This window comes from Prionailurus viverrinus, chromosome A3 (genome assembly GCF_022837055.1).
Source record: "Prionailurus viverrinus isolate Anna chromosome A3, UM_Priviv_1.0, whole genome shotgun sequence".
NCBI lineage: Eukaryota > Metazoa > Chordata > Mammalia > Carnivora > Felidae > Prionailurus > Prionailurus viverrinus.
In genome coordinates, this window is record NC_062563.1 from 125332461 (window position 1) to 125463102 (window position 130642).

General features: G+C 38.3%; 1 protein-coding gene across 7 annotated transcripts; it reads left to right on the top strand.

The window, feature by feature from the left end:
- The first annotated feature begins 17891 nt into the window (after window positions 1-17891).
- Window positions 17892-119357, top strand: PUM2 (pumilio RNA binding family member 2). Of its 7 annotated transcripts, XM_047851207.1 has the most exons (22): window positions 17906-18019; window positions 41653-41721; window positions 42660-42784; window positions 49371-49479; window positions 55379-55566; window positions 56127-56296; window positions 59711-59981; window positions 60221-60314; window positions 66752-66877; window positions 69928-70070; window positions 71268-71397; window positions 82033-82176; window positions 82293-82583; window positions 86759-86995; window positions 103473-103740; window positions 104803-104932; window positions 107086-107220; window positions 112584-112721; window positions 113522-113647; window positions 113887-114008; window positions 114543-114735; window positions 116386-119357. In XM_047851207.1, exons 5-22 carry the CDS (start codon window positions 55387-55389, stop codon window positions 116515-116517), a joined length of 3030 nt encoding a protein of 1009 aa, XP_047707163.1. In that variant the 5' UTR covers window positions 17906-18019; window positions 41653-41721; window positions 42660-42784; window positions 49371-49479; window positions 55379-55386; the 3' UTR covers window positions 116518-119357. The 7 variants fall into 7 exon arrangements, with proteins under 7 accessions (XP_047707159.1, XP_047707161.1, XP_047707160.1 ...); XM_047851203.1 differs by lacking the exon at window positions 42660-42784 and having other exon boundaries at window positions 17892-18019; XM_047851205.1 differs by lacking the exon at window positions 42660-42784 and having other exon boundaries at window positions 17892-18019; window positions 107086-107214.
- Window positions 119358-130642: the final 11285 nt, after the last annotated feature.

The following is a 130642-nucleotide window of genomic DNA, read 5'->3' on the forward strand; positions in this document are numbered from 1 at the left end:
CCTCCCCACTGCCCCACCACCAGATTCTTGGCCTGACCTTCTCTCACTTCCATTTCTTTCTTTACTTCTCCCATCTCAGGACTTCAATAGAAGCGGTTGATCAGAGGCAGATCAGAGGGAGCCTCTGGCAAGAGTTAATGATTACAGCAGCCCAAGAGCATTCAAACCAAAGGACGAGCAGAGTGCTCTAAAGACCTTGGTTCTGTCCTTGGCCCTGTGTCTGGTATCTTACTGACTCAGGCGTGCTTAAATGCAGAGACACCCACTCCCAGGACAACTCATCCCCAGGCCAATAACGAGAGGTTTCAATGCAATCTCCTGGCACTCACTCTTTAGGTTGGTGTAGAACTAGCAGAGGAAGAATCTGTACTTAAAATGTAAACTCCAAGCAATCGCAGATGAGAAGGCAGAATTCTTTTAATAGGCAGATCAGCAAAGATATCAAAGATATCCTTCCAGGTCAGACAGGATGCCGTGAGGGACACTGGTAAGAAAGCCTCGGAATCAAGGATGAGGGAGATACAGACAGGAACAGAGAGGGATGTTTCCATCAGGCCAGGCACACCTGCATAAGGGTCTCACCAATTCCACAGTGTGAAGAGGTTGGATTTAATGTCAGAAGGACACTCTAGAAGACAGCTGCGGTAAAACTTTTGACCATGGTGGAAACATTCTTTACCCGTGCTGATGAATACAACGGCACTAGCTACCTGTGGCCAGAAGGCACTGGAGATGTGGCTAGTGCAACAGAAGAACTGCGTTTTTAATTATACCTGATTGTCATTAATTAAAATATTTTGAAAGGCACTAGTGGCTAGTGGCTTCCATGCTGAGCAGTGCATTTGTATGGAACTTGTGATCAGTGTATAACTGACTGCTGGTGTACTATGTGCTATTTTGAGAGAGAGCATGAGCAGGGGAGGGGCAGAGACAGGGGAAGAAAATCCTAATCAGGCTCTGTGCTGTCAGTGAGGAGCCCGATGCAGGGCTCGAACTCATGAACCCTAAGATCAGGACCTGAGCCAAAATCAAGGGTCGGAAGCTTAACCGACTGAGACACTCAGGCGCCCCAAGTCTGGCAGTTTTCAATTGTCTCAAATGATCAAAAAGAATTATTTTTTGTATCCATAAAATGCCGAGTTAAAGAACCCTTCTTAATTCATGTAAGTCAAATTTGCAGGGCTCTGGACTCATGTTTAGGCAAGTTAAGTGAACTCAGCTGCTAATTGTGGTCCAGATAGTGTGTCCAGAGTGGGCCAGGCACTCCCAGATAGGCATTACCAGAGCATGATAATGACCAGTTGCTATCTCGGTGTTTGCTCCTGGTGTGATGAAGGGGTTTGCAAATGGGTAAAGTGCCATGTAGACTTCGCAGTGGGGGGAGGATTCCTCAGTGGTCCCCTTCCTACCTAAATCTCCTCCACAAAACCCTATCGGACACATGCCAGAAAAAGCAGTGTGGTTTCCTATGCGTGGGAGGTAACACAGGGAGGGTAACAAAGATGGGGAAAGAAGGAAATAGATGGGAAATAAGGGGGTAGAATGGGGTCACCAAGAAGGGTAAACTATCTTCTGTCTGAGGTAAGAAGCCAGCTATTTTTAAGACCCCTGGGTGTTTAAGCCACCCCGGGTGGCTCTGTCGGTTAAACATCAGACTTCGGCTCAGGTGACAATCTCACAGTTTGTGGGTTCAAGCCCCACGTCGGGCTCTGTGCTGACAGCTCAGAGCCTGGAGCCTGCTTCAGATTCTCTCTCTCTGCCTCTCTCTCTGCCTCTGCCTTGCTCACACTCTGTCTCTCTGTGTCTCAAAAATAAATAAACATTTAAAAAAAAGACCCCTTGGTGAGGATTTATTAATGTGTAAACAACATGGTCCCCTTTGAACCCCAAAGGCTCAGAAGTCTTCTGGGACCTCTAAGCCCACAGAAAGATGGGGCTTTGAGGTGGGCTGAGCCCATAGGCCAGCAGGGCTGTTCCCCGAAGAGGCAGAGAGAAAGTAAGGTTAGAATGGCCAAGAAAATAATGGGGAAGGGGAAGGAGCCAGCTCAGGGTTTTCTTGGTGGAAAGGGACTGGGAAGGCTGAGGCTTAATCCCCCACTGTCTCCCACCTGTCATACCTAAGTTATCCTGCAGCTGCCATGGGGGTCCTGTGAGGCATTGCAGGGTCCCCATCACTTGTGTGTGTTTGTCGGTGGGGGGGTGGGGGTGGCGGGGGCAGACCCTGCCTGTGGCCCTGTCTGCTCTCAGCAGTGGGAAGAGCAGCACTCAGGCTGTTTCCCCTCTGTAACAGAAACCCTGAGTGCCTCCCAGGAATCTTGTAAGCGCAACCCCAACATCCACATATCTGTCAGCCTATGGATGCAAACACAGTTACATTTGCATCAGTGAGTCGCATTTCCTGCTCTTGTTCCCACTTGCCCACTCTAGGCTCCAGGGCCCAACAAATTTCCCTCAAGTACTCTGGGCAGGTCTCAGGAGGTGTGTCCTGTGTGCTCAGAAACCCATCTGTCAGCTACAGTTAGCATCAGGTGCTTTCGCGCTGTCCTCCCTCCTGCCCTGCGCCTCTCTGCCAGCGTCCCCGTTCACAGTCCTGCCGTGAGGGCACCTCATCTCTGCCTCGTCATGAGTGCCATTTGTGCAAATGCAGTGTCTGTCCCAGGAATGCCCTCTCCTGTTTCCAGAGCTGTGATGAAAGGTGCTCAGCTCTAGGCAGCAATTTCTTGGATTTTGTGAAATACTTTACTGCCTCCGTCCTGAAACAGCCCTGTTTGTTTCACCCAAATGACCAGACCTCAGCAAACTGTGGCTGCCAGATAAGGTCATTGAAGGAAGAAGAAGAAGGAGGAGGAGGAGGAGGAGGAGGACAGGGGGGAGGAGCAGGATGGGGGGGAGGAGGAGGGGAGGGGGAGGGGAGGAAGAGGAGGAGGAGGAGGAGGAGGAGGGGGAGAAGAAGAAGGAGGAGGAGAAGAAGGAGAAAAAACACTTTAATGTTTATTTTTTTAATTAAAAAAAATTTTTTTTTGAGGGAGAGAGAGACAGACAGAGTGTGAGCCAGAGAAGGGCAGAGAGAGAGAGGGAGACACAGAATTTGAAGCAGGCTCCAGGCTCTGAGCTGTCAGCACAGAGCTCAATGCAGGGCTCAAACTCACAAACCATGAGACATGACCTGAGCCAAAGTCGGACGTTTAACCGACTGAGCCACCCAGACACCCACAACCTTAATTTTGAATACTAATAATAAATGAGGTCCCCTTCGGTCTGCCACCTCCCTCTTTCTGAGGTGGAAGGCCAGTTCAGCAGCACCTCACCCCAGGTGTTTTGAGGCCTTCGGGAATGCTCATGCTGTATGCGATTTACTCTTCCTGTCACTCGCTGGCTTCCCCTGTCTGGGGAACTGATGTTCAGTCACATCCCTAGTGTCCAGACTCTGCAAATGCTCTGGCCAGCCCTGCGGCAGGTCTGGGTTCTCTTGGAAGTGTCTTGTAATGAATACACCCTGAAAAATACAAAGTGCTGTACAGACTCAGAGTTCGGAGTATTCTTACACAAAACCCGAAAAATCTATGAGCCCATAAGCTACATCTCTTCTCTGAATCAGACAACAGCAGTGCTGGAAGCATCCCTAGAGACGACCCAGAGTCGTTATACTTGTGAGGACAGCCCCAGTGCCACCGCCTGGTCATGACCAGAACTCCCTGCATGGGCCAGACAGGGAGTGCCAAATTCTGGAAACCGGGTCACGTCAGCCTTTGTGTGTTCTTAGCCTCACCCAGCTGTTTCAGATGTACACCCGAGTGTTTACAGGTGACTTCACCCCCTCCAGCTGGCAGGGAGAAGACATCAGCAGGCTGAACACTCCGAGTCCCAGAGGAAGTCTGAACTGGCCCTGCAGCCGGTGCCTAGAGGTGAATGGGTTAGGCCAGCCGGTAAGACTTTGGGGTTAGCGTGTCCCACAGAGTATTGGGTGGATCTCCCGATGCCCCCAGGTCTTGGCAGGGTCAGAACTGGCCCTGGGTATCAGAGCCTAGGGGCCAGCGTCCAGGACTGGGGTCCATTCTAAACTTGCAACACGACCGACTGGCTTAGAGTTTGGCCCTCTCTCGGCTGTCTCTTATCTCCACCTGATACCTCCTCACCCACAGCCCTGACCAACATCCCTGAAGAAACACCGCTGAAGATATGCCCTGAAGAAACGTATCTTGCTCCATTTCCTGCTTCTTCACCAGGCACAGCTGGCTTCCTCGCCCCCAGCAAGTCACAAAGCCAGTGCCAGGGGCAGGCTCCAGGGCAGCTGGGGGAGGGAGTCCATTAGCAGATGGAGCTCCAGGTCTCCAGCACCAAACAGCAGGTGGTGGACAGGACCTTCTGACCCTTGGGGAGTTGGCAGCAGTTAGGAGAAGGGGCCGGGAACCCTCATGGTGAGGAGCCTCCAGAGGTGGTGGGAACCTCCAGAGGCTGCCCAGTGCTTCCCCAGGTCACCAGCAGCCTCGGTGACACAGGTGGCACTGATCCCTAATGGAGTTGAAGAGGCGGCCCAGTGTCAACATCCAGGAGGGAAAAAAGAAAGCTCTGCACTGAAGGGGAGACCATGGCACTCTCCTGAGCCAACGTGGGCCCCTCCCTGTGGGCTGTGGCCCAGCTCCCAGGCACCTTTAGCTCCTAGAACTGTCCTCTAAGACCTAAAATTGTGCTTGACACACAGCGCATGCTCAGCACACATGTGCCAAATGAATGGATGAATCAGGAAGTGAGGCCTGCTTCCGTGCAGTAGCTGGTTTCATGACAACACAAGTTGCCTGTGTGCGGTGGGACGATGCCCTGTCCCCCTCACTGTCTCAGCCCCTGTTCCTCTGCGAGAGCTCCACAGGACTGCCACAGTGCCCTCTTTGCCAGTCTCACTCGGCATGGGCAGAATCAGGGCTTGGGAGGCCCCCACGATTCTCTCTTTTACTAGTCTGGGCAGAATCCTGCCCTCACTCTTGTGGGACTGGTTTGGAAGGCTCCATTTCACAGAGCCTGCCCTCCTAAAAAACAGCATCACAAACACCTCACAATGTCAACTCTTTCACAGTCCAACCTCACTGTCCTGGGGCACAACCAGAGCACATGGGAGGGGCAGTGCCCTCCTTGACCATGTCTCCTCAGGAGTTCTGGAGGAAACCCTCATAAAAGCTTTTGGGGGTTGGTGCCCGGGTGGCTCAGTCGGTTAAGCGTCTGACTTCAGCTCAGGTCACGGTCTCACGGTTTGTGAGTTCGAGCCCCGCATCAGGCTCTGTGCTGACAGCTTGGAGCCTGGAGCCTGCTATGGATTCTGTGCCTCCCTTTCTCTCTGCCCCTCCCCTGCTCACGTTCTGTCTTTCTCTCCTTCAGAAATAAACATTTAAAAAAATGTAAAAATACATACATACATACATAATGCTCCCCCCCCTGCCCTGCCCTCCAAAAAATAACTTAGGCAAGTATAAGTAGATCCCTCCTGTGAAGAGTAGATCCCACTCTACCCGTATTTCTCACCTTGCCTTCAGGCACTGCCTAGGAGCTGGGGTAGAGCAGAGAGCACAATAAAGTCCCTACCCTCCTGGAGCTTACATTCTAATGAGGTCAGAGGGACAATAGACAAATGAATAATACCTCTGTGTGGTGCTAAGTGGCAAGAAGAAAACTCCATCAGAGTAAAGGGATAGATACAGAATGGCTGGGAAGACATGAGTGTTTATCTGAGGAAGAGTCTCCAGAGAAGCTCTTCCCGATAAAGTGAATTTGAGCAGAGACCTGGAGGAAGTGAGGACGTGAGTGTGCGGGTGTATCTGGGAGGAAATGGTCTAGGCAGAGGAATTAAAAGCACAAAGACCCTGAAGCAAGTGTCTGTTTTGTGTGAGGAACAGCATCCAGTGTGGCTTAAGAGAGTGCAAGAGGGGTAGATTTGAGAGGTAGCAGAGAGCCAAGACATAAATGTCATGGTAAAGGTTTTAGATTTATTCCATGTGACAAGGGAAGGCCTTACAGGGTTCCAAGCAGAGCAGAGACATGATCCAACTTGAATTGTAAAAGGAACACACTCATTGGCTGCTGGCTACAGAGTAAATCAGAGCTGGGTGAGGATGGGGAGCAGGGAGACAAGGCTATGCAGTGGTCCAGTTAAGGGATGATCATAGCCCAGACTACAGTGGGCATGGTGGAAAGGGTAGAAAATGGGCAGAATCTGGATATTTTCAAACGAACAGCCAACAGGATTTTCTGATGGATTGTATGTGCAGTATTAGAGAAAGATGAAAGTCAAAGATGACTTCAGGGGTGACTCAGAATGTTGATTTGAACAAACAGGAAGAATGAAGCTACCACTAGGAAGTGCTTTTAACTCTGGGATTTTGTATTTCTCTGAAAAGAAAATGAAAATCAGGAATCAAGAAAGGGACATGCCGAGGACCCGGATGCAATACTCAATAGTCCACTAAAGAGGGTGACCCTGCAAATGTGCATGCTGATGGATATATAAAGATATGACACTGATGGTGGGCATGTGGGTGCAAATGCAGGTGAGCCCAGGGCACATGTGGAGGGCATTAGTTGTGCATTGGGATATTTGTGTATCATAAGGTAAACCCAGACCGAATCTTGCTAAAGTAGCAGCTGGAAGCACAGTTATTCACCTTGTTTTGACTTCGTACTAGACCTTGGACTTGAATAATCCAAGAAGATTTATCCAGCTCTAATATCATCTATAGAAAAGCCTTGAGGCTTTATTTGGGACTTTGTGTCGACGTCAAATGACTAGTTGAGAATAAGGAGCACATACTCTAATGAGAACTATCATCAGTTTACTCTAAATTCTTGTAGACAACACAATATAAATGCTGTGCAGAAAGTTCTGATCCAGGTTTCTCCTCATTTAAAAGCTGGTGAAGATCCATAACTACTATAGCCAGGAGAATAGTCTCTTCCCCTCAGGTTTCCCCTGTCCAAGGATTCTTCCATATCTTCCTTTGTGGTAACCACACTGAGATTGTCCCACATGGTGTAGTTTGCTCTGGGATGTTTACTTCTTGTTTCATACATTTGTTACCATTCATGGTCTAGGACTCATAGTTTTTGCTTATGTCTGTATTTCAAGGGAGGATTTGCTTCTCTCTAATATGCTCTATAAAATGCTAAATGTTGGCTTTACTTGTCAACCCAAGAAGGCTACGTGATGGGGCAGCTCTCTTTTCTCTGTCATGCTGTATTTTCTCTCTAGAATCAACTTTCTCTGTGAACTTCTGCAATGGGAGGGGTATTTTAAAGCCCTTTGACACACGCAGCATACCAGAGACCATGAACACCAGGATGAGTGAGTAGGAAATATTCATTTCCTCTTCTACATCAGCTAGAGGAAAAAACTCTGTTTCTTCATCTACTGCTCTCAATATTTCATTCTGGTCACCAAATGTGAGGGGAGAGGGGTTCCCACACCAAGCAATTCTCCAATTCTCTGTAGACAACAACTGGGTGTCTTATAATTCAATTTTGACACGATCTACCTGGGATTAGAGCAGACCCCACTGGTTAAGGACTAGTCCTACAAGACTTCACCCCCTCTCCCACTTCAGACACCAATTACAAGTCCAAGCTGTCACATGTGCTTGTGATCTACTGGATATAACTCAGAGATTCCCAGGTTCCCAGGACACCCACCTCGCATGAGATAATTTGCTAGAGCAGCTCACAGAATTCATGACAATAGTTTACATACTAGATTACTGGTTTATTATAAAAGGACACAACTTAGGGGCATGTGGCTGGCTCAGTCGGTAGAGTATCTGACTCTTGATCCCAGAGTCATGAGTTCAAGCCCCACGTTGAACATGGAACCTACTTAACAACAACAACAAAACAAAAGTGTACAATTCAGAATAGCCAGATGGAAGCGATGCACAAGACAAGGTACGGGAGATGAGATGTGGAGTTTCTCTCCTCTCTCAAACACCTCCACGTGTTCACCAGCCGAGAAGCTCTCTGAATCCCATTGTCTAGGGTGCTTATGAAGGCTTCATTATGTAGGCATGATTGATTAAATCATTGGCCACTGGTGATTAGATCGGCCTCCAACCCCTCTCCCTGTCCCCTCCCCCAGAAGTCGGGGGATGGGCTGAAAGTTCCAACCCTCTAATTACCTGGATGGTTCTCCTGGCAACCAGCTCCCAGGTTAGAGGCTTTCCCAAAGTCACCTCATTAACATAAACTTAGATAGGGTCGAATGGGACTTGTTATGAATAACAAAAGATACTTCTATCTCTCATCTCTTCTGAAATTCCAAGGATTTTAGGAGTTCTGTGCCAGGAATGCGGATGAAGACCAAAAATAAATGTCTTATCATAAATCACTGTATTGCACTAAGCCTGCTGTACCACCAGGTTTTCAATAATATTTTGCAGATATTTCTCCTGTGGGAATGCATCTCTAGTTTAAGGACGAATGAGAAACTATAATCTACTTTCAAAATCTCTATTCCTGGCAATCTATAAAGCAGAAGATACCAGAAGATTTTCCTTGACATCATGGACTGGTGGTAATTTATTTTTGAATTTATGAGCATTATTTGGCTCCCTGACTCACCGCGCAGCCTCAGAATCACCCCAATGGCATGCAAATCATTCTCTGGGAATTATGGAGGTGTGGCATGTTTGTGATAATACCAAGTCTTCTGGTCCAGTTCTGCTCTCGCCTAACAGACATAGGACAAAGTCCTAGATTTCCCTGTGTCCAGGACCTACCCTTCTTATTTTAAGTCAAGGAAAGTCCTACTTACTGCCTCCTATGCCCAAATGGAAGAACTAGTCAGGTTCCCCCCCCCCCCCCCAGAGAAACTGTAACAAGCTGGGAAAACCCCATTCCCTTTCAGGGAAATGCCTTTGGCTCTTCAGCTACTATTCAGTAGGCTTCTCCTTCAGGGGGAATAGGACATACAAGGCTGTGACAGCACTGGCCTCATGCACAAACATTCAGAGAATATAAGCAAACAAACCCACAGCTACCACAGCTTCCTAGAACAAAACCCAAAACATACCGTGATTCAGATCCCCACTGTTTTATTGCCTATCATGGGACAACAATAAGTAGTTAAGGTTTAACTAACAGCAGGGGCCTTATTTTGTATAGGCTTTAGGAAAAAGGTGGGGATTCAAGCCTGCACTAGCAGTGTTGTTTATGACAATACCACCAGAATGACAGAAAGTACATTTGAAAACTATTTTGAGATGAGAAATAGAAGCTTTGGAGAAATGCTCTACTAGAGACTGGATGCCTCATTTGGAGAACAAGAGATTCTTTCATGTTTTGCAAGGTATCAGCTAAGAATATCTAAGAAAACCTTCCTCATGATTTTGAAAATGCACAATTGATAGAAACCAATCTTCTACAAATTTATAATTTAAGAAATTGGGCTATGTCTAGGGGTGCCTGGGTGGCTCAGTCAGTTAAGCGTCCGACTTCGGCACAGGTCATGATCTCGTGGTTTGTGGGTTTGAGTCCCGCAATGGGCTCTGTGCTGACAGTCAGAGCCTAGAACCTGCTTGGATTCTGTGTCTCCCTCTCTCTGCCCCTACCCTGCTCACGCTGTGCGTGTGTGTGTGTGTGTGTGTGTGTGTGTGTGTCTTTCTCAAAATAAATAAACACTAAAAAAAAAAGAAAGAAATTGGGCTCTGTCCTGGAAAGGGAAAAGAAAGGAAAGGAAGCTTACCGTAGCTATGCACAAGCTGGTCAGGGCTCCTGCCTGGCTTTAGTACTGAGATAGGGCTCTCACAGACCAGACTGCTAGGATGGAACAGGACAGGAAGCAAAGTGGATGTCATGGTTAGCCACCTTCCAGGACACTCTTAGTTGACAGAACAAGCTGAACCCCATGAGAGTGGAATAAATCCTTGAGTGGGTAGCATGAGCCCTGGCAAAGAATGATCAGGAGGATCTCTACTGAGCGACCAGAACCTAGGTCCTCCAGCAAGCATCTAATTTAGTGCCAGATATGCTTGTTGCCTCCTCCACCAGGGTTTTCTCGGGCTACAGAAAAGTGGCTTAAAACTATACCTCGTACTCACACAATAGCTCTGAAGGGAAGACACATTGGTCCCAGATAAGAGAGAAAGGTCACACTTGCTCATAGCAAAAGAAAGTGTGCCAGCTCTGCCTGTGGTAACCTTGAGGAACAAGGGAAAAAAAAAAGGCCTTTCCACTAGGCAATTAGGCAAACAAACTACAAGGGTCAAATAAAACAAACAAACAAACCACACCTCATACAAAAGACAGAGAACCCAGTCTGAGGAAGACCACAGTCAAAAAGATATTCTGCCCAAAAACTTGACCACCAATGTTCACAGCAGCATTATTCATAATAGGTAAAAGGTGGAAACATCCCAAATGCCCATTATTTGATGAATGGGTAAACAAAATGCAGTATATACATGCAATGGAATATATTTGGCCATAAAAAGCAATGAGGGACCAATGCATGCTATAGCATAGATGGAACTTGAAAGCATTATGCTAGGTGCAAGAAGCCATCACAAAAGACACATGTTATATGATTCCATTTATATGAAATGTCCAGAATAGGCAAACCATCTATACAGACAAAAAGTCTATTAGTGGGGCTCCTGGGTGGCTCAGTGGGTTAAGGGTCCAACTCTTGATTTCAGCTAAGGTCATAATCTCATGGCCATGAGACTGAGCTCCAAGTTGGGCTCTGCACTGTCAGTGCAGAGCCTGCTTGGGATTTTCTCTCCCTCTCTCTCTCTCTCTCCCTCTCTCTCTGTCCCTTCCCTCTCTCAAAACAAATAAATAAACATTTTTTTAAGTGGACTAGTGGCTGTTTAGGGGTAGGATGACAGCAGAGTACTACCCTAAGGGAATGTGATCTTTTTTTGAAATGATGAAAATATTCTAAAATTGACTGTGCTGATGGTTGTACACATCTCTGGATATCCTAAAACCCACTGAACTGTACACGTTAAATGGGTAAGTTGTGGGGTACCGGGTGGCTCAGTTGGTTAAGCGTCCGACTTTGGCTCAGGTCATGATCTCACAGTTTGTGAGTTGGAGCCCCGTGTCAGGCTCTGTGCTGACAGCTCAGAGTCTGGAGCCTGCTTTGGATTCTGTGTCTCCTTCTGTCTCTGTCCCTCCCCGACTTGTGCTCTGTCTCTGTCTCTCAAAAATAAATAAATATAAAAACAAAAAAATTTAAATGGGTAAGTTGTATGGCATGTGAATTATAGCCTAATAAATCTGTTTAAAAAATAAAAGCCAGCAATGTTGTCTAAGAGACTCATTTAAACAAAACAAAACAATAGACATAGAAAAAGTGACAATAAAGGTATGGGAAAATATTTTTTTTAAGTCACATTTTCTGCAAATACTTATGCTATAATATTTAATAACATAACTTCAATAAGTTCTAGAAGATGATGCATCGGTTCAGGACCAGTCAGGAAAATATTGGTTATTTAAATGGAGAGAATGTGGGGGAATTGGTTAAGCTGACTGAAGGAGAAACATGATGAGGCAGTATAGAGTTAGTAACTGCAGGTACCACCCCTGGGGAAATAAAGAAAAGAGGGGGACATCAGCCAAACTTAGAAGCAAAGGAAGAGCCCCACAGAATTGGAACTTGGCCGTCTGGGGGAGGGGCACCCTGGTTGCTCTTATGACCTCAGGGGTTTGGAGAAGAGTCTCCAGAGGAACAAGGTCTTACTTCTCTGAGGAGGGGTGCTGTCCAGCCACTGCTTATTCCTTCAAGCAGGCTGATTCTTGGAGTGTGCAAGAAGTTAGAAACTGGAACCACTGCTACCGTCGAGCTGAAGTGCTGCCTCGGGATCATTCTGACAGGAGTAACAAGTGGAAAGACCAAGGGGCTTCTCCTCTCTCCCACCTTCCCGTCTCTTTCCAGGTGCCCACTACTGACAATGTCTAGCAGGTAGCCCGCTGGTGAGGAAGTATCATTTGCAGGGTCCCAATCTCAGCACCACAAAGTTTGGAGTTGGGACACAATAGATTAATAGCACAGCTGGTGAGAAAACATCAAAATGAGATGAAAAGGATGATTGAAGAGCTAAGGAATCATCAAAACTAACGGTGACACTGCACCATTGGCAATTTGGCTGAAAATTGAATTAATAACATGTAGATAAGGCTTGATTTCATCGTCATGAATTCAGAAGAAAAAGACAAAGATATTAAAGCAATTAACAAGGAGAGGGTACATGTGAAGGACAAAGATGTCTCTTTCTTTTTTTTTCAAAAATTTATTTATTTTTGAATGTTTACTTTTGAGACAGAGAGAGAGAGAGAACAGCAGACAGAGGATCTGAAGCCAGCTCTGTGCTGATGTCAGAGAGCCCAGGATTCAAACTCACGAACCGTGAGATCATGACCTGAGCTGAAGTCAGATGCTTAATCAACTGAGCCACCCAGACGTTCCCCAAAAACTTCTTTTTAATAGTGATCTTCTCATTAGCTTTAAGTTGTGCAAGATGTTTCAAATAAGAATAATTCTTGCCCCTGAAGTAGAAAATCTATTCAAGGTCACAGAAAAAGGGGCACCTGGGTGGCCCTCTCTCTCTCTCTCAAAAATAAATAAACATTTTTTAAAAACGGTCACAGAAAAAATATTCAGGGCTGTTATACAGAAAAATTTCCCAAAATGATTAAAGAACTTAATTTCAAATATTATATTGTAATACCAGGAAAATCTGTTAGAAACTGATGGACAGTGAGATATATTGTGGTTAAGACCTCAAACTTCAAAAGGCGAGAAAAAATTCTTAAGTAGGTTAAAATCAAATCAGTCTCAGACTTTTCCAGACTCTTTCCTATGAGCAGTATCCACAAAGTCCTGGGACATGGCAGGGGTGCAGGATGGCAAGACTCAAGAACACTTGTTTAAGTTTAAATAAAATAGGAAGACATTTTCAAAACTTAAGGAATATGAGGCTGTTGAAAGACTGAGAATACATACAGATTCTTTGTACCTTCTGCCATCAAAAGATAAAGTCTGTTTCTTCATCTTTTAAATACGGGCTGGCCTTCTGACTCGCTTTGGCCAATGACTTGCAGCAGAAGGGACATTACTTGAATTCCAAGCCTGCAGCTTCCATTCTCACGCTGCCACCTGTTGAACAAGACAAAGCAAACCTGCTGGAGGGGCTACGTGTGCCTAGGCTGACCACCAGAACTGACAGATGCAGCCCTAGGCTCAATACCGGATGGCCAATTTGCACAGGTAAGTCCAGGAGAGATCAGCTGAACTTCCCAGTTAAACCCAGCCCAACTGACCAACCCACAGAACTGGGAGCTAGGAAATGATCCCTGCGGGTGGTTTGTAATCCACATGAACAAAGGCTAACTGAGACATGATGAAATCTACACAACCAAACCAAAATGGAGCTGGAAATAAAGCAGTGCACGATAAATACATTTAAATACTGGTTAAGAAAAATCGATAGGAAATGATGGAAAAAAATGGAATATAAATATAAACCCTGACAAAGTGAAAAATAATGTGCACCAAAATTTAGGAAGTATGGGGAAGAGATGGGAGGAAGTGAAAGAGTGTTAATCTATCTCTCATAGCAGGGAACTCAGTATGGCCAATAATGAAGCACATAGTTTTAAAAAGTTGCTCTGTCCTATTATGATTTTTTATCATTTTGTTTACCCTTTGAGAAACCTTTTATGAATCAATCTCTCTTACAATGAGGAAACATGCATCTGAGCAGTTCCTTCAGTTCTTTTGTTAAATTCAAGTAAGACCAGGTTCAACACTGTATTTTAAGAAAAATGGCATGTCCAGATTGAGTCTATTCCTGTCCATTACTCTATGTAGCTCTCTATCCATCCTTCTATATGTATTCATGCTTGTAATAACAGTATTCACATATGGATGTTAGTATTCTGTAATATTAAAATTGGGATGGTTTGAACTTTTATTTCTTGGACTTTTTATAAAGGGTTTATATTTTTATAAAAACAACAAAGTTGTAAACAGACTTTATAAGAAGTTTCGTTAGCAGTCCCAGTGGAAAGGGGCATTTTCATAGGGAATATTAAAATGGCATTATGCTCTAGATGTGGTGTATCTAAACTGGTGGTTCTCAATGGCTACACACTGTAACCGCCGAGGAACATTTTTAAAAATTTCAATATCTAGGCTTCAGCCAGACCAGAGCCATTCAATTAAAATCTCTGGGATGGGGACTGAGAATGATATGGTTCAAATGTTCCCCCAGGTGATTCTGATGTGCAACTCTGGCTGAGAACCACTGGTTTCAACAGGCCAGACAGCACATTCCTAAGATGTAATGCATGTTGCTGAAAAGTCCGGCCACTCATTCCACCCTATGCCTCTTCAGAGGATCTGCTACTGAAGAAGACAGGAAGAATGAATACTCTGGGTAGGCTACTAGTGGCATAGGAAGCCTGTTGGCAGGAACAGGGGGCAAGATGCTTTCTTGTTTACCTCCAGGAGAGAGAGCCTGGATTCCCGCCCCCCCCCCCCCCCCAGATGCTGAGTTGGCACCTCTTGGTGTCTCACAGGTTTTAAATGAATGACACACCCCCTATAGAACCAGTTCCTAACAAGTGAGATGGAATTACTGTGATTGGTTTACCAATGCTTTTTAAACTTTATTATATAGAGGAATTGCCCCGGAACCATGTTAAAATGCAGATTCTGATTCAGTAGGTCTGGAGTGGGGCCAAGATTCTGCATCTCTAACAAGATTCCAGGTGATTAGAATGGCTGTCAGGCATCAATTACATCGTCCACCTTAACTATCAAACACACCTGATATTTACAGTAGCTGAGGAGTGCATTCTTTCCTTGTAGGTGAATATACAGGAGAAGCCAATTATAATCAGAAGGTGCTTAATGAGCAAAGCCAGATTGCAAAGCATATGTGAAGGCACAGAAGCAAGAAACTGCTCACGTGCATGGTGAATCAGAAGCTGGAGGTGGGCGGAGTCAGATCACTAAAGGGCTGGGCTTTGATCTGTGTTCTGCTGAGCACAAAGCCTCTACAAGATTTTCCATGGGGAAAAAAAAAAGTCTTCTAGAGTCAATCATTTTGGGGAAGCATTGCATTCTATGCCCCTCACTTTGTTACTTACAACGCATAATTTGATTTCAAAGATGCTAAGAAGCCTTTGTCAAATAGAGATAATACCTCATAGGCAGTACTGGTTATATAATTTGTGGAGCCCAGTGTGAAATGAAAATTTGTCTTTTCCAAGAACTGTTAAGATTTTCTAGATGGCAGTGACAGAGCATTAAACCAATTGTGGAAATCTTCAGACCTTTTGGGACTATGCAGTTCACATGCCCATGAAGTTGCCCTACTCATAGAGATATTGGGAGCATTAAATTAAACAAGGAATGAAAAGTGGTTTAATGCTTGCATCCTGTATGCACTAAATAAATAATAACTATGGTGAACACACAGCTTTTAGTTAAACAGCTTTTGGTTGTAACAGAAACTCACTTTATCTAACTTAAGCAAAAAAAAAAAAAAAGCAGAATTTATTGTAAGGATCCAGGCAGGTGTTTCAGAATCCAAGGGGAGAAGCAGCCAGCAAGGTACAGGAACAAAGGGGAAGAGAAGCATTATCAGGACTCTCTTTTTCTCTCTCAACTCGTCTTCTCTGTGGGTTCCCTGTCCACACCGTGGGACAAATCAGCCCAGATTTACAGGTTCAAGAGACTTCCCAGAGGGAGATTGGGGTCTCTTAGCCCGAATTCCGCATTCCGAGGAAGGGCTTCTGATGAGTCCATCTAGTTTTGCCTGAACAACTCTTCAACTAGTATTGGCTCAATGGAGGGGGGGAAGAAGGCAACATATGTCCATCCCAGTGTCTCCCATACTTAATTGATCATGAGACTTTTTTTTTTTTTTTAAATTTTTTTTTTCAACGTTTATTTATTTTTGGGACAGAGAGAGACAGAGCATGAACGGGGAAGGGGCAGAGAGAGAGGGAGACACAGGATCGGAAACAGGCTCCAGGCTCTGAGCCATCAGCCCAGAGCCCGACGCGGGGCTCGAACTCACGGACCGCGAGATCGTGACCTGGCTGAAGTCGGACGCTTAACCGACTGCGCCACCCAGGCGCCCCTATCATGAGACATTTCTTGAAGGAACGCCTGTTAGTAGTGACAGAACATACTTGAGGATTGCAGTTGTGGGCAACATGAAGCAATGAAATGGCTAAAGGAGAGGCATGAGAGCCAGGAATCAGATTTTCATTGCAGATGGCAGGGAGCAGAACTGCCTGGAGGGAACAAGACTGAACACAAGAAGGCTAATTAAGACCCTGCTACAGAAATTCAGACCTGGGAAGCAAGGCTAGTATTAATGGGGAAACGGGGAAAAAGTGTCTCCAGAAATATTTGGGCAGTGAAAATCTGAAAGGATTGGCAAGTTACCTATATAGGGGGAGGTGTATGAGAGACAAGAATGGTTCAAAGGATGAACTTAGGGATACTGAATAGGTCGTGGCACTGCCATCTATGGAGATAATATACGAATTGGGGGTGGCGGGTGGGTGTGAATTGTTTTTGATATGTTTGGTGCCAGGAAGAATATTTAGGTGGAAATATCTAGAAGCCTGAAATTTGGGCCACAGGTGAAGGCTTGAGACGGATTTAAATGTCACACTTTGTTGGTAATTAAAAAACTGAAAAGCTTATGCATTCAGTACGCGACTGTTAAAGTCTCCCATGGCCCAGGCGCTGGGGGACATAACACACATGCATGGACAAGATACCCATGGTCCTTGCAGCCTCTCGGGTAGCTTACAGTCGTCCAGGAAGATAAAGTTCTTACACGGCGCTCCGTTTCGAAGTACAGAACGTCAGAGGGTTGTGCAAACAATGGAGAACAAATTGGACACAGTGCCCGTGCCTCTACCACATTACAGCTGTGTGCCAGGGGCAGACTCCGGGTGGGTTTCAAGCCTGGGATCACCACTACCAAAGCCAGGAGCCAGGACGATGGCACGGGTTTGGTCTCTAACTGCGAGAGGGAGGGAGGTGCGCTTGGAGAGCGCGGTTGATGAAAACTGGCGATAAGTGAGAATCACTGCCCCAGCAGAACGACCTGAGTCTCTTTTGTGTTTTCTCCGGCCAAGCGTTGCAGGCCGGCAATGTGCTGAGCTGGTTCCACTTGCCCAAGAGGAAACGACTAGAATGACAGTCCACGTAAGGGGTTCACTTTTCCATCCAAACTGCGTCTCCGTCGTCTTGCTGCGGGGAGAGGGTGAGGATGGAACCCAAGGGCCTGGGTTACTGTCCAGCTCCTGTGGGTGTCAGCACCCCAGAAGCTAAGTGCGGGGAGTACCGCGCGGTCGGAAGCTCTAACACCCGCACAGGCGGTTGGCGGAGAACAATGAGCTACCGGGGAGGAAGCGGAGGGTAAGCGAATTCGGAAGTCGAGGCCCCACGCGGGAAGACAGACGCGAACGCGGCGCTGGGCAACACGCCTGCGCCGCCGGAGGTTGGGAGCACGTCCCCGCCTGGTGCCACCTCTGAGTCCAGAACCAGCTGCGAGCTCGCAAGGTGAGGGCGGGGGAGTGCACGCCTGAGGGACGGCCGAAACGCGCGAGCGCTGAGAGCGTACGCACGCGCAGAGCTCCCGCCGGCCGGCGCCCAGAGCGCGGGAGAAGCGACGGAAGCCACAGAAAGGAGGCGCATCTCGGTGAGTGCTCCCCCTCCCTTTTCTCCCGGAGTGCCTTGCGCTCGCCCGGTGGGCGGGGGGGGAGGGGAGGGGAGGCGGCGGTGGCAGCCATGTTGTTGTGAGTCTCTGTGTCTCACCCTCGGTACTTCGGTGGTTCGGAGGAGGAGGGGGAGGAGAAGGAGGAGGTGGGGTGGGGGGGAGGGAGGTAGGTGGAGAAAGAAGATATTGCCGCCACCGAAGGCGGAGGAGGGAAGGACGGCCAAGAGCGACACCGCCGTGTGCCCAACGGTCGGTGTCCCCGGCTGAGGCAGCGCGGCCGCAGCAGCCCCGTAAGTCAGCCCGCGCTTGCTCCTTCTCCCCGTGCTCTGGCACCGCAGGGGCTGGCTCCCCGGGCTTTGTGTGGCGGCCTCGGCTGGGGCAGCCCGCAGGCGGGAGGGCGGACGGGGCCTGCGGGCAGCCCGGGACGGCAGCGGCCTGAGGCCCGCTCGCACAATGCGGGGGGAGGGGTGCCGGAAGGGGGTGTGCGCCCGGCGGCGGCGGCGGGGGGGGTGGGGGGGCTCGGCTCTCCCGCTTCCTTTCCTTCCCCACGCCGCAGCCTCGCGGCGCTGGGGTGCTGGTGTCCTCGGTTTCTCGGCGCTTGGGGTTAAGGACCGAGCTGTCCTCTCAGCCCTTGGATTCGGAAAGAGGGCAGAGGCCGGTGGATCCAGAGAAGTGTGCGAGTTGGAAGTGGGCGAAGAGGAAGGAGTGGGTTTATAAAAACAAGTGTGGGAATTCTCGTGGGCCCGAGTGTATCCAGGAAAAGCTTGCAGCAGACAGGTGTGGGTATGAAAGAGCGACTTGGGTTAGGCTGGTTAGGTGCCATTATTAAGGAATGTTATGTTTTTGTTACTGAAACAGATTTCGACACCCAAAAAGATACATACATTAAAACGAAAGGAAAGATTAGATGCTTCAGACATTTTAGCAATAGTTTTGTGTCTGAATTGGGCCAGATTTTGGGAAAATGAATTGTTCCCAAACGCGTGTAAAAGTTATGCTACTTCCGAAAACATACCTAGGGAAAACCCAATTTCCTTAACTTAGTCTTTTATTAAGACACATATGTAAACATTTTGTGGGTTAGTATTACGGGCACATTAGGTGTAATAGGACAAGCATGGTAAAGTCAGGTCTTAGGACTTTGTGAGATTTTTAACTTAAAACTGGTGACAGGGTTTTTTTGGTAAAGTTTTTTTGGGAAAGCTTTATTAGATGAATGTTTTAAACGCTTAAGAGAAATGTAGTATCTGTAAAGGTATATCGAAACAATTATAATAAAGGAATTTACCTAAGGATTTTAAAGGCTTGTTTACTGCTTAGATTTCATGTTTAATAGGTGACTCTTCACCATGTGACTGGGAGTATCAGGATGATTTAAGGAATTCTGGCTAGGAATCCTGTTTAAAACACAAGGACAGATATTTTTAATTGGCTTAAGTTTCTGTCGTTAGTCTTTTAATATCCTGCTTTTTAAAGATAATTTGCTTCATCTGCATAGGCATCATAGTGATTTCCTTTTCGCATGAATGTCGTTTCAAGTCAAATTTTTGGTGAAATAAGTTATTTAGGATTGTCTTTTGGTGTCCCAAGGACAGTTTTTGTACCCACTAAAGGTTTACACGGATTTTAAAAAGTATTTCAGAATCTTGGGTCTTCAGCTTTGAAGTTCTTTTTTCCTGTTTGTACAAGTCTGGCTATTTAATCTTCAGGTTAGATTTGCTGTTAAACATCTTCAGGAGAATTTAAACCTTAATTTTTATACGTTTGAAAAAATTTGAGTGCAAGGTTCTTTTAGATGTTTTCATATTTAGTAAAATTTCAACTTAAAAGTCTAAATTACTACCATATTTAATTTGGTCATGCAAGGCTGTCTGCTTTAATAGGCCAATAATCTTAAGTGTTACAAGTATACAAACCAAACTATGCAGTCTTAAAGGTAATATTATGATTTTGTTTCTCCTAAACCTTCCATACTTTATAAATAATCTTTCTGGTATTGAAATATAACTTGTCTTCCTGTGTAGGTACTTATCCTAGTTAACAAAAGTAACTATGATCAGAGCTTTGGGCCAGGTGTGACCTCCAAAGCCAGTCTGGTCAGTGACTAGACTCTGTCTGCTTTTTATAGACATTGACAAGATCTTCATAATTTTTTTAAGTTTATTTTTGAGAGAGAGCAAGCTCGAATGCACAAGTGAGGGAGGGGCAGAGAGAGAGAAAATCCCCAAGCAGGCTCCTCGCTCTCAGAGCAGAGTCCAGTTGAGGCCTCCAGCTCAGGAACCTTTTGAGATCATGACTGGAGTCGAAATCAAGAGTCAGACACTTAACCAATTGAGCCACCCATGCGCCCCCAAGATCTTCATAATTTTAAGTGGAAGTTGGTTCCTGTCTCCTGAATTATTTCGTAATTCAATGACCTTTAAACTTGTCGGTTTCTAACATAGGGAAATACTCTATTTTTTTCATGTTCTTAAGTTTATGACTATTTTAAATATTTGAATGTATCTCATATGCCTTTGACTTGCATTCAGGTTGTGGCTGTTTTACTGATAGGTGTGTGATTAGTATAAAAATTGTACTTGTAACTGGGTAAATTGGTTGGTGATGTATTAGATTTCTTGCTGTTTTTACGAAGGCATAAAAACAGTCTGACTTGCTTCTGTTGTCCTAATTCTTCACTGTTGCTTTTGATGAACTTATAAGAAGGAACTGATCAAGTATGGCTTGTAGTCTCCTTCCTCTCTTTCTCTTTGGAAGTCTGCCCCCTGCAGAAAGCTCTTTATTCTGCTGCTTCTTGAGGTGACCATGATAGATAGACTCTGCATCTTTTTGGAGGACCATCAGTTGTCCAGTGCTGCCTGTAACTGGGTCAGGATAATTAAGGGGTGTGGTGGTAGAAGCCCCACTGGCTTAGGTCTAAATTATGCTTTCCATTGTAGCTTGATCAGATATTGGATTGCTATCAGTCTAGTTCCTGTGTCTCACTTCTGAATTCTGATGTGGTGGAAAAAGGTTTCCTTCAAAAACCTTTCCTTCAAAAACCTAAACCTTCATTTAGAAGCTAATATTTTAATAATAATTTTTATATTTAGCAATATAGATAGAAGACATTTATCACTTAAAATGTATTACTTTTGTAGTGGGAAAAGTGAATTTTCAGAGCTGTTATTTTCGAGCCTTTCCAATGAAACTATTACATAGGTAGGTTCTTCTTTCTTTTTAGTTTCAGGTAGCAGTATGTTTATATACGTAAGGTTAATGTATTTTTGTCTTGGTGACTTTTTCGTCCAACAACTCAAAAGATCCAACTTTATAAATGAAAAAATTAAGACTTGCCTAATTAAACACAGTATCACCTTCCAGAGAGTCATTTTAATTCTTAATAAAATTGTGGAAATTTTTGTCTTTTGTTAACCTTTTTCTTAAAAGAAAAATTTTATTTGATCTTTGCCTGGCTTCTTTCTGTACTTTAGAATTCTAAAGTGCTTTAAAGAATTGAAAAAGTATTGGTTATTCAAGCATGTTGGCAAAATCATAGTTTAGTGTATTTCACCTCTGCAAATTTAGCTGCTGTAATCCCATCCATTTTTAGTTCACAGATTTTCACTTATTCACTTACTCTCTTTGTAGAGAAAAGACGTTGGAGTAGAGTACTGGAAAACATACAAGTGTGTACACCTTATGTGCATATCCCAGCATTTCACTAAAGGGAAAGTGTAAAGGGAGAATGGGTAGTTGTAATGTAAGAATACTTTTGACTATAAATGGGACAGAAAAAAAAAAAGCAGCCATTATCAGCTACCTGAGGCAAGTATTTGAACCACAAAGCCTCCAAAAATCTGCTTCCTGGAAGGGATTTGATGAAATTGACTATAAAATGACACTGCAAAACCACCTATTCAATACCTGCTTAAGAGAATAAAACCTGCAACTGCCAGAGTACATAAAAAATGGTGTGTGGCAGGGGAAGGGGGGAGAGAAGGCATTTTTTTTTCACACTTTTTTGTAGTCGTTAAAAAAAAATACCTATAAATATAGAGAACGTAATTTGAGGATAGATCTTTTTTTTTTTTTAATTTTTTTTTTTTCAATGTTTATTTATTTTTTGGAGGGGACAGAGAGAGACAGAGCATGAACGGGGGAGGGGCAGAGAGAGAGGGAGACACAGAATCGGAAACAGGCTCCAGGCTCTGAGCCATCAGCCCAGAGCCTGACGCGGGGCTCGAACTCCCGGACCGCGAGATCGTGACCTGGCTGAAGTCGGACGCTTAACCGACTGCGCCACCCAGGCGCCCCGAGGATAGATCTTTATAATTTCTATTAGAGTGGACATCTCATACCAAGAGTGCCAGTTTTAGATCTAAAAGTGGTGATCTGTGGTTTTAAGCACTATTGCTGAAAGACTTATGGATCAGTGGAATATTGTTTTGATTGTGTAAGATGCAACTGGTTGTATGCATTCAGACATTAGGGTAAATGAGTGGTAGAGTCAAGCTGACCCTAAGTATAGGTCTTTGCTAGGTAGTCAAATAAGGCAAATTGTAGGTAGAGAAAAATATGGATAGTATTGTCTGGTTTTGTCAAATACCAAGAATTATATACACATAGGAGCTATTTATGTCTTCCATTTTGGTGACCAAGTCATTTATTAACATCTATGCAGTATTTTATCAACACTTTTAGCTTGACTAAATGTAATAAGTTTTCTGTAGTAATATCTAAGTCTTTAAGACTGATTTAACATAAGCAACATTAAGATTTGAAGTTTTGAGAAGATGATAGCTGTCAGTTTTGTCTGTAGATGTTTTCTTGGACCTCCCTACGGTTGAAGTGTAATTGCTGAAAAGGGATCAAAGGGAATGTCTTTGGTACCTTCATTTAATCTCTAAATTATGTGGTTCCTATACCAGTAGGAATGGGAGTACTCTAGGAACTTGCCAAAGATAAATTGTTTGCTAATTTTTATTTTGAGTCTGCTTGAGAAGATACTCATGGAGTATTATTTGAGGAACATTCAATCCCATTTGTTACTCTGAATATTCTAGGTTGTATCCTGTCATCAAGCTAGACTACCAGAAACCTGAATACATTTTGAGACTTGCAGGCCTCTGATAATGCCAGACTTTATTTAGACATTGGTGGTATCAGATCCTTGTTATTAGGGAGTTTATAATACAGTGAAGAGGGGGGCGCCTGCGTGATTCAGTCGGTTAAAGTGTCTGACTCTTCATTTTGGCTCACGTCATCTCAAGGTTCATGGGTTTGAACACTGCCTCAGGCTCCCTGCTGACAGAATGAGGCCTGCTTGGGATTTTCTCTCCCTCACTCTGCTCCTACCCGCATGTGTGCTTTTGCTTGCGCGCCCTCCTCCTCCCCTCCTCTCTCTCTCTCTCTCTCTCTCTCTCTCACTCTAAGTAAATAAATTTTAAAAATAAAGTGAAGAGGAAGTTGATTAAACTTGTGATTACAGTGCAGTATAGTAAGTGTACTGAGTAACACACGCGAGTGATGTCACAAAAGTGTAATGGGCTTACATAGGTCAGGAATAGCTGACACGGGTCAGGAATAGCTTTCTATGCGAGGTTAAGTTGAGTTTTAAAAAAAATTGGAGAGGGTCACCTGGCTGAGTCAGTCAGTCAGTAGGGCATGCAATTCTGGATCTCAGGGTCATGAGTTCAAGCCCCATGTTGGGCTTGGAGCCTACTTAAAATTTAAAAATGAAAAAAAGACCTGGAGAAATTAGTCAAGAGATGGGTAAATGGCATTCAGCCAGAGGGATTAGTATGGGTAGTGACCCTGATAGGGGAGAGTAGCAGAATTTAAAGTGGAGGTAGGGAACATTGAAAAGATAGGACCTGGAGAGATAAATAGGGGCTCATCAGATTTAAAGGCTTTTTTAAATTTGGTCATTCCTGAAAGACTTTGGAAATCCAAGATTGTAAACTGGGAAGATTTAGACCATATTGTTTGGAACCTTTAAAGTATTGCTGTGGAATTGCATTCCCTGGATTGTGTTACAAGTTAGGTACATGGTTTTCCTGGAGGAAAGCTGACTATAAAAAATCAGATTATGAAACCTGCATCTGTTAAGAGAATGTTGTTGAGATTTTCTGTTACAGTTCTGTGTCCTTGATATAATGTTCAAGGAAAACTTAGTGCTAGAAATAAGGTTGTATGATTTTTTTTTCATGGATAATGAGAATTGTATGTAATTTATTGTGTTTTCTCCCCTTTAATCTTTGTATCTTCAGAAGTTACATTTTACTTACTAATTCGCTACTAATATTTGCTTTGTTATTTTCCTAAGATTAATTTTTGCTTTATTGTCTATATTTCTTCCTATGAGATACTTCATGCAGCTTTCAACACATTTTTATTTACCTAGCTACAGAGCAAATTTCATTTAAATTATGCTCAAGAATATTTCTATACAGACCCTTTTTTGGTATGTAACTTAATAGTCCTGGAAACTAACAGATTTGGTTTCTCTTTTCAGCCACTGCAGTGTAGGCATTTGTGTGGTGGGGTGTGTGTGTGTGTGTGTGTGTGTGTGTGTGTGTGTGTGTGTGTTTTAAGCTTTTAATTATTTTTTTTTTTTAGTAATCTCTACACCTAATGGGGCTCGAACTTCCAAACCAGAGATGAAGAGTCCCATGCTGTTCGGAGCCGCCCAGGGGCACCATAGGCAGTTGTTTTTTTGTTGTTTGTTTCTAAGCAACTTACAGAAGGTTTTTTACAACATCTTTAAGAAATTGGTTGGGTCATTTCACTTAAAGTTATTGAGATACAAGTGATCATCCATTCAAAGCTTGTTCTTGAATATTTGAGGAATTTAAAAAATCACAATTCATACTTAATCACCTAAGAGATTCCTATTTATTTGAAAGGTTTGTACAGCTCATATATTTTTTCTTATACTATTCAGAGTAGTCATAGTAAACCAAACGTGTTTTAAAACTTAACTGTCATAAGTTGTGGCTTTTCTTAGACAAAAGTTTAAAAAGTTGAAATATGTTGTATAATTGGCTAAGCTTTCTTTTCTTGGAAATTACTAGAAATACTGTTTAAAATAACTTATTTTGTGTTAACATATTTCCAGAAAAAAGTTATAATACTGGCGTAAAGCTAAGCAGTTTTAACTGTAGGACTTACTATGTGACAATAAATTCTGGATTGACTGTATGCTCAGCTTGCAAAAGAATAAATGACTACCAGGGAGCAGCATATCCTAAATGTAATGGACAGGGAACCTCTTATTTCAAATAACACTGTGAGTTGGTGGTTAAGGAAAACACTTTGGAAAATTCTAAAGAAAAAAAATCCTTTTAAAATTGCATTAGAGTTTGCTGCTTAAAATGGTTTTTATTTTTCCTCAGTTGTCTCAGACGATGCATTGAAATGACTTCCTTTAGTTCTGTTACAACCTAACATTTAAGTTATTTCTCCTTGGTGCTATATTGATTCCAATTGATTATGTGTAACAATTGAAAATTACTAGATAATCATTTGAGACAAGTCTTCAGTTGTTGGGCATTCAACCTAGTACTACTAAAATGAACTGAAAATAGCACAGGATCACTTGTACTATATTCTGTGATAAAGTCTCTAAACTAATGCATTTAAACTATGTTAACATAGGACCTTTTAGGGTGCCTGGGTGGCTCATTTGATTAAGCATCCAACTCTTGATGTCATCTCAGGTCTTGATCTTAGAGTCATAAGTTCAAGCCCCGTATAGGGCTCTGCACAGTGTGTGAAGCATATATATGTATATAGTGCATGTATAAATATGTGTGTGTATACATGCACGCATACATATATATCTATACGTGCATGTATATGAGCACGCACACACACCTTTAAAGAAAAAACAATTTTGCTAGCTTCAGTGAGCCTTAGAACACAAACCAAAAAAGCAAAGATAAAGCCAGTAGTAGTACCTCCTCTCCTACCAGAGTTAAGTGTTTATTTGGTCATACTGCACACAAATATATGGTCATATATATATTACTCCTCTATTTTAAACAAAAATGGGATTGTGTGATACACCTTAGCCAACTTGGTATTTTTACTTAATATGGACATTTGACTATATTACTTATCAACTTGTAACATTCAGTGCATAGATTTTAATTTGCTATACCATTTTTCTGTTGTTGAGTTTATGTTGTTTAATTCTTATTTTTGAACCACTAGAAGTGGTGCTGCAGTAAATGTTATGCAGTTTATTTTTGTTGGTTCTGTTTATGTAAGGTAAATTCCCAGAAAAATTCTTGTATTAGAGGATTTTATATTGATTTTTTTTTAAATAATTTTTTAATGTTTATTTTTGAGAGAGAGAGAGATGGAGCGCAAGTAGAGGAGGGGCAGAGAGAGATGGAGACACAGAATCTGAAGCAGGATCCAGGCTCTGAACTGTCAGCACAGAGCCCAAAACAGGGCCCAAACCCACAAACCATGAGATCATGACCTGAGCTGAAGTCAGGTGCTTAACAGACTGAGCCACCCTATATTGATTTTTTTTTTTTTTTTAAATTTTTTTTTTTCCAACGTTTATTTATTTTTGAGACAGAGAGAGACAGAGCATGAACGGGGGAGGGGCAGAGAGAGAGGGAGACACAGATTCGGAAACAGGCTCCAGGCTCTGAGCCATCAGCCCAGAGCCCGACGCGGGGCTCGAACTCACGGACCGCGAGATCATGACCTGGCTGAAGTCGGATGCTTAACCGACTGCGCCACCCAGGCGCCCCTATATTGATTTTTTTTAAGTAAGAAAATCATCCACTCATTATACTAGGTCATTAATACTCTAGAAAACACTTATATTTTAATTTTATATATTATCTCATTTATTCTTCACAATAATCCTGTGAGGGGGGCATATTCTCATTTGCAAATGGGGAAACGGGACCAGAGTATTCAAGTGTTCTGAGTTCATTCACCTAGTTCGGGACAAACGTGGAGCTATATTCTAGATCTTTTAATTCATATTTATCTGTTACATCATGATGAATGATCCAAATTTTTTATTTTTTTATTTTTTATTTGGAAAACCATTAGTGTGTTTGTAGGTGTATTCTTTAGCTATAGGTGATATGGTGACGTGTAAGGGTCTCAGTTGTATCTGTACAGGGAAACATCATCTGGAGAACTTGCAAAAATACTAATAACAATCTATTCCTGTTTCTCTGCCCAGACTAATTTAAGTTTTAGATAAGTGGGAACTGAGAGAGAAACATACAGATGGAGCATGAGCAGGGGAGGGGCAGGGAGAGAGACAGAAAGACAGACAGAATCTGAAGCAGGCTCCAGGCTCCAAGCTGTCAGTACAGAGCCTGATGTGGGGCTCCAGCCCACGAACCGTGAGATCATGACCTGAGCCAAAGTCAGATGCTTAACTGACAGAGCCATCCAAGTACCCCTTGGATTTTTTTCTATATATGCATAAATGCATTTATCTCATGCTTTTGAATGGATTCATACTTGATAATGTTACGAGTTTACCTCTCTCCTTATTACATTATCCTGATCCTCTCCCTCATAACTGTTAACATTTCATGGAACACTGGTGTAACCAGAATAGCTTGCATGATTGTGTTATGTGTTTTTTCTGTCCTAGTTATGATTTAGAGAAGTTTTCAAGTCTAACAGTTAATGTGATATTAATACACTGAAAATACCAATTAAATGCGATGGAAATTAAGAAAAAGATTGCTTGGGGATAGGTTTTGATGAAGAAAGTGGCATTTGAGCCAAATTTTGAGTTTATAGAATTTGCATGTGAAGAGTTAGATGGCAAAGAGCTGTCCAGGGGACTGGAATAGTATAAGCAAAAGGATGATTGGGGAAAGCTTTTAGTTGTATAATTTACATACAAGCTGACTGACGGTTTATGCTTGGTTGGTATGGAAAAGAGCAGCATGGAGCCTTTGGAGTCTTGACAGTATCAAATCCTCTGCCATTTTAGTAGTTTATTGTCTATTAGGATATGGAAATTGGTACAGTTTCCTTATTTGTAAAGAATCCTGCTTTTCTGGATTGTAGTAAGAATTAGATACAGTGTGCCTAGTATGATCTGTGGCATGACATTGAGTGTTAAGTAAATTTTGTTCTCTTTAGGGGGTGGTGTCTGATAAAAATAAGGCCAAAGACATTTATGCTTATTTGGAAATCCATTTTTGGGGGAAAAAATTTTATGTGTCAAAAATATGGTTGAGGAAGTAATAAGTTATACTAAGTTTATACAGTAGCTTGGACCCTGAGTCAGTTAGCCTTGTGTAGGGTAACTCCCTTTACAAGCTGCAGTTTATAAACTTTTTTTTTTTTTTTTTAAAGGGGGATGGATTCAAATTGTACCAATCCTTCAGGCCCAGCTTGAATACTACCTGCTTCCCATGGCCTTCTGTCATGTTGTTATGTATATTAAACTTTATTATGGAGATTTTCAAACACAGAAGTAGAATAATGCATTGTATCTTCAGGTATCTGTCATCCATATTCAACCTTGGGTGAAATTTAACTTTTATTAATTTTTAAAAATATTTTTATTTAGTTTTGAGACAGAGACAGAGCATGAGCAGGGGAGGGGCAGAGAGAGAGGGGGAGACACAGAATCTGAAGCAGGCTCCAGGCTCTGAGCTGTCAGCACAGAGCCGGACGTGGGGCTCGAACCCACGCGGGGCTCGAACCCACGGACCATGAGATCATGACCTGAGCTGAAGTGGATGCTTAACCAACTGAGTCCCCCAGGTGCCCCTGAAATTTAACTTTTAAACGAATATTTCAAGGCAAATCCCAGACAGCAGACCAGTTCAAGCATAAATTCTCTTACTGATGAGGACTTATTAAAATATACAATCCTCTCGGGGTGCCTGGGTGGCTCAGTCAGTGAAGCATATGACTTTGGCTCAGGTCATTATCTCACAGTTAGGGAGTTCTGCCTGCTTAGGGCTCTGCTGACAGCTCAGAGCCTGGAGCCTGCTTCAGATTCTGTGTCTCCCTCTCTCTGCCCTTCCCCCGCTCACCCTTTGTCTCTCTCTCTCTCTCTCTCTCTCTCTCTCCAAAAATAAGTTAACATTTAAAGATATAAAAAAAGTAAACATTTAAGTACACACACGCACACACAGTTCTCTTGTATTATCACTAACAAAATTCCTGTGTATCATATAATACTGATTCCATATTTAGATTTCCCTGATTTTCTCAAAAAAGCCTTTTTTATAGTTGGTTTGTTAAAATCATGATTCAGACAGGGTTTACACAATATATTTGACCTTTAAGCTTCTTCTGAATAATATTCTTCCTTTTGTCCTCCCCTTTAAAATTTCACATCATAGATAATGTTAGTGAAACCAGGTGGTTTTCCTTTTTTCCATATTCTGGATTAGACAATTACTTTCTTGTGTTATCTATTGACTGTTCTTTTATGTTGTGCATATTTCTGATAAACTAGTATTTGGATCTAGCACCTTTATTAACTTGAAGTTTAATGGTTTTTGTTTTTGAGGCAATAAAATTTCATAGGGTGGTGCTTTTTCATATTTCATTTTATTATGGGGCATATAATGTTTGCTTGTTCTACTTTTAAGATGATAGCATATTAAATCACAAATTAATGTTAATTTATAAATACTCCTTTTGGAGGGGGCTCATTCCATAATGTATCTTTGATATTTCACATGTCTCAGATTCATTAGTCATTTTGCATTGTCTGTTTTTACTCAAGTATGTCATTTTCATTTCCATCTAAGTTATTTGACCTCTCAAGTGTTGTGTAAAAGTAACAGAAACTAGGATTGATTGAGGTTGATTGTGAAGATCTTCTGTAGGCAATATTTTGTTTTTCAAAATAAAAGAATTTCCTTAGGCAGTATTTTATTTCCCAAATGAATTGAGAAGACTTCATAAGGACTCAAATATATGGTGATTCTCCTGTGAGAGAATTTTAAGGAAAAAATATCTTGCCTCATATTTGCATATTTGTAAGTTAAATATTTATCCTATTTTGCCCCTTTGTGAGATTTATCCTCAAAGAGTGAAAGCAGTCTTGCACAGAAATATTTGGTAAATTTGTATTTAATGTCTAACTGCTGTAATTTAATTTCTAAACTTATTAGAAGATTCGAGGTAGGGTCTTTGAAGATTTCTGGTTTCTGGGAATCTATATTGATTTTTTTTTTTTTTTTTGGCCAAGTTTCATGCAAAACTAAAACTTGACTTTTCCTTAGTATAGTTGAGTGAGAAATACTGTTCTTTTTTTAAAAAAAATTTTTTTTTTCAACGTTTATTTATTTTTGGGACAGAGAGAGACAGAGCATGAACGGGGGAGGGGCAGAGAGAGAGGGAGACACAGAATCGGAAACAGGCTCCAGGCTCCGAGCCATCAGCCCAGAGCCCGACGCGGGGCTCAAACTCACGGACCGCGAGATCATGACCTGGCTGAAGTCGGACGCTCAACCGACTGCGCCACCCAGGCGCCCCGAGAAATACTGTTCTTGATGCTGGTAAAACAAGCACATATAGTTATCCTGTGAAGTATGTGGACAAATAAGTATTAAATATCCAAAAAGGTTCTTGTGGTTCTTGGCTCAACTGCTAGCTAAGTGACTTGTCCAACATCACTAGAAAAGTATATGATTAAATTTATGCACCCAGGAAAAATAAATTACTAGGTGTTGACAGTGAATAGTAGAAATTTGTAATGTTCAATCTTTGAAGGCTAATGGTCTACTACAAATACTTAAGACTGGATTTAGGTTTACCTTTGTCATGGATAAGAAAAGGCATTACTGGAGTGCTTGGGTGGGTCAGTTGGTTAAACATCCAACTCTTGATTTTGGCTCAGGTCATGATCTAGCATTGGACTCTGCCTGCCTAAGCATGGGAAGGGTATAGAGAGAGGGAAGAGAGGATTGGAAAGTGGGCTCTGAGCTGACAGCAGCAAGCCCAATGTGGAGCTGGAACTTAGGAACTGCAAGATCATGCATGACCTGAACTGAAGTCAGACACTCAACCACACAGGTGCCCCAAAATGAAGATATTCTTAAGGACTTTAGCTTCTGTGTGTTTGCAGTAGATACCACTAATGTTCAGTGATTATGTTCATTAAAAACTATCCGAGGAGGAAAAGGAAAAAAAAAAAACCAAACTATCCAAGGAGGATGACTACCAAGAATATTTCATCAACAGCCTAAGTTACTTTTTATATTGGCTTATATTTAATTTGGTTTTCAGGTTTTTGGTTTTTTTTTTTTTTTTTAATTGGTGCACAAGATCACAATAGCCATCAGGTGTTATAGGACTAATATGGAAAAGTAGTGCCAGTGGGAAGTTGCTATCAGTTATTTTATGTTGAATGTCTTCAGTGGTATAGAAAATCTGAGGAAGTTCTTGTTCTCTGTCTCTCCATTAAAATTAGCATTATGTATTAATATGTATGAAGGCATTTATATACAGTTACTATCCAGATATTAGTTGATTTCGTGATTTGAATTTATATTTCATACAATACAAAATCTTTTTTATTCAATATATATTGAGCATTCAGACAGCTAAGACACAGTTCCTGGTCCCTTAGACCCCAGAGCTTAATTTCTACTATGGCCTTTAAATAGAACTAATTATGATACTATGAATTAGTGTCATATCATAGTAGAAAGTGCTTTAGTACCGTTTATCGTGGCTCTAAATGGTTTTCCCTCCAACTTATTTTTTATAGTAGGCATATGGTGAGGAATTGGATCAGATGTCTGAGAAAAATTAGTATATATTTTTTTAATGTTTATTTTTGAGAGAGAGCACAAGTGGGGAAGGGGCAGAGAGAGAGACACACACACAGAATCCAAAGCAGGCTCCAGGCTCTGAGCTGTCAGCACAGAGCCCAATGTAGGGCTCGATCCTATGAACTGTAAGATCATAACCTGAGCTGAAATCAGACACTTAACTGACTGAGCCATCCAGGCACCCTGAAAAATTAATATTCTTAATGACATAAATGTACTTATCAATGCATATTCTTGGTTCTTTACACAAACTTGTTAAACTTTTGAGTTATGTGTTAGTAAATATAAAAACTTAGAACTTAACCAGTGTATTGAGGTTCTTTATCTGTTTTTCTCATGTAATTAGCAATAATGTTGCCTACAAAAAGTTGGTTAATGCTGTTAATTTTTTTTTTTTGTTTAGGTTTATTTTGAGAGCTTGCATGCATGTGCACGCATTGGGGGAGGGACAGAGAGAGGGAGAAGGTGAGAATCCCAGGTTCCTCACTGACAGTGCCAGCCCAATGCTGGGCTCATGAGCCATGAGATCATGACCTGAACCAAAATCAAGAGTCAGACCCTTAACCAACTGAGCTACTCAGGTCCTCCTAATGCTGTTAAATTTTAGAATTTGATGACACTGTTGTTTCCTTTTGTTAGGAAACAAAAAAACCTCAAAAACTTTAGTTCACACTTACCTCAGTATTTCGCAAGGTCTTGGCCATAGAGAAGTTTCTATTATGTATCTTCTATATGAGCCGATTCCAGTTTATTAAAGGAAACAGTTTTGGGAGAGTTTCATGGCTTAATAATGCAAACAAAATTTGAAGAACCCCAAGCAGTACTGTGTACCATAACTCTTGGATGCACTTTCTTCAAGTTAACATAGTCAATTCAATATTCTGTAAATGCATGCTAGATAGTCTGTTGCTTGTTAGAAGAAAATACTGTTTTTTTCTCCTATGATCTAACCGTTCTGGATAAAATTGTTAAATTTATGTCCAAATTCTTTTCCCTTGCCACCAGATGGTATCAGCATTTGTAACTGTGTAGGACATGGTAGATTGGCATTTTGCAAAAATTTTGGAGTCCCACTTACTGGTATACATGTGACCCCTGCTCCCTCAACTTTATTATTATTAAAATGGAGATTATTGGTTTGAGAATTTAACAGTGTTTCTGTTCTGTTGTTTTGCCCACTTTCTCCTCTCTTCATTTACCATTGAGATAAATGGTAACACCCTAAACTGAAAAGCTGAGTTTGATTTTTTTTTTGTTTTTTTTTTTAAAGGCTTTTTCTCTTCCCCTATCTAATCCCCTTCATTTAAATGTAACCTGAAATACCATTCATTTTAAGAACAAAATATGCCTGGGGAATAGTATGAATGAAAAGGTTGAAGGCAAAGCTCTGATGCTTACCTTTTGGCTTGCTCATATTTTAGAGTGAATTATCTGCATTTGATTTTTTTGTGGAGCAGTCAAGAAAGTAAATCCACTAGAGCAGAGGTCGGCAAACTGGCCTACACTCCAGATCTAGCCCACTACCTATGTTTGTTTGGCTCACTCTCCAGGATTGGTATTTAGATTTGTAAATGGTTGGAGAAAAATTAAAAGAATAATATAACACAAATACTTGAAATTCAGGTTTCACTGTTCATAAATAAAGTTTTATTAGGACACATTCATGCTTATTTACTTTGATATCATCTATGGCTGCTTTTTGTGCTACAAAGGCATATTTGAGAACAGAGACCATATGACCTAAAAGCGTAAAATGTTTACCGTCTGGCTTTTTACTAAAAAAATTTATTGACCTCTGCACTGGGGCATAATTCACCACAAAAGTAAGAATGGATCCAAGAGACTTCTCACATTTATCTGGAGGTTCTTTAACTTATGACCTCATCTGTTTGGACGACAAATAAAACCTGGAAGTAAGCAAAGAAGGGCTTCAGTAAAGCTTCAGTGCTTTAGTCTTGAGAACATTGCTTCTATGTTCCTTTTATTTTTCTTAATAAAAATCTCCCTTTTTATTCATAGATTATACAGATATATTGTAGAAAGGTAATTAAATAGATAAATAGATGGGGAAAATGGTGTATTCTGATCACTTAAGGATGGTATGAATTTTAGGTGATTTCCTTTCAGTCTTTTTTCATTAAAATGTTTTTTTTAATGTTTATTTTTGAGAGAGAGGGGCAGAGAGAGGGGGAAACGCAGAATCCGAAGCAGGCTCCAGGCTCAGAGCTGTCAGCATACAGCCTGACGTGGGCCTAGAGCTCACTGTGAGATCATGACCTGAGCCAAAGTCGGACGCTTAACCAACTGAGCCACCCAGGCACCCCCCCGCCCCCGCCAAATTTTTAATGTTTGTTTTTGAGAGAGAGAGACAGACAGATGAGTGGAGGAGGGGCAGAGAGAGAGAAGGAGACACAGAATCTGAAGTACTCTCCAGGCTCTGAGCTGTCAGCACAGAGCCCGTCGTGGGGCCTGAACTCACAGACCGTGAGATCATGACTTGAGCCAAAGTCAGACAAACGCTCAACTGACTGAGCCACCCAGGCGCCCCTGTCTAAGCATTTTCTTAATTGCAAACTCAAATATTTTTAATAGTTATGTGTTATTTCATTTTATAGATGTGTTACTTAACTATTGTAGGGCAATTATGCAGTTTATAATTTTGGAAGTCAGTAATCTGCAAGCAACAATACTGCAAGCAACAATACTGCAAGCATGTTTATACATAGCTTTTATATATTTATATTTATTCTTAGGATTGATTCCGTTGGGGAAACTGGTTCAAGAGATACGAATCTCGGACACCTGGGTGGCTCGGTTGAGCGGATCAACTTCAGCTCAGGTCATGATCTCATGACTCATGGTTTGGAGCCCAACATTGGGCTCTTTGCTGACAGCTCAGAACCTGGAGCCTGCTTTGGATTCTGTGTCTTCCTCTCTCTCTGCCCCTCCCCTGCTTGTGCTCTGTCTCTCAAAAATAAGTTTTAAAAAAATTTTTAAAAAGCTATGAATCTGTGTGTATGATGTTAAATTGCTTTCCTAAAAAAGGATTGTAACTATTTTTTTAATTAAAATTTTTTTTATGTTTATTCATTTTTGACACAGAGACAGTGCGAGTAGGGAAGGGCAAAGGGAGAGGGTGACACAGAATCTGAAGCAGGCTCCAGGTTCCGAGCTGTCAGTACAGAGCCCCATATGTGACTTCAACTCACAAACTGTGACATCATGACCTGAATCGAAGTCGGATGCTTAACAGACTGAGCCACCCAGGAGCTCATTGAAACTTTTTAGAATACGTTTTTGTGCGTGTGTGTTACAGGTAGTTTCCTTCTTTTTTTTAAAAAAAAATTTTTTTTTTCAACGTTTATTTATTTTTGGGACAGAGAGAGACAGAGCATGAACGTGGGAGGGGCAGAGAGAGAGGGAGACACAGAATCGGAAACAGGCTCCGGGCTCTGAGCCATCAGCTCAGAGCCCGACGCGGGGCTCGAACTCCCGGACCGCGAGATCGTGACCTGGCTGAAGTCGGACGCTTAACCGACTGCGCCACCCAGGCGCCCCTAGTTTCCTTCTTAAAGCATGTTTTTACTGTTGTTAGTCTACCATACCTTGGATATCTGAGGCTACGGGTCACTGCAAATTAAAAGCAACCTAATTAAAAAGGTCGGAAATAGCACCACTGTGTTCAAGTCAAGTGGTATTTATTTAGTTATTTTAATTTTTTTTAAAGGTTATTTATTTTTGAAAGACAGCGACAGAGCATGAGCAGGGGAGAGTCAGAGAGAGAGGGAGATACAGAATCTGAAGCAGGCTCCAGGCTCCACGTTGTCGAGCTGTCGGCACAGAGCCTGATGCGGATCATGACCTGAGCCTAACTCAGATGCTTAACCAACTGAGGCCACCCAGGTGCCCCTCAAGTCAAGTAATACTTAAACTGACAGCAAGGCAGGAAATGCTAACAAAAGCAGCCACAAGAGACCTAAACATTGAGTGCCACAAGAGCCTCAGAAAGTATCGTTTCTTTCTAGAGTAGTCTGTTGTGGTGCTGGTAATGGATATTTGTTGAGTACTTTTTATTAATAGTTTACAAAACATTTTTGGATACATTATCTCATTTGATCTTCACAATAGATTAAGTAAGCTAAGGCTTAGAGGTTAGACAACTTGCAAAAGTCAAAATGTGAACTCACATTCTGTACCTAATCACATACTATTTCTATTGTACCATATTGTCTGATATAAGATGTGTCCGTTGTGCTTTCTTTAGGAAAGCAGAATAAGAAAGAATCAACTTTAAGGCCATTTCCATATCCTAAATAGTAAGAATTTTAAGGTTTTGGCCCTAATGGAATAATTACTTTAATAAGGACAGTGTGTTCTCAGAGGACACAGATAAATAAGATGTTCCATGGAAGAGTGTTTAAAAAAAAATTTTTTTTTTTTTACATTTTATTTTTTTTTGGGGGGGGAGAGAGAGCGCGCGCGCGCAGTGGGGGAGGGGCAGAGAGAGAGGGAGACACGGAATCCAAAGCAGGCTCCAGGTTCTGAGCTGCCAGCACAGAGCCCCACGCAGGGCTCAAACTCAAACTGTGAGATCATGACCTGAGCCGGAGTCGGATGCTTAACCAACTGAGCCACCCAGGCACCCCTGGAAGTGTTTTAATGACTGCAGTTGGTATGATCTTTGTACGTTGAGCCCTTCAGCGCCAATATCATTTAATGCATTTAATGTATAAGTTGATTTAAAAGGCACATATTGTTAAGCTTGTAAAGCATATATTGATTTAAATTTGAAGCATACTTAAAAACTTAGCTGCATAATATTAGGAAGCCACTTTAGATGATTGAAAATATGATTCCTAATAACATGTTGGCAATATTCTGTAGCTTCCAGATGATTGGCCATTAGACTTGGGAAACAGTTAATGCTTGGAAGAAGTTGAAGCTGTAATGGAATGAGAGATCTAGAAGATACAATATAAAATACAAGGTTTAAGAGAAGGATCACATGTGAATCTAAGAAAAAGAATATAAAGGACATATTTAGAGCAATATGTGAAATCCTATGAAATATTTATAGAATAATGAAATTGACTATATCTAAATTTAGGGAATTTTAAAGAAACATTTAGAAATCAAAGATGATTTAAGCAGACTATACTAGACATTAGAACAAATTGTTTTGTGTTAAGATGGAGAACTTTGTGTGAATGAGAAGTGTGGAACACATTTGGACCAAGATTCCTTTATTTGTCTTGATAATTATATACATGTGCAAAATGTATATAAGTATATGTAACATCCGTATTATATATATGGCTACAGAATTTTATATGTCTATGTATATATGTTGTGTGTAAAACAATATTTTGATCTCAGTGAGTTTGCTTTAAAGAGCCATGGGGGCAACTGGGTGGCTCAGTCGGTTTTGGCTCAGGTCATCATCTTGCAGTTTGTGGGTTCGAGCCCTGCATCACTGCACCAGTGCACAGCCTGCTTGGGATTCTCTCTTCTCCTCTCTATGTCCTTCCCCCACTCATTCATTCTCTCAAAATAAATAAACTTAAAAAAAAAAAATTAGTGTCTTGATAGGGCTAGAGTTCTTATAGGTGCAGGTAAATTGGTTCATCTACATATGTAATAAAACCTATAATGTTGACATTTTTACTTTAAATGGGCATATGAATTTGAGAGAAATTAAGAGGAAAAAACAGTCCTTTATACTTAAGCACATACTTACCATTTCTGGTGCCCTTCATTCCTTGAAGATCTGAGTTTCCATCTGTTATTTCCCTTTAGCTTGAAAAAAAATTAAGTATTTGTTGAGGTGGAAGTCTGTTCTAACAAATGTTTTTATCTAAAAATCTTTTTTTTTTTTAAGCCAAAACATATTTCTACCAGGTAAAAACTTCTAAGTTGGCATTTTTATTTCTTGTTTCAGCACTTTACAGTCTCTTCCTTTGTATTCTGGTCCCCATTGTTTGAAGTGCAAAATCAGTGGGCACTCATATTATCTTTTCCCCTTTAGGTAACCTTTTTCTTCTAGCTGTTTTCAGGATTTTCTGTTTGATTTTTATTATGGGTATGGGTTTTATTTTCTTTTTTCTCGTTTTGCCTTGGGTTCACTGAATATCTTAAATCTATGAATTTTGCTTTCATCAAACTTGAAAGAATTTCTTTCTGGCCGTTGTTTCTGCAAGTAATTTTCCCACCTCATTTTCTCCTTTATTATTTTTTTTCCCCTCTCTCTAGATTGGAAATCTCGGTTGATCTATCTTTAAATTCACTGACCTTTTATCTCCAATCTGTTACTAGATGCATCCAGTGAAAATTTTTTAAATATATATTTTTTTTAATTTTTTTTTTCAACGTTTTTATTTATTTTTGGGACAGAGAGAGACAGAGCATGAACGGGGGAGGGGCAGAGAGAGAGGGAGACACAGGATCGGAAACAGGCTCCAGGCTCTGAGCCATCAGCCCAGAGCCCGACGCGGGGCTTGAACTCACGGACCGCAAGATCGTGACCTGGCTGAAGTCGGACGCTTAACCGACTGCGCCACCCAGGCGCCCCTAAATATATATATTTTTAAATGTTCATTTTTTGAGAGAGAGAAACAGAGACAGAGCATGAGTGGGGGAGGGGAAGAGAGTGAGACACAGAATCTGAAGCAGGGTCCAGGCTCTGATCTGTCACCACAGAGCCTGACGGCGGGGCTCAAACTCCTGAACCATGAGGTCTCGACCTGAGCTGAAGTCAGATGCTTAACCAACTGAGCCACCCAGGCACCCCTAAAGATATTTTTTAGTTATAGAATTTCCATTTGGTTATTTTTATAGTTTGCTTTCTTTGTTGTAATTTTGTATTTTTTATTTTGTTAGCATATTTTTTCTTTCATGTTTGTGTACAGTTACAATAGTTGCTTTAAGATCCTTGCTAATTCTAACCGTTGGGTTAGCTTGGGCTTGGTCTTTATTAATTGATTTTTCCCTTTAGTCTAGGTCTCATTTTCCTGTTTGTACATGTCTAGTACTTTTAGATTGTGTTCCAGACTTTATGATTGATACATTGAAAGTACTCTCGGTTCTGTTATGTTCCTGTTGAGAAAGTTTTTTGTTTTTGTTTAATGGGGCTCAAACTCCAAATTTCTGTGACTTCTGTGGTAGTCTGTAGCAGACATTACAGACATAAGTCTGTAGCCTTAATCAGGCTGCTCAAAGTCTGCTCCACAGATGTATAGTTCAGGGATTGTCTAAAAATCTGAGTAGAATTTATATACGGAATTTGGTTCTCTCTTTTCTGAGACTTCCATCTTCAGTTTCCAGCATCTCTGGTTGCTCCAAACTGTCCTTTGGTTCTTCAAGCTTTTAAGACTAGATTCTCTGTAGGAATTTTGGTGCCCACCTCCAACCCCAGGCCTGTTCTCAGGAGAAAAAGCCATTTAAAAAACTCACTCTTTGCCAGTCTTTTCTTTTAAGTGTAGATGATGTTCCAGTTTGGGTTTTTGGTTTCCATTGCCTTCAAATTGTTTTGTATTTGCCCAGAGTTTGTAGTTATCTGCCAGAGTGTTTAGGTTAATAAGAGCTATACCTCTTATTACCAGGAAGTGCCTGTGACTCATTTAAACTCTTTGAGAACAGTGACTGTATTTTAACTCGTTTTTTCCTCAACAAAATCCAACACATTGAAGATATCTAGTAAAAGGTTCCTAAGTTAATGAAAGGGTGAAACGACCTGTTCACTTTGTGAGAACTGTTAATGAATCCAGCTTTTCTAACAGGTTAAGAGAAATAGCTTATTTGCTATCCATATAGTTTTTTGATAATAGTATCTGTTCAGATTTGTTGCTCATTTTTAGATTGGGTTGTTTGTTCTTTTGTTATTTTGTTAGAGTTTTTTAATATATTTGGATACAAGTCCTGTATTGGATCTGTGATTTCCAAATATTTTTCTCCTAGTCTGTGGTCTTTTCATTATTATCAGTGTCTTTTGTTCAGCCTGTTTTATGGACGAAGTCAGATTTTTTACACATTGGTTTTTCTTTTATGGACTCTGCTTTTGATGTTGATCTTACCTCATAAACACTAGGTCACATAGCTGTTCTGTTTTTCTAGAAGTCTTATAATAATAGATACTGCATTTAGCTGTATGATCCATTAGTTTTTTTATTAAAGTGTAAGGTATGTGTTGAGGTTCACTTTTTTGCATATGGATATCTTACTTTTCAAGTATCATTTGATGAAAAGATTGAAGAGCTTTTTTAATAGCTGACTTTTTAAAAGATTTTATTTTTAAGTAAGGTCTACACTCAGTGTGGGGCTCAAACTTACAACCCTGAGATCAAGAGTTGCATGCTCAGGGCACCTGGGTAACTCAGTCGGTTGAGCATCTGACTTCACCTCAGATCATGATCTTGTGATTCATGAGTTCAAGCCCCACCTTGGGGTAGCTGCTGTCAGAGTAGAGGCCACTTCAGATTATCCCCCTCTCTCTGCCCCTCCCCCACTTGTGCTCTCAAAATAAAGAAAAATATTTAACAAAAAATTGCATACTTTACCAACTGAACCAGCCAGGTGCCCTTTTATTAGCTAAGTTTTGAATACTTACATACCCTGTTCTCTAATTCACAGTAAGCCATGTGGCAGATGCTCCAGTTACCATCCCATGAAGAAATTGAGAGAAAACAGTTTAGGGTACTTGTTCAGAGTTGTAGAGCTACTTACTAAGCTGCCAGACTATAATTTGAATCTAATTCTATTTCCTTGTAAACCACCTTCAGGAGTTTGAGCTTTATCTTTAAGTCAAGGATTAAGATGTAGGAATCACATGGACAAAGTACAGTTCAGAAAGATGACTGATTACATTTGGAGATTAGAGTGTATGATGGGAAGACAGAATTACAGTCATTTTAGGTAAGAGATGGTGGTAGTGTAAACAACCAAACAGCTGGAAAATGGTTAGATTTAAGTGAGGTAGGAGGTTGACATTAGTGATTGGATATTGGTGTAAGAAAGGAAAGAATTAAGCTGTAAATGGGGAAGAAGAATAAAGTTGGAATTTTGCCCAGGGAATGGGAAGGAGATATTTGGACATTTTTAAGAGAGAAATTTGGCTTATAAATACAAATGTTTGAGTGAGAGTCCTAAGCATATATATAGTTTTCAAAGCGATGAGAGTGGATGAGATTGCTCAGGATAAGGGGTAGAGAGGACACTACCTTGGATAGAGGACTAAAGGAACACTAGAGTTGAAGAGACAAGGGGATCTGTGAAGGCTGAGAAAAAGCAACTGGACACGTTGGAAAGTAGAAGGAAAAATGATGAGAGAGAAAGTGGCAACGGAGAACATTATTACAGCAAGGGAGGGGTGCTTTGTAATGTCCAATACTATGGAGTCTTAAAGAGAGAGAACCTATTGGGGAAATTAATAGGATTGTATTGCAAGGCCTAAGAGCTGAAGGCTGTGAATTTGTAGTGGCTTCAGTGTTGAATGGTGTTCTCCAGCAGTACTTAACATTCGAAGGCAAAGGACCTTCTGACTCAACACATTGTCACATGAATGATAATTTAAAATGTTAGAAATGAAAAGATAAGAAACATACACTTTAGTTTTAGTAGAAGGCGAAGTGAAAGGAGTTACTCTTAAGGAAATTTCAATATTTAATCGCTCTCACAGCTGATTAATTTGTGTGTTTCTTTGAGATTGAACTGGATCATCACTTGCATATTTTGAGGGAAAGTTTTAAATCAGTGGTAGAAGATCTACAAATAAGGAAGTGTTGAGAAATTTTGAAAAATATTAACTAAAGTAATGTAAAATAGTAATGTTATAATTGGAACAAAAAACAAGCTAACTATACTTTAGTATTTGAGCTTGCTTCCTTTGTTTGTTACCTTCTATTTTGCTCAGCCATTAGTGGTTTTTCTTGGCACACAGAATAACCCACGAACCTTTGACCCCAGGGTTTTAATTTTAATGTAGATTGCTGTTATGTGCTCTATTTAGGGAAATCTATCTTCATAGAGAAATCGGTTTTTGTCTATCTCTGCTCATGCTAATTGCAGTAATAGCAGCAATATAATATAAAAATACTTGATACAGTCTATTTAAATTTTTCTTTCTACTGATTTTTGTTTTTGTTCAACAGGTTTGATCTGTGGATGAAATGAATCATGATTTTCAAGCTCTTGCATTAGAATCTCGGGGAATGGGAGAGGTAAATACTTACGAATACTAAGAATGTATATACCTCACTTTATTTGAGCCCTTAAGACTTTTTTTTAAACCATAAATATTCTTGAAAATAGTGTTTATGTCTTCCACATGATGTGGGTTTTTTAAATTTCAGATGATACAATTCTGTAGTTGTGGTGATTTTCACCTTTTTTTTTTTTTTAAACCTCTAGTAGTAATTTTTAGTGAGATTGTATCTAATTGATTTGATTGACTTGGTTTAGATAATGTTTTATATTTTGATAATGAACCATAATTACTTTGCTTAGAAAAGAGCCTTTCTTGATCCTTGTCCTGCTGTTTTATATATGTATGACGTTTGCTTTAGCCACACTTGATTGTTCACTATTCTCTCTTCCAAAAATCTCTCCTTGTTCACTGCTTAATAAACTTCTAATCCTCTACAAGACTGTACTGAGAAAGATTCTTATCTGTTGTCCCATTGCTATCTGCAGTAAAATTAATTACTTCCTCTTCTGACTTCTCCTAGATCTTTATACGTACTTTATTACTTGTTACAATTTGTTTTATATTAATCTTTTCTGTAGATTGTTAGCTTTGAATAAGTGGCACACAGTTAGCACTCTGAATTTAATAGATTTTATCAGTCCTGTTAATACATGATTTTTGTTGGGGCATCCCATTTAACTACACCATCACATAAATTAAGGAATAAAAAATGCTTCAGTTTTCCATATACCTAAAGACTATTTAGAAAACTAATTGATTATGAAAACCCTTGTGGTCACATCTTTATTTTGTCATGTTCTGTAGTACTAACATAGTGTGGACTTTGGTAATAGAACATAACAGTGAACAGACATGAGATGTGTAATTAACTGCTTGCTCCCGGAGATTATTTTACTTTGGTAGATTAGCGACCTTCATGAGACTCACTCCATCCAATGCTGTGCTCTTCAGATGCAGAAAAAGAGTCCAGTCACTCCTCTGGGCCACAAGAGGGCACCCTGCAGCTAGCTAACCCTTCCCTTCTCCAGAACAGCGTTTTCCAAAGAGTTTGTCATTTTCAGAGGACTGATTTAAGGGTGAGTTAAGGTGCTTAAGCATAAGTATTGCCAAAGTACACTTGTTAGTCTAGTGTATAAGGTAAAATTCTGGTCCCTAAGAAAGGTTTGAAAGAAGGAATAATTTTTTAGTTAAACAACAACAACGACAACAAAAAAATCCCTACACCTTCACTGCAGTGGCTACTTAGGCATTATTTACACTGTGGGTGAATAAAAAGAAATAGTTGAAAAAGGCTTCTGTTTTGTTCTCTGCTACTTGTTTTCTTTGGTCTTTAGAAAGCAAAATAATCCAGGTTTGAACAGTGTTTCAGCCTGATCTGTGACAAACTTGAACTCAGTGATTTAAGGGCAAGTAAAGCCACACCATTAACTTAATTCTCTTTAGACCCCCAGCACTTTACTTCCTAGATCTACATTGTATATATGTTTACAGATTGGCTCATTTCCCCACTCCCCTTCTAAATAACACTTGATAAATGCAAAGACATCTTTGCAGTTAAACAAGAATGTCATGATCAGAAACAGTAGTTGGAAGAGTTTGGTTAGTTATTTGGGGGTGGAGGAGGTATATTTGAGGTTTTTGGAAAAGAGACAAGCTGGGTTGAACAGTATGTTAATCTAAACTTAAATCTAGGCCTTCTTAATGGAAATTTTAGATAACGCAGAATGAAAGTGGCTAGGGTTTAGACTGCCTGCTCTTTTGGGCAGATAACAGTAGGTCAGTGCTTCTATGACCTTCATTCAGTAGAAATGTATTTTTAAATAAGCTGTTATTCACTAATTAAGTTTTTTTTCTTAACAGTTTACCAACTAATTCTGTTACCTCTAAGAGATAGCTAAGAAACCTACTCAGGTTTCTGCCTCTGGGTTCTCTCTCCCACAAGCCTTTCTATCTTTCCTCATCTCACAGGCAGCAGGGAACCTTCTGGGATTTCCTTCTTTGCCTGTCTCTCTCTCACCAGTCTTCTCCTCCTTTCCTGACAGGTGAGGTTTTTTGTTTTTGTTTTATCCCAGAATTCATTCATTTTAATAAATTAAAAGTAGCCCTGAGTTTTTGGCTCCTGAGTTTTCTAAAATTGCTTGTTTATTTTTTAATGTGACATCCTTTTTTAATGGATTGCCCTATTCTTGACTTTTTCTTCAAAAATCAAATTTTCTTTATTATGTCTTAAGTTGTTGTAAATTTCTCATGTACAAATATTGCATTACATATAGGACTATTTTCAAATGTACTGGGTTTTGTAGGTCATGATGTCTTTACTGACCCACCATCAGAAGGGCAGTCTTTTCTACTTGGTCATCCAGAAATGGGAACAGATCTGTATTCATCCATTCATAAACTCATTCTTTCCATATTTTTCCATAGCATGTTTCTGTCAAAAGACTTACTGATTTGTATTGTGTCATATGGCTTAAAAAGAACAAAGCTAATTCATAGGCGGTTGGACTCAGCTTCATTAATATAGTGTTTTAAAACTACAGTGCAAAGGCACAAATCTATTATATACACACACAGTATGTTCCTGTTTATTTTTTAAATAGGGGGAAAGATACCCCTGCCTGAAATTCTTTAGGGAACCTAGAATTTAATTTTAAGTCCCTGCGTTAATGTATATTATTTAGGGAATAGTCAAAGCTTAGTATGATAAATAATGCCCCCTCCTTTCTTTTCTGACACAGTAATATTTAAAGAATGTTATGCACTAAGATCCCAGGTGGTATGGTGAAGTGGAATGCTGGATATGGGAGGGAACTTCTGTTTTCTCTCCAATCTATCACTATCACTATGACTCTGAGTAAGATTGACTTCTTTGAAGACAGTATTAGGAATAACCTTTGTATGAGTTACATATATCTCTCAAATGTTCTAGCTCTGATCTGAGCTGTTAGGGATAACTGGAATAGAAGCCAGCTATTTGAAATAGTGTTTAACGATCATAGTTTTATCTACAGAAATCTTTACCTTAATTCTTAAACTTTATCCACCATAATGAATGCCCACGTTATATGGGGTGAATATCATGATAATATAAACTTTTTAAAATGTTTACTTATTTTTGAGAGAGAGCATGCCATGCATGTGCCTGCGTGGGAGGGGCAGAGAGAGGGAGAGAGAGAATCCCAAGTAGGCTCTGCAGTGTTAGTGCAGAGCCCAATGCGGGCTCGATCCCATGAACTGTGAGATCATGACCTGAGCTGGTATCAGGATTCGGGCAGTTAACCAATGAGCCACCCAGGCACCCCTAAGCTTTTTTATTATATCTAGTGGTGGTCTAATGCTGGTAATTTTCAGAAATATTGATGAATTAGACTATGATTGAAAAGAACCATCTTCCATGGTAGGTGTAAAGAGAATGGGCTTTAGAATTATACAGACGATGTGTCCAAATCCTATTGCTGCCATTTATTAGCCATGTGTGTAACTTTGGTTCTGATTCCTTGTGCAGGATGGGACGGTATTAGGCATCTATTCTTTGTTTCATGTCCCTCCTATGATACTCAAAATGAATTGGAAAAAGAAGGCAAATAACTATAGATAAGACTTTTGTATTGAATAGTAATATCATAGTCCTTTAAAATAATCAGCCAGTTAAATGTTGCTGGCCAGTTTGTTATGTTTTATAATAAATATTAAAAGGTTCCTATTTTTGTAGCAAAGAGATCTAATTTATGTCTGTTATATGCTTGGTACTATTCTAAGCAGTTTACTTACGCTATTTCATTTTAGCCTCATAGAAACTATAAAAGTATTGTTAATATTATCCTTACAGATGAGAAGATTGAAGCTCAGAATGGTTAACTGGCCCAAGATGGTATATAGTAGTGATTGAATAGCATGAACTGATGAGTGCCTTGACTATTTACAGTACTGCTTCCTATTGGAAGTGATGACATCTAATGGTTCTGGTGATTAAAGTGTTAGAAATGGAGAAGATCTGGGGGAAGTGGTATGATTTGAAAAAATGAAGAAGTATTGATATCTTTTATTAATAGAAAAAATTAAAGTCTGGAAAAGCACCATTGTGGGGTTCAAGGGAATTACCCTGTCTTTTGTTTCCTACATACACATTTAGTTATTAGCATCTATGCCTGTCTTTTGTGAACTTCCATTATGAAGAGAGTCACCTTAACATCGTAATTTGACCAGATAGTCCAGATACATATCTGGTGTCATGGCATAATTATTAATAGCACCCCCTTCCTCAGAAGTGTCCCAGTTTAGATATTACATGAACATCTTTTTTTTTTTTTTAATTTTTGTTTTTTAACGTTTATTTATTTTTGAGACAGAGGGAGACAGAGCCTGAATGGGGGAGGGTCAGAGAGAGGGAGACACAGAATCTGAAACAGGCTCCAGGGTCTGAGCTGTCAGCACAGAGCCCGACGCGGGGATCGAACTCACGGACTGTGAGATCATGACCTGAGCCGAAGTCGGCCGCTTAACTGACTGAGCCACCCAGGCGCCCCTTACATGAACATCTTAATTTAAAACACCATATTGTAGACATAAAGCTTTTACATCCTGTTAATTCTTGGGATTATGTTAATTTGGTTGGTTTTGTGATTTTTATGAAGAAGGCTCCAGGCTCCAAGCACAGAGCCTGACGCGGGGCTTGAACTGACAAACCGCAAGATTGTGACCTGGGCCGAAGTTGGACGCTCAACCGACTGAGCCACCAGGCGCCCCGTACTGCTATTTTTGAAGATGGAGAGGGCAAGCCATAAATGCTTCTTGAAGGAAAGAACTAGTAAAATGGTGGACAGTTGGGGGGATGAATTTGTATGTTCACCCAGTCATTTCTGAGTTGGAAAGACAGAGGTGTAGGTTAACAAGATATACTGAGTTGCTTGACCTTGGTTTAAAGTTTTTGTGAAATTGGGAACTAATATGAAGTAGTACTGGATAATATATTTTGCAGATCTTTAAGATCTCTTAACCCTTGTTTTCTATAATATGCTTCCCCCTATCTACTACCGTAAAAGAGTCTCCAGGGGCAAATCTCTAATTTTATTGCTATTCCAGCCAGTGTACTGCCTACATTTTTTTTTCCCCTAAATGGTCTATCTTGAATTGTTGCCTTTCCCTGTATTCAGTTCATTTTAACTTTTCTTGGTCACAAGCTAGTAGTTTCTCTGAAAGTATTTCAAATCAGTGTCTAAACTGTCACAGAACGTTGTTTGTAGAATGTTGGTATAGGCCTTTGTTAGGAGAGGTATTAATTTTACTAACTCCTGTGCATGATAACTTAATAAATGTTTGCAAAATGAAGATATTCATAGCACAGTGTTTGACAAAAAGTAGGCACATTGGATAAGTGCTTAATACAGTTTTTGTTTTTAATTTTTTTAAAATGTTTATATTTGGGAGAGACAAAGCACGAGCAGGGGAGGGGCAGAGAGAGAGGGGGAGACATAAAATCTGAAGCAGGCTCCAGCCTCCCAGGTGTTGGCACAGAATCTGACGTGGGGCTCGAACTTAGGAGCTGTGATATCATGACCTGACCTGAAGTTGGATGCCCAACCGACTGAGCCACCCGGGCACCCCCTCTAGTTGTGTTTTAAAGCAGTAATTTATGAGCTTCTCTACTAAAGCACTACACGGAACTTTATCACAAAGACTTCCTCAAAGGGATTGTTATTTCTGTTACTTTAGGTTAGTTTCAGCCATTTCTGTGACTGTTTCTATTAAGTTTCTAAAACTTTACCCTCAGTTTGTTACTATTATTTTGATATTGAAACTTTTTTTCATGATGTATGGATAAAACATTCTCTCAGAAACCAATTTTTAATGATATTTTAAAGTATTAACTTGGGTTTTATTATGCATACATGTTCAATTATTTAAATATATCAAGTGCAGTGTTTTAGTATTATCAGCTTTACATTTTGTTTGAATATTTACATGAACCTTTTATAGTGATTTTTAAAAAAAGCTTATGAAGGAACAGAGGTTGCATTTTGCTGGGATCTTCGTTAGAGCAGATTATTGTTTAAAATGTGCTTTAAATAAAAATCATTTGCAGCCCAGGGTGATCCTAACATGGAAAAACTTTTCTTTCTAAAATTAGTAGAAGCTGGTTTCCTTTAAAATTAAATATATTTAATTTAGCAAAAAAATCTGTAGATTGGGAACATGCCCAAATTGGACTTTTCCCCCTGCCTTCAAAGCTGCTTCTGGCTTTTTGTTTTAGTTAATAGTGCTACCATTTAGCTTATTATCCAAATTTAAAAATTGTATCCTTTTTATTAATCCCTTCCCCACTTGTAATCATTCTCATTTTGACTGTCCTAAATGTCTCTCAAACCATTTTGTTTTTTCAGTTCTTTGGGTTAGTACCACCTGTTTTAGTTCTACCATCTTGGCCCTGTTGGAATTTGCTAAACCGATTTCCTTGCCTGTAGTCTAGACTATCCATTATTCTTAAAGCTTATAACTTGAGTTGTTTTCTAAAACATAATGTCTTAACCTCTCTGAATTCCCTTTACGTTGGTGAAATGTGCAATTTCTTAGCTTATCTTTAAGGCTTCTGAGAATCTGACCTAGAAAGTTCTACCAGCATTAGCTTTGACATTCCCACATCTGTTCATCCATCTCACACCTTGTTGTACACACAGTGCAGTTTATCAGGTTGTGCCTTTGTTCATGATTTACTGTATCTTCCTCCCCTTCTGCTCACACTTTCAACCCTCCCCCCCACTGCCCGTTTTATTTCTCAGACTCAATTCAGGTTTTACTACGTTCATTGTATTACATTTAGTGTGTATGTTTGTAAACTCTCTAAAAATAAGGTTACTATGCCTTAAGGAGAGAAACACAGGTAAAAGCTTAGTGATAGAAGTATATACAGGTTTAATTATGAGCCCTGGAAGACTGGGTACCTAATTATGGGCTGAGAGGGAGGAGATCTTAGGAGTACTTAACTTAAAATGCCACATACATGTCTCAGAAAAACAAAACAGTCTGTACTTTTCAAACATCTCCCCAGTCCATCTTCTCTGAGTGTCAGGGAAAGTAGAGAGGAGAGGCTTGGATGAGTAATAAAGTATCATTAGGAATTAGCCAAAATGTACATATTGAATAATATGTGAATCATTGTGTCAACACAGTTTTTATGTGCTATATATGTCACATACTTCCATTGCATAAGTCAAGTAAAAGTGAAAATATATTTTCTGCCATGGAAGCTGTGGGATAAGAGGTGATCCAAGGGCAGTATTTGGAAGTAAAGGAAAAGTTTTCCTTTTTTGTATAAATGTTTTTATTGTATTATCTATATTGAATAAGAAATTTAGTAAGTTTTTTGAAAAAATTTATAAAGAAAATCACATGATGGTAAAACCTTTTAAAAAAGTATAGAAAAGTCCAAAGTGGATTTTGATTAGTGTTCAGGTCTAGAATTATTAGAGCCAGTACCCAAACATAAGGGAGGAGTTATTTTATCATTAACAATACAAATTAGAAAATAGTTCACCCTGAATTTTCCTTAGCATTGAAAACTAACTTGTACATACCAGTGGTAAGTTTGCTTTCACCCATGTAGAATTAGAATAAATTTGTAATCAGAATGATACTTAAATTAATCATTTTTTCCATCCCAAATAGCTTTTGCCTACCAAAAAGTTTTGGGAACCTGATGATTCAACAAAAGATGGACAAAAAGGCATATTTCTTGGGGATGATGAATGGAGAGAGACTGCATGGGGAACTTCTCGTAAGTTATTGGTGTATGTGTAAGAATTATGAATTTACTTGAAATTTTCAAAACCCTGTTAACCCCCAGACAGTATTTGGAGCAAATTTGTGAAGTCTTTGTTGAAGATTTTATAAGTCATTATAATGCACATTTTTTGTTAATGCGCATTTTTTATTAGCCCTTATCTAATGATCTACTTAACAGTTAGAAGTGTTTGTCACGGTGAAGTATGTTACAAAGTTTTATTTGAAGTTAACTCTGGGGTGCCTGGTTGGCTTAGCCTGTGGAATGTGCAACTCATGATCTCAGGGTTGTGAGTTTGTTGGGTATAGAGATTGCTTAAAGATAAAATCTTTAAAAAAAATGAAGTTAACTCTGATTATAAAATTCTGAGTTTCCATTAAAAGAGGGCACATTAACAATAGGGATTTTCAATCTTAAATTGTATTAGAGGACAGCGACTGATTTATCTAATTGCAGCTCAGTTTAGCTTTATTAGACATTTGCCATACCCAGAAAGGAAGTAAACTCCCTGAGTGAGGTAAATCCACAGAAAGGAAGCAGACTTTGAATGTTTTTGATATCCACAAGTAATGGAGAGAGACTTAGAAACCAAGAAACTGTTAAGGGAGAAGGAACTGGTATGAAGGAGTACAGTTCACGGAAGTAACTGTATTGATAGGTAAATTAAAGAGCATGGCCTTATTCTTAAAGTAGTACTAATTATATTTTCAAATGTTTCTCATTAGTAAAATTTGAGATATATACACATGCAACTGTCAACATGTATTTTACAAATAAGTTTCTCTTTTTATAACAATTCATTGCAGCTTGTGAAAGCTACACAAAATTACCAAATTAAGATCAAAACAAATTTCTGAACAAATTTCTGGATAATTATCAAATTAACCTTAAATTTTGAGTGTAAATTACCAGGTGTTTCTTTATTCTACAAATCATTAAAATACATTAAAAGGTTTAAAGTCTTTTATATTGGGAATGCAAGCTGGTGCAGCCACTCTGGAAAACAGTATGGAGGTTCCTCAAAAAATTAAAAATAGAACTACCCTAGCAATTGCACTACTAGGTATTTATCCAAGGGATACAGGCTAGCTGTTTCGAAGGGACACATGCACCCCAGTGTTATAGCAGCACTATCAACAATAGCCAAAGTATGGAAGGGCCCAAATGTCCATTGATGGATGAATGGATAAAGACGATGTGGTGTGTGTGTGTGTGTGTGTGTGTGTGTGTATTTTATATATATTATATATATATATATATATATATATATTATATATATATTATATATGTATATATAATATACATACTATATATGTATGTGTATATATATATACATACTATATATATAATATATATATATAATATATATTATATATATATATAATATATAATATATATAATATATATATGTATGTATATATATAGTATATATATATATACTATATATATATACTATATATGTATGTGTATATATATATATATACATACTATATATGTATGTATATTATATATATATATACACACACACACAGTGGAGTATTACTCGGCAATCAAAAAGAATGAAATCTTGGGGCGCCTGGGTGGCGCAGTCCGTTAAGCGTCCGACTTCAGCCAGGTCACGATCTTGCGGTCCGTGAGTTCTAGCCCCGCGTCGGGCTCTGGGCTGATGGCTCAGAGCCTGGGGCCTGTTTCCGATTCTGTGTCTCCCTCTCTCTCTGCCCTTCCCCCGTTCATGCTCTGTCTCTCTCTGTCCCCAAAATAAATAAACGTTGAAAAAAAAAAAAAAAAAGAATGAAATCTTGCCATTTGCAGCTACATGGATGGAACTGGAGGGTATTATGCTAAGTGAAATTAGTCTGAGAAAGACAAAAATCATATGACTTCACTCATATGAGGACTTTAAGAGCAAAACAGATGAACCCAAGGGAAAGGAAACAAAAATAATATAAAAACAGGGAGGGGGACAAAACAGAAGAGACTCATAAATATGGAGAACAAACAGGGTTACTGGAGGGGGTGTAGGATGGAGGATGGGCTAAATGGGTAAGGGGCATTAAGGAATCTACCCTTGAAATCATTGTTGCACTGTATGCTAACTAATTTGGATGTAAATTAAAAAAAAAATTAAGTATTATGTTGAAAAAAAAAAGTCTTTTAATTTTTAATTTAAGTTTTTTAAATTTAATTTAATGTTTAATTTAAATTTGTTTTCAACTAAAATAATTGCTGAAAAGTTAGGTAGTACTAGATAATTTTAGTGATTAATAAATACTCTTATAGTAAAAATTGAGAAAGTTTGAAAACTTTAGCTATTAATTTATAGTGAAATTTTCTTAAAATACTGGGAATTTTCTTTGAAGTTCGTCGGTATGTAATATAATATGCCAGGTTTGGAGAATATGAAGGTAAATAAGATATTGCCCTCAAAGGATTTTTTTTTTTTCTGGATTTGAATTAACCCATATTACATGGGTCTCATAATTTAAAGTATTCCATTATTTAGACTGGGGCACATTTTTCCCACAAAAGACACTTTCCTTGCTAAAATTACATGTGCTTGAAAAGTTGAATGGTAGATATGTTTTGATTTTTGTTTTAAAGGTTGAGTGGTTAATTACTTTAGTTACCAGAACCAAATATTTTTTTAAAGCATTCCAAAGGAAAACATCTTGAGCACAACATGGTAATGAAAGATTATTTTCAAGATGGATGGTTGGGAAATATTTTTGGTATGTTATATTTGGAGGATAGCTTGTACCAGAAGTAAAACATTTAAGCCACAAATTTATATATTTCTTTTAGTGTCAGATTTATATTTTGAATTTCTTATATCATTTCCTCTTGGAATTTTTCTTTACTCTGTATGGATAAAATTCTGAAGATGAATATTAGTCTTTACCTGGAGACATGTGAAAATTAGAAATGAATGAAAAATTTAGAAATTATTTTGTTTATAGAACATTTATTGGGGGGGCACTCAGGTGTCTCAGCCGGTTAAGCATCCAACTTCAGCTCAGGTCATGATCTCATGGTTCCTGAGTTTGAGTCTGCTTCTGGCTCTGTGCTGACAGCTCAGAGCCTGGAGCCTGCTTCGGATTCTGTGTCTCCCTCTCTCTCTGCCCCTCCCCTCGCTCACGTTCTATTTCTGTCTCTCAAAAATAAACAAACATTGAAAAAAAAATAAAGAAAAAACCATTTATTGAATGCCAAGTATGTACAAATATGAATAAAGGAATTGTAGGAATAATGTCCTAAAGGAATTGTCAATCTAAAGATTCTTTCCATGACTGTAGGAGACTTTACCATATGCTTGGTTTCTCTAACTGAAACTGTCTTTTCCACCTTCATGTTTCCCTATTTTTTTGCTCACTTTAACTCTTTACTCTTCATACCACTTCTTCTGGGATTCACTCTAAGATTGAGAAGGATTGATGCCCTTTATTTTTGCATAGTATCCTTGATTATTTTTACTGCTGCTCTTTTACTCTATTATGATTACCTTCTATTAAACCTATAATCGCTTTGAGGGCAGGTACTGCCATGTTTGTTCTAAGCACAATGCCTAATATGCAAGAGGCCGTAAATCAACATTAGAACTAGTGAATGAATGGGTTCATTCACTAGTTTGATTGAATGAAAAAAATATAATGACTAATCTCTTGTGGATAAAGATACTGTAATGGTAGTGTTTTTATATGCTTTAACAAAAGTAGCAATCAAACCTACAGTTAATGAAGTGATGACTGAGTTCCTCCATTACAGTTCAGCCCTTTAAGGACTAGACCTAATACTGAATATTGTATATGATCACAAATGAACCAGAGGCAGCTCACTGGTTCCTTCTACAATTTTTTTTGGCAGATCTAAAAAGTTGCCTCAAATGTTTAATTATAGTTGTATCCTATTTGTTCTCTAATCTTAAATACTGCTTTTCCTTTTTGTCCTAAAAACAATGTAGAAAGGGCACTCATATCAGGTGAATATTTTTTTGTTAAAAATAAATGAGAAAGTTTTAAACTAGAAGGGATTTTTATTTTATTTTTTTATTTTATATATTTTTAAAAATTTTTTAACGTTTATTTATTTTTGAGACAGAGAGAGACAGAGCATGAGCGGGGGAGGGTCAGAGAGAGAGGGAGACACAGAATCTGAAACAGGCTCCAGGCTCTGAGCGGTCAGCACAGAGCCCGACGCAGGGCTCGAACTCACAGACCACAAGATCATGACCTGAGCTGAAGTCGGACACTTAGCCGACTGAGCCACCCAGGTGCCCCTCTAGAACGGATTTTTAAAACTAATCTTCAGGTGACAGGTTTTACACCAAGAGAAAATTCTGTGATATTAACTGATTTTTTTCTTTTTTTTAAGTTTTATTTATTTGAGAGAGAGACAGCGTGAGCAGGAGAGGGTTAGAGAGGAAGAGAGAGAATCCCAAGGAGACTCTGCACTGTCAGGGCAGGGTTGGATACAGGGCTCAAACCCACGAAACCATGAGATCATGACCTGAGCTGAAACCGAGAGACCGACTGAGCCACCCAGGGGCCCCTGAACTGATTTTTTCAAACTTATTTGTTTGTGTTTATAGTGGTACAGCCTTGTGTTCTGAAATCTGTCCAGTATATAACTGAGCTTGAGGAGTGCCTCTGCCAATTTAGGAGTTATTTTTATTCTTCTAGGTTTTACTTTTAAAGGTTTTTGTTTTGAATTAGTGTGAGTCACAAAGAGAGCTTTACCATTTTAGTGAGATGCTTACAGGTAGCTGAGCCTTCAGGTCAATGTTTGTCTCCCTTGACCTTTCTGGTTTGACTGGCTTCACATCAGCTTTTACTTATTTTGTTTTTATTTTTATTTTTTACCGAATGGCTCTTTCTATCTGTATTCCCAAGAAATGTGCCTAGGCCAGTGAATATGAAGAGCCTTTAAAAAAAAATTTTTTTTAATGTTTGTTTAATTTTAGGGGAGCGAGACAGAGTGGGAGTGGGAGTGGGAGTGAGGAGGGGGAGAGAGAGACCATGAGAGGGAGACATAGAATCTGAAGCAGGCCCCAGGCTCTGAGCTGTCAGCACAGCTCAGAGGGGCTCGAACTCAAGGGGCTCGAACTCAAAAACTAGAGATCATGACCTGAGGCACCTAGGCACCCCTGAAGAGCTTTTTGTAAAGATTATAAAAATAATATGCTGAGGGGTTTTGTTTTGTTTTTTAATTTTTTTTTAACGTTTATTTTTGAGACAGAGAGAGGCAGAGCATGTACAGGGGAGGGGCAGAGAGAGAGGGAGACACAGAATCTGAAACAGGCTCCAGGCTCCGACCTGTCAGCACAGAGCCCGACGCGGGGCTCGAACTCACGGACTGTGAGATCGTGACCTGAGCCGAAATCGGACGTTTAACCGACCGAGCCACCCAGGCACCCCTTGTTTTGTTTTTTAAGATAGAGCCAATAACCTTTTATTTATTTTTCCTGGGTTATTTTTTAATTTAATTTTATTTTTTAAATTTACATCCAAATTAGTTAACATACAGTGCAACAATGATTTCAGGAATAGATTCCTTAATGCCCCTTATACATTTAGCCCATCCCGCCTCCCGCACCCCTTCCAGTAACCCTCTGTTCTCCATATTTATGAGTCTCTCATGCTTTGTCCCCCTCCCTGTTTTTAAATTATTTTTGTTTCCCTTCCCTTATGTTCATCTGTTTTGTCTGTTAAAGTCCTCATATGAGTGAAGTCATATGATTTTTGTCTTTGACTAACTTCACTTAGCATAATAACCCTCCAGTTCCATCCACATAGTTGCAAATGGTATGCTGAGTTTTTGTACTTCAATATATTAATGTAAATACATTTTGGTTAGCTTAAAAGTACAAACGTGTAATTGTGTTCTTTCTTCCAAACAGACCATTCAATGTCCCAGCCTATTATGGTACAGAGAAGATCTGGACAGGGTTTTCATGGAAACAGTGAAGTAAATGCAATACTGTCTCCGCGATCAGAAAGTGGAGGCCTTGGTGTGAGCATGGTAGAATATGTATTAAGTTCTTCTCCTGCTGATAAATTGGATTCTCGATTTAGGAAGGGAACTTTTGTAAGTATTTTGAATAAAGAAATATTTAATAATTACTCAGTGGTTTTTTTGGTTATCTTTAAGTCAGTTTATTTTTCTGTTTTTTCCCAAGAGCTAAAGGAAATTTTATAACTTATTGGAGCTCTTGTTTTCTTTTTTTGGCTACTTCTTGAAATACATGAAATAGTAGAACCACTGGGAATATAATCTTAGCCATGTTACAAAAATAAAATTATATGAATTAAAAAACATAATTTGCAAGATTAAAATTGCTTACTTATGGTAGTGCTTGATGTGAATGTAACCGAACAAAATTATGCATTAAGTAAAATATTATCTCTTCTGTGGTGTTACTGCTCTTCCAGCCCCGCTATAGTTAAGGTTGCCTTAGCTCTTCTGTTATAAATCACTGCTTTGTGCTCAGTTTTTTGGCCTTTGATAAATTAGTTGATTATGAAAGTAAAATAAGGTTCAATGCTTTTATTGTTTATGTGCACTATAGTGTAGTTTTAGGTCACCTTATGGTGCCTTATTTTGTGTTTTATTACATATTCAGAATCAAACAGATTCTTTTTCTTCAGGGCACTAGAGATGCTGAAACAGATGGACCTGAGAAAGGAGATCAAAAAGGCAAGGCTTCTCCATTTGAGGAGGACCAAAACAGAGATCTTAAACAAGGAGATGATGATGATTCTAAAATAAATGGCAGAGGTTTGCCAAATGGAATGGATGCCGATTGCAAAGATTTTAAGTAAGACTTTAACTTTCTCAAGAAGAAAAGCATATCTCTTTAGGGATGATTACTGTTAGCTGATGTGGTTGATTTAGACACTTTTCCAATTTTGGTTTACTTTATTTCCCTTTGTGCCTTGCGTTAATCCAGAAAAAGATTTAATTTTTTTATAAGGAATATTGATTATGAACCATTTTTAAAAAAAATAATTCAATAGAATAGTCTCTAAAACCATGCCTTCCAGGGGCGCCTGGGTGGCGCAGTCGGTTAAGCGTCCGACTTCAGCCAGGTCACGATCTCGCGGTCCGTGAGTTCGAGCCCCGCGTCAGGCTCTGGGCTAATGGCTCAGAGCCTGGAGCCTGGAGCCTGTTTCTGATTCTGTGTCTCCCTCTCTCTCTGCCCCTCCCCCGTTCATGCTCTGCCTCTCTCTGTCCCAAAAATAAATAAACGTTGAAAAAAAAAAAAAAATTAAAAAAAAAAAAATAAAACCATGCCTTCCATTAAAGGAGTAATGTTAGGCATTGCTGTTACCTTTCTGCTAATATGGTAGTCTAAATTTTAACTTTTTCCTGCCTGCTAAAATTTAGTGAATTTTAGGTTTAATCTGTGATTTTTCTTGGCAAACTCCTCTTGGGGTTGCTCTTGAGCACCTTTTTTGTGGAGTTTTCTCTTTCTTCTATCCCTGTATTGTATCCCCCACCCCCCACTTAACTCTTAATCTTGGAAATGAGAAAACATCATTAGCTTAGGAGCTGTGACCTTTCTTGTTCATAAATACGAATTTGTGCTAATACTTAATATTTCTGAAATTAGGAAGTAGGGAACATATTAGAGATCTCAAAAAGTTAGTTTTAAGCTTAGAAGTCTTTAAGTTGTAACTTAGTTGTTTCTTGATGGCAATTAAATATTTTCTTCTAGCCTGTCTCAAATTAGCCAGTGTACCTTTACCTAGATATTAGAGAGTTGTTTCTTCATACTGAATTCCTATAACTTTATATTTCACTAATGAGATGCTGAAAATGAACTGTTTTCTTTGAGGTCTTGTGAGCCACAGAATCTCCCTTAACTGAGTGTAATCATATATGTGGGTGGTATGCATTTACATTTATTATTGCCTTTAATTGTCAAAAGCAGAGTAACAATGTTTCCTAAAAACAGTGCCATTTGTATCTGTTCTAAGTGCAAAAAAGCATCCAAAACCAGTAAACCTCTTTGACGAGAAATACATTTCATGCTTTTCAGTTTGTTTTAGAGCCTTATCCTGATTGTGCTTTTCTGCAATTACCTAATCTGCGATTTAGCAAGGGTGTATATTTAAAACTGAGTTGATTATGAGCCCTTCAGAGTATGCATTTATAATTGAAGTGTTAATACACCATTAACTATAGCAAGAAAATAGCACCACTTGATAGCGTAATTCCCTTTTCTATTATATCCTCTATCTATCACTATATTAGAGTTGTGTGTATGAAAGGCTATGCTTCTCCATATTAATACGGACTTGTACATTTATTAAAATTATAATTTTATTCCATTAAGGTTGGGGTATGTATTTAAAATTGCTTACAAAATATTCTAGATACAGTATTGTATTTGATAGTATAAAAATGTGTCAGACATATGGCTGTGGCCATACAGTCACTATGCTCACACATCATTAATATGTACATTAATTGATACATCATCAGTATATAACCACTAGAGTGTAGAACTGAAAGGAGGGAGAGAACTATACCAGGCTTTATTATTTTTTTTTTCCAGCTGATTTTTAAAAAAATATTCTTTAAAGAAAAAAAAATTTTTTTTGTTTATTCATTTTTGAGAGAGACAGAGCGAGAGGGGCGGGGCAGAGAGAGAGGGAGGTGCAGAATCTGAAGCAGGCTCCAGGCTCCGAGCTATCGGCAGAGAGACCGATGCAGGGCTTGAACCCACAAACCGTGGGATCGTGACCCAGCCGAAGTCGGACGCTTAACTGACTGAGCCACCCAAAGCGCCCCTTTCTAGCTGATTTTAAAGAAGACCCTTTCAGTTTTATTTTTTTCTTCCCATATATTCTGAAAGAAAAGCAAACCTTTGTGGAATATTCACATGAAAAATTATGTATGGTTAAAGGAGTTAGAAATTTCTTCTAAATGTTGCGAGGATAGTGATTGAATTTTAAATAAAATGCAAGTTCACCTAAGTATCTGGAAACAAATTCTTATAAGTAATTACTTGTAAAATGCTCTGTATATGTTAGCAAATTTATCTCAATGTGAAGCTCCTGAAGTTGGGGGCAGAGTTACATAGATGTTAACAACTGGCAATGAAAGCCAGGTAAAATAGTTATTACCATTTATTTAATGTACTTATGGTTGAATATACTATGAACTCAAGCTTCCTAAGAACAAACTTACTTCTTGTATGGGAAAGGATCTTGCACAAAATAATTCTGTAGAAGAAAAGACATTGGTAAATGAGAATAGATTATATATAGAAATAAAGTTTAGACCATGAAAGATGTTGATAAAAGAGTCGATCCTTAATATTTAATCTTAATACATTTTTTGGGAAAATAAAGACGCTAGTTAGTAGAGGAAGTTGCTTTTTTGTATGTGGAAGTTTACTTTTCATTGAAGGGCACATTTAGTTTTTGGTAAATATGTTACACGTTTCCATTTCTTTCTGATGACTTAAACTGAAGCAATTTAGTGTGATAAAGATGGGTTTTTGAGAGCGGTCATAGAGGCTTTTCATAATTCCTTTTTTGTCCTCATTTGGAAAAATAAGTACAAGAAGATTATGTCTTTGGTCTCCTCACTTAAGGAATTGAGGCCTGGAAGATGAAGTGATTTGCTCAAAATCATATTTAAAGTCGGAGTCCGGAGTCAGCCTTTGTCTTGGTTCATGTCCTTTTTTGTTATATCCCACATTTTACACTCTGAAGTCATGAAGGCCATCCTTTCTGTCCAGTCCCCTCTCCCCGCCCTCCCCCAAATAGCAAGCAAGATTTTACGGGAAAATTCTGTACTCTTGGGCAAGACAGGAATATGGTAGGTGGATTTTGGTTTTGAGACTTCCCGTGTTTGTCACTTGATAGGCTGCTATTCGTACTTACTCATTTTGTCTGTGATTTGAGACAAAAGTTTCAGGGAGTCTGAGCCTAAATTGTGATATTGGGCAATTTCTTATCTGTAAAATTGAGTTATATCTTTATGCTATTCACTGTGGAGAAAATGATCATTAGTAATATGAAAAAATGAAACTGTGTCAGTTCTTAAGACATTAAACTGGGGGGGGGCGGGTTGTAATAAAGTGGAATAATGAGTGACCTGGGGTGCCTGATTTGCCTTCTGTATTTTGCCACCATTTGTTTTTCATGATTTTCCTACTTTCCATTCAGATTTGACTTACTACTTTTACTCATAATGCCTTTCTGTTTTCTTTATGTAGTCGTACTCCTGGAAGTCGTCAAGCCTCTCCAACTGAAGTAGTTGAGCGCCTGGGCCCCAATACTAATCCCTCAGAAGGATTGGGGCCTCTTCCCAATCCTACAGCTAATAAACCACTTGTTGAAGAGTTTTCAAATCCTGAAACCCAGAATCTGGATGCCATGGAACAAGTTGGTCTGGATTCCTTGCAGTTTGACTATCCTGGTAATCAGGTACCCATGGACTCTTCAGGAGCTACTGTAGGCCTTTTTGACTACAATCCCCAGCAGCAGGTAAAGCATGCCCCTTCAGTGAAGCTTCTCTGAACTATGTACCGGTGTAGCCTCTGGTGCTGTGAGGCATGGACATGAATAATAGGAGTGTTCTTAAATACTTAATGTTTTATAAATAAAATGTTTTTGTAGTTGAGAAAGTGATTGAAATATGTGTTTAAAATAATCTATTCTCAGCTTTCTAAATAGAAATTAAATGCTTTGAGACTAATCTTTGTTTTAAATATTTTCCCTAATAGCTCTTTCAGAGGACTAATGCACTAACAGTTCAGCAGTTAACTGCAGCTCAACAGCAGCAATATGCATTAGCTGCAGCTCAGCAGCCACATATAGGTGAGTCTTTATAAGTTACCATTTTGATTAGACTGTTAGCAACTCTTGTGTTAGTGTTTATTAGAATGTTTTATTTTTCTATAATTGTATGGGGTTCTTGTTTTAAAACGTCTTCTTAAAAGAGTAATAGATTACATGGCAGGAGTAAAGATTAACTAGGGAAGAACTGTTTCTGATTTTTGTATCGTTAAATAAAAATGTATAATATGATGAAAGCTGTCAGCACATAAGGTCAGTGTAAAGTTAAGAGAGTCAAACACTTGGAAATTCAAATGTAGTTATTTGTGTCTTTTTGTCAAGTAAAAATGCTTATTTAAAAAAAATGGTTTGGGAATCAATTCCAAGAAAATTCCTTAAAATATTTTCTTCTTCACTTCATTAAGTTATTTGGACTTTGACCTTTAGCCTTTAACATGAATTATTATTATACCTTTGTTATTGCTAGAGTCAAAGCATTGGTACATGTTGTCCATGTTGGGGTTTTTTATTTTTAACTTTTCAATTTGAAGTAATTCTAAATTTACATGGAGTTGCAAAGAGAGTACAGAGAGGTTCCCCACACAGCTTTCCCTAAATGGTTACATCTTACATAATCATAGTACACTACCACAATCCGGAATATGATATTGGTAAATGTATATGTATAGTATTACATCATTGTATCACATGTGTAGATTTATATAACCACGTTTATGCCTGGTTTTAGCTAACCTTGATTTATTTCTTGGTTGGAAAAGTTGTGAATATTCTCAACATCATAATCAGTGGAAGGGGGAAATATTTATTAAGTTGTTTCTCTTCCCTTACATTTGTATTGTTCTTTGTCAATCCAAGAAGGACACCTAGGTCCCAAATTTTATTTTTGGTTTTTATCCAAGATGACCACACATTTCTAGGTGACTTCTAATAGCAGCATGCATTCTTTGCCTCCAACTTTCTTTATTCCTATACTTAATCCTTCCTTCTCATTGTTAGAAACATAGTGATTCCTGTCTACTAATGGACTGGTGTAACGCTTTTATTTATTTCTTTATGGTATGGTTTAATATATGACAGGCTAATAGTATACCCATTATTGCTCTTCCTTTTTGAAGTTTTCTCTTCTTATAAGCTTTTTTATATAAACTTTAGACTTCATTTATTTACTACCAGAATATTGGGTTAAAATTTTAAATTAACTTTGGGAAAATTGACATCTTTATGATATTAAGTATTCTAATCAGGACATGGTGTATTTTTATTTTTGTTGACATCTGCTTATGTGTTGTTTATGAGTGCTTTAAAGTTTTTATCATATAAGTTTGCATATTTCTTAAGTATATTCTTAGATATTTTATCTTTTACTATCATTGTAAATGGCTTTTATATATCTTTTAATTGGTATCTGTGAAAGCTCTTGATTTGTAAATGCTAACTTCTGTGAATATTTTCTAATAATTGAATCATTCTTGTGTTCATGGAATAAAAATGTATCTATAATTCTCTTAATGAGCTCTTTCAATTGGCTAGTGTTTTATTTAGGGTGTTTGCATCAATAATGTGTATATGAAATTAGTGTTTACGTTTGTATGTATGTTTGTTTTTTCATTTTTTTGGTCAGATTTGTCATAAAAAGAATTTAGAAATATCTCCCTTTTTAGTACCCTGGAGTATTTCAAATAACATTGGACTTACATGGTCTTTTAAGAGACCATAAGGCAGAATTTCTTTGTGAAGCCATCTGGAAGACTATGCAATTAAATTTGAAAACCTGAATAAAATGGAAATATTTCTAAGCATAATTTACCAAAATTGATCCCATCTTTTAAAAATATTTATTTTGAGAAAGAGAAGGCACATGAGCAAGGGAGGGGCAGAGAGAGAGGGTGGGGGTGGGGGAGAGAATCCCAAGCAGGCTCAACACAGCACAGAGCCTGACACAGGGCTCAAACTCGCAAGCCAGATCATGACGTGAGCTGACAACAAGAGCCAGATGCTTAATGCACTGAGCCACCCAGATACACGAATCCTACCTTTTAACCTTTGTTCCACAGTTAAATGGATTTATTGTTGACCATCATTCTTTTTATCCAAGTTTGACTAGTAATTTCTTGGGTGTCTGATAGCCTACTTTAGAACAGCACTTTACAACAGAAATATAATATGTGCCACATAGAGTTTTAAATTCTTTTGTAGCCACATTTAAAAAAAATTTTTTTTTAATGTTTATTATTTGAGAGACAGAGAGCAAACAGGGGAGGGGAAGAGAGAGACAGGGAGACACAGAATCGGAAGCAGGCTCCAGGCTCCGAGCTGCCAGCACAGAGCCCATCGAGGGGCTCAAACCCACAGACTGTGAGATCATGACCTGAGCCGAAGTCAGCCACCCAACTGACTGAGCCACCCAGGTGGTGCAGCGGTGGAGTGGGTTCTAACCTTAATTGGGATTTCAAATTAACGATAAAAGCATGTATTTGGAAAATAGCTCTGAGATAATTGGGTCCTATTCCTAATGTATCAAAATTTTAAATGAGAAAAAGTTTTGCAAGACATTTTGCCTCTTTGATAGACAGAGAACCATAGATTAAAACAAAATATTTTTAATGCTTTATTCTACCTGTCAGATTGACAACTCTTTAACAGTTTAGTAGGGGCACCTGGGCAGTTCAGTCTGTTAAGTATCCAACTCCTGATTTCACCTGAGGTTATGATCTCATGGTTCATGAGTTTAAGCCCCATGTTGGGCTCCGGGGTGACAGTGGGAAATCTGCTTGGGATTCTCTCATGCCCCTGCCCCTCTCCCACTTGTGCTTGCCCACCACCCCCTCAAAATAAATAAACTTAAAAAATTTAAATGGTTGGGTAATGTCCAAATTTGACAGGAGTGTGAATGGCATATTCATATATTCCTGATGGGAATGTAAATTGGCACAACTTTCCTGGGGAGTAATATGGACATACTGGCCAAGAATTGATGTATATTTTCCCATTTAAGTGAATTAAAAAAAATTTTTTTTAATCTTTATTTATTTTTGAGAGAGAGAGAGGGAGAGAGAACGTGCTTGAGCAGGGAAGGGGTAGAGAGAGAGGGAGACCCAGAATCTGAAGCAGGCTCCAGCCTGTGAGCTGTCAGCACAGAGGCTGATGCAGGGCTCGAACTCACGAACTGTGAGATCAAGACCTGAAGGAAGTCAGACAGTCAACCGACTGAGCCACCCAGGCGCCCCTCATTTAAGTGAATTTTTAAATGTTTATTTACTTTTGAGACACACACACACACACACACACACACACACAGAGAGAGAGAGAGACAGAGAGACAGAGAGACAGAGAGTGGGGGTGGGGCAGTGAGAGAGGGAGACAGAATTCAAAGCAGGCTCCAGGCTCTAATCTGCCAGCCTAGAGCCTGACATGGTGCTTGAACCTTAACTGAATTTTTATAAAGATAGGATGATAATGCAGAGACCTTGAGTACTAATAGAATAATAAGATTATTATAACAAAAGATTGTGGACCATCTGACTATATATCCTTAATAGACTGGTTAAATCATGTATGTTCCTTCTGTATATTAGAAAGAATGACTTGATAGGTTACCTGTTGACATAGAAAAGGACCTATGGTTAATTGGAAAGTGAAAAATACATATTAAAGTGCCATTATGGCCTACAGTATATAAAATGTGTGACTGTGTGTGTGTTCATTTCAAAATTGAAAATGATGTATATACCTATGTGTATGTATAAACATAAATATACACACACATTTGTATACACGTGCAAACATAAATATACATATATATGTAAACACAGTGTATTGTTTGCTGTCTAGTAAGTTGCAAATATTTCTAAATTAATCATGAACTTAATAAAAACACATGAAAAACATTTTTTCAATAAGTTTCAGTATGTATCCATTAGGCTAAACTAATTCCTTTTTCCCCCACATACCTGAAACTTTACTTCATATCTGCTTTATATTTCATATTTGTTTTATAACAAATATGGAGAAAACTATATTAAAATCCTCTCTAAAATTGAATAATTCAGTAGAATATAAGCCAACAGTCAGTAAAGATTACATGAGGACTTTGACTTTCTGTTTTGTAAACTCCACTAGTATTGGAGATCTTAAAAGCAAGCTATTTAAATCATAAAATATGGAATATAAAAAAATTATATCCTGGCTTTGAGATTTTGTAGGGGTATGAGTAGGACATGAATACCACAACATGCATCATTTTCTTTGTGACAAAGACAATTTATGATAGAGGAAACAGGGAAATCTTGAAACCTTTCCCCTAGGGCTTAGTTAAGAATGCAACTCTGAGCAAATGATTTTTTAAATAGTGCAAGGATATTATTCAACTCTCTCTCTTTTTTTTTTTTTTTCAGTGTATTTATTTTGAGAGCGAGCCTAAGCAGGGGAGGGGCACAGAGGTAGGGAGAAGAGAGAGAATCCCAAGCCAACTCCCCGCTTTCAGCACAGAGCCCAAGACAGAGCTCCATCCTACGAACCGTGAGATCATAGCCTGAACTGAAATCAAGAGTCAGATGCTTAGTCTAATGGGCCACTCAGCTGCCCCTGAACCCTCTTTTAGTCTTCCTTTATTAAAAGCAGAGTTTTGGGAGCTCCTGGGGAGCTTAGTTTGTAGGGTGTCTGACTGTTGATTTTGGATCGGTTCATGATCCTAGTATCAAGCCCCATGTTGGGGTCCATGCCGAGTGTGGAGCCTGCTTAAGATCCTCTCTCTGCCCCTCTCCCACTTGTGCGTGTGCATGTGTGTATTCTCTTTTCTTTCTCAAATAAAAGTTTTAAAAACTCATTTTTCAAATGGTTGTGCCTGTACATGAAATCAGTGTTGTGGGGTATGGCCACTAGTTTTAGAAATTAAATAGATTATAGAAATTAATAAATTTAGTAGAAAATACTAAGTTACATGGAACTTTATAAAGATAATTTTTTTTTGGTATTTTTGTTTGTGGCATGTGTATGTATATATGGTCACTAGGTTGATATGAAATATATTTCATATTATGGGTCACATTCAAAACATTTAAAAACTGCTATCATATAGTTTAAATGGAGTTTCTGAACCTTGATTTTAAGGTTTAGAGTAAGTGTTCCTTTTGAATCCTTTCTTTTAAGTCATTTATACCCACATGCTTTTATTCTCCTATTCTCCCCCTTAATCATGTTTTCATTTATTTTTAAATATTTTTAAGTAACCTCTACACCCATGGGGAGCTTGAACTTTCAACCCCGAAATCAAGAAATCATGTGCTCTACTGACATAACCAGCCAGGCGCCCTATTAATCATCTTGTAAATTGAATTTTTCTGAGCTCTTGTAACTTTTAAAACACCTCCTTTCTCATTATTTCCTCACATTCCACTTGTTTTCCAGAAGAGACAACTCAAGCAAGTCCATACCTTACAGTGACTTGTATACACAGTACTTTCTTGATACCAGCAGTTTTCTTTAATAAGTACTGCAAACGAATATTTAAAAAATCTTCTTCCCTGCCTTTTACCGAATTCACGTTAGCAGTCATTAGATGCAGAAGTGGCCTTAAAGTCACAGTTCTGCCTAAAGCTCTTCATTGTTATTCTGTTGCTTTCTGGGTAAAGTCCAAACTTCTTAACATGACCCAGGAAGGTCTTCACAGGTCTTCATTCTGATTGTAACTCCAATTTTGTCTTGTCTTGCCCTGCCCTACAACCCCACATCATCCTACCCACACTTTCTGAAGCTCACTAGGTACCCCTTCTCTCTGTGCCTATAGCTCCTACTATACTGTATTCTAATTGTCAATTTGTTTTTCTCATTAGATGGATTGATTTGTGAGGGCAGATCATGCCTTCCTCACTATTGAATTCTTAGCTCACAGTATAGCTTAATAAAGATTAAATTAAAAAATACTGGGGCGCCTGGGTGGGTCAGTTGGGCATCTGACTTTGTCTCAGGCCATGATCTCGCAGTTGATCAGTTTGAGCCTGGCTTCAGGCTCTGTGCTGACAGCTTGAGCCTGGAGCCTGCTTCTGATTCTGTGTCTCCTCCTCTCTCTGCCCCTCACCTGCCTGTGCTCTGTTTCTCAAAAATAAGTAATAAGCATTAGAAAAACAAAAGAAAAACTACCGTTGAACAATAGTAGTTCTAACTCTAAACATTTATTGTGTGCCTGTTTTGCTAGTTCTACACAGTCCTTTCATATTTGGTATCATGTTTTAACTCTCACAAAAATCCTCTAAGATAAGTGGTGATACACCTATTTCCTAAATGAAGAATCTTAGAGTCGGGTGATGTCACATGCCCAAAGTCACTCAGTTAATCAGAGTTTGAACCACTATATGTACTCTGCTTCCCCACTCCAAATTCAGTGTAGAAATTATTTTACCTAATGAAGAAAATTATACTTTACATCTTCATTCCTTATTTCTCCCCTTTTTAAAATACAGCTGGTGTATTCTCAGCAGGCCTTGCTCCAGCTGCATTTGTGCCAAATCCGTATATTATTAGTGCTGCTCCTCCAGGGACTGATCCATATACTGCAGCAGGGTTGGCTGCAGCAGCAACATTAGCAGGTAACTTATTGTTCATCCTCGTTGCTTATTATGGATTTAGTTTTAATTTTCTTACAAGTTGTATTTTTGTCTATTTGGTGGGCAATTTGAAGTTCCTAAGAAAATCTGAAACACTTCTCTAGAATCAAGTGATGTTTCCAGAGAGTTAGTTTACTATTTGTCCAGTTTTAATGCTGTAGGAAAAAGCCGAAGCTTGAGAACTTTTTCCTTTTGTACATAGTTGGTTTCCAATTCAATTTTGTAGTTTCAGAAATCTTACATTGCCAACCACAGATCTTTTTTCTGACCAATTCCATCACCCACAGAGACAGTGCAAAAGTAAAGTTACTTCTAATGCAGTAAACTGGGGTAGGTACCATAGATACCCAGGTCAGGGAGAGTATGAGGTAAGGAGCTTCAGCAGTCTTGAGAGAATGAGTATCTAAAAAGTAAAGTTTATTTAGCAGTGTTAAAATATGCAAGCCGACTGAGGGGCAAAAAGGTGGCATGGAGTTGGAAAGCACTTAACTGTCAAAACCAGAAACTGCCACTCAAAGTCTAAAATGAAAACCAAAACTATACAAATGTTATGTATCAGTAATATTGCAATAATACTGGGGAAAAATGTTTTTAAACCCAAAGCTGTATTTCTTGCTTATTTAAGTAGTAAGGAGAGTTGTGTGCTGGTCAGGCACCATCCTATTGAGCCAAGCAAACAATTTGCTCATCTTCTGTGTAGGGTTTTGAAGAAGAGGTTGTTTTAGGTTGAGTTGGTTATAGAGACAAATGAATTAGTCTTAGGCATGGGTTAATGTTGGTTACAGAGGCAGGAACAGGGTCATGTCAGCCATAAATGTGTGTTCACTGGAGTGAGCCTGCCAACTGACTGACTTTCATAACTCTAGACTATCATGAGTTTTAAACTTTGTTCAATGATATGAATTGTCACTGATGATTTTGACAATTTTATTTTATTTATTTATTTATTTATTTATTTTCCCAACGTTTATTTATTTTTGGGACAGAGAGAGACAGAGCATGAATGGGGGAGGGGCAGAGAGAGAGGGAGACACAGAATCGGAAACAGGCTCCAGGCTCTGAGCCATCAGCCCAGAGCCCAACGCGGGGCTCGAACTCCCGGACCGCAAGATCGTGACCTGGCTGAAGTCGGACGCTTAACCGACTGCGCCACCCAGGCGCCCCTGAATTTGACAATTTTAAACTCCACTTCTGGCAGTTATTATCCTGACTGTAGAACAGTCAGTCTTTTCCTGGGAGTTAGGGGACTTGTTTTTTATACTCAAGACTGTTTTAAGAAGTGAAAAAATAAATGTTAATTTCAAATTCTAGTTTGATAGCTTATTTAGGAGAATGAAACCAACCTGTCACATTCAGTAGATTTTAGTATTAGTATAGATCTGCACGTAATTCCATAAGGAGGGGATGAGCTTTCTTGGTGCCATTTAACTGGATGTTAGTATGTAAAATTCTGGTATATCATACAATCTATGGACTTTAAGGAAACCTTAAGAAATGGTTAGTTTTCAGATTAAGCATTCTAGGCATTTTGGATTCAGGCTTTCTAAGACCAGTGGTGTCCAATAGAAATATAATGTGAGCCAGATAATGTAATTAAAATTTTCTAGTATCTACATTATAAAAGCAAAAACAGGTGATATTAATTTAAATGTTTGATTTATCCCAACACAACCAAATATTATTTTAATATAATTAATATTTTTTAAATTACTAATAGATATTTTACTTTTTTTTTCATGCAAAGTCTTCAAAATCCTGTGTATATCATACTTAAGACCACATCTCAGTTCGGGCTGTCTAACTTTTTAATTCTTCAGTAGTCACAGGTGGCTTCTGGCTATTGTTTTGGGCAAAGAGGTTCTAGATAGATATTTGACTCTTGTTTTGATAATGTATTCTTCATAAATCCTGTTAACAGTTTTCATTGTAGATGGTGCTTAAACTATTTTCAGAAATAATACTTTACCTTTAAGTTTTTTAATGCTTTTCACTTTAGTGATTCAGTCAATTGTATTGGGCTTTATTTTCCTCCAAAACAAAGTGAATCCAAGAGTTTAACTTTTTAAAATACTAGATATATTAAAATTGTATCCGTGGAATTTTAGGCCATCTTTATTTTATCAATTAATAATCATGACATCTTGCTCATCAACTTAACGTGGAAATTATTGTGCATAATGCTGTTTACTCCCATAGAAGCAGATGTTACCTTGAATAACATAGACTAGAGCAAGAACAGTTCATTCTGTTTTTCCTAGTTTGCTTTCACATGTCTGTGTCCCTCTGTGCCTTTATATTACCTGGTTCTTTCTTGTCTTTACTCACTAGTTCCATTTTCCTAACCACATAAGCAGTGATGTTTCATTTGTTTTCATGCAATTTTCAGTTGCTTTGTGAGAATTGTGACTAATTGTTTCAAATATGAAGAATATTTTTAATAAAAACTTTAACTAAAAAATATTTTTAAATTCAAGGTTTACAATTCAAATACAGTTGTTGCAAGCTTGGTACAAGAATGTTCCAAAGTTTTATGTTGTAGATTGCAAATAAAAAGATAAAAGTGTTTTGTAATATTTTGGTAATTTTTTTCAATATTCAGAAAATAGCCTTTTAAGAGAATTTGAATTGAACATAGTAAATCTTACAGTTTTATGAAGTCTAATGTTCCCTGAGTATATTATCTGTGTTTGCCAGTATCAAACCCATAAACTGGCATTCAGTAACTGTTGCATAGATGGTTAAGTATCCTGTTAGTTCATTGGTCCTTTTGACTTTAGCTTTACCATCTCCATTGAGGCCACTGCTGTCACTCCTGTTTCTCTTGAAGTAATCGTAACCTGAACGAGACTTTTTCCTACTAGAATCAGGAAAAAAAAGAAAGGATATAGCAGGTGTATGTGGGTTGGGGATTATAAGGACATTTGCTTTAACTCATATACAGTGTTCCTTTTTATGATCTAATGGTAACTGATTTATCTATAAAATGTAAGTAACTTTTTTTTTGGGGGGGCGGGGTGGGGTGTGGGGTTTAGGTCCAGCAGTGGTTCCACCTCAGTATTATGGTGTTCCATGGGGGGTGTATCCAGCCAATTTATTTCAGCAACAAGCTGCAGCTGCGGCAAACAACACAGCAAATCAGCAAGCAGCATCACAAGCTCAGCCTGGACAGCAACAGGTATAGGCCTGCCTTCATTAAATCATACCTGAAGAGTCCTTGAAATTTCAATGAGTTCCTTGTTTTCAAGATGTGTGTCTTTTCATCTCCTCAGCATGTAATGTAGTACCTGTATACAAGTATTGATTACATGGTGGTTTTTTTTTTTTCTAATTGGTATCACATGAATTTAGATTTAGGTGTATTCCATTTCTACATTTTTGTTATAGAAACTGTTGAAATCTCTAGCAGATTTTAATTTTCTTTTCATCACCTTTTCAGGTGTGCTCATGTTCCTATCAAAGTAATTGCCACTTCATTTTCTTCTGGGTATTTAAGTTACTATTTTAAATATTAACTTAATACATTTCTGACTAGAAAATGATTACAGAGTACTTTATATTTTTAAGCAAGCTGGAGAAAATTGAAAAGAGGAAATATTTTCACTACTGGTTAAATTTAACTTCTTCAAAAAGAAAATGTTTATTACAATGGTTTTGGTTGGTTTTGGGTTTTTGAAATTTCTGCTGCTTTCATGTTTTGATAAACTGTTTTGATAAATGTAGAAACACTATTGGTGATTTCTGACTTCTGATTGTCAAATTCTTCATATTTATACCAAAGAAGCAACTTAATGACAAGTGTAGTGTTACTTGGCAGTTAAATTTTATTCTAAATTTCCTTTATGTGGTTTATTACTGTATTGGTGTTCTGTTGAAGCTGTCCTGTGGCTCAGTCCTTGTAGATTAGACCACGGCACCATTTAATAAATTATTTTTCAATCTATATCTTCTTTGGGCAAACATGAAAATATACTACTTGACGAATACACCTATATGTGAGGCTTATTTACAGTGAATACTGCTTGTCCTGAATTGTTCATCTATCTTTGTGAAATTAATATGATATAAAATTTTGCCATCCCCTCCCCCCCCCCAAATAAATTTCTTTGGTAAGAAAAAGAGCACAAATACTAAAAATAACTTTTCGTTAAGGCCTTCAAGAATCTCTAGATGTTACTTAATAGATTGTTCTAGTTGTCATGAGCCAGTGATTGTGTTTTTGATTTTAAGTATTTTGTATTTTTTCATGCCAAATCATCGTTTTGTTGCATATAAATATGTTCGAAGAATATCCAAAGGCAATTTACTCTGGGATAAATTTATTTATCTGTTATTTTATAATTTCATTTTTAAGGAAATCATTTGTCCTTTGTAGGTTCTCCGAGCTGGAGCAGGTCAGCGCCCTCTTACTCCCAATCAGGGCCAGCAAGGGCAGCAGGCAGAATCACTTGCAGCAGCAAATCCAACTTTGGCTTTTGGTCAGGGTCTTGCTACCGGCATGCCAGGTATACAGTTAGTTAATTGTAGAAATTTGCATAGGTTTGAAATGTTAAATGTAATCACTCACATTGAAGAGTGAAAAAATCAGAACTATCTTTAAAGTCTTGCCTACCTTGCAATAAGTTATTTAGAACTCAGGGGCCAATAGTTGAAATCTGTATTTTTTGTGAGACCGCGATCGCGAACATGTACTAGAATTCTCCGTACATCCATTTTTTCTTACTCTGTATATGGCATAAACTATAGCATTTTCTCAACATAGTCCAGAATTCTTGAAGCATGCTTCAAGAAGTAAAATCAGTTGGTTAGAGTTGTCATGTTAAGACAAAACCTCTGTGTGCTGTTGCTGCTGAATAAGAAGGTCATTTAGTTAATATGAGAAGTTTGCAGCTAAAATTTTCCACTGTTTCATTGTGTTTAGCCAATTTATAGTATTATGAACTATTGGTATCTATAACCTGATAGCAAGTGTATACTAAAATACACCTATGAAAGCCTAATGCAAAGAAAATGATAAAATTTTATTCCCATTACCACAGTACAACTTTTAGAAGGAGCCAAAAAAATAGATTTTTGTTGTAAAGTAGATTTTCATGAAACTAGATACAAAATTACAACTTTAAGAATAATGCAAGGACAATAATTTTCTTAAACCAAGAAAAGCACTTATGTTTTTAAAGTGAAATTTAAAGCTACATTTGAATATCAGTAGATAGTGCGCCATTTCCTATTCTGTTCTCTCCTGATGACTCACTTTCTCTCTTAAGTATCCGTTTTTTTCACTCTTAGTATATGAGTAATTATTCCTTTAACTATATAGATTACTTATTAATGAAATGTGAGTTTCAGTTTTCACTTAATTGTAATTTAGTTAAATTTTCAGATCATTTAGGAATCGTATTTAATGTATCGGAAAATATATGTGATTGAGGGTTTCTTGTATGTGTTACATGTGGCTGAATGCTTCTGTATGTTACTTTGAGAATTTCTGTATTGATTGCATTCATTCTGTTATCTCTGAGATTCTAAGGTCTGATTTCATCATCCTGTCTAGCCCAGTGGCTAAAGAGAACATGTTAATATTATAGTCTCTGAAGTACAAATGATAATAGAATGGGAGTGTTCTCATTATTTTCTTTTTTTACCCCAGCTATGTACTTGCTTCGGGGAAGCTGCTTACCTGGAGCCATGAAGCTGAAGTTGTAGACGCATGGAAGGACATGGAGGCAGGGCTAAAAGGGAACTGGACTGAAAGTTTATGAAAGATAGTACTAAGACGGCTCTGGGTTCTTCTATTTGTCTCACACTTCTTTTAAGCCTGCCTCCGTGATTCCTTTCAGTAACTCTAATATTAACTCAGTAACAATTGCAAAGTAAGACCTCCTCTTCTCCATCCTTATTTTTCTCAATTCTTTGGTGTATTTCACCATATTGACTAAGTCCAACTCTCTACAACGTTTCTCTGTCGTGACACTAGCCTCTGTGATAATTTGTTTTCCTGGATTTACTATCTTTTTCATTGCTTTGATCAGTTTCCCTTTCCTCTGTCTAAATCCTTAAACGTGGAAGACAGTTACTTTGGACTAGATACTTTGGAATCAGATGTGCCATATTTCCGTACAACCTAGTTGAGTCATGTTGGCCAACTTTTCACTTTGAACTTCAGTTTCAGTATTGGAACAATAGATGGTCTTTTGTGGGTGGGTGGGTGGGTGGAGACCGTTTGCTTTCATCATTTCAGCTATCATTCCTATTCCAGTAAACTAATGAGTTTACATCTACATCTTGGACTCTTTTTTGAACATCTAACATATTTCTGCCTTTGTATTGGACATTACCATGTGTATGTTCCAGCAGTCCTCAAAACTCATAGTGTCAAAAAAAAATGAACTCTCTCCCAGATTTGCTTATCTTACTGTTTATTTTAGTATTAATTTCACTGTACTCTTGAACTAGAGACTTTTGGCTTCAGTCTCAGAATCCTCTTCAACTCTTGATTTTCTTCTGTGCTTCGCATTCAATAATTTGTCAGTTCTTGTTCATTCTATCTCATGTTCCCTTTCTTTTTCATCTGTGCTATTCTTGTTCTGCCTCTTTCTTAACCTCCCACTAACTCTGCCTCCAATCTCTTCTGTTCATTTATCTTTTTTTTATTTATCTTGAGATTATCTTGAGAGAGGGAATCCTAAACAGGCCCTGCACTGTCAGCACAAAGCCTGACATGGGGGGAGGGGGGCTGAATCTCACAAACCATGAGATCATGACCTGAGCGGAAATTCAGAGTCAAACACTTAACCGACTGAGCCACCCAGGCGCCCCCATTTCATCTTGTTATTCTTCTTTCAGTTAACGTTTCAAAAATATGTTAGTTTTATACCATTCTGGTTCTTAATATTTTGCTTAAATTTTTTTAATGTTTATTTTTGAGAGAGTGGGGGAGGGGCAGAGGGAGGGAGACACAGGATCCAAAACAGTCTCAAGGCAAGGCTCCAATGTGGGGCTCAAACTTAGAAACAGCAAGATCATGACTTGAGCCAAGTTGGACACCCAACCGACTGAGCCACTGAGGTGCCCCTTAGTATTTTCAATGATCTAGTCCCAAACTACTTAATTGATAGTATCCTTCCATAGTCCTATGCTTTAACACACTAGACCATATACTACCAGCCAAAGATACTTGTACTTTTTATGCCTCTAGCCCTAGCTAATGGTTTTTAGCTTAAAATACCCTTTTACACATTTTAAGGGAAATTGGGATAGATAGAGTTTAACATTATTATTTTTTTTAACTCTGGTTTATAAACATTTTGTAATTAGCTTTCCTTCTCATCCTTCAGTATTCTTTGCATAAAGCCTTCCTGATCTTTCTTTCCCAGTGTGTCTTCATCAGTAATTACTCTTCTTGCACCTTTCTTTAGTTCTTCTGTCTGCCTTGCATTTCATTTAGTTATTTGTGATTTCTCAATTCTGCCCTTGCTTTACCATGTTAAAGTTAGAAAATGTCTTCAAGTAGAACAACATTTTCTATTTCTCTTTGAATGGAAGTTAGTAGATCAGTGTCTTGTCTCAAAACAAAGTGGCATCTTCGAATTAAGGAGGGGTGCCTGGGTGGCTCTGTCAGTTAGGTGTTTGACTTTGGCTCAGGTGGTGATCTCATGGTTTAGAAGTTCAAACCCTGTATCAAGCTCTCTGCTGTCAGCAGAGCCCGCTTTGGATCCTATGTCCCATCCCCCCACTTTGTCCCTCTCCTGCTTGCATGCTTGCTCTCTCTCACAAAAATAAACATTTAAATTTAAGGACATAGTACATTACCTCCTCTACTAGATTGTATAGTCCTTGCATGTAGGGACCATGTCTTTTTTTTTTTTTTTTTTAAAGCCCCTGTGTCTTACCAGACTCTCAGTAAAGAAAGATAACACAGTAGAAATTAGAAGCTTTTGAACTAAATGATTATGAAAATGCTACAAATTTAAGCTTGTCACCTACACCTAAAACAACATAGGAGGAGAATATAATAGGCTCAAATGCATACATTGGAAAGTAAGTTTCTATCTAGGAACTATAAAAGGAAGAGAATAAACCCAAAGAATTTGTAAAAGGAAACCAAATAATAAAGATGGGAGCTGATGTGAATGAAATAGGTGGCAAACATACAATTCAAAGATTTAAATTATCCCAAAAGTTATTTCTTTGAAAATACTAATAAAATTGATAAACCTCTGAGAGACTCATCCAAAAAAGATTTAAAACAAGAAGGCAGAAATACCAATACAGAAAAATTAAATAATCATTGGTAGCTATTAGGAACAATCTCACATTAGCAAATTAGTGTAGATAAAATGGACAAATAACTAGAAAAATGTAACCAAACAGACTTGAGGATATATAAAACATCTGAGGTCTGCTAACATTAAAGAAGTGAAATAAGTAATCAAAATTTCTCCCTTAAGATTTTAGGCCAACATAAAACTTCAGTGGTGAATACCAGGTATTCAAGGAGGAAATAATTCCAATTTTTAAGATCCTAGAAAATAGGAAAAGAAGGTATGCTTCCCAGGTCATTTTATGATACTAGTATAATCTAAATACTAACACCTGTCACATTTAATACTATCCCTATCAAAATACCACTAATATTTTTCACAGAGCTAGGACAAAGAATCCTAAAATATATATGGAATCAGAAAAGACCCCAAGTAGCCAAAGCAGTCTTGAAAAAGAAAAGGAAAGCTGGAGGCATCAGAATTCCAGACTTTAAGCTATCTTACAAAGCTGCAGTCATGAAGACAGTATAGTACTGGCAAAAACAGACACATAGATCAGTGGAACACAATAGAAAACCCCGAAATTATATGGCCAGTTAATCCTCAACAAAGCAGGAAAGAATATTTAGTGGAAAAAAGACAGTCTCTTCAACAAATGGTGTTGGGAAACCTGCCGAAGAATGAAAATGGACCACTTTGTTATACCATCACAAAAAGAAATTCAAAATCAATGAGAGGCCTAAATGTGAGATAGGACCCCATCAAAATCCTAGAGAACACAGGTAGCAACCTCTTTGACATCAGCTGTAGCAACTTGTTACTAGACATGTCTCTAAAGGCATGGGAAACATAAGTAAAAATGAACTATTGGGACCTCATCAGGATAAAAGCTTCTGCACAGCATAGGAAGCTGTCAACAAAACTAAAAACCTTTGGAATGGAAGAAGACATTTGCAAGTGATATATCTGATAAAGGGTTAGTATCCAAAATCTATGAAAAACTTCTCAAACCTTACACCCAAAAAGCAAATAAGCCAGTGAAGAAATGGGCAGAAGACATGAATAGACATTTTCCCAAAGAAGACATCCAGATGTCTATCAGATAACACGAAAAGATGCTTAACATCACTCATCATCAAGGAAATACAAAGCGGAACCACAATGAGGTATCACCTCACACCTGTCAGAATGGCTAAAACTAACAACACAGGAAACAACAGACGTCAGTTAGGATGCAGAGAAAGGGGAACCCTCTTGCACTGTTGGTGGGTATGCAAACTGGTGCAGCTACTCAAGAACAGTATGGAGGTTCCTCAGAAAATTAAAAATAGAACTACCCCGGGGTGCCAGTCAGTCCAGCATCCAACTCTTGATTTTGGCTCAGATCATGGTCCCAGGGTCATGGGATTGATCTTTGCATGGCGCTTGTGCTGAGTATGGAGCCTGCTTAAGATTTTACCTCTCCTCCTTTCCCCCTCTCCCCAGCTCATGCGTGTTCCCTCCTTCCCTCCCTCCCTCCCCTCCCTCAAATAATAATAATAATATAGTAATAATAATAATAAAATAAACTACCCTACAATCCAGCAATTGCACTACTAGGTTATTTACCCAAAGGATACAAAAAATACAGATTCAAAGTGGCACATGCACCCCAATGTTTATAGCAGCATTATTAACAATAGCCAAATGTTGAAAAGAGCCCAAATGTCCGCCGACTGACAAATGGGTAAAGAAGATGTGTGTGTGTATATGTGTATGTATGTATGTATGTATGTATATATGTGTATGTATATATATGTATACACACACACACACACACACTGGAATGTTACTCAACCATCAAAAAGGATGGAGTCTTCCCATTTACAATGACGTAGATGGAGCTAGAGTGTGTTATGCTAAGCGAAATAAGTCAGAGAAAGACAAATACCATGATTTTACGCGTATGTAGATGTAAGAAACAAAACAGATGAACATAGATGAAAGAAAAATAAAAGAAGGGAGCAAACCATAAAAGAGATTTTTAACTACAGAAAACAAATTTGCTGGAGGGGGGTGGTGGGTGGGAGGATGGGTTAAATGGGTGATGGGGATTAAGGAGGACACGTGTGATGAGCACTGGGTGTTGTATGTAAGTGATGAATCACTAAATTTTACTCCTAAAACCAGTATTACACTATACGTTAACTAGAATTTAAAAAAAAAAAAAGCTTGAAACATTAAAAAAAGAAAATTTAAATATTAAAAATCACATCTGGGGCGCCTGAGTGGGTCAGTTGGTTAAGTGTCCAACTTTGGCTCAGGTCATGATCTCACGGTTTATGAGTTCGAGCCCCATGTCTGGGCTGTCTGCTGTCACCACAGAGGCTGCTTCGGATCCTCTGGCTCAGCCTCTCTCTGACCCTCCCTCGAGGGTTCTCTCTCTCTCTCAAGAATAAGCATTTAAGAAAAAATAATGAAACCTGTCAGACTATACAGAAAAGGAAAATTACAGGTTAATTACTAAATTCTAAAATATTAACAGCCAGATATAGCAGTATATAATAAGCAGGATAATAATATATGATGAACAAGTTGGTTTTATCCCAGGAATTCAAGAAGTTTAGGAAGTCATATGAGGTCATTGGCACGTTCAAAGATTAAAAGAAAGCAATCACAAGAACTTCTCAAGAGAGGCAAGAAAAGCATAACAAATTTATATACTGACTCTAATAACAAGCCACTTCAACAAATTAGGATTCAAAGATAGTTTCCTTAATATGCTAAGGTGGAAATTGACACCCCCCGTGCCCCCAAATGGATAACAGACTTCTGCTTTATGGGAAATAATTGGATTTTTTTAAGACGGGGAAGAAGACAATGATTCCTATTAACACTTTAGCATGTTAGAGATCCTAGCTAGTACTATAACATGAGAGAGAAATGAGAAAATTCTCTAAAGGAAGAACTAAAACTGTCAATGAATCTTTAGATCAAGTATTAGAATTAACGTTCTTGTTAAGGTTTTTGGCTATGAAAATCAATTTAAAAATCTTTTCAGGGGGGCGCCTGAGTGGCTCAGTCGGTTAAGCGTCTGACTTCAGCTCAGGTCATGATCTCGCAGTTTATGAGTTTGAGCCCCCCGTCAGGCTCTGGGCTGTGGGTTGTGTCTATGTCTCCCTGCCCCTTCCCTGCTCACTTGCTCGTTCTCTCTCTCCTTCAAAAGTAAACATTAAAAAAAATATGAAATATTTTTTGTTAACAGCATACTGTTTGAAAATGAAAAATTTTAAAGATACTTTTAGTAGTAACAAGTACTTAGGACTAAATCTAACTTTATAAAAGTATAAAGGAGACCTAAAGAGATATAGCTACCTTTGGTCCACTCAGCATTGAAATTTTTTAAAAATGTTTTTATGTTTAATGTTTTTTAATGTTTTCATTTTTGAGAGAGAGGGAGAGAGACAGCGCGCGAGTAGGGGCAGAGAGAGAGGGAGACACAGAATCTGAAGCAGGCTCCAGCCTCTTGAGTTTTCAGCACAGAGCCCAGTGTGGGCTGGAACTCAAAAACTGCACCATCATGACCTGAGCTGAGGTCGGATGTTTAACTAGCTAAACCACCCAGGCTCCCCTTGACAGGTCAGCATTTTAAATGTGTCAGTTCTCCCTATAGTTTCAGTACATATCCAACTAAAATTTCTAATAGGTTCTTTCTATGATATTTTGATAGGTGAGAAAAAAATTTAGTGAAAATGCAAAGGGTCCATCAAGATTAAGCCACAATACTCTTAAAGGACAAAAATAAGTAAAAAGACTTGCTCTGTTCTGACTTACTCCAGAGGAAGACTAATTCTAAAGCTACAGTTAAATTCTTGCCTGGAGAGACAAACCAGTGGGACCCAATAGAGACCCCAAAGATGAAATCCCCAAACAAACGAACACCTAATTACAAAGAAACAGAACAAAGCAGTAGGGAGCAATGACTTGTTTTACAAATAAGATGAAATAAAATTGGTTGTTTTGGAAACAAAATGAAATTGAACCCCTGCCCTGTCTTGTGTTCAATAACCAACTTTGTTTGGATTTTAGACAGAAATGTGAAAAGTGGAATTTTAAGGCATTAGAAAATACAGGGAAATTTTGTTATAAAAATGAAATAATATTTGACATTATTACCCCAAAATTCACCATAAAGAGAATAGATTGTCAGGCTAGGGATGGAGAAAGATAATTGCAATATATTAAAACAGTGAAAACCTTTGGATACACATACATATTTATAAGCCAGTAAGAAAAGGCAGCCTGGTAGGAAAATGAGTAAAAGACTTGAAAAAGCCTCTTCCAAGAGTAGCATATGAAGAGATGCTCAGCCTATTTAGTGTGGGAAAATGAAACTCAAAACCACAACAAAATATTTCTGCATATCTTCCAGATCAGCCAGATTTAAAAGTCTGAGAATATAAAGTGTTATTAAAGCTACATGCAAGTGAGAACTCTAATAGCAAGGTAGAAGGAGTGTGAATTTACATAATCAGTGCGTCAACTACTTAGATACATACCTTGCAGTAGAGAGATAAATCCACACGTTATACACCAGGATACATGTACCAAAATGTTTATAAGCAGTACTGATGGCAGTGTCCCTAAATGGGGGAAGCAGTGTAAATGTAGAACATATAAATGCATTTTCGTATCCATCCAACGAGCTGCTATACAATAATGGAATAATGGGCATGTATATCTGCATACAACCACTAGTGAATCCTACATGAAAATTTTTAAATCATTCCAACCACATGAGTCTTAGGGAGGCATTTATGGGTAGTAGAGTCGTGTATAACTCTAAGAGAAAGAGAAGATTGTGGAGGAGCAGGGACATATGAGAGGTAGGGTGCTGGGCAGTTTTCTATTTCTTAACTTGGATTGTGGTTAAATTTTTGTTATTGTAGTCATTATACTGTACCTTTGGGTTTACATTCTCTGTGTGTTTATGTGTTTTATTTTACAGCAACAAATTTTAAGCACAAAGTGTTGTGCTTTGCTAATAAAGTACGTTTTCTGATTAAGAAAAAATTAGTCTCAGCATCCCCTTTTCTTTAGCTCCCCTCTGGCCCTCCTTACATCTAAACTCCTCAGAAGCATTGTCTGTACTTGCTTGTGGTTCTTCCATTCTTGACTGAACTCACTACAGTTTGGCTTGCATCCCTCATCATAATGACTTCATGTGTCTAAGCCATTTGTTAGTTCTCAGCTTCTAATAGCTTTTAGCATCATTTAACATTGTTGATCACTCAGTCTTCATTAGAATTATTTTTTCTTTGGCCTGCAGGAGACCACAGTATTACAGCTGTTCCTTATTTTTTTTTTTGTTTAATTTTTACTTTTGAGAGAGAGAGAGAGAGAGAGAGCGCGAGCAGGGGAGGGACAGAGAGAGAAAGAGGGAGCCGCAGAATTCGAAGTAGGCTCCAGGCTCTACGCTGTCAGCATTTAGGCCAACATGGGCCTTGAACTCCCGGACTGCGAGATTCTGGTCTGAACCAAAGTCAGATGTTCAACCACCTGAGCCACCCCAGGCGCCCGCCCTGACTGTTCCTTCTTCATCTCTTCCCTGGTTCCTTCTGTCTCCAGCCTCTTAATGTGAAGTACTCTGTCCATAGATCCCTTTTTAATTTTTCTTGGTGATTTAATTGTTTGTAACTCCAGCCTGGACCCTCTCCCCTAAACTTGAGACTTGTATATCCTATTTGACATCTCCAGTTGGATATTCATAATCTCTTCTCAAGATTTATCCCATTCATTCCGTGAGGAGTCAGCTTGGAAGCTCTGTATTCCCCCCACTAGATTTTGCCTTATATGTCTGTTCAGCTGGTTCTTCTAATTTATATCCATTTATAATGAAACTAATTGCAAAAACAGTCAGAATTACCATATTTAATTAAAAACAACCTTTGCATGTGAAAGTGTTAGTCTTGGTGGTGAAGGTAGTATTTAAACTTAAAATTATCAGTACCTTTTTGCAAATGGTTGTCTGAATGTTGAACCTGAGTCCTTGTCCTGTGTAAGATAGACTTTCTTAACATGACTTCTGGGAGAGGAGTAAGCTTTTCTGTCTTAAAAGTATCTCCTGTGTGTAGTTAAATTCTCTCCTGTGCATCTAGAGTGGTACTTGTTATATATTATCCCTGGAAGAATTGGCAAAATAGTCACTTTTCTCTTCAAAATAGTTACTTTTTGTTCTGTAGTTAAGATAAGGAATCTCCCCTGAGAAGAGCTTCTGTAGTTGTGAATAGTGCAGATTATCACCTGACTTGTGCTTAAGGCTATAAAACTAATTCCGATATGATGTTTATTCAGATTTTCACTTGAGAACCTTTACAAAAAGTGTAACCTTATGATTTTAAGGTATCTTTATATCATTATTTTTAAATGGATGCTTAGAAATGAAAAGCTGAGGGAATGCTGTTAATGAATCCCTTGGTTTAGAACTTTATTAAAATTGCATAATAAACCATTCTTGTAGTGTTCTAACTACCTCACATCCCTTAGTCTTTCCATCCTCTTCTCAGAACTAATAGGTAATATTTTTCAAGTATCAGTGCTTGATGGCCTATAGTTACATATCAAAGAATGTACCTTGTTATTTTGTGGTTTGTAAATGGAAGGCATCTCTTAAAATTTAGAGAAAACAGTTTTACTTACACACTATTACAGTTTCATACATTTAGTAAGTAATACCTTCTCACATGTGTTAACTTCTCATATCATGATTATTTAAGGATTTCATATTGTATATAATTATATTTTGTGGTTGATAAAGACAAATGTGGGGGAAATAAATATGCATGTTTTCTATAGCAAATGTTTTCATTAGTAAACATTTATTTTAATATTATCTAGGCTATCAAGTACTAGCTCCAACTGCCTATTATGATCAGACTGGTGCCTTAGTGGTTGGCCCCGGAGCAAGAACTGGCCTTGGAGCTCCAGTTCGTTTAATGGCTCCGACACCCGTTTTAATTAGTTCAGCAGCAGCACAAGCTGGTAAGTGTAACTGATGTTTTCAGGGATAATATTTTTCTGGTGTTGTTTGAGATATTTTAAAAATAGAGAGTAGTCTTTTTGGTGGTTTCAAGAAGTATCTGAAATTTATTTTCCAGCAGCAGCAGCAGCAGCTGGAGGAACTGCAAATAGTCTTACCGGCAGCACAAACGGTCTCTTTCGGCCAATTGGCACTCAGCCACCACAGCAGCAGCAGCAGCAGCAGCCGCCGAGCACGAATCTGCAGTCTAATTCATTTTACGGGAGCACTTCTTTGACTAGTAGCTCCCAGAGCAGTTCTTTATTTTCTCACGGACCTGGCCAACCTGGAAGTACATCGCTTGGCTTTGGAAGCAGTAGCTCTTTGGGTGCTGCTATAGGCTCAGCCCTCAGTGGATTTGGTTCGTCAGGTAAGTTGCCTTTTTAAGATGAGTGTACTCTGCTAAGTGGACATGAGGTATATGTTTGTTTTTAATATGAAGATAAGTAATAGCTTATAGTGTAGAAAGGACAGGAATAAAATACCGGTTTATTTAATTTTGTAGGAAGAAAACTACCGGCTGCAAATCTTTAAGCATTTATGAATGTTTAGCTCACTTCAAGCAGCCCATCTTTTACTCAGATATAATACATTTTCCCCTGGCTTTAAGAATTATAATTTTTGTTTTATTAAGATTTGTTTGCTGATTACTAGTTCTTCCTTTTTATGTACAAAATAATGTTTGAGGAAGTAAATATTTTGCCACCTTAAATTTCTAGTGTTTTAAAATAATAGTCTTTTTGTTTTTATCAGATGTTTTATTCTTATTAAATGCTAGTCATTCATTATGGTTTTATTAGGTATAATATATAAAGTTAAAATACAGTGAAATATTCTGGTCAGAGGCCCCTAAGAAACTACCAATACGCTTATCTTCTACACTAAATAATTTAGCCTTTATCATTAAAAATTCTTCTAAAAGAATATTTCTTCCATAGCCTAGTTATATACATAATACTTAAAATTTTTAAATTTAAAATAGCTTCACAAAATAAATAATTTACCCACACAAACTGATTTTGTAACTGAGAAATGACCAGGTGAAATCAGAAGAGGCCCACATTGACTTCCTGTTGACATAACCTGTGTTATCAGTCTCTGAAGGTTCCAGAGTATTCAGGAAACCCTAGTTCTGTTGGTACAATTAATTGGCAGCCTTTTCTTCACGAGGGGTAGGGCAGTTTATTCAGATCTCAAGAGGTTTTCTATTTTTAGTAAAGTCATAGAATCTTTTAATACCTGCTTCTCGTCTGTTTTCCCACCACATTAAATTATTTTCTTTTCTGGTGTGGAAAATGGCAAAACTAACATGGGCCAGTTGTTATTAAGTATGTTTGCTGGTTTTCTAAGGAAGTGACTTCTGAACTTTCAACATTCATATTTGTAAGAGGAATGATCTAAAATTGCTATAAACTTGTAGAAGCAGAATCCTTTTGTGCTACAATGAAATGCAATAGGGAAATATCATACTTGCCTAACACACCAAACTACCTAAAGAATGGGCACAAGAACTTCTGAGGGAAAAATCTAATGAACTTGGAGAGTCTTCAATCTTTTAATTTTCCTACTTGAATTTTTCATTCCTTTTGGAGTTCGGTATTTTTACCTCTACCCAGGCACTCCCATCGGACTCATTTTTTGTTCCTAATACAGTTGACAAGCATCTTCTCCAAATATCCAACATGCTGAAGAAAATTGTAAGAACATATAACTTAAAAGATAAACTTTGTAGGAATGACTAGTTTCTAAACTAGAGATTACAGACTCTAAATAATCCAGGAAAAATAGAGAAGAGCTTTGATAAACCTCATTTCCCCTTTTGTAATAATATATATTGTCACTGATGGTCTGGGATGGATTTGTAGACCCCCTTATCCACTTCTTTCAAATTCTCATTTGTCTCTCAGTTGTTAGGATCATTCCCCCCAGCATTCAGGAACTGGTTGGCATGAGCATTTTGTTCCCTACAAATGTTTCCTGCAGATGCCTCCTTCCCCAAAACTGGTCTTCTTCATGCCTCCCTTATTTATAAACATTGCTTACTTAATTTTGACTACCAATCTGTATATACCTCTGTTTTACCTTGCTTCAGAGGACATTAGCAGTTGCCACCCCTGGATGCCAGTAAAAGTCTTACCATCTTCCCCTTCCTCTTGGACATTTTGTGAGAGTTCATTCAAGTGCTACACAAGGGTACTCTTAAAAGAAGCCTACCCATTGCCGTTTCACATGATGGCAATTCCATACCTGTATGAAATCTAAAATGATAGTATGGTTATGTGCACATATACACATACAGAATCCTGTACACTGTCATTCTCTTACCTATATGATGCAATTATTAACACTTACCAGTGTTATACCCCGCCTTATATAACACAGTTAGGAAGCTTAGCCATTGTAATATGGTAATTAAATCAACCCTTCTACGACCCATTACTTGGAAAGTGTTGTTACAATTGAAAGTTTGAAATTTAACATGTTATATATACTTGATAAATGATTAGTGACTCCGCTGTTGGTCTAGCCTTTTAGATCTTTTAGGTATCCTTTGTTTTCATATTTCACAGTTGCACTGTTGCAGATAATTTAGGCATATAGTAAAAGTTAAGGAGCCAGCTTGTTTAGGATTAAAATAAAGCTATTTCTGAATTACTTTTAAACGTTTGGCTTGGCCTTTCCTTTTTGGAGGAAGATACTATTTCATGTGTCAAAACTATGGTTTCTTTGGTTATTTGCCAGGGAAATGACAGTGCTACTGCTCTTATTAGAGAGCTGTTGTTTTTTTCCTTGTCAGTCAAATTGTTTTCTGAAATAAATAGGAATTTTAAGTGTAGCCCTGTATTTGGAACAATCACTTTGACAGTGTCCTTTTAAATTAGCATAGTTAACGTAGCATGTATTTACAATTTTGCCAAAAGCAACTCTAGAAGAGGTGCTTATCACGTGAGTGTTTGTTTGGTTTTGCTACTAAAATGCATATAGTTACATAGTGTTCTCTTATTAGATGATACCTTAAAATGTGCAGTTTTCTATAAAACATATCAGTCTTTCAGAAACCACACTGGCTGGTATTAAAGGTTTACTAGTGTTTTAATATTTTGCCTCATACAGTAGTGTGAGCCTTGTGTTTTCCTTTATAAGAGTCTTGAATTTGGGGAAACCAATGTAATTGTTTGCTATCTGTATTATAAGCTTAACTTGGTCTACCCATTATGTTCTCTGCTTAATTTTTCTCTTAATTTTTCATTGTGCTCTAATGACCTATTTATAATTGACTTGAGATTAGAAAACCAAGACCTAATAGAAACTTTAAAATTCTCTTTAAAAATGTTACCATATTGGTCCGAATATAGAGCTTGTTCTTTAAAAACCTGACAGGTTAAGAAATCTAATATGAAATTCCCTTCACTATAAAAGATATTCAGTTAAAAAACAAACCAAAAAAAGGCTAGTGTTTAGAAATAGGAAAGAAGCACTTGAAAATGTGGGCTATAAGTGAGACTTAAGATGTGGGAGTTTTGGACAGCCCTTTTAAACACTTGGTAAAGACTGATTATCCGGATATGTTGATTACTTTTTTGAGCATGCATGGCTACATGGTAATGTGGTTCTGCCATTTTTTAAAAATGATTTTGTAGAGTGCTTAAGGAAAAAAAGGACTAGAGGGTTGAATTTGGGATTAAGTAAAAGGAATTCAGTATGTAGTTTAGGAAGGTATGTGATATGAGATAATTGTGTATTTGAGGGGGGAAAAAGGCTGATTTGTCTTCACTTGAGTAAAGGGCTCATAAGACCAGTAGTAGAATCTCTGGAATGGGAGATGGAGATCCTGAGGGGTAAGTGAAAGCATGTCTTTGGTTGTGACAACAGTAATGAAAGCCATCAATTGTCTAAAAGGAAGTTTACTTTTTCATATATATTTTGTAACTTAGTTGCTGATGGATAGGGAGAATGTGTAATTTGAAAAGTGCTGAGAAGTTAGTTACCATCTGTATTTCACAACTGACTGATATTCGGGCCAATATGGACTTAAAGGACTATGGTTTGAACACAAGGTAGAAGCCAAATTAAATGTGAATGGTGAGGGAAATGTATTAATAATCTATTTATCAGTGTAATACTTTCTTGGCATTGAGTTGAAGTCTAAGAAACTGATTCCAGAGATTAGGACACTACCAAAATTTAACGTTATTGGAATTTAATCTCTAGCGTCTCCTAAAGCAGACACCTTACAATTGTAGGGTTTATAAATCATACCAGGGTATTAAAGCACAGTAATCATATGTGTCAATGGTAAATATGTGTGAAATAATAAACATATGAGTGCTCTGTTAAGTATCTGGTTACTTTATTGGGGTGCATTTATACCCTTTTATGATTAATGAAAGTTAGTTTATATAGTTATCACAGTAATTATCTTCCCCATAATGTTTCTAAAAGTAATTATTGTGATCACTTCTGTTATTTCCCAGCAAGAGTTGGGGATAGGTTTTATTCAGTTAACACTGTATGTAATTAGGGTTTTTTTTATTTCTTCTTCAGTTGGCAGTTCTGCAAGTAGTAGTGCCACAAGGAGAGAGTCTCTATCTACTAGCTCTGACTTGTACAAAAGATCTAGTAGCAGCCTAGCACCCATAGGGCAACCATTTTACAATAGTCTGGGATTTTCCTCCTCTCCAAGTCCAATAGGCATGCCTCTGCCAAGCCAAACTCCAGGACATTCACTTACGCCACCGCCATCACTTTCATCACATGGATCCTCATCCAGTTTGCATTTAGGTAAAAAAAAAAAAACAAAACCCTTTTTATTTGTATGTATACATGTAAGTGTGTTTGTGTGTGTGTTTATAATATGTGTAAAATATTTAATGTTGGATAAAACATGCCAAATTGCTTTTGCTTTTAGATACTAGCCTTTTGAAAAAGTTCTACTTTCGTGAAAATTCAAAGTGAGGGTCTAATGTACAGTAAGGTAAAGACCCCTATTGTATCTTATGTTCCTTTTATGAAATACAGTGGTGTGTTTTTTCTTGTCTGTGCTTTTGATTTGTGTGTGTTTTAGATCATCTGAAAAGTCAACTGTTGAAACATGTTAGTAAAAGAAATTTCACTATCGAAAGTTTTTGCACATCTAAAGGAAAACATTAGTCACATAGTTCTCAAACTTGAGATAGTTTACTACAATGGTTTTTGCTTTGGCCTTTGAATGCCTGGCCATTTTACCAAAGGGTGTATCAGGGTATATGAATTTAGTATGGTTGTGAGTTAGAGAATCTTATCGGTTTGGTCCATATACTTTTGAATACGTCGTTAGTTTAAGAAAAAAATGTTTTAGGTTTGTTATATCCTTGAATTTGGAGTATTTAGGACTTTTGTTTATATCTTTATATTAAAATTGCCCCCACCCCAAGATTATTGAGTTGGTGGTTACCCCTTTTCCTCTCTAGGAAGTATTTATTCATGTAGTTAGCAGCATATATTTGAAGAGATTTTGAATATCAGGCTGTGTATGAATCCTTATCTCTTCAAGGAAAGTATTTCATTGAAAGTAGATTTTGGATTTTTATAATTTTAGTTGCCTTAATTAAAACAGATTCCTTTTTTTGATTTTTATGTGCTTGGAAAGATTTAAATCAGCTTGCAATTTAAAAAGTAACGTTGCTGTTGTTAGCAAATATAAGTTAGTGATTATATTTGACTCCCCCATCATTAAGGTATAGCTATTTTTTCCTACAGCTCATTAATACATAAATGTCCACGTAACAAAGGGATCTTTTGTAGTGATCATCATGTAAATATATGTCAGTGTGACGTGGCCTAGATTTTGAAAGACTGGTCCTGTGCCCCAAATTCTGGGTCTTTGCTCTTTTGTGGATATTAAATATATACAATTGATTAATTTATTTGGGAGGTGTCCTAAGATCTGCTGTACACTATTTGTGTAAATTTACCAGTTTTTAGCCTGACACCTTCATTTATCATCTCTTCTTGGTCATAAGGCTGCTCAGTTCCTGATTTCTGTTATTTCTACTCAGACCCACTCACTTCCACCACCCCCGTGTAAGATATGCCTTTCAAACTTTGAAATGGACACAAATATTTGGAACATAACAAACCTAAGAATAGGACTTTCATAATAGTTTTGTGTTTTATTTGTTAAGATTATATTTGTCATGTCCTGTCATTTTTTTATAGGTAAGTTTCAGATCAGATTCCTGTCAACTGTTACTGCTTATGTTGTGCTTTAGAGCTTGTAAAAATGGCATTAGTTATTCTACATAACTTGCTCAAAAATTAGAACATAATTTTTCGGGGCACTTGGGTGGCTCAGTTGGTTGAGTGTCCGACTTTGGCTCAGGTCGTGATCTTGCGGTTCGTGAGTTGGAGCCCCACATCGGGCTTGCTGCTGTCAGCCTGTCACCGAAGAGCCTGCTTCAGATCTTCTGTCCCCCTCTCCGCCCCTCCCCTGCTTGTGCTCTTCCAAAAAATAAAAAAATATATTAAAAAAAAAATAAAATTTTTAGATCTGTCTCTATAATTAAACAGCAATCAAGATATTTTTCTTTAGACTATAAAGAACCCAGCTGTGTAGATGCTTAGGGAAGAAATTCTCATCAATTATGAGAAATAATCATCACTTGGGCCAGCATTTCTGTATTATAGCCTGATACTTTTGTACCCAGAGTTAAAACTCCATAGGTTTAGCTTCAGCTGGAAATCTGGTATTTTAACGCACTTCTGACTGGAATTATCTGTAGGTGATTTTCTTTTGTGATCTCCCAGTTTCCTTTGGTTTTAGTTGTAGTGTGACTGGCAATGTTGTTAACAAGGACTGTATAGACCATGCCAGGGTGAAATAATTTAATAGATTTCATAAATTGGCTCTTTACATAGTGTTCACAGAAGTAATCTATCCTTTGCTTTCATCTGATTGAATCACAATGCAAGACTTACATGCTTTCTGGTCTAAGAAAATACTTAAATTGTATATCCTTCAGATGGATTTCTTCATGAATCAAGTTATCAAGGCAGCTGATTTAGGAAATGCCTGTGGAAATGAATTTGCATGTCTGTTTCTAGAAAACAATTAAATCTAGAGGCATGGTCTGGTTGTTGTTTGCTAGTTTGGGCAAGATAGCATTCTGTATTCTTAGTGTTGCACGTTATCAGGAGATATGTATCTGGTTGTCTCCATTGTGAGCTTGTCAGCCTGATCCACTTGATGGGCTTAGCAGCCTTCGATAGTTGCCTATTTTATGAGTTTGCAAAAATGGTGATTCTCTAATTCTGTCATACCTTCTGCATTTATGAGCTGGAACTTTTATCTAAAAAAATTTTCCCTCATGAGTTGTGAGGTTACACTGAAAATACATAGTTCATATAGGAGTCAGGATAATGCTTGGAATCTTTATTTTCTAACTTTGAGAATGAGTTGATACACTAACAGCTTACTTGTGTTCTTTTAATCATCATTGTTACCTGTAAATTAATAGCTTTTGGGATTTCAGTCCATTGTGGTCTGGGAGACATCAATTTTATACCTTTTTTTTTTTTTATCCAAAAATTTTACCATATTTGGCCATTTGGCACCCTTCAGATTGGCTCCATTTGACTACAACTTTTTGTTACTATTATTATTATTTCTTAAGGACAATTTTTTAAAAGCAGCACTTAAAATATAGGGAGTCAGAAACAAGTGGGAAAGAGCAAAGAAAAAGAAGAAATTTTAAATTAATGGTTTTTATCTTGAAATTGAAAGAGTAGTGTCATTCTGGGCTTCAAGTTAAGTGTTCAAGATTAAGTGAATTATTTTCTCCTATTACATTGATCTAAAACATGTTACTGATTTCTGATACTCTCATCTTTATGCTCATCATTATTAGATTGATATGGAACTTCCTGCATATAAAGCAACATTCTATATTTTTATTTAATTTACGACTTGACAAAATAATGGCTTATTCCTTGTACTTCTTCATTTTTGAGCTGACTGATGTTTTTCTTAAGGGTATGAATAAGTGTAATTCAAGCTTTGAACTATATGAAATTCAGTTTATTGAGAGGGACTGTCAGTTCTGAAAATTCATTAATGTCATGTATTCAGCAATCAAATTCAGTGCTTTAGCTTGTTATGGATTAGAAAAGTTTATAACCTATTTTCTAATCACAGAAGATTTTTATATTAAAAACAATAAAATTGTTGGGATCGTTTTTCCTATTAAGTAGATGTCAGCCTCTCTTAAAATTGCCAAACTTTGGTAGACTTTGTCAGCTCCTTCTCTTAGAATGAAATGTTTAAATAAAAATTAAAACAAGTGTCACCCAATCGGTTTTAAGGCTGTGTGCAATTTTTCTGAGTTTTGTATGTGGTCCTTAAAGCAGAAAACAGTGTAAGTTATTTTGAAGCTTTTACTGAAAGTACTATTATCTTTTAAGTAATAAGTTGCCTAACTCAGTAGCATTTGAATAGTTTTCTAAAGCACCTTCATATTCATTATTTCATTTCATCTTAATTGTTAAGGTAGACTGGCTGAGCGATATGCTCATTAGAGATAAGAAAAGTATAGGTCTTATGAGCCCAAGAGACTTGCCCAAACCAGCGAATGATGGAATTGAGGCTAGAACACCATTCTGACTCCTGATAGTATCCTTGCTTTTTCTGTTATGCTATTCTAAAATAAACTGAACAGTTTTACACAAAGTATATAAACAACAGTATTCTAATCAGTCTTTGAAACTGTGTACCTCACAGTGGCGTCGGTTATGTATTTTTAAAGTTGTATATAAGATTACTAAACTTCTAGATCCTTTCTTTCTTATTAGTTATTCTTGAGAATGTCCAAATATATTATCTACTTCATGAAATAAGAATATGTGTTAATCATAAGGCAGGCATCTCAGGAACTGGCTTTAGAGCAGCATATACAGCTCGCAACAGAACATTTACAGGGGCTCATGGCGATGTAAATTAAAGCATTGCTTCAAACCCTCTGGTGTGTCTAAAAGTCATTTTTATTCATTGATGGGTATAAACTATTCTATGAAGAAATTCCAAAATTATTACTTGTATGGAAGAATTTATTTTGTTTCATTTCTGTATACAAATTTATTGATCTTAGGTCTAATTTGGGATCACAGTGATTAATTGTTGCCCTTATATTTTATTCATTATCCTTTAATAACATTATCTTTGACTTTGTGGTTCTGAGTGAGAATATTATCACCAGTTAGTTCAGTTAAGATAATCTCAGGTTTAGAGCTAGCAAATACTTGATCTGAGTCCATGGTTCAGCATCAGAGTAATTTGGGAGTGCTTCTTTAAAGTACCAGGTTTGAGGAGGTGAACAATTTGGAAATATGTGGCAACAGTTTTTACTTATCACAATGATTGTAGGAATTCTGTTGACATTAAATATGCAGAAGCCAATCTTACCATAACAAAAAAAAGGTGGGGGGAGTTTTATCCCACTGAAATTTCCAATAGTACCCACGGGGAGAGAGGCACCTTGAAAAGAAATAATTCATAATTTACACATGACCTTATTAGTTCACACTTCCTTTTTAACTCTTAGTTCCTGGATCCCTGGGGGCTTCCCATGAACCTTTGACTTTGTCCTCTGTCATCTCCCTAATGCCTTTTTTCCTTCCTACCTTCTTGCCTTCCATTTATCTCAACTCTGCTTGCTATTGCGTAAAGTTTGGGGGAGGGGGATAAAAGCTTATAGATGAGAGACAAAGTAGAAAAGCCAGATTTCTTTTTTGTTTGTTTGTTTGTTTATTTTTAAAAAATTTTTTTTTCAACGTTTATTTATTTTTGGGACAGAGAGAGACAGAGCATGAACGGGGGAGGGGCAGAGAGAGAGGGAGACACAGAATTGGAAACAGGCTCCAGGCTCTGAGCCATCAGCCCAGAGCCCGACGCGGGGCTCGAACTCCCGGACCACAAGATCGTGACCTGGCTGAAGTCGGACGCTTAACCGACTGCGCCACCCAGGCGCCCCGTCTTTTTGTGTATGTTTTTATATACTCTTTTCCTCTTGATATTTTCCAAATTGAGCCTTTTCTTTAATTTTGCTGATTGTGTATCATTGTTTACTGTCCTTCTAAAGCTTTCCTTTTTGTCGGCCTTCACATTTGCATTTCAGTCCCCACTCAATTAGTTTTTACCTTGTTTTCTTATTACTGAGGTAGCAAATAAGTCTTCATGCACCTTAAACATTTTAATCTACCAAGGTGTCACCTAGAATTTACATCATTGCATTGTTTATACACCAAACAATGTCCATTAAGTAAACATAGGATCAAAAATATAACCTTTGAGATATATGCAGATGTGCTTCACTAGAGATTTATAGCTTTAGCCAAATAATCTTTGAAAATGAAAGCACACGTCTCATGGGGTGACATTGAAAATTGTTATTGAAGGGGCGCCTGGGTGGCGCAGTCGGTTAAGCGTCCGACTTCAGCCAGGTCACGATCTCGCGGTCCGGGAGTTCGAGCCCCGCGTCAGGCTCTGGGCTGATGGCTCAGAGCCTGGAGCCTGCTTCCGATTCTGTGTCTCCCTCTCTCTCTGCCCCTCCCCCGTTCATGCTCTGTCTCTCTCTGTCCCAAAAATAAATAAACATTGAAAAAAAAAAATTAAAAAAAAAAAAAAGAAAAAAAAATTGTTATTGAAAATATTTTCATGTGTGATTGTTTTCTTACAATGTGCCTAGGAACAAATCTAATGTGAAAAGGTCAAGATCTTTACAAACTGTAAAACACTGGAGAAGTTAAAGCAGACAAATAAATGGATGGATATACCTTGTATGGGGGTGGAAAGACTCAGTATTATAAAGAAACCACTTTTCTTCTAGTTGATGACTAGATTTAGCACAGCCTCAATAATTTTTCAGGCTTTTAAAAGAAATTGACAATTTCTTTACGTTAAATAACGTAAACGGGAAGATAGAGCTGAGAGTAGTCCAGACAATCTTACAGATCCAAGTTAATGTCAAAATATATTATAAACTTACGGCAACTAAAGTTGTGGTATTGCCACAAGGATAAATAAGCCAGTGGAATAGAACAGAGGATCCAGGAATAGACCTACTTCTTTAGGTTTACCTGATTTGTGACCAGTGGGCCGCTCTGGTATATTTGGGGGAAGGGTGGTCTTTTCAGTAAATGGGACTGGAGCAATTAAATATCCAAATAGAGTAAAGTGAACTTTGACTTCTTTCTCTTTCACACGATACACACATACAAATTTTATCATCAAAGAAATTAAGTAATTGGCTTATAGTCATGAAGTTAGTAAAGAACAAGAATCTTGAGCCCAAGATTTTTCTGGCTTATTACAGGATGTCGCACTGCTTCTCAAAGAATGCTTCTATTTCTGTCTAATATCTCTCTGAATAAATAACGGGTCTTTTCCTACTCCCTAACTTTAGAATTTTTGTGAACTTTATTTATAAAATTTTGGTAAAATATAACTTAGCCTGTTGTGAGTTGATGGGAAAACTGAGTTTGAATGTGACTATATTGGTTGCTTTATACATTTTTACTTGCTAACAATTGGCCTTTAATCCAAATTAAATTTTTACTTCGGTAGTCTCTTCAAGTATTTTATTACTGGTTTTTAAATTAAAACAGATAAAAGTCTTTATGTGATGTTTTAAATAGGATAGTAATAAACTTAATTTATGCTGAGATTAATCATTTTTTTTAAATGTTTATGTTTTGTGAGTAGTTTCATTGACCTACTTTTTTTTTTTTTTTAACTTTTATTTACTGAGAAAGAGAGAGACAGAGCATGAGCATGGGAGGGGCAGAGAGAGGGGGAAACACAGAATCCGAAGCAGGCTCCAGGCTCTGAGCTGTCAGCACAGAGCCTGATGCGGGGCTTGAACTCACAAACCGCGAGATCGTGACCTGAGCCACCCAGGTACCCCAAAATTGTGTGTGTGTGTATTTTAGACACACACACACACACACACACACACACACAGTGAGAGTGGGGGAGGAGCAGAGAGAGATGGAGACAGAATCTGAAGCAAGCTCCAGACTCTGAGCTGTCAGCACAGAGCCCGATGTGGGGCTTGAACTCATAGACTGCAGGATCATGACCTGAGCTGAAGTCTGACACCCAATCAACTGAGCCACCCAGGCGCCCCCTCATTGACCTACATTTTATAATTTTGGGTCTGATCAGAATTTTTACCTATTAATTTATTCAGACAATAATGACTACCTACATGCCAGACCCTTCTTGACTGGAGATAATTGTATTAAGTCAAAAAACCACTTGTTAAGTCAAACTACCCATCATCAGGTCAAACTACCCACCATCATGGAGGTAGTAGTTTTGTGTTGAATGTAGACCTGGCTACCAGAGGTTACAATGTAATGATTGTAATTCTGTTGCCTTATTGCATTTTAATTCTGTTTTATAGAAATATAATGATTCTCTTCATTAGAATTGCCATCTTTCCTTCAGGGTTTTTTTGTACCAAATTTACCACACTTTATATTACGGTTACTTCTGGGCTGTTTTGGATTAGAAGCAAGAAAGGCCAGACCTTTCTCCACAATTATAAGAATGTTGAAATCTCAACAGATGTTTGGGTAATTGAATTTGAGGAGTTTTGTTTCTTTGTGTTTTATTGGTGAATATATTCTGGGACACTTGCTACTTGTTTAAAAAATTGTTTTACATTCTACTTGGATTTCTATTATTAAAGCATTATTTAGCTGTTCCAGTCAGTGTGTTCTCTGTTCAGTGTGTTAATAGGATCATACTGTTTAGAATACTGCACTTTGAAAGGGCTTATGACAGTTGTAGAATTTTTATTTTTGTGTGTGTACATTTGGTTTGGTTTTTGGACATTAGGTTAGGTTTATTTTTGTCTGGGTTAAATCTTTCACAGTCCGTTTGCAGTTCAGCCCTCTTCCCACCACAGTAACAGCCCTATCAAGACAGAAAATCAGTGTGCCTATAATGTTTGTCTAGGATCAAAGTTATTCTTCCTGATACTCAAGTTTATTAAGCAAACCTTAACATTGCATAAACTCACTGAGTGATCCTGATTTTAAGAGAAAAATCCCAGGTCCTACAATTTCCATTTACCCCATTCAGGGCAGCTGGTCATGAAATCGCAACAGGAATTTTTTTTACAAGAAATGCAGATGTAATCCATTGGTTTCTTAACTGTCACCAAAAGTATTAACCAGAGAGGAAATGAGGTCATATCTGTGAGGGTGGTTTGAGATGTGCGGGGAAGATACTTAGCACCCACATGTCCATATGAGGCAGTGAATGAAATTCACCCCGCTACTTATGATTTTGGGGGCATAGTTTTTAAAGAGTCCTCATGTTCAGTTACAGAAGTAGTTTTCACTAAAGATTAAAGTTCAGGCAATTTTTAGAACCAAACAGAAACTAGCCTTTTTGTTAGAATAATGGGAATCAACAAGATGAGTTAGTAATAGAAATGATGTAATACTAGTCTGAAGACTATAGTTCATATGTTAAGAGCTCAGTCTGGTTATTTATTTTTTGAAGGCTTATTTATTTTTGAGAGAGTACAAGTGGGGGTGGGGAGCACAGAGAGAGGGGGGCAGGATTTGGAGCAGGCTCTGCACTGACTGCAGCAAGCCTGATACAGGGCTTGAACTCCAGAACCATGAGATCATGACCTGAGCCCAAAGTCAAGATGCTCAACGACTGAGCCACCCAGGTGCCGCTCAGTCTGTTTAAATGCTCTTTGATGAATGAGGGAAGATTATTAAATATCTTCTGTTGTGATGGTCTCCCTCTTTATATTTTTAGGAAGGTTAAGCTTAAGTAGAGGCTAAAAGGTCAGGTTACTTAATTGCATTTAGAGAAAAAATTGCAAGCAATAGAAATGGAAACAACAGATTTTTATTTTGGTTTATAGTTTACATCTAATGTTTGCTTTATGTGTGGTCGTAAGATGTACAACTTTAAGGTAACACCTGACATTTTCATGCTGTTTGTTTTTTATATTAGCCTATTAAAATGGTGTGGAAGACTACACTTTTTTTTAAATGTTTATTTTTGAGAGAAGGAGAGCTTGAATGAGGGAGGGGAAGAGAGAGAGAGACACAGAATCCGAAGCAGGCTTCAGGCTCTGAGCTGTCAGCACAGAACCCAACACTGGGCTCAAACTCACCAACCATGAGACCATGATCTGAGCCAAAGTTGGACGCTTAACTGACTGAGCCACCCAGGCACCCTGGGAGAATACACTCTTAATTAGAATCTCATTAGTTTTTAAACTCATTGAAGCCTCAATCTTTTTCCAGTAAAATTTTGTGTCTTTATATTGCAAATATATAGCTAATAATCACTAGAAAAATTTTATGTGATTTATTCCCCGTGTCACTTACGTCAAGTGTATCCCAGATTTCAGAATGTCATATGACAGGGGCACCTGGGTGGCTCAGTTGGTTAAGCATCTGACTTCAGCTCAGTTCATGATCTCACTGTTGTGAGTTCAAGCCCCACTTCAGGCTCTGTGCTGACAGCTCAGAGCCTAGAGCCTCCTTCAGATTCTGTCTCTGTCTCTCTGCCCTTCTCTTGCGCAGGTGCGCGCATGCTCTCTCTGTCTGTCTCTCTCTCTCTCTCTCTCTCTCTCTCTCTCTCTCTTTCTCTCTCTTTCTCACTCTCTCAATATAAAACAAAACATTGTTTAAAAGTTTAAAAAAAAGAATGTAATGTCATACTGTTCTTCATGAGGTATAGTGGGGTATAATTAAAAGCTTTAAGTGAATTATCCTGGTATAATTGTTTTCCAAAAAAACTCAGTCTAATTATTATTTACTCATCTTTCAATAAGGTAGCTTCGCTAAGCCTATTGTGTCACATGTGAAATGGAGATAATAGCCTTGTCCCTTGTCCTGTTAAGAGTATAGCATATGTATTAGTTTTCTAGGGCTCCTGTAACAAACTACAACTAGGTGGTTTAAAACACAAATTTATTGTCTCATACTTTGAGGCTAGAAATAAAATCAAGGTGTTTTTAGGGCCATGTCATTTTGAAGACCGAAGAGGCAGTCCTTCCTTCCTAGCTTCTGGTGGTTGCTGGCAGTCCTTGGCATTCCTTGCCTATAGATGCATCACTCCCATGGCCGCCTACATAATTACATGGCATTCTCTCTGTGTGTCTGTGTCCTAATTTTCCTTCTCTTACAAGGACACCACTCATTGGGTAGGAGCCCAACCTAATCCAGTATGACCTCATTTGAACTTGGTTACATTTGCAAAGACCCTGTTTCCAAATAAAATCAAATTACAGGTACCAGGAGTTAAGAATTAAAAACTTTTCTGGGAGACTCAGTTCAACCCAGTATAGGCTGCCTTTTGGTTACCCCAAATTCCTCTTTGGCCCACGTGCAGAATACATTAATTCCAAGCCAGCATCCCCAAGAATTGTAACCCATCCTGTCGTCAGTTGAATGTCTAAAATCTCATCTAAATGACTCAAGTCTAAATCTCATCTTCTCTGTCAGGTGAGACGCCTAATGTGGTCCATCCTGGGACAAAATTCTTCTGCATCTATAGACCTATGAAACTTAGGAAATAAATCACCTGCTTCTAGAATATAGTAGTAGCACTGGCATAGGATAGACATACCCACTGCAAAAGGGAGAAGTTGGAAGGAATGAAGGACTTACAGTGCCAAGCAGGTCTGAAAGCCAGCAGGGCAAATTCCATTTGTTTCAAGGCCTGAGAATAATCACCTGTGGCATGATGCTCTGTACTTCGTATCTACTGCTGCCCAACCCCTGTAGCCTTTGCATCTGTGGCTCTGCTTTCAGAGTAGTTCTTAATTCATCCCATCTCTAATGCTTTCAGGCCAGGCTGCCAGTGTTTCTGTAGATACGAAATTCTTGAAAACATTGTTGGTCTCCCACTAATGTCAAGGGGCTGTCCATCTACACCCATTGACTCTGCATTCTCAGCATTCTGTCTAGATAAGCTAAGACTTTTCCAGATCATCAAGTGCTGGTTTTCTTTTGCTTAGCAGTTCCATTTTCAGGGGTGCCTGGGTTGCTCAGTTGGTTGAGCGTCCAGCTCTTGATTACAGCTCAAGTCAGCATCTCCGGGTTCGTGGCATCAAGCCCCGTGTCAGGCTCTGTGCTGACAGTGTGGACCCTGCTTGGGATTCTCTCTCTTTGTCCCTCCCCTACTTGTGCACACATGCTGTCTCTCAAAATAAATCAATAAACTTAAAAAAAAAAATAAACAGTTCCTTCTTCAACGTTTTTTATTTATTTTTGGGACAGAGAGAGACAGAGCATGAATGGGGGAGGGGCAGAGAGAGAGGGAGGCACAGAGTCAGAAACAGGCTCCAGGCTCCAAGACTTCAGCCCAGAGCCTGACGCGGGGCTCGAACTCACGGACCGCGAGATCATGACCTGGCTGAAGTCGGACGCTTAACTGACTGCGCCACCCAGGCGCCCCAACAGTTCCTTCTTCAAATTATCTTAATCTTATTTCACCATAAGCAGCCCAGACACCAGACCACACCTTTAGCACGTTGTTTGGAAATCTCAGCTAAATCTCCACACCAGTTTTGCTTTCCACCCAGTTTTGCTTTTTTAACACATTTCAGTTGGGTTTCCCCGTTTCCAATAACATGTTTCTCATTTTATTCTGAGACCTCACTTGGAACATCTTTATAGCATTCATATTTCTACAAACATTGTTCATGACAACATATGTATTCTCTAAGACGGTAGCCACTTTTGATACGTGCCTTATATCTGTCTGAGCCCTCATCAGAATTGCCTTTAATATCCACGTTTCTACCAACCCTCTCTTCAAGGCAATTTAGGCTTTTTGTGAACACCTCCAAATTCTTTCAAACTGTACCCATTACCCAACTGCAAAGTCATTTCTTCATTTTTAGTCATTTTTTTTATAGTAGCACATCACTATGAGTACCAAAATCTGTGTTAGTTTCCCAGGGTTGCTATGGCAGATTACCCCAGCTGAGTCACTTAAAATGACAAATTTGGGGGGAGGCACAATTCAACACAGTATATAGCATTTTGTGCAGAGTTCACTTCTCAGTGTCTAATAAAGAAGCCCAATAAATGTTTCCTGCCTTTTTTAAAGGACCCTCAGTGTCTAGCATACCGTATTATTTATGAATATTAAGTAATTAAATGGACTTTCTCAGGTAGGTGAAAAAAACTGATTATTTTGAACACATAAACCCTATTTAAAATGAGGTGCCAGAACTCAGGACAAAAAGGTCTGACCAATATTATCCTTTGAGGAATTAAGATTGTCATTTTAGACTTTTTGCTACCACTCTGTATCATTGATTGTTTGCCTACTGCAACTAACTGGCCATCTTCGGTTATCATCTTACCATTTCCTGAGTTTTCTAGAGCCTTGTCTTCTGAAACCAGCACTGTCTAGTAGCCTATATGTAGTTGTACCCTTTTCAGGACCCCAAATCTACTAGGATTACCATTTCTATTTGAAATTGGTAGTTAACAACCTGCTGTAAAATGAATCCTTGAATAATCTTGAATTCTAATTCATTAGCCTCTAAACTCTTCTTCAGAATAACCTTCAGAATATTTTTTTTTAATAAAAATTATCCACTGAGGGTAATTCAGTAGGTTTTGAGTAAGTCTCCGGGAATCTGTATTTTCAAAAGAATACACAGGTCTGATAGGTTAAGCAGCTGCCATTCCAAATTTTCTGGACTTAGAAAAGAATGAAAAGATTAATCAGGTTTATTTATTTTCTGATTGTTACAGTTGTTACCGTTGTTTTTCTTGCCCTGTGTTTTTTCCCAGTAATTTTATAATCTTTTTTGTTTTTGATTAATAATAGGAAGGATTCTAACGCAATAGACTTCTCGAGGAAATTAATGAAAACTTATAAAATCATATTATTTCTACTAGGATTATTGTAAGATGCTTGCCTTCACTCGGTTGTCATGAGTGAACTTGAAAAATCCTTACACAAATAGTATGTAAAGGGCAGCACACTATTGTGTGAAGAGCTCTGTCCAAGAGTCCTGGCTGACTAGCTGCATACTGCATTTGGACCAGTGGTCTGTGACATTATAGCACAGATCTCCCTGTCCAAAATACATTCCTAGCCAAGTAGTGATTAAGAAGTGTAAATGCTAAGGGTGGATGTCAGTGATGAATTGAAGACGGTTATCCCTTTAACACATTTGGTGCAGAAACACCTCTGCTTATGGACTACCATTAGCAATGGTATGACCTAGATAGGCTATATGTGTGTTGTTTTTCATTAATTTTGGAATAATTTGAGACTTAATGGGGAAGTTGTAACACTGATACAGGAAAAAAAAAATTACAGCACACCCTTTATCCACATTTCAAAATGTTATTTTACCATGTTTGCTTTATCGTTCATTTCCTCTCTTCCTCTCCCCCTCTCTGCATATTCATTCCCCTTCACATCCAGTTTTTTTTTCCTTGATACTTTTGAAAGGAAGTTGCAGACATACTGTCTGTCCGTTACCCATTAAATATATCCATGTATGTTTTCTGAAAATAAGGAAATACTCTTTTATATAACTACAATGATCAAAGTCCGGAAACAATGATATCCTACCACAATAAATAAATTAGCCAACTTATTCAAACTTTGCCAGAGAGAGACTGGAGAGAGTAAGGATTAGGAAAGAGATTGATGTGGGGACTCACATGACACTCATTTGTCATGACTCTTTAATCTTGCACTGTTTCTGTCTTTTATGACTTAAACATTTGTGAAGAGCATAAGCCAGTTTTGTAAAATGTCCCTCAATTCCAAAATAGGTTTGGATGGCATGCTTTCAATATTTAGATAACCAGATTTAAAATGTTCAGTGTATATTACAATTGGGTTTTAAATGCTTATTTAATTTGTAAAGAAAGAAAGGTACCCTGCCCTGAGTGAATTTTTTTGTTTTGTAAATGAAAATACTAAGTAGATTTCCAGAACTGAAATTTTGAGGTTTCTTTAAAACTAAAGGCGGTTACACATCATGAGGCATTTTAAGTCGGCAATGAGTGCATCAGGAGTTTGGTGTTAGGGAGCTGATAGAATATAATCAAAGAATATCTAGACATGGGAGAGATTCCTTTTAGGTATTAGAAGGTATGAAATAAAATTGGCATAGTCATTTCTGGGGGTAAGTATATATTTTGAATTTGGTGTTGAAAATCTTCAGCGCATTAAGGGTAAAGAGGTGCAGGATTGGGCCTTATGTTTGAGGTAAGGTAAGCAGTGGTGCAGAGACAATAATGAACAAGAGGAGGAGAAGTGAACAATTAAATTAGGGGTCTTCTAGGAAATTTGAGTAATAGATTCAGAATAAGGACTCAATATTAGGCTGAAGAATTGAGAGGATGTACTCTAGCAGGATGCTTTAGTGTAAAGTGACCTCCAAGTGGCCTTTGAGTGAGACTTTATAATTGTTTGTAAAAACAGACTGGAATGATACGCAGAGTATCCCTACCCTACATAAAGGTTAAAGAATTGTTAGAGATTTGAATGGGCTAGTGAACAGTTGATAGAATTGTATAATTAGAAATAATAGTAGGGGCTAGAGGGTTAAGAGTATCAAGGAAATCAAGACAGTATTAAAACACTGAATTCTTTCACATTTTGGATTCTTTGTACAGGAACACTGGTATAGTTATATAGACCTGGCATGAATATGCGAATTTGATGTTAGTGGTTTTAGTGTATAAAATGTTCTGTTAAATTACACATTTTTAAGAAAGATAGTCTAGAATTGAACCTTAGGCAGTTAATGTTATATAAAATATTCATGAATATTAATGTGTACCCACTATCTGTCAGACATTCTTTTAGGTACCAGGGATCTAGCTTGTAGGTGAACATAATGTTGTGGCACTTACACTGGAAAGGGGACTGGAGAGTCCTGTGGATTATATGTATAATACTCTGGGTGGTGGGAATCACAACAAAAGCTAGGGCATTGGGGACTGAAAGTAAAAGAGGAACGCTTTAAAGCAGTTCACTCTCCAGGATTACAGTTGTCTTACTTTTTTCCTTGTGCCTGTAACTCTTTTTGCCATTCAGTGCCTCTGTATAACTTCACAACTTTGCACTGACAGTGTGTCCTTGGCATCATCTCTGCCCTGTGGTCTGGATTGTATATATAGCACTCCTCTACTTAGAGATGGTATATAATAGCTTAAAGCTGATGGTAGATTCTGTTTATCTGAGCAACTATATTTGCACGTTACGGTTTTCTATACATTTTTCTTTTTTAAAAGGACACTGTCAAGTACTTTTAAATGACTTTTGTAATAACAATTTCCTGCTTGTATTTTTTGTTTGTTTCTATTGACTGCCCTTTAATTTTCTTGTTTGGAATGGGATATAATAAGTTAAAGAGGCTTTTTATGTGTCTCAAATGATCAACATTAAAGCTCTAGGAAAAATACATTTTGTTTATTTCTAGTTCTTGTCAGTAAAATAATAGTATTTTATGGAGAGTATTCCTTTAAAATTTTTAAAATACTTTAAGATGTAATGGATTTATTTTCTTTAAGAAATGGTTTTTTGTGGCTTCTGGCTGGCTCAGTCAGAGCATGCAACTCTTGATCTCAGGGTCATGAGTTTGAGCCCCATGTTGTGTGTAGAGTTTACTTTTTTAAAAATCCGTTTTTCTTTACATAGAGGTATATGTATTACCTAATGCATTTTTAAAAATACAGTCCAAAAAAGTACAAATTTAGCCCTCAGTGTTCCATGAACACTGCAAGTAAATTTCAGCCCAACTGTATTTCAGTGGCTTCAAATCTGAGTTTGCTTAGCTATTTGTAACCTTGTTAATAAACTGGAAATTTTGTTGGTAGTTTTAGTATTCTGGTATTGATATTAGTATGTATGACATTACTTGCTATAATTATGTTTTAAACTAAGCTTCCAAGGACAAATACAACTTTTATATATGATATTAGGTGTTATGATTATGATTGAAACTAAACTGCCAAGAACAAATACAGGTTTATTTTTCTCATCTTTTCTAGTCTTTTTTATCCCCCAGATCCTGTAGTCACACACAATAAGTAAATGTGTGAGATTTTCCCTCCAGTTTCAATTTCCTGTTAAAACATATAGGAATTAGTGGTCAGTGGAGTGGTTATTTCTTTATTGATTGAATTTTAGTGTAAGTAACTCTTATTTGAGGAATGGCCTTGTCAAAAATATTTGCTGACCACAGCTGCTTTGTTGTAGGAGGCCTGACAAATGGTAGTGGTCGATATATCTCTGCAGCGCCTGGAGCAGAAGCAAAATACCGGAGTGCTTCAAGCACTTCCAGTCTGTTCAGCTCCAGCAGCCAGCTCTTTCCTCCTTCCCGGCTTCGGTATAATAGGTCTGATATTATGCCTTCCGGCCGAAGTAGATTATTGGAAGATTTCAGAAACAACCGCTTCCCAAACCTTCAACTTAGAGACTTGATTGGGCACATAGTTGAGTTTTCTCAAGACCAACACGGTTCTAGGTAAGTGATTATGGTTTAGGATACTGAGCACTGTATTTTTGCTTTGAAAATTACTGCCTTATAGGAATCTAAAATTTTCTTGACTGGGATCATTTAAGGAAATTTTTACAGAATAAAGGCCCAGTAATGGATTTCTTCTTCGCTATTAGGACATATGATAAAAATAAAGGTTTTTTAATTATTTATGGTTTCCCAGTTTTCTATAATGAGAATACTTTTATAATGAAAATATAGGAGTGCCCTTTTTTTGGGTTATTTTTATTACATTGATTCTGAAAACACTCAACTTTAATTTTCCTTTGAAAAGAATGCTCTGAATTACATTTGTGGATGTAAATGTCCCTGATGTAGACCTTGTCTAAAAAAAAATTTTTTAAAGAAGGTTAAATGCTTTTGTGTTTGTATTTGTATAGATTTGTATTTGATGTGATATGTCTTAAGTTGAAACATTTCACTTTTGTTTTAGAAGAATTTGGTGACTTTGTACATTAAACATAATGTTCTCTTATAGTACTTAAGGTACATGTAAATTAGTGTTCTCAAGATAGAACACAAAAAGGAAAATAGAATTGTAACACATTTATTAAATTTAATTATTATTTCCTTTTATAGTTTTATTTTATCTCCCTAAAGTTGAAAATTCCTTAAGAGTAGCACATGAACCTTGTGTCATTCACAATGGCTAGGAATTCGTTTGTGTTTGATGAATTTATTTCTAAGGGTTTCTTTCATTAGGGTCTAAACTTAAATATTTAATACTATTATGAAAAATGTATGAATAACCAGTAAAATCTAGTTTTCTTCATTGATTATAATGCAGATTATAATATATCGAAATGTCTGCCTAATAGTTTAAATTAAGGCATTACAAAGAAATGCTTCATAGCTTTTGCCTTTTTTGCTTTAAATTTGCTGTTCACAGTATTAAATGTGTTAGTACTATTCCTGGAAGTAATTTTATGTGTATATACGTGGGGGTGTGTGATACTCAAGTCAGATACAGATTTTGCAGGAGCTTATTTTCAATGTGCTGTGATGACATATAAAATGTTTCCTGTATAGATTCATACAACAAAAACTAGAGAGAGCTACTCCAGCTGAGCGACAGATGGTATTTAATGAAATTCTACAAGCAGCCTATCAATTAATGACAGATGTTTTTGGAAACTATGTTATACAGAAATTTTTTGAGGTAAGCACATATACATATTTGTACATCCAACTATATTGCTGAATGCGTAGAAAAGTTCAGAAAGTTGGGTAAGAGTCATTTTCATATAAAAATATATGCACTTGGGGAAAAATATTTTGCAAAGTATGTATCTGACAAAGATTTCATATCCAGAATATATAAAGAACTCCTAAAACTCAACAAGAGAAAGACAACTCTATTAAAAAATGGACAGGAGAGGGGTACCTGGGTTGCCCAGTTGGTTGAGCATCTGACTTGGGCTCAGGTCATAATCTCGCGGTTTGTGAGTTTGAGCCCCACATTGGGCTCCATGCTGTTAACTTCATTCCCGCTTTGGATTCTCTGTCCCCCTTCCTCTGCCCGTACAGAGAGAGCTTGTACTCTCTCAAAGATAAACATTAAAATAATATAACAGACAGGAGGAGCACCTGGCTGGCTCAGTTGGTGGAGCATGTGACTCTTGATCTCAGGGTTGTGGGTTTGAGCCCCGTGTATAAAGATTACTTTCAAAAAAAAACAAAAAAGAAAAGAAAAAACAAGAAAGAAAAATGGGCAGAGGACCTGAATAGACATTTCTCCTCAGAAGATATACATGTAGCCAAGAAGCACATGAAAAGAAGCTCAACATCCTTAGTCATTAGGGAAACGCAGATCAAAACCACAGTGAGATTCTACGCTACATCTACTAGGATGGCTTTAGAGGGCCAAGGGGAATAACAAATGTTGGTGGAGATTTGGAGAAATTGGAACCTCATACGTTGTTGGTAGTAATGTAAAATGGTGCAGCTGTTGTGAAAAAGTTTGGCAGTTCCTTCAAACTTTTCTTTTTTTGAGAGAGAGCACGTGTGAGCAGGGAAAGGGACAGAGGGAGAGAGAGAATCCCATGCAGGCTCCATGCCCAGTGGAGGTGGCATGAGGCTCAGTCTCATGACCTTGAGATCATGACTTGAGCCCAAATGAAGAGCTGGACACTTACCCACCTGAGCCACCCAGGCACCTCGGCAGTTCCTTAAAAAAAAAGAACTAAACATAAAAATTACCTTACAACCCAGCAGTTCCACTCCTGTATACCCAAAAGAATTGAAAACAAGGACTCAAACACCATTTGTTTCCGCATTATTCACAGTAGCCAAAAGGTGGAAACAACCTATATGTCCAACAGATGAATGGATAAATGTGGTATATGCATACAATAAGAATGTTATTCAGCCATGAGGAATAAAGTTCTGTTACATGCTACATCATGGATGAAGCTAAGTAAAATAAGCCAGATGTAAAAGGACAAACATCATAGTGTTTTTCTTATATGAGATAGCTAGAACAGCCAAATTGATAGGGGCATAAAGTAGATTAGGGTTTTCCAGGTGCTGAGGGGGGGTGGGGGAGTGGGGGGGTTACTGCTTAATGTATGCAGTGTCTCTGTTTGAGGCAACGGGAATGATTTGGAAACAGTTTGTAGTGATAATTGCACAACATTGTGAATTAATGCCATTGAATTATGCACTTAAAAATGGTTAAAATGACATTTTATGCTATATATTTTATCACAAAAATATTTTTAAAATATATGGGCCTACTTTAAATGAGAAGTTTAGTAGTAATCTGATTAATATTTGAAAATATAAAACATTGAGAGTAAATCTTAGATGAAGAAATTAGTGATAATAGTATAGTCTTTATTTACATTTGTTAGATGTGTCATGTATTTTGTATTTTATCTAATTTTCAGTTTACAACTAAGTATCTCTGTTTTACTTAAGTTTCCTCCACAGTTACATCAGAATATAGTTTGTCTGAATGTAATTTGGTCTGAATGCATGGTCAGAAGTTCATTACGTTAAAGATGAGGGGATTTTATTTGTTTAAAATGAAATGTAATGCTGTTTACTTTAAAAGAATTACAGGTGATCAATATATTAGTAAAAACGAAATTTTAGATAATGAGACTTAACCCCCCCCATAAAAGTAATGCAGTTATTTCAGGCAGTTCTGGATTTATCTTAATTAGCTTTTACCTAAGTCCTCTTCCCTACATGATTACAAATTGTGATATTTTAAAAATAGAATGAATAGGCCACAAACAGTGGGTTATTCAGGTTTAACAAAATTAATATAATGGTTATTTTTATTAATACTGATTTCTTTTCTATCAGTTTGGGAGTTTGGATCAAAAATTAGCTCTCGCCACTCGTATTCGTGGGCATGTTCTGCCTTTAGCCTTGCAGATGTATGGCTGTCGTGTTATCCAGAAAGCTCTGGAGTCTATTTCATCTGACCAGCAGGTAATTGTAAGTTAAGACAAACTTTTTGTATTTTATTCAGTTTTTAAATTATTACTTTATATTTCCCCAATTAGAATAAAATACTTTAAATAATCTGTCTCAAACAGTACGTTTTAATTACATATTATACTATAGATCTTTGATCTGTCTGTCCTCTTCATTCTCTTCAACATCTCTTCATCTTTAAATGAAGATAATTTGAGGGCCTGCTGTGTGGGAAGCAAAATGCTACACTTGCTTATTTGATTACCTGTAGTATCAGGAATACCTTTATTGTTTCCAAAATGTATTTGGATTGTACCACTTTTTTTTTTTTAAACTTTTTTTAAATGTTTGTTTATTTTTGAAAGAGAAACAGAGACAGACACAGAATCCAAAGCAGGCTCCAGTCTCTGAGCTGTCAGAGCCCGTCACAGGGCTCAAACCTATGAACTGGGAGATCGTGACCTGAGCTGAAGTCGGACACTTAACCAACTGTGCCACCCAGGCACCCCAGATTGTACTACATTTATAACCACAAGAATAAAATTTTCTTTTTTCAATACAGTGCTTTTTTTTTTTTTTTTTTTAATTCCAGTTCACATAAAAACATAACGCTTCACAATTTGTGTGTCATCCTTGCACAGGGGCTATACTAGTCGTTGTATCATTCCACCTTTTTTTTTTTTTTTTTTTTTTAATGTTTGTGTTTGAGAGAGAGCGTGAGTTGGGCAGTAGCAGAGAGAAAGGGAGACACAGAATCTGAAGCCAGCCCCAAACTCTGAGCTGTCAGCATAGAGCCTGATGTGGGGTTCAAACTCATGAATCATGAGATCATGACCTGAGCTGAAGTTGGATGCTTAACCAACTGAGCCACTCAGGTGCCCCTGTACCATTCCACTTTTTTTTTTTTTTTTTTTTAATTTTAATGTTTATTCATATTTGAGAGAGAGAATGTGTGAAAGTGAGCACAGGGGAGAGGCAGACACAGAATCTGAACTGGGCTCCAGGCTCCGAGCTGTCAGCATAGAGCCCGACACGGGGCTCAAATTCAGAAGCTGTGAGATCATGACCTGAGCTGGAGTTGAATGCTTAACTGATTGAGCCACCCAGGTGCCCCACCATTCCACTTTTAGTGTATATGCTGCTGAAGCAAGCACAGGTAAAAAAATTTTGTTTTATTTTTTCCATAAATCATGAATAAGACATTTTAATGAGAAAAAAAATCTTATGTTTCTATTCTAAGACACTCAAAACTAGTTTTCCCTGCCTATCCTTTTTTTTTTTTTTTTTTACGTTTTTTTTTTTTTTAACGTTTATTTATTTTTTGAGAGACAGAGAGGGACAGAGCATGAGCGGGGGAGGGGCAGGAAGAGAGAGAGTCACAGAATCCAAAGCAGGCTTCAGCACAGAGCCCAACCCGGGGCTTGAACTCAACCGTGAGATCATGACCTGAGCCGAAGTTGGACATTTAACCGACTGAGCCACCCAGGCACCCCTCTGCCTGTCCCTTTTAGCTGTAACTTTATTTATAACATGCAAGAAAGATCAGTTTAAAGATTTTTTTTTTTTAAAGCTTAAACCTTTTTTTTTTTTAAAAGGTTAAACAACCAAGCCAGCAAAAAGGTACTCAATACATACTTTCCTTATATCAAACAAGCTAATATTTTAGTACAGTGTAACTATACAAAATGTATAAAATAGAGATATGTTCACAAAGGAAACACTATAGGCTCAGAAGAGATTTGAAAAAAACATGCTATTCTCATTGGTTATAGTAACTCTAAAATGATTGTAATGTTGAATCGGACTTAGTTTACAAAAAAGTCACACACACACACAAAATATATATGTATATGTACATATGTATATATATAAAGTCCCCAAGAACTATGGTTCCTGTAAAATACTAATAGCCAGGTACTAGTGTATAAAATGTGAAGTTCTGGGGTTCCTGGGTGGCTCAGTCGGTTAAGCATCCAACTTCGGCTCAGGTCATGATCTCATGGTCCGTGAGTTCAAGCCCCGCGTCGGGCTCTGTGCTGACAGCTTGGAGCCTGAAGCCCACTTCAGATTCTGTGTCTCCGTCTCTCTCTGCCCCTCCCCCATCCATGCTCTGTCTCTCTCTGTCTCAAAAATAAATAAACATTACAAAAAAATTAAAAAATAAAATAAAATGTGAAGTTCTGACATTGTATTCATTTTTAGGAAATAAAAGAAAATCCAAAACCATTTTCATTACTGTTGAAAGTCAGATATGCTAATAAGTAACTTAGCTATGGCCACTGTCACCTATGTACAGCTATATTTAAATTGAGCGGACAAGTGGATACAAAGCTTGTCAACTGGGGACTGGCACAGTTAAGAGAACTGTACTGGGTCTAGGAGAGGTCTGAAGACATGAAACCACCCATCTACATAATTCACATTTCTGCCCCAGCATTACCCTCCCTCATAAGGTTTCACAAAATGCCAGTGCCCAGCAGGAATCATAATGCTGCAAGGTAAGAGTTTCCCCAGACTTCTTTGATGTTGGCCTATAGGAGAATATTAAGCATGCATCGGCTAAACAAAGTCAACCCACCCATCTGGAAAACTGTGGTGCACGGTTTCCTTCCATTCTGGTTGTACTAGAAAGTACTCCAGTTTTTAAATGGAGCCAGATTTATATGTTAGCTCTGTAAAATATTGAGCTACTGTAGCAGCAAATATGAAAGTACAGAAACAAAACCAGTTTTATTTAAAAATTTATTTCTGTGACCTTAAAACAATCTTTTCCTTCTTATCTGTTTCCTGTAACCAGACATCAATTTCTTCAAAGGATAAAAAATTTAAAGCCAGTTGCATTCTATATGCCAATTAGAAATTATACACATAAAGTTCTTAAAACTTTCATTCAATAGGAAATTAACCTAAGAATTCTGTTAACAAGATTCACGATTCTTTAAAGAGAAAAGAGAACACCTGTAAATGGGAATATATCAAATTTTTGGATGGAAGAAGTCTTATTTTAAATCAAAAAAGGAATGGGGCGCCTGGGTGGCGCAGTCGGTTAAGCGTCCGACTTCAGCCAGGTCACGATCTCGCGGTCCGGGAGTTCGAGCCCCGCGTCAGGCTCTGGGCTGATGGCTCAGAGCCTGGAGCCTGTTTCTGATTCTGTGTCTCCCTCTCTCTCTGCCCCTCCCCCGTTCATGCTCTGTCTCTCTCTGTCCCAAAAATAAATAAACGTTGAAAAAAAAAAAAAAAAAAAAAAAAAAAAAAAAAAGGACTGATGTAATTTCAGTCATACTCTGGGAATCTTTTGGTAATTCATCAAAATAATTTTTAAAATTATTTGAAATAGACAAGAATATTAAGAGTTTGAGAGTAAATGCTGATCTGCTAGATTTTTGAAAATAAATTGTGAAGCATCACTAATTAGTGTGGGTTTCACGTGAAATTAAGCAGACCTTAGGAATTAAATTTATAACCCTAAATAGATCACTATTTTCTATATAACTAGCTTATGTATTACAATGAAACATAGAGTAAAGGAAATAATTATTTCTTTAAAGGTGTCAGTAATTAGTAAATTTGGAAAGAGATCAGCTTTGATTCTCCACCCACATATATTATTGTATAATAAATCCCAGAATTAAAAACAGTCATAACATGTATGGATGAATATGTTTGTATGTGTGCATTAATCACACCATTGAAAATTTGTGAGAAAAGAGCATTACTCTGGAGGAAATCCTGAGTTTTAGAATAATTGAAGATATGTCACAATGGAACAAGATGAACAGATTTTGATTATTGTAGATGCTTACACAAATGCTTGATCCTAAGTCTCAAACTGGTATAGATAAAGATATTTTGGGCATGCCAGGGTGGCTCAGTTGGTTGAGCTTTCAACTTCTGCTCAGGTCATGATCTCGCTGTGCCCTGTGATGGGCTCTATTATGACAGCTCAGAGCCTGGAGCCTGCTTCGGATTCTGTGTCTCCCTCTCCCTTTCTCTCCCCCTCCCTTGCTCATGCTCTGTCTGTCTTTCTCTCTCTCAAAAATGAATAAACGTTAAAAAAAAAATTTTTTTTTAAATAAAGATATTTTAAAGAATGAGATCTTGTCAATTGCAGTAACATGGATCAACCTAGAGGGTATTATACTAAGTGAAATCAGTCAGAGAAAGGACAAATACTGTACCTATGATTCCAGTTATATGTGGAATCTGATAAACAGAACAACAGACTCTCAACTACAGAGAACAAGTTCTTGTGTGGATAGCAGGATGGGGAGGCAATAGGTGAAAGGGATTAAGAAGTATAAACTTCCGGTTACAAAATTTAAGTCACAGAGATGAAAAGTGCACCATAGGGATTATAGTCAATAATGTAATAACGTTGTATGGTGGCTATACCTTATTGTGGTGCACATTGTGTAATGTGTATGATTGTTTAATCACTGTTGCACACCTGAAACTAATATAACATTGTTGGTTACACTTAATAAGTAAATGATAAAGACTTTAAATGTCTTTAATACTTGAAAATATAAAGCACTGGGAATAAGCCTTAGAGAAACCTGTTAATGGTATTGTTTGGATTGTGAACTAAGTAACATTTTATTTTGTTATTTAGTTTATAGTTAAACATCTGTGTTGTATTTTGGCTTAACAGAATTTCTCTACAGTTATTCAGTAGGTAGTAGGTAACTGGGAGTAGTAGGTAGCTGGGAGTTCTTTGGGTGAGAAAGATTGTAAATGTGAAAACCTTACGAGTAAGCAAAGAAATAACACATGAAAGGGTCATTTTTCCTGGTTAAATGAACAAAAATCTAAAATTTCCCAAAGATTTGTCCCTGAAGAAAGTGTCACATAATAAAGAAAAGTTATATTAAATGAGTTCTTTAATATAAGCTCATTAAAAAAAGAATTAAAATGTCTGATTTCTTCCTGTCATTGAGATAATATGTGAAAGTCACATAGCCCTTAAGTGCTCAATTCCTTACCCTTTCCCATGCACTTAATAGACTCATGTAGGTATTAAAAATTATTTGAAGGAAAGGGAGTGCTAAGCAGAGAAAAAGTATAGAATTTGGAATTATTTGTATATGTATATTATAGTCAGCTGAGAAAGTTGTGTGGAAGGTATACTAAGTGAAGAAAGTCATTTAAATATGGCAGGTTCAGGATCCCTAGGTTATTTTTTAATAAGTGTCATTTACATTGCAGTCCTACGAAATGTTTTGGTAACCATCTCAATTTCTGTTTGGAGGGGCAGGGAGTATGGATTTTAAACTTTGATATCTAAAATATTGCCAACACATTTTTGAGTATACTTTTGTACTCTTTCTAATCCTGTTAACGTTTCTTGATGAGGTAATTTTTTAAATGTCATCTTCTCTTTGCAGAGTGAAATGGTAAAGGAGCTAGATGGTCATGTACTCAAATGTGTGAAAGATCAGAATGGAAACCATGTTGTACAAAAATGTATTGAATGTGTTCAGCCACAGTCACTACAGTTCATCATTGATGCTTTCAAAGGACAAGTAAGGTTTATTTTTGTCTTCTAATTAGCAGGGCATTCTTTTAGCATTGGAGTGTTAACACATTTTTCCTAAGTCACAAGATTATAATACCCAGTAATGACAGACAAAAATAGGAGACAAACTGAATGTACAGTGATTTCTGCCTCTTTAATAGAGTGCGTCAATAGATAGCTTCATTTTTTTGAAGCTGAAATATGTGGAAATAAGAGTTCAGTTGTATTACTTTGTTTTTAATTTTTTTTTAATCTTTATTTCTGAGCAAGAGAGAGAGTGTTAGCAAGGGAGGGGCAGAGAGAGGGAGACACAGAATTCAAAGCAGGCTTCAGGCTTGGAGCTGTCATCACAGAGGCCAATGCAGGGCTTGAACTCATTATCTGTGAAATCATGACCTGAACTGAAGTCAGACCCTTAACCGACTGAGCCACCCAGGCACCCCATCAATTGTATTACTTTGGGATCACAGCTATTAGAATTAGAAACCCAACAGTGTTCTCCAGATTTTTCAGGGAGAAGTAAAGGAGGGAAGAAGACTTAAGACTGTACAGTAAAACACAGAAAATAAATATCAATTAGTAACTAATACATATCTGGTTAGGTTCCTTTTGATCAAAATATCTGTTAGCTCCTGAATTGAGCACCTCACTTTCCAGTCTTTACCAATAGGATGGTAGTCATATTAGAGGTGACTCCCCACCCTTCTATTTTAGATTAATTCAGCATGTCATCAAAAACCTGTCTGCCTCATAGAACTTCCCAGAAATGCCAGATAAAGTAAATGTATTTCTTGCACTTGTCTTAAGGTGTTTGTACTTTCAACTCATCCTTACGGCTGCAGAGTGATCCAGCGCATCCTCGAGCATTGCACTGCAGAGCAGACTTTACCTATCTTAGAGGAACTCCACCAACATACAGAGCAGTTGGTACAGGTATGAACTCCGTGATAGTTGTCAATGTTTATGTGTTTCTGACAGTGGTTCAGAATATAGGGAAATGTAATTTTTCCTAAATTGACACACTGTAAAAACACACAGTAAGACAAAAAAGCTTGGTGTATTCTCCTGACTATATACTACTGGATCTTTAGAAAAATAGTATCTTTTTAAAGAATAGTCATTATTTTTAAGGGGTGACTTAAGGAAAGTAACTTGTAAACATCTGTACTTAGGATCAGTATGGCAATTACGTTATTCAGCATGTCTTGGAACACGGTCGACCTGAAGACAAAAGCAAAATTGTTTCTGAAATCCGAGGAAAAGTCTTAGCCCTGAGTCAACACAAATTTGCCAGGTATTACAATATTTTCTAATTCCAAGGGTCAGTTCTTTCAACTCTTTTATTAGTAAACAAATGCATGTAGAATATGACATTCAAATATAATGTTTCTTTTAGTAGAGGGAAAAAGCACATACAGACTATTCCTTTTATTCTTGAAGACTCCTCATGACAAATCCATCTGCCTGTGTATATTCCATTTTTGAAGTCTGTATTCAGAAAATGAATGGTCTCCCCAAACCTATAAATGCAAATTAGTTTAGTGCTTGTTAATGAAAGTCTCAGACCTTACTAATGACTTAGTCTTTAGTTTCCTCTTTGTAATTTTAATTTTAAGAGGCATGTAATTACACTTGTGAATATCCAGTATGGGTTCCTCTATAATACTAATTCTTTTTTGTTTGTTTGTTTTTGAAAGTAAAGGGTAAGAGAACACCATCTTCACTCTTTTGTCTTCCAATGTGTTAAGCAAGTTCTTTTAAAACCAAGGGAAATTTACTATAAAGGAAAAAGTAACAAAATTTTTTGTGTATATACTTGAATTTTTAGCAATGTAGTAGAAAAGTGTGTTACCCATGCCTCCCGTGCCGAGAGAGCTTTACTGATTGATGAAGTTTGCTGCCAGAATGATGGTGCTCACAGTGCCTTATACACCATGATGAAGGACCAGTATGCCAATTACGTGGTTCAGAAGATGATTGATATGGCTGAACCTGCCCAGAGAAAGATAATCATGCATAAGGTAATACAGCTTATAGCACTTAAAATAGATGATTCAATTTGTGTGACTTTCAGGATACAATTTTAACTTCCTAGGTTTTAATTTCCTCATGTGATGTAACTGGAGAAAAAAATCTAAAATCAATGGATAACCTTTGACAAATGTAGGTATGGTGTACCCTTTTATTAAAATTCTTAAAGTAATCTCAATAAAATCAAATTTATTTCTCATCTATTTAACCTGCCTTTAGCATTGCCCATCCCCATCTTATTGAGATATATTTGATTTGCCATGATACATGGGTTGAACATTGATTTTAAAATCTAATTAGGTTTTCTCACTAATGTAATGCAGCTTTCTAAAGAGAATTTGGGTTTTTTTTTTTTTTTTAAGCATTTTGCTAAAGAGAATTTGGGGTTTTGTTTTTTTTTTTTTATCTCTGTCTTCTCTCTAGAATCTAGCTCATAAATTTCCATAGGAAAACTTACTGTTAAAATGAACACTAGATGTGGGGGTTCTGTGTGGCTCATTCGGAAACTTGATTCTGGCTGTGGTCATGATGTCACAGTTAATGGGCTAACAGCACAGAGCCTGCTTGGGATTATCCCTCTCCCTCTGCCCCTTCCCTGGTCGTACATGTGCTCACTCGCTTGCTCGCTCGCTCCAAAGAGAAACTTAAAAAAAAAAAAAAAAAACCCACTGGAAGAAATACTATATATATACTCCATGTTTTTGTAAATTTATTCATTAAGAAACCGGGGACAGATACATAAGTTCTTTGGACCTCTTGTCGTATAGAGAGAAGTAGATCATAATTTTTTTTTACCTTTTTAAAATTTAATATTTCTGCTTAAAAGTATATACATATTAAAATTGTCAGTCTTCTTTTTAACAATTACATTAACCACTGTCATCTTTATGACATTTGGATTGTTTCCAGGTTTTTAACTGTCATAAGCAGTGCTGTATGTGAATGTCTTTGCGTGGTTAACTGTTTTGTAGGATAAATTCCTAGATGTGGAATTGTGGGGCAAAGTGTGTAAACATTTTACATGTTGATAGACACAGCCAGGTTTTGCTTTAAAAAAATCTGTACATGTTTGCACATCTATCCAAGATATAATAAGAATGCCTGTTTTGCCATCATCTCATCAATACCAGTTGTTATTTATAAAGTTTTTGCCAGTCTGTGTGGAAGATAATGATATGATTCTAATGAGTAGTTTCATTTACATTTTAAAAACTATTAGTGAGATTTTGAACAATTTAAAATCACACATCACACATCTGATTGCTCATTTATGTCTTTTGCTCTATTTTCCCTATTGAATTTTTGTCTCCCAACTTAAGCTAGAAAATTCTGCTTTCATCAACTTTTAAAGAACTCAATAATTCACTAGTGATGCTTCCCTGCTATGTTTGGAGCCCCGTCTACTATTTGCATATGTAACAGTTTAGAAGTAGTAGTTTGTTTATTCATTGGACAGTTTTGAGAGTATAATTGGAGAGATTGAGTAGGATGAACTACTTTCGAAAACAACTTTTCTTTAAAGGATTTGTATATTAAAATTCCAGTTACTCTTTCTAAGTCACCCAGATTTAGGAGTGCTTTTTTAAGAAGCCAGAAACCAAAGTCACTTAGATTTACTAAGCAGATTATTTATTTTTCAGATTCGACCTCACATTACTACTTTGCGCAAATACACATATGGGAAGCATATACTGGCCAAGTTGGAAAAATATTATTTGAAAAATAGCCCAGATCTAGGGCCTATTGGAGGACCACCAAATGGAATGCTGTAAAGGAAAGAGAAAGAAGATGATGTAACCATGTGAAAAGAATGTTTCTTTTGTGAATTATCAAAACACAACTCAACTATGAATCTTCAAATTTTTTTTTAAAGCAAAACTATTTATTGACTTTATTCATCCATTTGTAAATTTTTTAAGGTTCTTGTGTATATTTGGGGGGTGGGGGTGGTGAATTATAAATTATATTCAGCCCTGAGTGGAGACCTATCAGATTGGATTGCTGGCAAAGCACAGAATGCCTGTATATGATGTAACTATCAAAAAAAAAGCTGTCACATATTTTGTAAATTTTTACCTTGTAAAGTCACAAAAAATAGTTTTTAAAGGAAAAAGTACAGTATTCTTTTAATAAACTGGCTTGCAGTCTGGTAGGTCTACGGACCCCATAGCACAACAGGTTTATAGAGATGTATATAGAAATATAGTCCTTATTTTTTTTTTTTTTTGTCGTTTGTGTGAAGCCTTTTATAACCAATTAACAATCAACTGCATAAATATTATTAATATTTTAAAAAGAAAGTTAAGTTGTATTTTGGTAATTCACAAACTATCATGCAAATAAAATCTCCGCAAGTAAGTTAAGAATTAAATGATTTGAGATGAAAGAACTTACATTATTTACAATGGATATGGTTTTAATACAAATACTGCCCTAAAATGTCTCTGGCAATGTACAGAAGTATTGTATATACTTACATATGTAATTGTTGTAAGAGGTAAGAAAAAAAATCATGGTGACACTTCCATTCAGTTAAGTGCACTAAATGAAAAGTTAAGTCCCATTTTAACTTTTCAGTTTGGTTTGCAATCTGAGAAAGAGTAGAAATTTGTATATTGTTTTGCTTATAGGATTACAAGGACATGTTGAGGAAGTGTTGAGCTTTATTTTGCTTTTTCATAGTAGACTTTGCAAAAGTAGGAACCAGATAGAGGTGAAAAGGGGCCACTGAAAAGTGAATTTGATAGCTCAACATTTAAGCATGACTACATATTCAGATAGCTTTTTTTGCTTCCTATAAATATATGCATTGTGTGTGTAGTAATAGATGTAAGTTTACACTTTAAAAGCAAATCTTGTTTCAATGTTTATTATAAAAGCCTTGCTAATTTAGTAGTGATGCTTTCCTTGGTTGTACAGGTGTACATTTGTAAACCTTCATGCTGTAAATGGAATTTGTTTTATCTCTTTGGGAAACATTTGCATTTTAGTGTACATTTATGTCCCTGCCCTATTTGACCTGGCATATAGTGTTGTATAATGTAAATTTATTTCTCCAAATCGAGAGTGATTTTTTAAAAATTTTTTATCTTTATATGGTTTCAGAAGTATGAACCAGCTTTCTTTTTATTATTGTGGGAAACATTTTCTTTTATAACATAGTTGTTGACTCTGTTAATATGGACATACTAGGATTTGGATCACTTTCAAGAAGTCAGGGTATTGTGCATAATAGAAAGTATTGGACTGAGATTTTTGGTTACCATGGAGGCCAATGCTTTTTCCATCTTATTAAATGTGATGTGACTTTTTTCTTTGTACAGAAGAGTACTGTATTTTTGAATAGCCTATTCCCAAGTAAGAGCAAATCTGTATGATAACATTTTTTTCTCTGGACATAGGACATAACAGTAACATGATGTACATTTACAAGCGGCCTTATGTACATTTCCCAACAATCTTTTTAAGGCAAAATTGTGACCATATGTGTATAATTAAAATCGTTTTTAATCCTTTGCCTATGAAAATATTTTGGAAAAAAAAACTTGCTTTGTATATTCAGTTTCTGAAAGATAAAGAAAGTGCTTTGTATTTTGTTGAAGTCAGTATTTTGTATAAAACCATTTATGTTGACCCACTTCTGTTTAGTGCTGACAACTAATGAACCATGCTATCTCTTTCGATTGAACATGTAAAGGATTTTTTTATTAGAAGTCTGCAGAAGAAAAGCATTCTTCTGAGCACAATATTGAATATAAAGGTTTTATCACTTAGCTGTTCTTATCATGAACCTAAAAATAATGGCATAAAGTTTGGGGTGCCAGGCATACTTTTTCATGTTTGACTTTGAGTTATTCTAGTTTTCTAACCCAACATTCCATGTTGAGTCCATTAAATCCAACCACTTGTCACTGTCCCCTCTCATAGTCCTACTGGTTCATCAGCATGTCCCAGTCAACAGTGGCAGTGCTTCCCCACCTCCCCACCCCCCGCCCCATACAAAGCTGCTCTTTTCCCGTCCTACTTTGTTTTGCCAGCCTCAGAGTGTCTTGGCCCTGTGTTGAACTTTTGCTCCCAGTATCCACTCACAGTCGTGAGCTGATCATGATCCAAATCGTCCTTGTTGGAGATTGATAGTGACTTTCCTGGATTTGCACAGTTGAATTCCTGGCTTTCCTTTGTCCTGCAAACTTAGAAAGTCTTGGGGATAGCTGGGAAACTGAACCTTCTTCTTGGGGTTTTGATGTTCCCATGTATCCCAGTGTTGACAACCCAATCTTCCCAATACTTTGGGGCCTATTCTAGAAAAATATCTGTTACTCTAGAAATTTTACAGTCTGCCATTTTGGTGCCCACCTCTCTGATTCCACCATTTAATAAGTTGGCATGGAGTTTTGCTAAACTCTGACATTTCAGAATAAAGAAACTTTAATTGGGCAGAACCACTTAGACTTCACTCTTGAGTGTCTCCTTTTGATAATGGATTGTTTCTGGACCAGTTTGTCTAAGTCCTGGCTCTTCTTGGTTCATATGAAATAATGTTATCTTCACTTTGTATATTATGTATAAATTAGAAAATGAAAAATGTGTGAATAACATTGTATGAAATAAACCTGGTCTTGTGTTTTTCTCTAGATAAAATACCCTTCTGTACCTCAATTATAATTCAGATTGCCCATTCAAGTTTACTCTGATTTAAGGAAAAGAAAATATTTTTATCCCATGGATGCTAATCTGGGGCTACTGATTACTCTGATGATATTCGTGTCTTTGATTAGTATTCAGGATCTCTAATTACATAGAGTGATTACACACTTCATAGGATGAAACTTTTAGCCTGTTTACTTGATAAAATGATACTTCTTCAAGGTTGTTTTCAGGATTAAATTAAATCACTTATCTTTACCTATAGGTGTTTGTTTCCTTTCCACATGAACTTTTAGAAACAGTGTTGTTTAAAGGAGAAGTGCAGTTTGCGTTCAGGCATGGATTTAGAATTTACCTGGTGATTCATAAACGTTGTGAAGTTGTGTGTGTGTTAACTGATCTAAGGCTCAATGCCACATCTGTACCATGGGTAGTACTACTTAGGTCACTGATTTTAAGAATTGAGAATATCTTAAATAGATACATAGAACCCAATTCTCAACTAATGCTAATACTATTTCCATTCCCCTCTCCCTTCTATAGCTGTTTATTTTAAGCCATACAGATAATTTGATAGAATCCAGAGCAGAGGTCTACATAAAAATACATGGGAAAAGGAATTTTCATCATACACATTGTGCCAGTTTTAATTGTATCTTCGTCTGGTTCTGTTCTGAGCTGAAAGCAGTCCTTCTGGAATTGTTGGCCTATCCCACATCGTAGTGTTGAAATTAAAAGACCCTTGAAGAAATAAATATTACATCCTCCCACACTAGCTTACTGACCAAAGAAAAGTTTCCTAAATTGACCTTGGCAGTAGTCGTTCTATTTGCCCTCCTGACAGTGATTTTTTCAGGAAGGTTGGGGTTCGGGGGGAGAAGGGCAGAGGAACCCCAGAGGAGCAGTGTTCACAGTCTGTCTTATCTAGCTAACTTTAAAGGGCCTAGCTGATGTGATTTGGATGCTCCAGACGGTAAATTCTTCTGTGAACACAAGTGAGAAGGCCGGGAGCATGGTGTCACCAAGGCTCACTTCTAGGAGGCTGCAGGGCACGAGGGGGTCTCCATTTTCCGGTCCCTAGGGTGAGTGTAGGTTGTGTAATCTTGGGCAAACTTAACCCTTTAGGCTTCTGTGTTACCATCTGTAAAGTAGGAATACTGTCCTGATTGCCCACAGAACCTTGAATCTGAGGACTACTTGACGGTAAGAACCTACGAGAACTGTAGGACAGATCCTACAGGAAGCTCAGAACTGGGTGAAAGTTTTATTGAATGTCATTTCCTCCATATCCTGTAGACAATTTCTCATTTCTTCTAGGTTTCAATCACAGAACTTGTTTTTCTCTAAATATTTACCAGGAACTTAAACCCTGTATTCCATTTGGTAGTTGAAGGAAGAAATTGGCTAGGTTGAGATTAATTCAAGTTTTCTTGGGCATCCAAGTGTAATCGTTCAGGGTCTGGACTCTGGAATTAGGTTTCCCAGATTCCAAATCTTTAGCTTTACATAGTTAGGCAAATGACTTCATCTTTTAAACCTCAGTTTCCTGATGTGTAGGTAACAGAAGTGAGACCTCCCTCCTAAAATTGTGAGAATTGGGTAAGATAGGTTCTGTGCAGAGGCAGTGAGTGACTCCTAGTGAGTTAACAAAACTGTTGGGGGCTGGGGGAATATTTAAAAAAATTTTAAGTTTATCTTCAGAGTGCAAGCAGGTACGAGGTAGAGGGATAGAATCCCAAACAGGGTCTGCACTGTCAGTGCTGAGCCCGTCGCGGGGCTTGCTCCCAGGAACTGTGAAATCACGACCTCAACAGAGATCAAGAGTTGAGCGCTTAACCAACTGAGCCACCCATGTGCCCTAATTGATTTAAAAGTAGCTTTGCCCTGATATGTCCAGCTTCCAGGATGATAATAAGGAGTTGTCACATCCTTGAGCAGTGGAGTGACAGGTGCAGTGCTATAGAGGACTTGCCCACAAGTTGGGCAAAGCTGTGGAAGTAGTGGGAAGCTGGAGAGAGGCCAAAGTCGGCAGTGGGAATTCCAGTTAGGAGTTCCATCACACGGCCAGCTCCCACCACACCCAAGTCTCACCCGAGGCCTTTTATAGGAAGAAGCCCTGAAAAGATGGGTCTCAACACCTGGTGGGTCCCTTGTACAGCAGGGGCTAGGAGGAAAGCGTGTGGACCGCCCTGGAGGAGAAGGGGGATGTTTGGGAGGCTTCCCTGCCCCGACTTTGAAAGTCCCATTGTGACCTCCAGGACACGTTCAGTTGAATAGAATGTACGAGGTTTCACTGAAGAGAATTCGAAAAGGCCAAAAATGTATCTTAGAAATACATCTATTTAGACATATATCTTAGACACGTTTAAAATACACAAGTTCTTAACTCCTAGGTTAAAGAACTAAACTAATTTGGAATAAACCATTTGGGCCAACTTCAAAATGAGTAATAGTGCTATATATCAAAACTTGGGAGATTTGGGCCAAAGACCAGAGAAAAAATATTTAGCCAAGAAAGTCTGAAGATAATTTAAGAAGCTAGTAAAATAACAAAATTACCAAAAATGGTAGAAGGGATTAATAATAAACTTCACAAAAAAAGGAATAGATTTGATTGGTTAAAAATGAGACATGCTTGGGACATCTGGGTGGCACAGTTGGTTAAGCGTCAGACTCTTGATCTCAGCTCAGGTTGTGATCTCAAGGTTTGAGTTCAAGCCCTGCCAAGGGGCTCTGCACTGATGACACGGAGCCTGCTTGGGATTCTCTCTCTCTGACCCTCCCCTGCTTGTGTGTTCACTCGCTCACTCTCTCAAAATAGATAAACATTAAAAGAAAAACTCTTTAAAAAACCCCACAAAGTTGAAGGAAGGTCTCACATGGCCTGATATCAAAACCTACAGTAATCAAAACAGTGTTTGGATGTTAACTACACATTGTGATTGATCATTTTGCAATATATACAAATACTGCATGTTATACACCTGAAACTAATATACTGTTATATGTCAATTATACCTCAATTTTTCACAGAAATTTGTGGTACTAGATAAAGACAAACATACAGATCTATAGGAAAGAATAAAGAGCCCAGAAGTAAACCCTTGCATATATGGTCAAATGATCTTCAACACTGAATGCCAAGAACATGCAATAGGGAAAGGAAATGGTGTCGGGAAAATAGGATATCCTCTTGCAAAAGAATGAAGTTGGACCCTTAATTACAAACTTACACCAAACACAAAAATTGGATTAAAGCTCAAAATGGATTAAAGCCCCAAATGAAAGACCTAAAACTATAAAACTCCTAGAAGAAAACATGAGAAAAGCTTCATGGCTTTGGGGTTGACAATCATTTTTTGCATATGACACTAGAAGTTCAAACAACAAAGCAAAAATAGATAAGTGAGGCTGCATCAAACTTAAAATCATCTGTGCAGCAAAGGGAATAATCCAAGTGGAAAGGCACTGAATGGGGGAAAATGTTTGCAAATCATGTATCTGATAAGGGGTTAATATCCAGAACATACAAAGAACTACAAGCCAAGAAGAAAAAAAAACCCAACCGGATTAAAAACTCAGCAAAGGAAGTGAATTTCTCCAAAGATGATGTACAAATGTCCAACAAGCTTATGAAAAAAGATGCTGAATATCACTAATCATTAGGTAACCACAAATCAAAGCCACAATGGGATATCACTGATCATGGCTACTGTCAAACAGAAAATAGCAAGTCTTAGGATGTGCATAAACTGGAAGCCTTGTGCCCTGTTGGGAATGTCAAAGGGTGCAGCTGCTATTGTAAACAGTTTGGTGATTACTCAAAATATTAAAAATTACCATATGACTCAGCAATCCTTCTTCTGGGTCTATATGTTTAAAAGAATTGAAAGTAGGGGGTGCCTGGGTGGCTCAAAGCGTCCAACTTTGGCTCAGGTCATGATCTCACAGTTCATGAGTTCAAGCCCCACATTGGGGTTGCTGCTGTCAGCACAGAACCCACTTCAGATCCTCTCGCCCCCTCTCTGCCTCTCCCCTCTCAAAAATAAACATTAAAAGAAAGTTGAAGTAGGATTTTGAAGAGATATTTGTATGCCTGTGTTCATAGTAGCATTATTCACAACGACCAAAAGGTAGAAACAATCTAAGTGTCTATCAATGGACGGATGAATAAACAAAATGTGGTGTATACATACAATGGAATATTGTTCAGCCTTAAGAAGGAAAGAGAGAGGGAGCGCATGCAAGGGAGAGGAGCAGAGGGAAAGAGAATCTCAAGCAGGCACCCACAACCCTGGGATCATGACCTGAGCCAAAATCAAGAGCCCATGCTCAACTGACGAAGCCACCCAGGTGCCCCAGGAAGGAGGTTTTGACACAGGCTGCAACATGAATGAACTTGGCATTATAGTATGTGACACCACAAAAAGACATACTGTCTGATTCCCCTCATATGAAGTTATTTAAAGTAGTTTATAAAAACAGAACAGTGGTTTCCAGGGACTGGGGGAGAAGTAAACGGAGAGTTACTGTTTAATGGGTGTAGAATTTTAGCTTTACATGATGAAAAAGTTCTGGAGATCTGCATAACAATGAGTTAGTATACTTACTACTGAACTGTACACCTAAAGATGATCAAGATGGCAAAAAAAAAAAAAAAAAAAGGTTGGGGGGGGTCAAAGGAAAAAGAGGAGAGTCAAAGATATAACCTTAGGTGCACCTGGGTGGCTCAGTCAGTTGGGTGTCCAACTTCAGGTCATGATCTCACAGTTCCTGAGTTCGAGCCCCACATCGGGGGCCTGCTTCGGATTCTGTGTCTCCCTCTTTCTGCCCCTTCCCTGCTCACACTCCATCTCTCTCAAAAATAAAAATAAAGATTAAAAAAAAAAAAAGATATACTCTTAAAATAAAGGCATGAGCCCAGACTGTTTAAAGAGCAAGTTCTGTAAATCTTTAAGGAACATATAATTCCTAGTTTATATAAAATTTTACAGAGTGTGGACAACAGTGAAAATTTCCCAGGTTATTCTACAAAATAAAACAACCTTGGAGACAAAACAGAACTATAGTGCACACAAGCTATAACCATGAGCTATATTCATTTATGCAGAATTCCTAAGTCATGTGTAAGGAAGTCTTACCATATGACCTATGCTCCTAGCTATTTACCCAAAAATGAGTTGAAAACTTAGGCCCACACGAAAGATGGGACACAGATGTTTACAGCAGCTTTATTCATAACTGCCCAAATTTTGAAGCAAACAAGATGTCCCTCAGTAGGTGAGTGGATAAACAAATGGATACATTCAGACAATGGAATATTAGTCAGCAATAAAAAGAAATGAGCTATCAAACCGTGAAAGGACATGGAGGAAACTGAAATGCATATCGCTCAGTGAAAAGAAGCCCATCAGAAAAGGCTGCATACCAGATTCCAACCATATGATGTTCTGGAAAAGGCAAAACTATGGAGACTGTAAGAAGGTAAAAGGTTGCCAAGAGTTGTGGGGATGGGGCGGGTGGGGAGGAAGGGATCAGTAGATGGAACAGAGGGGATTTTTAAAAATTTCCCCCCAGTGTGGTCATTTCCAGCTGGCAGCGGTTTCACCTGGGGAGAAAACAAGCTGTCCAAGTTAAGGAAGGTCCTTTCCAGTCTCCACGGAGGTCAGTTTTGATCCTGAAATCATGAGCTGGGACCAGAGGCAACAGCAGCAATAGCTGGAAAGTATAAAATACGTGCTATGTGCCAGGTGTCAGGTGCTCTACATATATTATCCCATCCCCCCTCACAACGGTGTGAGGAAGGGACTAGTCTTAGATGCCTTTTACAGATGACAAAGCTAAGGCTTAGAGGGCTTGTGTGACTTGCCCAGGGAGGCAGGGCCAGAGGTCAACTGCAGTCTCATGCCAGAGCCTCTTGGAAGTTGACTCCCACAGGGCCCAGGAGGTGGTGAATGTGCTAGAAATGCATACATGTCATGAGTCGTGGCTTTAGCTGGTCCTTGACACAACGGGATGGGGGTCCAGTGTTACTAGCTCTTCTGATTCTTTTAGAAAATCCGAAATCTGGATTCGTACGTGTGATTTCCTTATGGAGATGTCTCTTTTTAGAAAAGCACTGTAAGGGCAAAACATTTCTACAGGCCAAATGCAGCCCTGGGGGCTGTTTGGTGTGCAACCTCTGATGAGTACAGGGTTTACCTTCTACCTGAGGAGAGAACTTGCCACACGCAGGCACTACACGCACATCCCTGCACCCACATCACACCCTGCCTTCTACGGCCCGGCTGCTGTGAGCTCCTTCCCCTTCAGAGCCCACCCCAGCATCTCCCCTGGGGCCTTGGAATGCCTAACTTCTCCAACAGTGCTATTTACCAGGCCTGGTGCCAGGGGGAGTGAGTGCTAAGTGCTGTCACAACGAGCTGAGTTCAGAAGGCTTAGGCGCGCCCGGGCCCAGGTCGCAGGGGAGGGGGCTGTGAAGATGAGTTTCTACCCACCTTTCCCAGGTGCACCATCACGGCCCCAGTGCCGCTAACGTGTGCTGGGCACCGTGCTGAACCTTTCACAGTGCTTCTCTCCTTTTACCCTCCCAACACCTCTCTGAGTAGGTACTAGTATGTCCCCAATTCATAGGGGAGCAAATCAAAGCACAGAGAGGCTAAGTTACTTGCTCGAGGCCACATAGCTAAGGTGGTCAAAGAATGTGGAGGAGGAATTGCATCTGGTGGCCCCCTGAGATGGTGGGGGTGAGCGAGACAGACGTGGCCCTCAGCATCCCGCCCCCTGACAACCTCGGCACAAGCGCCCCTTGCTGACACAGGGCTGAGTCAGGGAAAGCCCTTTGGCTTCTCTGAAGCCAGGTCGTTGGGAGGCGGGGACAGGCTGCTGTGGGCCGAGCAGCCCCGCCCCAGGAAGTGGCTCAGGATGAATCAGTCTGGCGGCACCTGGGAGGGTGACACTGGTTGGCATACCTGCCTGCCTGAGAGCTTCCTGTCCAAGCCTCCAAAGAAGGCTGCTGCAGAGGTGGAGCCGGGCAGCACTGCAGCTCTGGACACGTTTATCAAATGAATGAACTACAGCCCACCTTCCTCAAAAAAAAAAGCTATCTTTATAGACAAAGAGTCCTCAGGTCTCCCTAGGGTGGTGGCGTGGGTAGCATCAGATGATAAACACGGTCCCCCAAGGGGACGGCTTTGGGGAAGGAACTCTGGTTTGGATGTGGAAATTCCAGTGCTATTTACAGAGGATGTGTTTATTCTCTTTTTTTCTCCTGCTGACATCCTAGCAAATATCAGACTCAACTTCAACGGCAAGCAAAACTATACATCAGAAATGGGCAGGTAGCATAATGGTGAGGCAGGGCGTGGGGATGGCGACAGAGAAGCAGGACGTAGAGTCCAGGATGCTCACAATCCCCCAGGCACCCGGTGTTTTAGAGCCGCCTGAGCACAAAGGTGCCAACAGTACATGTAGTTACACAGTTCCCAATATCCGTGAAAACAACATGTAAGTTTCATGGAAGAAACAAAAATTTCCCATGGGCCTCTCATTATTCGTGTGTCACTTCGGACTCCAGCACGGCCCCACTGCGGACTGGGGTGAGGGCTTCCTGTGGAGCCCCCTCTGCATGCCTGCCACCTGCTGAGCATGGTCCCCAGCAGTGTGAGCAGAACAGACTGTATGGGCTTCAGATTCTGAAAACACCCCATCGCGTGAACAGCCTACTTCTCATCAAGACTTCTTTTGGGGACCAAAGTTGTTAGGTGACTTGAGTCAAATCCAAAATTTAAGACAGTCCAGCACTGGGGAGCTGGTGGGGTCGTATCATGGGCAGCATCTTTGGAACTATCCCCCTCTCCCTCCTCCCCCCACACAACTGTCCTCCCCACACCCTCTTGGGTTACATGCAGGAGGCCAAATTGACCAGAGTATTGTCAGAGTTAGATTCTCTGGCAAGGGGTGGAAAATCCAGGAAAATCCAGTTTTTGAAGCAACGCAGAGGTCCATCATCCACACGTGTGCATGGGCAGGGCAAGGCTGGTGCGCCGCCTCACTGGCTGGGCACCCGACGCCCCTAACCTGGTCCTCTGCCAAGCATGGTCTCTGTTCTCAAGTTCACTTCCTGTCCAAGATGACTGCTCCAGCTGTAGCCATATCTGCATCTCAACCAGGAGGAAAGAAAAAAGGAAAGAAGGAACTGTCCTTCCCTTTGACGCTCCCTGAACGTATGTACAACCGTCTCTGCTTGTTCCCTGAACGTACGTACGACCATCTCTGCTCATGTCCCGTCATCCGGCAGCTACATAGAGCTGTGGTGATGCTGGGAAAGAGAATCTTCATTTTGGATGGCCAAAGGGCCAGTTGAAATTGAGGTGTTCTTTTACTGAAAAAGGAGAAGAAAACAAATACAGGAAGCAACGAGTGGTATCTGCTCAGGCAGTCAGCAATAAAAGGCTCCATGTTTCATAATGGTAGGGCCATTCAAAATCAAATGACAACGAGACATTTTACTTGCAATCAGAGTGGCAAAATATAAAAGGCCCAATAAATGCCAGGTCATACAGAGGATGTAGAAAAATGGGCACTCTCATAACTGCTGCTGAGAGTATAAATTGCTATGGACCCTTTTGGAGAGCAATTTGTTTAGAGAAATTAGAGCAATTCCTAAGAAAGCTCAATATATTTGTACCTTAAACCCAGCTCTATCTACTCTTAGAGAAAGTCTCTGCACGCACTCAAGGAGAAAAGTACAAGAATTGATTGCAACGTTGTGTATAATATTGAAAACTGGAAACAACCAAATGTCCATGGATAAATAAACCGTGGTATATGCATACAATAAATGATAATGCAGCAGTTAAGATAAGTGACCCAGAGCCGCCACATGTATCAACATGGCTAAAGGAGAAGACTCCATTGTAATGTTTCATTTCATACAAAAATAATAAAAAGAGAAGAAAGAAGATCCTGTTAAGATTAGATAAACTGAGTGGTAGTCACATAGGTCTTCATTATATTATTATTTTGGGGGGATTGCAACTGAGGTGGGGTTCTTTTGCATTCTTTTTTATCGTAAAATATACACAATGCAAAATTTACGATTTCAACAATTTTAAGTGTACGACTCAGTAGCATTAAGTGCATTCATGTTGTGCAACCATCACCACCTTCCCTCTCTAGACCTTTTTCATCTTCCCAAACTAAGACTCCATACCTGGTAAGCAATAATGTCCCATTCCCTCCTCCCTTCAAACCCAAGCAAAGACCACTGTTCTATTTTCTGTCTCTATAAATTTGACTACTTCAGAAACCTCACATAAATGGAATCAGACAGTATTTGTCCTTTTGTGACTGACTGGTTTTTTCACTTAGCATAAAGTCTTCAAGGTTCATCAATGTTATAGCATGAATTGGAATTTCCTTCCTTTTTACGGTGGAATATTCCCACTTTATGTTTACACCACATTTTGTTTATCCACTCATCTGTCAGTGGCTACAAGGGTGGCTTCCACCTTTTAGCTGTTGTGAATAATGCTGTAAATACAGGTGTGCAAATATTTGTCTGAGTCCCTGGTTTTAATTCTTTTAGTATAGACCCAGAAGTGAAATTGATAGATCATATGGTAATTGTTTTTAATTTTTTGAGGAACATTATTCTTTATTATATGTTTGAAATGGTCCACAATAAAACAATTAACTGTCGTTAAAATGTTTCATGACAAGGGGCGCCTGGGTGGCTCAGTTAAGTGTCCAACTTCAGCTTAGGTCATGATCTCGTGGCTCATGGGTTTGAGCCCCGCATTCGGCTCTGTGCTGACAGCTCAGAGCCTGGAGCCTGCTTCGGATTCTGTGTCTCCTCTCTCTGCCCCTTGCCTGCTCACACTCTTTCTCTCTCTCTTTCTTAAAAATAAATAAACATTTAAAAAAAATGTTTCATGACAAGAAGTTACTTTGTCTTAGTAAAAAGTTGTGTTTTTACCATCTTGAAGTAAGAATGCCCTTACATGCGTCTGATATTCTTTGGGAAGTCCTTGACATTGGCTCCCCCGAATTCAAGCCCCTTGAAGGTTAATCTGCACCCATTCTGATACTCAAGCTCTGCTTGCCAGTCATGGCTTCAGGTGGGTGTGGAACCAATTCTGGCCAGTGAGATGGGAAAAGAAGCCACGTGGGTGGCTCGGTCGGTTGAGCATCCCACTCTTGATTTCGACTGAGGTCATGATCTCACAGTTGGTGGGTTGGAGCCCCGCATCGGGCTCCGCACTGACAGTGTGGAGCCTGCTTGGAATTCTCTTTGTCTCCCTCTCTCTCTGCCCCTCCCCTGCTTGCACCTTCTCTCTCAAAATAAATAAATAAACTTAAAAAAAAAAAAAAGAAGTGTAGGGGAGATGACCTCATTTCTGGACGTGGCTGTATTAGCTGAGATGGCTGGAAACACTTCAGCCATCTTGCCACCAGGCTGAGGGTGGAGCCACACCAGGACGGTGGCGGTTTTGGTTGTACCATTAGTAATGCAGGTAAGGTACATGCAATAAACGTCCTATTATTCCAGCTGCTTGAGGGGAAGCTATTAGGTAAGGTTAAAAACATCTCCACTGATTTAATAAATAACTTCTAAAGTAAAGAATTAAACAAGTAATATGTATGTATTGTCATTTAATAAATTAATATTATAGAGTAAACTTAAAAATTCTCCTATAGGGGCGCCTGGGTGGCGCAGTCGGTTAAGCGTCTGACTTCAGCCAGGTCATGATCTTGCGGTCCGTGAGTTCGAGCCCCGCGTCAGGCTCTGGGCTGACGGCTCAGAGCCTGGAGCCTGTTTCCGATTCTGTGTCTCCCTCTCTCTCTGCCCCTCCCCCATTCATGCTCTGTCTCTCTCTGTCCCAAAAATAAATAAACGTTGAAAAAAAAATTAAAAAAAAAATTCTCCTATAACTGTCCCCACCCCATTTTCCTCCCCTATAGGAGAAATGTATTATGTATAATAGTCTGTGTACATTACACACATGTTTTTCTTATAAGAAAATTGTGGCCAGACTATATATAGATCACTCTTTAACTTGCCTTTTTCACCTAAAAACAAGCTTTGAAAAATGTCCCATGTCAAGACTGCTTTATTTTAAAAAGTGTTGTATAGTTTTCCACCGTGTGGGAATATCCACGTTTATTTCATTTTTTCTTTACTGATGAACATGTAAACATGCCTCTTGGGACACTCGTGAAAATACTTCTGAAAAATAAATTCACTGG

Excerpts from the sequence above, each read along its gene's own strand:
- PUM2 (XM_047851203.1), top strand. The coding sequence starts at position 41,671 with ATGAATCATGATTTTCAAGCTCTTGCATTAGAATCTCGGGGAATGGGA. Across the intron at positions 103,741-104,802 it reads CAAGACCAACACGGTTCTAG|ATTCATACAACAAAAACTAG; the intron begins GTAAGTGATTAT and ends TTTCCTGTATAG. Across the intron at positions 112,722-113,521 it reads TTGATGCTTTCAAAGGACAA|GTGTTTGTACTTTCAACTCA; the intron begins GTAAGGTTTATT and ends ACTTGTCTTAAG.